The following is a 130228-nucleotide window of genomic DNA, read 5'->3' on the forward strand; positions in this document are numbered from 1 at the left end:
GCCTTGGCTTCCAGCCCTCTACCAAGCCCTCAGCCATATTCTTTCTATAGCTTCTCATACACTCTAAGATCCTCCTGGAGGTCAACAAGAGGTGCAGAGCGCAACAAGGTCCTTCCTGGGACATGGCAGATCTGGGACTAACCTCTTGTTGATGTGCTCTCCTCTCTGCTGTGCAGCCCCCAAAGACAGATCCTGCAGCCAAGGGGAGCTGGGTGGGCCTCAAAACAAGAAGCACCAAAAACCAGCTGAGAGGAGCTGCAGAGTTGTATCCAGTGCCATTTTTCACTAGGAACCTCCTAATCTCCAGCTAGACACTCCCAGAGAAACCACACAAAGCATTTGAGACCATTCCTTATCAAATCTCACTTTATTCTCATTGAATCAGTCACTAAATAAAGAAGGTTAATTATTTTTGTCCCACAGCACAGGGCGTAGCTGCTGGGCAGCACCACAGAAATGCACTGCAACCTGCTAAGGGCTCCCCAGATCATCCCTTTATTGCCTCATGTCAGTACAGTTCATATCCAAAGCATCACGATGCAGCAGGCTGTGAGCCGCCCCCCAGCAGAAGCCTGTGGATGAGCAATAAGGCACCAGTGGACAACGGGTGCTACAACCCCAGCATGGTCCTGGCTGGGTCCACACCCCATGCTATGCACATAGCAACTGCCAGCCATCACCTCCTGCTCACCCGAGCAGCCTGTTGTGCCCCCACAGCTCCGCCTGTCCCTGTCACAGGACAACACAGCTGCTCCTCTGCGTGTCCCTCATCCAGGAGATCACCAAGGGCTCCGCATTTTTTCCCCCCATAAGGGAGCCCAGGTAGAAGAAAGGCCGGAGTTTTCCTGAGAACTTGTCGGTGAAGGTGTAGAGGTGGGAGCGGTTGGACACATTGTAGAAGGAGATTTCTCCTGCCTCGTAGTCCAGGAAGATACCAATGCACCGGGGCCTGACGCTGGGGGTCAGGCAGGAGACGGGGCAGGTAAGGGCCTCGTAGCCACCGTTCTGCAGGCGCAGCACCCAGTAGCCATTTTGAGGGGAGAAGACGATATTGCCTTTCCGGCAGGCAGCCTCCCTGCACAGCCCCAGGCCCCACTCCGGCTTGTCTCCCACCTGCACCTCCCAGTAGCTGCGGCCCGAGAAGAAGGCCTGCAGCCCCAGCACCACCGGAGCACAGCTGAACCTCTTGGGGTTGTCAAATAACAGCAGGAAGAGCTTCCTGCCCCCGCGCCGCACGCTCTTGCGGTCCTCAGACACAACGAGCTCCAAGTGCGCCGTCTCAGGGTCCAGAGTCACATCCACTGGTGGGAGAGAAGGGAGGAGGATCAATGGGCTTTGTCAGTGCTGCAGACCCAGCCCTTGCTGCCAGCTATGTGTAACTGCCTTACGCCTTGTGCATCACTTGGTGCTGTTGGTGTGGAGAAGTGTGATTCATAAACATCGTTTCAGCTGTTGAGCATGTCAAAGCAGTTGGCATGTGGCTGCAGAATGGGAACAACCAGGGCAGCCTGGCATTCAGGGTATAACTTAATAAGTCATGTTGAAAACAAGAGTTTGTGAGCAATGTCCTTCCAACCCGAGACCAGAAGGAGGAAGCTCTGCCAACCATTGGAACCAGCCTGAACGCACCTGTATGCATTGGGAATGTCATCCAAAATCCAGGAAGAAAACTCCAACTCCAATGTAGTGTTAGAGGAAAAAAAGCCCACAGCGCCGGTGCTAACAAAAAAGTCTGGTCTGAAATGGGGTCTGCTCTGAAGTCATGTCATTGGAGAGGAGCCCAAACCTGGACGGACTCTGACACAGCCAGTTTGGGGGTGGCTGACACAAAAACAAAACCTGCAGCTCTGCAACAAACAGCAGCAGAGCAGCACTGGTGGCACAGTCTCCCCTGTGTAAATGCAATCTTCCACAGAGGCTGCTGGGGACAAAGGCGACAGCCAGGATCCCACCCCAGCCTGCAGCCCACACACATGTCAAGGACACACTCAACACTTCCCCATGCCCCAGGGTAGGGGGACCATGACCACCCGTGCAGGGAGCTGGAAGCAGGTCCTCACCTTTGAACTTCCTCAGCATGTGTCTCATACCCATGCAGCGCTCTGGGATGCTGTAGTCCTCCTTCAAGTTCACAGACACAGGTTTGGGGGCCTGAAACTTCATCATTTCACACCTGAAAGAAGAGCAATACTGGGGACCATACTCGGCGCCCACTGCACAACAAATCTCCTGCTGCATCATGGGGTTTTCTGATGCCTTTCACCTGGCTGCACAGATGCATTCCCTCCCTTGAACTCCTCAGCCATGATAAAGCACAAGGGATGACTACTTGGTAGCAAGTGCGATGGGACCTTTGTTCCAGAGTGAACTGGTGCATAAAAAATGGATCTCAGGGAGGCACAGAGCCACTGCCAAGCAGAAGTGCCTGGGAGACGGAGACGGGCCAACCTGGCAACATGGCCCTTAGGAGGGGACACATCTCACCCCACAGGGCCAGACAAGACCTCAGCACTGAGGTCCTCGAAGATGAGGGTTCTGCAGCCACTCAGCTTTCAGACCCCAGCCTTGTCAGCCTCAGGGGACTCTGTCTCTAGAGGGCAAATGGAACTCTGTGCTGGGAGACAGAGACACTGAGAGCCTGAAGGCAGCTGGGACAGTAAGAGGAAGGAGCACAGGTACCCACCTGCTCAGGATGCATTTCATGTCCTAGAAGAGAGAAGCCATTCTGGGTATGTCACTCCAGCCTGGCCCCGGCCACCTGACCACACAGCAGAGGCCTTGGGGCTGAAGCTGGGGACAGCTGAGAGGGCTAGTGGTAAAGCCTGACCTTGAGCAGCCCCTCCGATGGCTGCTGCATCTTCTCTTTTATCTCCAGGATCAGCTCAGCCAGCAAACACTTCTGCTCTGTCACCCTGGCCATGTTTTCAGAGATCATCACCAGAATCTGTGTCTCCTCCTCCTCCAGCTTCTGAAGCAGCAGCTTCTCCTCATCAGCCAGCAGCTGATGCAGCTTCCCAAACTCACACACAATCGTCTCCCGCTTTCTCTTCACTTTCTCCTTGTGACAGGAAAGATGCACAGAGTGAAGGGAGGCAGCGTTAGTCAGGGAGCTGAGTCAGAGCCCAGCGCTATGCCTGGCATGCAGGAAACTGCTGCATTTTTGTCTAAGTGTGTTTATTTAAAAGAAGAGCCAAAGGATAAATGCTGTGCTTTGATCTAGCCACAGTTCCCACTTGGCATCCTCTCTTTTCCAACAGTTATGACCAGTTCTGGTCCTCTGATGCCCACGGATGTCTCAATGCAGCACAGGGGTCTATTTGATCAGGAGTGGTGCAACTCACTGCATGCCAGACTCAGGCTGAGCTCTGCATTGACAAACCTGTGTAAATGTGACAGCACCCAGGGGTGGGGGTGGGCAGGGGCTGGAAGAAGCCAGGCAGGACTCCCTGGGTTGCTGAGAGCTATCGCTGAACACAGAGGTGAGAGGAGCAGTGACAGGTGGAGGTCTCAGGGCTTGAGAAACTTTTTGCCAAGATTTAATATTTGGCATCTGGCTCAAAACCTAAAGCATGAAAGTTAACCAACTCCAGAAAAACATGCTGGGGTTAACCAAGCCCAGGAAGCCTCAAAGCCCAGAAGGTAAATGAGTGGAAATCAAAGTGCATTTCCTCTCCTTCTAAGCACATGATTTCTTGGATCTGACTCACGTACTCTTGATAAGCCAGAACTGCAGCCCAGCACTCGCTGGGGACATTTTTTCCTTTTAATTGAGCAGGACAGAGGCCGGGGCCGCCCAGCTGTGATCACACAGCCCTGACTCAGGCAGGCGGGGATGGGACACAGCTCTGTCACAACGCAGCGCCTGAGGGGGATGGTGGGCGCACAGCAACACCCCCAACCTCCATCAGTAGTGACAGCCCACACAGATAACTGGGAGAGCACTGAGAAAACTGCTTTCCCTGCCAAAGCTGATTAATTATCAGGTCAGCAGGGGAAAGCTCCAGCCAGAAGTTTCACTTCCTTTTCTGCAGTTACGTTTTTTTCTAGACCTAAACTGCCTCTGTTTTGCTGTTCTGCCCCCTGGGGCCGCCTGGGGTAAAGCAGAGGAGCAGTAATTCACTTTTAGTTTTGTAACGAAAGCAATTTCAGTTCTATTGCTGTGGAGCAGAGCTCATTGTGTGTCTCACACCTGCTTTCGACTCAAGTGAAACGCAAATAGAAAGAATCTATTCGTTGAACTGGCACACGAGCCCCCACCATTTCCTTGGAGCTGGCATGCTGGTTTTTTTCCCCAGGCACTGATGGGCTTTTTAACTTGTTCAGGTCTGCACTCACTGCGGTTTCCACACTCAATGATGCTGGTTTCCAGCACCGTGCTCTGGCAGCTGTGGTGGGTCAGGATCCCTGGTAGATGTGAGTCTTCCCTACATCAGCAGGACATGGGACACGTCCCATCTGAGGGCGATTCTGAACTCAGAGCCCCAGACCATTCCAGATGTTTTAAATCCCTGACATTATGTAAGCTCATTCTTTCACAAGTAAACCGAGCACCTGCCTTGCACTCCTGGGTTTTCGCCTTCGCCTCTGACTCACGCTTCTTCATATCCTCCACTTCCTTGGAAAGCTGCTCCAGCGATTTCTGGAGTTTGACCTGAAAACAGCAGAAATGAGGTTGGCTCTGCCCACTGTGTGTGCTCTGCCTGGTCCCTGAGCAAACAGCTGCTGGTGCCAGCGGACAGCGGGGGGACACGGCCCTGTGCCAGGCAGTGCCATCTCTGGCAGCCATGCCCAGCAGCTGTGCTCTTCACTCTGCTCACAGCATTAACCCCTCCATGCTGCTCGTGTTTTTCTGTATTTTCCTCATCATTTCAGTTCAGAGAGCAAGGACTGAGTCCCACAGTGCTGGGACACGGCCTTTGGGTACCCCCACAATGCTCGGACACGGTGTTTGGGTGCCAGCAGCTCCACACTGCACTGCCCCAACTGTTTGCAGGGCAGGCTGTCCCATGGCTGATGGGGGCACGGTGCCCCCTGCATTAGGAGGCAGCAAAGCCGTCCTCAGCCCCGGCACCCGCAGCAAAGTGGCTTTGCCACCGTCCCCGTGCCCGCAGCGGTACCCGGGGCCGTTCAGAGGGTGCCCATACCTGGTACAGCTGCACGGCCTCCTCGATGGGGTACGCGGTGTGTGCGCGGTGCTGCTGCGCCTCCCTGCACACCACGCACATGAGCTGCTCGTCCTGCTCGCAGAACAGCTTGAGCCGCTCGTGGTGCAGGGGGCAAAGCGGGGCCCCCTCCCCCAGCTCCGCCGCCCCCCCGGCCCGCAGCCCCAGCTGCCGGATGCTGTCCACGATGTTGGCCAGCTGCCGGTTGGGCCTCAGGCCGCTGCGGCGACACGGAGCGCGGCACTGCGGGCACGAGAAGGGCGCGTCGTTCCTCGGGGCCTTGTCCTGGCAGTGCTGCGCGATGCAGCCGCGGCAGAAGTTGTGGCCGCAGTCGATGCTGACGGGCTCGCTCATGTACTCCAGGCAGATGGAGCACACCGCCTCCTCGTCCAGCCGCTCCAGCGCTTCGCACAGCGCCATGCTGCGTGCGGGCCGCGCGGGGCCTTGCACCGGGACACCCGGCCGGGACAGCGGCCGTGGGCGGAGCGTGGCACCGAGTGGGGCGGCCCTGAGGGCTGCGCTGCCCGGCAATGCCCGGCCCTGCCCGGGGGGTGAAAGTGGAAGCGAAGGGAAAACGGGACCGATGGGCCCGACCCGCAGCGTGGGCCGCCCCGGACGGACGAGACGCGGCTCCCGGTGGCCGTGCTGGGGCAGCCCCGGGTCCGCAATGGGGTCAGGGGCGGCCTGCAGGGCCCGGCCCTGCCTGACAGAGACACAGCGGGACTAAAGGCAGCTGGACTTTGTTTTTATGGCACAAAACCGACAGAAAGACGACCAGGATGAATTACAGAGAAACGTTTGCCCCTAAGAAGTCAAATAAATCCAAATGCTTCAGCATTCACACTTAAATAGGTAAATAAATAAGGTATGTAGAATAGCAAACAGTCTGCACAATGCACGGGCAAGGAGCTGACGGGGCTGTGATGGGAGCTGCCCATGCGAGGTCTGCGGTGATGCTGGAAGGGATCAGAGCTCAGCTCACTTGATGCCATCCTTGTGCTTCCCCACATTCAGGATATCCTGAACCCACTGCTCTTCTGGCCTGGCACAGCACATCTTCCCCTCAAACGTGGTGAATCTGCAGAAGGAAACACAGATAAGAGGTGGAGAAGAAGGGACCCTGCCCTGGGGTCTGGGCAGAAATACTCACATCACGCCGTGGTAGGGGCACTTGCTTCCTGTGTACTCATACATCATCACCTTGTTCCGGGGAAGGGCTTTGTTTAGGAATTGGTAGCAGCAGCGTCCAAAGGACCCGACAGCTACTGGGAGAGAAGAAAGGTTTTCTGATTAAAGCCAGACCAGGAACAGAGCCAGCAGGGAGAAGCAGTCCTGCAGAACCAGAATGGCCACACCAAAGGAAGTGCTGCTCCCACCACAGTCTCCCACCACCATCACTCTTCCCTCAGGAAGGCAAAGAGCAGCACGATGTGCCTCTCCTTCCTTACAGCAGACGCTCAGAAGAGAGAGCCACCAAGAATCACTGGGACTTGTACAGCAGAAAGAGCAAGCAGAGAGTTCCTGCAGAGTGGAGAGCTTGGACTCACGTGTAGTTGAGGAGACCTGGAAACAGAGGGCAGCCACAGTGAGGACAGCAATGGCAGCTGTGGAGGACTTCATGCTCCCGTTCGGTGGAGATTCACTGTAGGCGACAGTGCTATAGTGCTGCAAAGGGTCCTTTGCTGGGCCCGATGTGGGATCCCTGGGTTCAGTTCACTTTATAAAGGTGCACAAGGCCGGAAGCACGACAAAATGCTGCACAAAGACAGCATGACACAATGGAAGAAGTGCTGTGTCATGAAATTCTGTGTAAAGAGCGTGGAGTCCTACACCATCCTGTACCTAGAAGAACCCAGGGCCCCGACAGGCTGTAGTGTCCGGATGTGGCAAGTGATGGCACCATGACAAGATACTCTGAAATAAGAGGGAACAGGATATGACCAACTCTTCTTTTCTTTCCTCAGACCAAAACCTAGAAGTAGAAAACATAGAAGTAGTGTTTCATGAGATTTTGCCTAGAAGTCACATGGAGCAGGCAGCAGATTGAGGCTGGGGGTGCCAAAAACTGGATTGGAGACAGATTTGACCAAGTGGCAGGTTGGGAAACCACGTGGTGAGATGAGATGAGATGAGATGAGATGAGATGAGATGAGATGAGATGAGATGATGATGATGATGAGAAAACCATGACGCTCTGGAGTCACGATAACCTGCTGACCTACGTTCCACTCCAATAGCCCTGATCCCATAATTTCCACCAGTGCTTTCACACCCAGCATCTGCACATGTTCCCATTTGGGCCAATCTTAGTGCTCCTGTTACACAGCTCCACATGGGGACCAGAATAAAACAGAGAGGAGGAGAACAGGCTGGAGGATGAGCTGGAGCCATCCTCACTCATGCAGCTCATAATGACACAGCCCAGCCTGGAGCTGCTTTTAGCTGAGTGTTCTGGATGTTCCTGCAATATTCAAATGTGCCGTTGATGGAAATGTCACGATTCTTTAAGAAAAGCAGTATTTTCTATCAGAAATACACGTGAGCCTCAGCATTCTGAATGAATTCTTGCTGCTTTCAGATTTACTGGGCTCTGTTTCTTGCTCTCATTCATTGCAGAGGGAATTCTTGGAGGTTTTGACACCTCTGTTGTTCCCACATTTCACTGTTTTCCCCAACTCCATTCCTCCCTTGAAGGATGATTTTGTATTTCATTCTTGGTTGCTCCTTCTTGCCAAGACAAATAATGCAAATCTCTAAATATTTTGATTTCTAAAGCCTCCCCCATACCATACATCCTAAACAGCAGCTATTTATGGAGTCTGTAAAACCTCTGCCGTATGGCGTGTTTCAGCTTTCAATAGAAACCACACATGGTGTCTTTGGACTCACTACAAGAACAGCTTCGGGACTCAGGAGGAAGCCTTGTCTTAGCCCCAAGGGATCCTGCTCCACCACCCTGACTCACCTCTGGAGTTTCACCAAGGGTCACGTTATCACAGTGCCCCGGGAGCTGCCCCATCAGGTTCATACTGGGAGCAGATCAGCTGGAAACAGAAGGATCAGGGCAACCAGTGGCTGCAGGGTGCTACAGCCCTGAGAAAGACAAGCAAGATCTCAGATGAGATCTCTGATGAGATCTTGCTGAGGGACGTGGGGATCACAAGGGAATTTCCATGTGTCTGAGCCAGGGCATGGATTTCAAAGTGACAGGCTCAAGAAAACGTGTAAATGAGAATGTCAGGAGGCTGTGAGCATTCAGGGCTGTCAGCACCGAGAGCTGCCTTCCTCTTCAGGAGATCTGCAGCACCCACATCTGGAGGCATCGCTGCTGGGCTGCAGCTGCTGGGCTGCAGTGGAGAAGCTGTCCAGCAGATGGCAAGCACTGCTCACCTCCAGGCCCTGCGGGATCCTCACCTGGGCAGCCAGCCCAGCAAAGTCCTGGCCCGGAGATGCAGCTTCAGGCCATTTGCGTTTGGACTCCTTGAAAAGGGAAGGCAGCTGCTGAGGCTTTAGTGCAGAGAACACACCTGGTGATGCTCGGGTTTGCATCCATCCTTACAGAACCTGGTCGGGTAGGGGAGCTCACCCAGAACGAAGGTACGGAGCACAGGGTGCCCTCAGGCTCCTTCGCTCCCTGTGTGCTTGGGCAGTGTCAGTCCTGCTGAGCGACAACTGTATGGGAGATTGGCAATCACAGCCTGAACCTCTGATTAATCAGCTGAGGCAAGTGTGGGGTCAGCTGCGGGAGCACAGGTGAGAGTCATGGAGCTGTGCTCCCGGGAGGGCTGGAGCTCGACTCCACCTCCTCTGAGACCTCATTTAAGGGCTGACCCTCACTGAGGCAGCATCTCTTGGAGATTGCTTGCTAGTGAAGATCACCTCAGCTCCCAGCGTCATCACTGGTGAGTTCCCCTTTTTCCTTATACCTTCTGTACTTCTACTATCATTCTTGTAGTTGCCATTCTTAACACCTGTATGGTTACCACCAATACAGACAACCATGGCTTCCCCTCCCTGCCCACTGACCCATGTAGCAGCCCAGGGCTGCTTCCTACATTGGCTCTGTGATGGTTTAACTGACAGTGACTCAGCAGCAGCCATATTGCCTAAAGCACCAAAAAATGGGATCTGAAGATAATTAAGCCTCATTGCCGTCTCCAGCTGCCCTAGAGGCTTCCACGTGCCTTTTGCTTTGCCAAAGACTCTCCTGCTGAGTCTGAGCCACCGCCCTGCAAGCAAGACCTGGTCCTCACCTCATACCACGTGGGCACTTGGTCTCAGAAAACATTTTTGTCCCATATTTGTACATCAGCCTCATCACCAGGTTTGTATTGTGGTGCCATTATCACAGGTGTGGGTGGCCTGGCACAACCACTGCCCTCCAGATGTGCCCACCAGGGCTGGCTCTGCTTCGAGAAGCTCAGGGCTCTATGTCTTGGTGTGGGTGGCAGTTTGAGGGCTCACCTCCAGGGCTAAAAGAGCAGGATCTTTGCACAGAGCCCCGTGCCCGCCTGCTCCAGCCCAGCCAGCTGGATAACAGAGGAGGGACTGTGGTGCTCTCTGTGCCTCTATTTTCTTCCTGAAACAAGGGGCAATCTGTGCTCCCGCTGAGCCTGGGCCAGGCCATGGGGGGGTGAGGAGCGTGGCAGCAGCACCCCGGGGCTCTCCCAGTTCTGTGGATGGCAGCTGGACAGGGATCCTGCAGCTCCCAGCCCTGGGAACAGAGCGTCCTCTGCTCAGGGCTCACAGTCCCTGACATCCCTTCTGAGTCTCTCCCGCTATTCCCCGTGTCCTGTGGCTCGCGGATCCTTTGGGTCAAGATGAAGCTGAGCAGTATCTGTGCTCACAGAGCCCAGGACAGGTTCTGTTTGTCCTTTGCCTCCTGGAGCTGGGCTGGAGGAAGGAGCATCTGCTCAGAGCTGGGTGCTCCCAGCAGGCACAACACCCAGCTCACCGACCTTCCCCTTCCCTTTGTGGTCACCCGTCCCTCCGTCTCCATCCGGCGCTGACTCCATGTGCTCCATTATTAATCACCGGACTGCGGTGTTGGCTGAATGGGACCCACTAAAGCTCCGTGGGGAGCGGCCCAGGGAGGAGGCAGGATTCCAGACGGTGCATTAGAGCGGCGGCAGATGGACATGGAGACGGGCGGGGACGTGGCCGTGCTGCTCAGTAGTGCTCGGTGCTGCTCGGTGCTGCCATTCCCAGCAGCTGGAACCCGAGCAGCACAGAGCTGTGTGTGTGTCACAGCTGACACATCATCCCCCCCCGGTGCCGCTCCCGTCCCCGTCCCGCCGCCCCCAGCCCCGCGCTGCCCCGTGCCCGTTCTCAGCCCCGCCGCCAGGGGGCGCCACGCTCTATCGCCGCCACGCGCGGACGCGTATGAGTGGCAGGCGCCGCGACCAATCATCGCTGAGAGTTTGCGTGGGGGCGGGACCACGGGGCAGGGCGGGGCCCGGGGTTGGCTGCCGCTGGAGGCGTGGCTCCTCTGTTGGGGCGGGATCTGATGCCGAGCGGCCTGCGGACCAATCAGCGAGCCCGGAGACGGTCACGTGAGCTGTCCTCCCGCACGACTCCAGCCCGGCCGTGCGGAGGGCTCGTTCTGAGCGGCGTGAGCAGCAGCCAATGAGAGCAAAGGGGCGGGGCGGGCCGCGCCGTGAGTGGCAGCTCGAGGGGCCAATGGCGCGCCGTGCTGCCGGCGGCGGCGCCGAGCGGAGCGGAGCTGAGTGCGGGGCGGAACCGGAGAGAAACGATGGAGAGAGTGAGCGGCAACGGGCGGCAGCAGGGAAACGCGCTGCCCAGGGTGCGCGGCCGGAGGGCGGCGGGAGGACACGAGGCGGAGCGGGACAACTTCGAGCGGGGGCAGGTGCGGGACGGGCGGGAATGGGGAGGGGGCGGGGCTTAGAGGGAGGTGTGAAAAGTGGGCGGGGCTTAACGGGGCGCGGTGGGACACGGGAGATGGGTGGGTCCGGTGGGCGGGGCCACGTTGGGCGGAACCAGGTGGCGGGAGATGGTTTCATTGGTCAGAATGGCCCCGGGTGGGCGGGGCCTTTACCGGTGGGCGGGGCCCATGGAGCAGCACCACGTGGGCGGCTGGCCGCCATCTTGGCTGGAGCCGTGGGGCTCTAAGTGGAGCCTGGGCTGTTGGTGGGGCACACATTGGTCATGGGGCTCAGGGATGGCTGACACACCATGTCATGGCCATGGGCTGTACCCCTGAGGCTCAGCCCTGAACCTGCTGCGGGAGCAGGGCTGCACGGGCACTAAAGGGGGAAAGATCTGCAGACAAAGGGCGTGGGAGCAGCTGGGATGTAACCGGGTGAGGAACAGGGCACTGGGAGCGGCTGGGATGGGGGCAGCAGGTGGGTCTGCTGGGTCCGCAGTGATGGTGCAACAGGGGGAGGAAGGTTTGAGGTGGGCTGAGGATGGCGCAGGGCTGAGGATGGCGCAGGGAGCCCTTCCTGGCACTGCACCCTGTCGCTGTGCTCAGTGCTGTCCTGGCCCCTGGCTCTCAGTTCCTGTGGGCAGCTCTGTGTGATTTCCTGCCCTGCTCCCTTTGCGTAACTCTCTGTGTTTTAGGGAACTTGGAGGCACCCCTCAGATCTTCCATGTTTGTCAAACTTCTTCTTTCTGAGGTTTAGTTGTACAAACCTCACACTACGGGGGTTCTTTATTGGGTTTTTTTTCTTGGAAAGTGACTTCTCTGAACCAAAGTTCCATACGCTCAACAGCTTTCCAAGTGTGGTCAAAGGGAGATGAGAGCATCCCGCCAGGCCCCAGTGGTGGCTATGGGCTGTCATACCTTCTTTGTGCTGAAGTTTGTGCTGGGGGTGTGCAGGGAAGGGCTGAAGCCTGGACCCCTCCCTTGGGTCTGTGCCTCGGGATCTCCCTGCCTGGCTTCCCCTCTTGCCCCTGCTTCTCCTTCTGTGGATGTTCCCATGGCAGCATTGGGCCAAGGAGCACAGATTGCTATCACAGTGCATGGACGTGGTGCACTGCCTGGGCAGAGATGAGATGTTCGACACTGGGGTGTTGATCTTGAGATGATGGCAGGAGGAGGAAGGATTTCTGTGGGATGCAGATGGAGCTGAGCATCACAGCAGGACACAAAGCCACGCAGTGCTGCTGTGCCTCCATTCGCCCCCACAGCTTTGCCAGCTCCAGGAGCACACCCAGCACTGTGAGTAGGGATGAGCATCATCTGGAAACCTCGCTGTATGGGAGAGTGTCCTGCCTCACTATGAGCACATCTGCCCAACTGCCTCTGGGCTATTGCATGGCTTCTTCCCTCCTTTGGGAAACCAAGTGTTGGAGAGGAGTGAATGTGTGTGGGTCATGGTGGAGGCTTCCTTGATGGCTGTTGGTGTCCAGTGCAGCAACAAGGAGTGTCCTTAACAGCCCCAGGCTGGTGTAGGATGAGCAACTTCTGGCTGGGAGATCCCTGTGGGAAGAAATCAGTGCAGCCCTAAATGATGATTGAGCTCCCAAAAGGAACCTTTGGAGCTCTGTGCTGTGAGTGCTGCTACCACCCTTTGCTGGCCCAAATCCACACCTCTGCTGCACTGATGACATTGTGTCCTGCAGCCCCTTCTGCAGGTGGGCACGGTTGGGGAGCAGCCTTGCTGCCATAGCACTGCACATCCCATTGCATGCATTGCAGTGAGCGCTGGGACGTTCCCCACCCCGGAACTGGTCCGTTGTGACTTGGCCTCGTGGAGGAAATGCCATTTTGCTTCTGACATCTTTGCTTTTACAAAACAATTTTTGTGGTTCAGATGCTGCAGCCACCGGCAGTTTTGCCAAGAACTTCAGTTCTTACACAGGAAATGAGGCTCCTTTCAAAGCACCAGTGTTGCGATATATATAGCCTCTCTGTACAGATATTTAAAGAAACATATTGACACTGGCAAGAACAGGAAAAAATAGCTCCTGTCTGTGGAGGGTGAGGGATGGAGCCAGCTGAGCCCATCCTGGGGGAGCCGCCGATACAGGGGATTAATTCTCTGCTCTTTCATCTCCAGGAAATCGAGCTCTTGTGCCTTGTCCTGAGTGATCCCCGGTGCTCCCGGTGTCTTTTGTTGTAATAGGAATTAGAGGTGCCTGGGAGTGAATACAGCTTCAGCACTGAAGAAATGAGTCATCCCGGCTCCTTTCAGCCAGTCTTGCTTAGGAACTTATTTCCATCCCCACGGCTTCGTCTGTGTGAAAGAAAATAGTTTCTCTTCTCCCAAATTAGCTGCGTGCGGGCTGCCTTTCCCTTCATGAAATCTGGGCTGGTGGGTTTTTTTTAATCCATGCAGAAATAACTGAAGTTTTTCTGTGATTCTGAACTCAGAGGGTGGGTGCAGGGAGCAGGTGGGGCCGTGGCTGGCAGCACGAGGAGATGCTGGTGGAGCTGGGTGTGCTGTGCCGTTGTTTGTAGGACTTTCATAATTTCGCCTTCTACTTTTGTCATATCCTCACCATTACCTGCTTCTACACTCAGTTCGATGGCATCGCTCCCTGCACAGAGGTGTGCACATCCATCCCGAGGCACCCAGTGCTGCCATGTGCTGTGGGGTGTCCTGGGGACCCTGTGGCTCTCACCCCTCACTTCTCGCTTTGCCTCATGGCCCGCAGACCCAAAAAGCACTTTTCTCCCAGTAGCTGGGCTGCCAGAGATGGCACATTAAATATTTACCATGCAGAACGAGAAGGCAAGTTGCTGCAAACAAAGGGACCCATTGGGAGCAGAGGCTGCTCTCATCAGGGCAGGGCTGGAGTCTTGCTGTTATTGTTAGTATTTGTCTCTTTTATTCCATGCGAGCAGCCCAGAGCTCTCTAGGGAGTGTATGGCATTGCTTTTTATTTTAATTAGCAGATCCTGGCTGGAAAACAGTGTTTTCCAGTCATTGTGCTCACATAAAGTGGAGGAGCACACAGGGTGCTGTGAGCACAAAGCACAGCGCTGCTCTCACCAGGGACTGTCCCCATTCCTCCTGACGGCCCCCAGTCCTGGAGCACCCTGATGTGGAAAGGGCCCCCAAGGACCCCATGGTCCAGCTCCACGTGGCTGCCATCACCCGTGCTGATGATGGCAGCACCTGCAGTGTGCCGGCATCGTGTCACAGCCCAGCTCACAGCCCGCAGCCTCCAGAACTGCTCTCATCAGGAGTCGCCCTTCCTCTGGCAATGTGGGAAGGTCTGGGGGGGGGAGAGGAAGTCCTTGACTTCTGTGCTGCTGGGAAAACCTCTGTTGGTGGCGTCGTTCCCAGTCCGTAACCTGGTGGAGATCCCATGCTTTCCCAGCAAGAAGCACTTTGTTTACTTCGCAGACGGGAATGCAATGTTCCTACAGAGCCAGCAAGGACTGGCTGCTTTTGTGGAGGTAAACACTCATCTGGAGGGTGCAAAGGTAACACACGCTCCTGGGTCCCTTTGCTGCTGCAGAGCCCCCCCCCCCCCCCCTCACGGGCTCACCCCACCCTCTGCCCTCGTTGGTCTGCCCAGCAATGTCAGACCCACTCGGGCTGTTTATAGCTCCAAAAGCAGTGTCTAAAATTACTGAGTCGCTGGGGAGGCCGAATGCACAGGGGAGGAGCCGCAGCTGGAAATAGGATCATCTCACGCATTCCCGTTTTATTTTGTTAACGGAGACGTCCAAGTTTGCTGCTAATGCCCGGCTGGGGGAGCGCCCCGGGCCTGTCACATCAGCTCTCTGTCTTCTCTTCTGGGCTGTGCTCTGCTGGGGGTGTCCATGGGGACATCCCACTTTGCACCTCTTGTGCTTTGCTGAAAGAACACAAAGCTGACTGATCATTTAGTATGATGATCTCAAACAGTTGGAAGATTTCAGGGCTTCATTGCAGCACTGCAGCTCCACTGCAGAAACGCAGTGGGGTTCCTCCATAGTGTGATGTGGTCACACAGGGACTTCTCTGCCCCCAGAGAGGCTCCCGATGGCTCCGTCTCCTCTGTGTGCAGTTCCAGTGCATTTTCCACATCCTGCTGGATGGCACAGCCATGTGTTCCACACCCAGGGCAGGGTTTTGCCTTCTAGATTCCTCTCCAGCAGCGGTCCCAGGGCTGGAGGAGCCACAGTGCAGCCCTTTGTTCTGGGCTGGGAAGTGGAACAGCTCAGTAGCGCTCCAGGCCAGCGGCATTTGTTTTCAGAAGTGGAAAATGAGTAAAAACTAATATTTGGATCTCAGGAAGGAACTTTGCAGCCTTTCGTGCCTGCCATTGCCCCGTGAGCCTCAGGCAGCAGGAGCTGTTTCCTCCCAACACTGTTTTTTTCCACCGCAGCCCTGGCTCCGAGGACGCCCTGCTCCACCCGCGTCCGGGCCGACGTCCCTTTGGCACCACGTGCTTTTGTTTCCCCACTTGTAGCAAGCAAACATGTGCATCCTGAGCACAGGAGGGATGGAGCAGGGACGGTGTCAGCACTGCTGCTTCTGTGAGAGAACATGGAACGTGCACTTGGTACCAGAATGTGGCTGCTCTTCTGTTCTCCCATTGTGAGTCCATCAGAAAATTAGAGTGTTTGCTTCTTCCCCATGAAGGCTGTAGGTACTGGCACTGCTGCCCAGAGCAACGGGAGATGCATCTTATCGACTGGTTTCCTGAATAATTTATGGCAACGATCCTGATGTGGAAGGGCTGCAAAGTGGATCTGCCTGGGAGCATTTAGCTGAGTACACCCTGGGGGCATGAAAACGGGGATGGATGAGCAGCCAGTGGTGGAGAAGCTGCTCCCAGGGGATGGGTGAGCACCCAGCGATGGAGCAGCACTAAGAGGTGGGGGTGCACATGGGACAGAGGAGCACCCAGGGGATGGAGGAGCACCCGGCCGCCCTTCCACGTGCCGGCTCTATGACAAGGGGAGCAGCGTGAACACACTGAGCACAGCTCTGCTGTTTGGGCAGCTCACTGATGAGCTCTGCTGACCCCGCTTCCTTTGCCGGGCGTTGTCCTTATCTCGTCACATCAGCTCACAAGAAGGAAGTGCAGAACTCAAGCGGTGCATTGTGCAGAGCGGGCTGCACGCGTGGAAAGGAAAACTGAACCTCCGCTGGAGTCACGAGGGCTTTCCAGAGAAGCCGCAGTACGTGTGGAGGTGCAGGGAACACAGAGACATCTGCGAGTGCTGAGCAAGTGGCCACTTAATATTAGCTGAGGTTAGACGTGAGGTTTCACATCCTGCTGTAATTCAGTTACACCCACATGGTTAATGCCACTGAATGCTGTCCTTTTGGCTCGAGCACATAAGCTGGTGCCCACCCCATCTGCCCCAGGCAAGGCTCCATGCCCGTTGCCCAGTGGGAAGCATGGTTTGCACCTGCCCTGGTGCCGCAGAGCAGCCCTGCAGTGTGGGATCCCACAGGGCACTGCCTTTCCTTCCCATCTCCCGTGTGTTTTTCAGCTGGTTGCTGTGCAGCTCCTGCTCACCCCACACCGGCACTGGAACATGAGCAGACATCGATGGAACTGGAGGCTAAAAACAGCACGTTATCAATAACAGGGGCATGAACCGTGGCTGTATTATTTAAGTTCTGAAGACAATCTATATATTGGCAGCGCAGCAGCACACGGTGCAGCACCCCCAGCTCAGACCACTGACTCCTGGCCACTCAGCTTTGTGCTCTCACTTTTCACACTGCAGCATTAGAAAGGTTTGTTGTTGGTTTTTTTTTAAGGAGTTGAGCTTTTTAAGTACTGCACTAAGGAGGGTATTATCCTAAATCGAGATTTGTGGGTATTTGGGCATTAAAAGTCTGGCAAGGTTTTCTGGTCTGTTGGAGCACTGAAGTGCCTGAAGTGCCGCACCGTGGCTCATGCACAGCTCAGTACTGGGAAGCAGCTGCTTCACCCTCAGTTGTACCCACTTTGGGCATACGCTTTCCTCTTAATGGCTCCAGAATGATGCAGTGCAGCCAATGACCCCATAGCACAGAGTGTCCCCCAGCTCCATAGAACCAAAGCCCAGCATGGCTCAGCACTCCTTCCAAACAGGCGTGGGGGAAAGAGGACATCCCGAGCAATGGGGCAACAACGTGCAAACCCACAGGGGATAGTCCTGTCTGGGTGCACTGTGAGGCCCCGGGGTGCCCAAAAGCTGCTCTAGCTCTGTCCTCCCAGAGCAACGTGTAGCTCCAGGGAGCTCCAGATGCCGTTAGTCATGGAGCAGGGAGGAGGCTGCAAGGGAAGAAGGTTTAAAAGGTTCTGGAGTATTTTCAGACCTGTTAAGAAGGGCAGTGGGGGAGAAAAAGGGACCAGTGATCTCTGAGACACAAACAGCTCACATCGCAGGGTGGGCCCAGCTCTGCTGCATCTCCCCTTGGAGCATGAGCTCAGAGAGAAGAAACAAATGTCAGCCCATGCAGACACAGCGACTCGTAGCTCAGTGCTGGACTGGCTGTCCAACCTCCTGCATGACACACAGCCCCGTTTGCCGACGTGCTTCGTGCCTCACTCCCTTCATTTCAGTGGGAGTTGGCTGCTATTTTTCCTGCCCTGTCTCCTGTGCTGCCCTTTAGACTAAGATTCCTCAGAGCCTCCTTGCCGTGCAGCTCCGGAGCTGAGTCTCTCCATCCGCAGATGGTTCTGCTGTCCGTGCTGTGCTGGCACAGGAGGGATGTAACATGGACACCATATGGGAATGTCCTTCATGGCACCAACTCGTGCCAGCCCTGATGGCAGCACCCATGGCAGGAGCTCACCCAGGACCCATCCAGCACTGTTCTGATGGGTCCCTGCCTCCTCTCGGAGCTGGATGAAATGAAACCAGATGAGGTTAATGGCAGTGGCTGGGTTTGCTGTGGAATGCTGAGGATCCTGCAGATTATTTTAAAGTGAATCCCCACGCAGGTGGTAGAATAGGAAAATTCAGGTGCGTGTCATGGTGAACAACAGTGGCTTTTTCTGCCGGTTCTCTTTGTTTTCCCTGGGCTGTGCTCATGGCACACGGTCATACCTTGAGGTCTCTGTGTGTGGAAATGAGGCGTTAAAGCCTCATGGGATGAGGAATAGGAACCAGAGCATCTTCTCCCATAGGAACTGAGTTCATTGAAAGCGGGGATTTGCTCTATGGGACATTTTTCACATCACCGGGTATCTACAGGGTGAGGGCAGCGGGTGAAGCTGAGGGTGGGGTGTGAAAATTGGGCGGCTGAGTCCGTCCGTGAGCGGCTGAACTGTGAGCAGAGCACAGCAACCCACGGCCCATCAGCCCACGGCCCCATCTGCCCCCGGCCCATCAGCCCACGGACCATCAGCCCACGGCCCATCAGCCGGCACCGCGCAGCATCTCCCCAGGGCTGGGAACCTTGTGCACTGGGGCGGCTGCGTTTCACGGCTGCGACGCTTTTCCTGCTCCCTGCTTTGGGTTTTCCTTTAAGGGAATTTAAAGAATGAGAGCGGCGTTCTTTGGGTTTCTTTCGTGCCTCCCATGTGAAGCCGCTAAAGCGCTTCTCGGCAGAAAAACAAAGACTCGGACCCGCTGCCGCGCTCCCTCCCTCCCTCCCGGCTGCTCCCCGTCCCGCAGCCCCGGGCGGTGCTCGGGCACAAGGTCCCCCCCCCGCCGCCCCCACCCCCCGATCTCGGGGATGCTCCCGGTGTGGGGGGGGGTCTCAGCCTCGCTCCGACCCCTCGGCCGCCCTTTGTTGTTCGGCGCTGGGCTGAGCGCGCTCCCGCCTCCCTCCCCCCGATCCTCCGCGGGGCCACGCGGGAGCGCGCTTCGCCCCCGCCCCGCTCCCGCCCCGCGCCGCCGCCGTGGGAGCTGCGGAGCCACCGGGAGCAGCGGGGAGCGGGGCCCGGCCCCGCAGATCGGGCTCCGTCGGGAGCGGCCATGGAGGCGGGCAAAATGGTGAGCGCATCCTCCTCCTCCTCCTCCTCCGCGGGGCCCGGTGTCGTGCGGGATCCTCGGGCCGCGGCGGGGCCGGGGGCGGTTCGCCGGGAGCGGCGCTGCGGGGCGATGCGGGGCCGGCACGGCGCGGTTCTGCCGCCGGCGAACCCCGGAACGCTGCGGTTCCGCCGAGCTCCGAGCGCGTTGTGATGCCAGCCGGGCTGCCGGGAGCCGCGTTCTCGGGCGGCCGAGCTCCGCTGGTCGCGCGGGGGGGACCCGGCGCTGCCCCGCCCGGAGCCGCGGGGTCCGTGCCATGCGGCGGGCGCTGAACGCGGTGAGACGGGGCCGCGTGCGGGGGATGGAGCCGGAGCGGGTGCGAGGGGCCGAGCGCACCTGGGAGGGGGATTCGCTCCTTCCATCCCCGGGGACGGGCGGCGGGCGATGCGCCGGGGCACGGAGAAACCGTGGGGACTCGGCGGGATGCGGGATGGATGCGGGATGCGGGATGCGGGATGCGGGATGCGGGATGTGAGCTGCTCCCGGCTCCATCCCCGCTCCGTGTCCCCAGGGAACGGCCGCGCTCTTCCTTACCCCCCGGCACGGGGCGGCCGCTCCTTCGACGACCCCGCCTCGGGCGGAGGAAGGCTCCGTCGGTTTCTCTGTGCTTTGGGACTCCTGGCCCTGTTGGCAGCTCAGCGGGTGGAGCCGCGGCCGGGAGGTTCCACGGGAGCAACTGTTGCTGCCGGCCCAGCCCGACCCCTCCGCCCCGGCCGTGCAGGGCTGACCCCGCGGGGCGCACCCTGCGGTGCAGTGCGAGCTGCAGCTCTGTACCCACAGCTGTACGGCCGCAGCACAGCGCGGTGCCATCGCTGCATCCCGCAGCACTTTGGGATGCTCTTTGCCATTGAAGGGCAGGTTCCTCGTGGTGACACCTGCACGGGGTTACCATCCCCCGAGCAGTTTTAGCCCTGCGATGGCTGCCAGTCACCTGAACTCTTGCCTGGGGATGAGTGCGTGGCGTTCCAGCGCTGCTCCTGCATCCTCCCCCATCCCATCCTGCTCCTGTTCTATTCCATTGCAAAAAATGCCCAATATTGGCATCGTGTGACTGCAGCTGGGGCCGTGGGGAAGGCAGCATTTCATTTCAGGCTGTGGAGGACCTGCCTGAAACTCTGACCCCGGGCAACCCCCGCTGATAGAAATCACTGCTGCTGGAAGAGATTATCTTTGCATAAAATCCCCACTTAAAATTAAAAGTCTGGCTAATGGGGCAGCGCAGACGTGGGCCGTGTGGGCTGTGCGTGCAGTTGGCTGCTGCTGATCTCGTGCCCTTATCAATAATTAAGCACGGAGAGTAATGAACATGTGTTGGGGGAGCGGCTGCGGGGGGTGGGGAGGGGGGGGCTGGGGGAGCTTTTCTGTGCATTGAGAGAGTCCGTATTCCTTAAGCTGGATTAAAAGAAAGAAAACAATCCAGAGTAATTGATCTGCATAAATTGTTGATGGCATTTGTTAAATCAGATGTCCTCAGCAGTGCAGGATGCTGCTGTTCAGTGCAGTGTGCTCCCATTTCCAGGGCCATCACTGGCCACATGCAGAAAGCCCAGCTCACCTGGGCACCAGGCAGGTCTCTGCCTCCCACAGCTCAGACATCCTGCCCGGTGCCCAGCACCTGTCACCCCAAGCCGTTTCCTTTTCTCTTTCTCTTTGGCTCAAGGCAGTGGTTGTGATGGCATCGCCCTCCCCTGCCCTCCACAGCCTCCTGCTGCTGCTGAGCTGGAGGACCCCAAAGCCACCTGCCAGCAGCAGCGATGCATCCATTCCTTGTGCTGTTGGGAAGGCAAAGTGTGATGTAGACCCAAACTTCCAAGCCCAGGAGAGCAGAATCCAGGTGGAGAAGCAGAAGAACCTGGTGTCACCTCTGGCCACACCATGTCTGTGCCAAGAGGAGCCATGTGCTGCCTATAGCAGGTGCCTGCCCGTGTTGTACCCGGCTCTTGAGCTGAGGTGTTGTGTCCCCAACAGAGCATGAAGTGCATCTCCAGCCCCGACAGCAGAGCAAATACTGCAGGATGTAGCAAGGTGTCAGTGTACTGACTGAGGCAAACACTGCTCTGGGGGTGATGTGGCTGTTTATTATGGCCCAAGTGAGGGCAGACACTGAGGCTGGTGCCTGTCGGGGCATTATTCGCTGTCTGGTTCGGGCAGGTCATGGTGTTGGTGCCTGCAGTGGCCCCAGCTCCCAGGCAGAGGGTGAGTGGCACTTTCTGAGCTCCCGGTCCAGCAGTGGAAGCCCCAGACATGGGGACACTGGGGCCAGAAGCCTCTGAAGCCCAAGGAGTCCGTGTGTGGCTTCTGGCTGCTGCTGGTGAGTGACATTTAAAAAGATGCATCTGCTCTTCCAGCCGCTGTGATTTACACCTCTGGAAGGTTCCCAGGGGATTCCTGTGTCTGTTCCTCCCTGCCCCACTGCCCAGAGGCTGCAGAGAGCTCTGCTCAATGGGATTTGTGTTTTAATTACTGTCCCGGGTTTTTGCAGGCAGTTTTGTCCTGCTCAGATCTCATTTGCTTCCCCCGGAGCCCCCGTGTCTGCAGGGTTTGGTGGAGAGCAGTTTTCTGGAGGTATCTCAGCCCCAGCTCTCCATTTATAGAAAGCAATTAAGGAGCAATGAGGAGCCATTGCTGAGAGGATTTGCACTGCAACGCACTCAGTTTCTCCAAATAATTTGCAGTAGCTCTGGGTTCTTTAATCAACACTCATTTCCTTTTGGAAATGAAAGGAGATGCGGGAAGGCACAACTCCACTGCGCAGAGCTGAGCTGCTCTCTGCATCAGGGGAGATCTGCAGATCAGAGGACACTAAGCCTGTAACTTGAGGCAGAGGCAGACACCCTGTTTGCAGTGGGGAGGGTGCTTGGTCCCGGGGCAATTCCTGTTGGGGCAGTGGGGTGTGGGTCCGAGCAGGGGCCATCTCTGCCCTGGCTGGCACTGGGAGACAGAGGGATATTTTGGGGGAAGGTGGGTTGTGACCATCCATCTTTGTGGGGTTATGGGCCATCCCTGCAGCTGCTCACAGCCCTGCATCCCCTCCATGGACATCGTGGAGATGCAGAGTGCTGCGGGGAGGCAGGACTGTCAGTGAGTGAGGCACTGGAGTCAGTCCCACTGCTTTAATTGACTTACATCAGTAATTAGCTGTTTCTGACAGCACTGAGCCAGCCCGTTTCTCATTGGTAGCACGGATCTTCACAAAGCAGTGTGAGCAGCAGTGCAGTGTGAGCAGCAGTGCAGTGTGAGCAGCAGTGCAATGTGAGCAGCAGTGCAGTGTGAGCAGCAGTGCAGTGTGAGCAGCAGTGCACTGGTGTCCGCTGGATGCTCAGTGTGGCTGTGAGCAGGACACAAGCTTTGGTTCTTTGCCTGCTGGAGTTTGGCTGGTGGCCGTGGCCGGGTGCTGGGCTGGGGGCAGGTTCAGTCCCTTGTGGTTTGGGTGCCTGCAAGAGCCAGAGCATCTTCCAGCCCCAGTGCAGCTCCCAGCCCTGCTGTGCACTATGAGAAAGCAGGTGCAGAAATGGGATAGAGCTAAAAAACGCTCAAAATCCTGCAAAGAAAACACCTCCTGCAACTGCCTCTGTGGGCTACGGAGACTGCGCTGGCTTCTCTCTCAGCGTCCACCCACGCTTTTCAGTGTGGGCTTTACAAGGTCCACAACATTTGCATTGCAAACCATGCTTTCCTGGCAGCGAGCACACGGTGGGCTCATTGTACCAGCTCTGAGCAGGGTGGGAGCTGTGGAAGGACTGTGGGGACAAGGTGTGTGGCAAGGCCAGGGTGCGCTGGGTGGCAGCAGGGCAGGAGCTGGAGTGGGAAGGCTGCAGTGGGAAACAGGGTGAGCTGGTGTTGGTAAGTCTGCTGCCCTCCTGCACCGAGCATGAGGTAAAAGCATCCTGCACCAGTGGGGGTTTGCAGGCTTGCAGTGGTCTCAGCATCCCTGTGCTGGATTCCCTGTCCTGCCCAAAGCATCCTCTGCTCAGCCTGCACAAAAAAGTAGAGCTGGAGCTGCTGGCTGCTGCCCGTGGACCAAGGTCAGGGCAGAGATTTGCCTTCCTCTGCTTGTCCCACCACCTCCAGGACAGGAGAGGGTCCTTTTGTGGTCGCTGCTTTAATTGCATCATTGTTATGCTGAGTAAATGAATCTTGGCAGTGGCTGAACCTGGCAGATGCCAGGCACATCCCAGAAAGGCATCCGGGAATGGGCAGCATCCAGCTGGCACGAGGCAGGGGCTGCTTTGCGGGCCGGGGACCTGGATGCGACCCAGGCACCGACAGGTGCTGTTAGAGCAGGGGGACCAGAGCAGCCCTAGCCCTTCCCATCTCACCCCCCCACCGCTTCTGTTTTTCAGACTGTCAGCATCAATAAGGCTATTAATACACAGGAAGTGGCTGTCAAGGAGAAACACGCCAGAAATATCCTTCCAAAAGTTGGCCATGGGACAAGCAAGCGTGGGAGCTGGCTGGGGCTGCCCAGAAAAGGGGCCACAGCGAGGCAGTGCATGGGGGGGTGCTGATCTGGCTGATGGGGTTCGAGGGGGGGACGGACAGATCCTGAGGGGCTCTCCCTGCCGGCTGGGGCTTCCTGGGATCTATCCCTGCTTTTTCCTCTCCCTCCTGCTGCAGCCTCTGTCTTTGGGTTCCCAGGGCAGCAGTGCAGAGCTGCTGCTGGTACAGTGTGTGCCCAGGGCTTGGCTGTGTGTCAGCGATGGCCCCGCTCCCCTCAGCTCTGCAGGTGCTGGTTGGGAAAGGACAGTGTGTCCCATGTGCACAGTGCTTGGCACCGCTGCTCTGCTGCCTGTCTCCATGGGCTCATCCTCCCGCCCTCTTGAATTCCCAGGGGTGGGCACAAATGCTGCGCTGGACCCCATGTTTTACACCAAGGTACCCTATGCTAAATCATGCATGGCTCGGATCAGCTGCATCCTGCTGTGGGGTGACCTCCATCCATCCATCCCCCTTTCCTTGACTGGCCTCCACCGTGCATCCTGGGCACGCACCACGAGAAGGGGGCACAGACCTTCTGGTCGGTGGTGAACCGGCTGCCGCTCTCGGGCAATGCTGTGCTCTGCTGGAAGTTCTGCCATGTCTTCCACAAGCTCCTCCGTGACGGCCATTCAAATGTGAGTGCTCCCCTGTCCCCCAGCTGTGCAAGGAAACCTCATATTCATCAGCACCATCCTGACACTTTCCTTGAATTCAGGGTGCCAGAATTGGCACTTCTTCTGTCCCCAGAACACTGCGTGTGTGGTGTCCCCCATTCCCTGCCTCGCCCCCATCCGTGTCCTGCAGAGCTCTGGTACCACTGCCCTCACACCTCCCAGTGCAGCAGACTCAGCTCAGCATCCAGCCTGGGACCAGAGCTCTTCCCAGGGCCGATCTGCCCCAAATCCCCCATGCCAAGACCCACAGAATAACCCACCCTGTGCTGCAGTGCTGGTGCTGGGGGGAACCACTGTGCCCGGGGTGCTGGCATGTATATGGGACCCACCTGACAGGGTTCTGCCCTGTGCATAGACAAAGATAGAGGCACCCTGGGGTGCGAGGTCAGTAATGTGTCCAGGACACCCATTCTGTAGCCTAATTGCTGATTACAGTAGTAATGCTCATTTTGCCATCAGTGCCCTGCATGCCACCCTTGCTTATTATTTTCCTCTCCATCCCTGCAGGTACTGAAGGACTCTTTGAGATACAAGAATGAGCTGAGTGACATGAGCAGGATGTGGGTAAGTGGCTGACCCCACAGATGCCCCATGGAGGGTGAATCAGGGCCGGCTACACAGCATGGGCTGTGTGGTGCTGAGCACTGGAGACACACAGCATCCCTCACTCTGCCTGTGACCTCCAGCTCAGCTTCTCCCTGGAGCCATCTGGCCTAGAAGCACTATCTCTGCTTGGTTCGCTTTGCCACGCTGCAGAGAGGGATGAATGGGAGAGTATTTATAGCAAGAAATACTCACAGCAGCATGAGTGACCTCTTTACAGCGACTGTAGGTTAAATCAGGCAGCAGGGGAACAGGAGAGCAGGCAAGGCAGCTGCTGGAGATGGGCTGGGAGCTGCGGGGAGAGTGGTGCAGAGGATGATGCTTGTAGTGAAGGATGCTGAACTCAGTCAAAAGCAGCACTGAAATGTGCAATAGAAGAGATAAGAAGGTGGTGAGCAAACCCCGGGCTGCCACCCCTGCCCAGGTCCATACAAAGCTGCTGACACAGTGCCCACCAGCCTGCAGCCCATGCACAGCAGTGGGAGTGCAGTGGGATGGGGCAGGGGTTGGGCAGGCAGCGGTTGGGTCAGTGCCCACAGCCAGACGAGAAGGCTTTATGGAAGGTGCAGCCTGCCCCAAGTGTGACCAACTTCTTGGTGTCCCCAGGGCCACCTGAGCGAGGGCTATGGACAGTTGTGCAGCATCTACCTCAAACTGCTGAGAACCAAGATGGAGTTCCACACCAAGGTGAGGAGCTTTGTAAAAAGGATGGAGAGTGACCTGTTCCATTGTCCGATACTGATGGTGTGAGGGGGAATGGCTTTAAGCTAAAAGAGGGAAGAATTAAGTCAGATGTGAGGGGGAAATTCTTCACCCATAGAGCAGTGAGGTGCTGCGCTGCTGCACAGAGCTGTGGGTGCCCCAGGCCATGGTGGGCCCTGAATTGGAGGGGTACCCAGCCGTGGGAAGGATGGGGCAGCGGGTCTTTGGGGTCCCTTCCACCCCAAACCATTTGAGGATGTGATATCCATCACCATGCATCCCCAGCCTGCCCTGCCTGGAACTAGAGAACCTTCTGCCTTCAGAACGGAGTGCTCAGGGGATGCTCCTGGGCACTTGGAGGAGCGGCATGTTTTTGCCCCATCTCTTGCCTGCCTCAGGAGCTTATTGTGGGACTCTGTGCAGGTCTCTCCTTTGGGCTGGGTTTGAGAGGTTGTGGTTGGAGCTGGCCAGCTCCTGGTCTCACAGCTCCATGCCAGCGTGCCTGTGTTGAGCACAGCCGGAGCCAGCTGCCAGAGGTGAGGGGAGTGTATTTATGGAAAGGAATGTGGTGTGCAGGGCTGTGGGAAGCAGCACCGTTGATGGAGTTCATTATTCAGGCAGACATTCTCTTATGCTTGTGGCATTAAACTGAAGGCACAAGAACAAAACGAGACGTCACTGTGGTCTCGTACACAAATATTGCCCTGCATGGGTTCAAGTGCTGCAGTCTTTAAAGTAATTGGCTGTGGCAGGTTCGCTACCTGCAGTGCTTTATTTCTTTTCAAGTTCTGCTGTTAAGATGTTTTCTGAACCCAGGCCGTACTCATGGCCCTGAATCAGCTCTTTGGAACTTTGGCCTTCATGGATCGCTGTGGGCTGCCTGAAGAGGTTTTGCCCTCTGAGCAGATGGCTGCCCCTTCCCCTGCAGCTGCCCCGTGGTGCCTTGCAGGAGCCCCATCTCCTTCCTGCCAGCAGATTCTAAGCCCAAGGAGGGCTGTTGTTTCTTGCTGTGGGGAAAATGGGCTCCACAAAGCACAAAGGTTCCGGTCTGGCTCACCCAGGGCTCAGGAGTCCTCTCGTTAACCCCCACTCAGCAGGACCTTGGGATGCACCCAAGGAGCCCACCCCAGGGAGCCCTTCACCTTGAGCTGCCCCAACCTCCTGCAGCAAGTCTGCAGCCCCTCCACATCCCCTTCCCAACTGTTGTTTTCCCCCCAGAACCCGCGGTTCCCCGGCAATCTGCAGATGTCTGACCGGCAGCTCGACGAGGCGGGAGAGAACGATGTCAACAACTTGTGAGTGCAGGCAGGTGGGAGGCGAGGGGTGGCTGGGACGTGGCACCGTGTCTGCCTGCCATTAACATGGCAGTGGGCAGAGCCACCAGCAGGGGCTGGCACATCCCTCCTGGGCAGTGCCCGTGTGTCCCTGCGGTGGCACCTGGCACAGAGTGTGCTGTGTGGGGACACTGTTCGACTTTCCTCACCCCTCTTCCCCAGCTTCCAGCTGACAGTGGAAATGTTTGACTATCTGGAATGTGAGCTGAACCTCTTCCAGACGGGTAAGCCCCTCATTGTTGTGCTGTGCTGGGTTTGGTGTGCACGGTGTGTCGTGGGATCCAGGAAGGAGTTGTCTGAGCTCATCTGTTTGCCATGCACTTCCCCGGAGTTATTCTTAGCCAAAGTGATCCCGTGTCAGAGCTGTGCTGCCTCCCTGCAGCCCTCCTGCAGTGCTGGGGAATATGTGGGGATGGCAGCACTGCGTAGCTCTGTTTCCCCCCACACCTCCAGCTTCACCTCCCCACCTCAGGCTCCTGCTCCGCAGCCTCCGAAGCCTGCACTCCTGTCAATTAGGTCCTTCTCTCTGAGCCTCTCTCCTCCCGACAGTGTTCAGCTCCCTGGACATGTCTCGCTCTGTGTCGGTCACTGCAGCAGGGCAGTGCCGCCTGGCCCCGCTCATCCAGGTGATCCTGGACTGCAGCCACCTCTACGACTACACCGTCAAGCTGCTCTTCAAGCTCCACTCGTGTGAGTACCCTCAGCACCTTCCATGGGGACTGGGAGCTCATGGGGACTGTGTGCCACGTGTGGAGCATCGCTGGGCACTCAGTGCCCCCAGCCCGGCTCTGCAGCACCCTGGTGCACAAGCAGCTCTTTGCTACTGTGCAGCTGGAGCACCTAATTCCTTCTCAAGTTGTTCCTGAGCTCCTTTCCAGCCCTCTGCAATGGCCAGGGAGGCCACAGGGTTGAGAAAGCTGCATCCCCTGAGGACTTGAGATTGCAGCAGCAGTCTCCTTAGTAGCAGTTCAAAGCCTTTCCCTACCCCAGCACTGCCCAAGGCCATCCCTGGGAACGTGATCCAGCAGTGAGCCCCTGAGCAGCAGGGGGCTGTGCTGAGTGTGTTGGGACGTTGGAGGAGGATGAGCTCCCTGCAGAGCACCATCCCCACATGGCCGTGCTCACAGGCTGCCCCCAGAGCCGTGCCCTCCTGGGCTGGGGACACAGGCTGAGCTTTGTACCCGCTTCTTCTGACAGGTCTGCCGGCCGATACGCTGCAGGGCCACCGGGACCGATTCCTGGAGCAGTTCAGAAAGTGAGTGGGAACTGCCACCCACTGCGGGTGGTGTGCAGGAACCCGGCCAGGCAGGAGGCACTGCAGGCCTGGAGCACTCTGTAGCTGAGCAGTGCAGGCAGAGGAGATAACATCAATCTGGTACAAGGCTCCAAAATCAGCGCTCATCGAATCCGCTGCCGCTGCTCAGAAGCGGCTCTTGTGCAGTGGGGCAGCCGCTCTGTGTGCCTCGTCCTCTGCTATTGAATTACCAGATAACTGCGTTATTAATTCTGAAGCGGCGTTCAGCCACTAATAGCATTTCACTTGAAGCTCTCGCTGGTGATTTAAAACCCTCAAACCGTTTAATTGCACTTTTAACTGCAATTTGCATTTGACGTGCTGAGATGAGTCTCGTTGCTGCAGAGCACCCAGTTCTGCCCCCCCAGCTTCACCAGAGGGATTTGGTCCATGCGGTGCTGCTGGCACCAGCAGTGCCCACTGAGCAAGTAGTGCAGCTTGATTCAGGGAAGGAGGCTGCAAAGCAGTGCCCGGGGGGAGCTGTGCAGGTGCAGCCATAGCAGGGGACTGTGCTGGGTGTGGGCTCTGAGTGCCCGGAGCAGACCCAGAGTGAATGTGGTGCCAGGCTGGGTGCTGGGTGGCTGCAAGGAGGGGAGCCACCAGCATCCCCGTGGCCACACCATGTCCCCTGCTGTGGTTTTTCTTCTTGAGTGAAACCAAGCGTAAAACCAAGGGTAGAGAGCGCTTAACACAGGCTGCTTTTGAGGAAAGAATTGGAGATCAGTCCGGAGGGGAGGCAGGCTGCCTGTGGGGGAGATGCTCATGCACAGAACTGCAGGTGCTGTTGCCATGTGGCCTCCAGACAGGCAGCCTTGACTGCTGGTGGTGGGGCAGCCATGGGAGCTGATCGGTGATGATTGGTGGCTTTAGGCCCTTCTTTCTGCTCGTCAGTTCCTGGGTTTATGTGAGAAAGGTTCCATCCATCAGCTTTTGCCAGTGGTGGGATTCTAGAGGCTGGGGTGTTCCATGAGTGGCTGTGCATTTCGTGGCAGCACGCTTCCATCCCCACCAGCACGGTGCAGTGACCCTGTTGGATGGGATATGTGAAGATGTTTGCATGGGGATGTGTGGGAGCAGCAACAAGAAACTGGGACAGTGGCACATGGAGAGCCTTCCTTAACCAGCCTCTGCCCCTTTCAGGCTGAAGGACCTCTTCTATCGCTCCAGTAACCTGCAGTACTTCAAGCGTCTGATTCAGATCCCACAGCTCCCAGAGGTGAGGTCCCATGGGGCTGTTGCCAGCTCTCCTTGTCCCCATGGCCAGGAGCAGTGAGGGATTCCTGGGAATGGTGGCAGCTCAGGGCTCACAGAGCCCAGGGCTCATCCCTGCATCCTCCCTGGGTCGGTCCCTGTGGGATGGAGCTGCTCCCTGGTCATGTACCCGGGGCTGGGCTCCGGGATTCCTCCTTGTGACAGCAGAGGAAGGAAGGAATGAGGAGGGACGTAGTTTTCTAAACAGGACGTGGTGCCCAGCTTCCAGGGCCGCTGTGCCCATAGCCCTGCACAGGACAGGGCTCACGCCTTCTGGCTTTGCTCTCCTCCCTCCCCAGAATCCTCCCAATTTTCTGCGAGCCTCGGCGCTGTCAGAACACATCAGCCCCGTGGTGGTCATCCCTGCTGAGGCATCCTCACCTGACAGCGAGCCCATCACAGACCTGGTGGAGATGGACACGGCATCACAGGTAAGCTCTGAGGACTGCCCATGGCTGAGGGGAGAATGATGCTGTCCTTTGGGTCCGTGCCCATCATACCCAGGGCTGTCCTTCCAGACCATTCCGTGGTGAGCTCTTAGTACTGAGTATCAGCGTGGGGGCTGGTAGTGCTGCATGCTGCCAATGGGGGCTGCTGGGTGCCCAGCGGAGAGCCTGGATGCTGCTGAGTCTGAGTCAGGCTGAGCTCATCTCACAGTGCTTCTCATAATAGTTTGGTGCCCTCCAGTGATGGCTGCCTGGACATGTTTTGCTTCCCAACATGGCTGCACAGCTCACTGTGCTGGTATGGCATGGAGCATGGAGAGGAGCTCTTTGCACCCTCTCTGTGAAGGGTTCTGCCTGGGCATTCAGCATTTTAGGAAGGAAAGGAGTGTGAAATGGCCCGAGCTGTGCCCCAGGGACTGCAGGTGCCCCCCGGGGGATCTGGGCAAGCAGCACATCCAGGCAGCAGCCCTTCACCTGGTGTGTGGCTCCAGGACACCAGCCTGGGACACCAGGGCAGCAGTGGGGCTCAGCCAGTCCCTTGTGCTTCTCTCCTCACAGAGCCTGTTTGACAACAAGTTTGATGACATCTTTGGCAGCTCATTCAGCAGCGACCCCTTCAACTTCAACAGCCAGAACGGGATGAATAAGGATGATAAGTGAGTCCTTGTGCTGATGACTGCTCCTGACACCAGGCCTCTTACCAGGACATGTCCCCATTGGGGCCATCTCAGCACACAGTCCTGGGAGCCCTGATGGCACTGATGGGATACCTGCTGTCTCCTCCTTAGGGACCGGCTGATTGAGCAGCTCTACAGGGAAATCGGGGCTCTGAAGGAGGAGCTGGAGAGCTTCAAGGCTGAGGTGGGTTACAGCCCCTTGGTGGCATGTGCTTCATGTTGGCTGCACAACCTCAGCATTAGGCTGGGGGGCTGTGGTGGGCCTGGGGCAGCTCCCGCTGCAAAGGGACGGGGGGGTGGTGTGAGGTGACAGCTGTGTCCCTGCAGTGCAGGGTGGCAGAGACACAGCCACCTCAGCCCTGACCCCATCCAAACCTTCCCCAGACCCAATGACTCCAATCGCTGTCTGTCTGGGTTGACTGCATGAGAAGGGCCCTGTGGGCTCTGCAGTACACCTTACTGGCTGAGCTCTGGATGACGCGTTTGGGGCTGCCATGCACTGAACGGTGCCATGACTGCCCACAGAGTGAGCGGCGTGGTCTGCAGCTGCGCGGGCGCATCAGTGAGCTGGAGGCAGAGCTGGCCGAGCAGCGGCACCTGAAGCAGCAGGCGATGGATGACAGCGAGTTCCTGCGCACGGAGCTGGAGGAGCTGAAGAAGCAGCGGGAGGACACAGAGAAAGCACAGAGGAGCCTGACAGAGATCGAGAGTGAGGAGGGGGCCTAAGGAGGGCAGCGGTGGGCCAGCGGGTGCACCCAGAGCTCACCTGGCCCTGTGCATGGCAGGGAGAGCGCAGGCGAATGAGCAGCGGTACAGCAAGCTGAAGGAGAAGTACAGCGAGCTGGTGCAGAACCACGCCGACCTGCTGAGAAAGGTGGGTCTGCAGCCGGCTGCTGGGAACAGAGACCTGGCCGGGATGGCTGCTGAGAGCCCACTGGTGTCCTCAGAACGCAGAGGTGACCAAGCAGGTGACGGCGGCGAGGCAGGCCCAGGGTGATGTGGAGCGGGAGAAGAAGGAGCTGGAGGATTCCTTCCAGCGGGTGAGCGAGCAGTCCCAGCGCAAGGTGAGTGGAGAGCGTGGAGGGACGGGGATCGGGACCCTGCTCACACTCAGAGGGACGTGGGCTCGGCAGTGGGTGGGCACCCACAGGGACTGGCTCTGGGTGACCTTTCTCCTGCCCACAGTCCCAGGAGCAGGCAGAGGTGCTGGAGACGTTGAAGCGGGAGCTGGCAGCCAGCAAGCAGGAGCTGCAGGCCTTGCAGGGAACACTGGAGACCAGCATGCAGGTGAGAGCCCCTGGAACACTGTAGCACCCTGCTGCCATCTCAGAGCCCAGTCCCAGACCTTTGCTTGGACTCAGATGGGAGTTACCACTGGGCTGCCCAGATGAGGGTGATGCTGGGCTGTGCCCTGCCCACAGCTCTGCGCACTGCAGCACGCTGAGCAGTGCTTGTGCCTGGACCGTGAGACACAAGCAGTTCCCCGCATGCAAGGGATGGTTCTTTAGCCGTGCTGATGGGATTTTTGTGCCCGGCCAGGCGGGAGCAGAGCAGAACACCCGGATAGCAGGACTGGAGCAGGAGCGGGACAGCCTGAGCCATGCAGCAGCGCAGCACAGCAAGGAGATGGCAGCCCTGCAGGCTGAGCTGCAGCAGCTGCGGGACACGCTCAGCAGTGAGAAGGAGAGCAGCAGGAAGGAGCTGGAGACACTGCAGACACAGCTGCGAGAAAAGGTACCCCAGAAACACCACAAGCAAGCACGGGTATCGCTGCATTGCCCTGTGCCGAGCCCTGTTTTGGTAGCACTGGGTGTCAGGGTGTGTGGGCAGCACAGTGGGACCCTGACATCAGTGCTGCTCTGACAGGAGAGTGCAGAGCGGACCCTGCAGCAGCGCCGGGCCAAGGAGCAGTTTGCTCTGCTGCAGGGCAGCACGCGGGAGGCAGAGCGCATGGTGCAGGACGCCCTCAGCCGCATCGAGGACCCCGCTCACATCAGTTGCACCGGCTCAGCAGGTGAGACCCCCAGTGTCTGCTGCAGGCAGCGTGTCCCAAAGAGTGTCCCCAGTTTAACCTGATTTCCCCTGGGACAGGCTGGCCATGGCAAGGTGTTGTCCTGTGTTTGAGTCCTGTCTCTTCCTGCCTGCAGATTACCTCCTGTCCAGGACGTCTGCAGCCTCTGAGTGCATTGAGAGGCTGCAGGATGCACACAGCAAATACCTTGCTGACCGCACAGGTGAGGCAGGGCAGCACCTGCAAGATGCAGGGTAACAGACCATGGCTGGGACCCACAGCCAAAGCACTGTGGAGCCCAGAAGGGAGTTGGGAAAGCAAATGTAGGAGCCAAAAGGGCTCCTGGGCTACTTCAGCTGAGCCACGCACTCTCTGTGCCTGCAGACGTGAGCGCCCTGCTGCCCTGCGTGGCACTCTTTGCCCACCTCATCAGTGATGCCATCCTGCAAGGCAGTGCTACCTCCCACATGGCCCCGATGGAGCCTGCTGACCGTGAGTGCTGCCATCCATGGGCTGGGGGTCCCTGTTCCCACTGACAGCCCCCTTAGCCCCTCCTGCTGCCTGCACAGGGCTGCTGGAGGCGTGCAAGCAGTGCGGCAGTGAGGCCATCAGCTACCTCAGCTCCCTGCAAGACCCGGGCAGTGTGGCAAGTGCCGACTGCACAGCAGTGACCGACTGCCTGCGCCGGATCAGCGCCATTGGGGAGGTGGGTGCGTGGGCATCACCCCAAGTGTGAGTGGGGAATGGGAAGCCCCTCGTGGAGCGGGCAGGGTGGTGGCATTGGCTGTGTCACCCCTGCACACTCCATCCTGTCCCCAGGAGCTGCGACCCAGAGGGTTGGACGTGAAGCAGGAGGAGCTGGGAGATCTGGTGGACAAGGAGATGGCGGCTACATCAGCAGCTATTGAGACTGCAGCCGCCCGGATCGAGGTGAGCTGTGCTGCTGGGTCCACCCCACAGGGTCACCCCGTGCCACCTGCTTGAGGCTGGGCATGGCAGCCGGGCACTGCAGGCAGCTCAGCACGGCTCTGCTTCTCTTGCAGGAGATGCTGAGCAAGGCCCGGGCTGGTGACACTGGAGTCAAACTGGAAGTGAATGAGAGGTGAGTGGTTATGGCACATGGGTTGAGGTGCTGGTTTAAATCCCAGTGTGAAGAGAGGAGGGTGAGGAGTGTAGGGATGCAGGAAGGAGCTGAGGAGCCACAGCGAGCCCTGCTGTTGCAGAGTGGGTGTCTGCCCCAAGGCTTTGGGGTTTCCCCACCCCACAGCTCACTAAGGTTTGTGTTGCAGGATCCTGGGTTCCTGCACCGGCCTCATGCAGGCAATCCAGGTGCTCGTCCTGGCATCCAAGGACCTGCAGCGGGAGATTGTGGAGAGTGGACGGGTGAGCATCAAGGCTGGTGGCCCAGAACCACACCCTGGGTCTCCATTATGTGCCCAGAGGGTGTGAGTGCCATCTTTGCAGTCCTCATCCCGGGAGCATGGCATATAGGGGAATCTATGACACTTAGGGCCAGGTGTTACTCCCACCCACAGCATGTCTTTGTTCCTGTCCCCCCCACAGGGCGCAGCGTCCCCCAAGGAGTTTTACGCCAAGAATTCCCGCTGGACGGAGGGCCTCATCTCTGCCTCCAAGGCCGTGGGCTGGGGAGCAACTGTCATGGTGTAAGTGTCACTGTGATGGTGTGAGCATCACGGTGATGTGTGCAGGGCGGTGGAGTCCTGCTGTCCCCAAGGTGAGGGGACTGAAGGCAGGAAGGACAAGAGGTGAACATATAGCAGCACAGGGCCAGCTCAAAGGCTGCTCCTGCACCTCCCTGTCCTCCCACAGGGATGCTGCTGACCTGGTGGTGCAAGGGAAAGGGAAGTTTGAGGAGCTGATGGTCTGCTCCCACGAGATCGCAGCCAGCACTGCGCAGCTGGTGGCAGCCTCCAAGGTAGGGGCCCGATGCACTGTTCCCCTGTCTGTGCTCTGGGGGTCTCAGTGATGTGCCAGGTCCTCAGGTGGGATTGTGGTGCCCCATGAGCACGGCCCTCCTCTCTGCCCCGGCAGGTGAAGGCAGACAAGGACAGCGCCAACCTGTCCAAGCTGCAGCAAGCCTCTCGGGGTGTCAACCAGGCCACGGCCGGTGTGGTGGCCTCCACCAAGTCTGGAAAGTCACAGATTGAGGAGAAAGGTGAGTGTGGGGCTGTGGTTCTGCACCCAGATCTCTGACCGCTGTGCTCGTGGCCCTTGGCTGGCTGTAGCCAAGCATGGGATGGGTTCTTCCTGCAGCGCTGGGCAGGGGTTTGAGCTGCAGGAGTGGCCCACAACGGTGTTGTTTGTTCCTCTGCAGATAGCATGGACTTCTCCAGCATGACACTAACACAGATCAAGCGCCAAGAAATGGACTCTCAGGTAGGAGCTTCCTCTGGGCTTTTGGAAATGCAGCTCCCATGCATCCAGCATGTTTGGGCTGCTGAGTGGGTGCCCAAGCTGTGGTCCAGGGCATGAAGGTGAGGCTGGGCTTACCAAAGAGCTATTGGTTCCTTGAGCATTCCCCAGCCTCACACTAATGAGCTCCAGCCCCTCTTGAGACTTTTTGCTGCCAGAGCATCAGTGTTACCATAGCTCAGACACTTGGGCTTGGGACTGGTTGACAATGGCTGTGCTGCTGAGACATGAGGTGACAATAGCAGCTGTGCTTTGTGCTGAAGGTGCGAGTGTTGGAGCTGGAAAACCAGCTGCAGAAAGAGCGGCAGAAGCTGGGGGAGCTGCGCAAGAAGCATTACGAGCTGGCAGGAGTGGCAGAGGGCTGGGAGGAGGACGGTGAGTACCATGGGCGCTGCAGGAGGGCACGCTGCTGGGTCCTGCTGCCCTCGAGCTATGCCATAACACCTTGGGATCGTGGGGCAGCAGAGAAACCTTTGGGCAGAGGTTGTTGCCCCACAGCCCCTGACTGCCCATCTCCTTCCCAGGCACCGATTAGCCTCCGCGGCGGGACCAGCCAGCAGCAGAGACCCCTTCATTCAGCCAGGACCCAGCTTGGTGCAGCCTTTTTCAGAAGACACACAATAAACTGGTGCAAAATTCAGCCTGAAGCACACGTCCTCCGCGTTCCCCAAGAGCCGCCTCCAGCGCTGAAGGACCAAGAGCCGCATCGCTGCCAGCGGAGCCGCTGGGGCTGGGAGCGAGGGCTGCCGGCCTGACGCCATCCGCAGACTGCACGTGTATTTATTAGAGCTGCTGGGGGGTCCCTGGGGTGGTTTCTAACCCTTTAGTTTTGTTTTTGCACAGATTTCTCTGAACTGTTTGACCCAGCTCTGGCAGATTGGGAGCATTCGGGTTTCCTTCACCTCTTGCTGCTTCTCCAGCCTTAATGTATTCACTGGTGCAGTGCAGCTTCCTCCCCCCCGAACCCCCCCAACGTGAGGAGCCTCGGGCCATGGGATGCAGCAGGGCCAAGGCCAGGACCGGGACCAGCTCTGCTGGTGCTGCTGGGCCAGCTCAGGTTCTGGTGCGAGTCCTGGTGCTTCCATGGCCCGGGTCCACGTGGGGCACCGAGTGCCTTTGGCCACCAAGAGAGCCAGGGCCTGTGCTGCTGCCTGGGGCTCACGTGTGGGGTGCTGGGGAAAGCTGCTGCCCCCCCTGAGCCCTGCAGAGCCCACAGCCCCATGGTGGGAGGAACCGGCAGTGAGGAGGGACAGGGCTGGGAGCAGGAGCAGGGCAGCGATGGGCTCCCCGTGTCCCCGAAGTGCCCTGTACCAGCAGAGCTCGGGGCAGAGCTCGGGGCAGGGCTGTGCCGCCCCAGCACATCACTGTGTTCATACCAGCAATAAACCAGCGGGCAAAGCGCTCTGCTCACTGCTGGGCAGCATCTGCTTCCAGAGGCACGGGATGACCCGGGGCAGCGCAGGGGGGTCGGGCTGCAGCCAGCACGTGCGTCCATCCCCGGGTCGGGGCGTCTGCGGGGAACCTTTGTGCCTTGGAGCTGGGGCTCACAGGGCGGGGGGTCTCTGAGCCCAGCCCACGCTCCTCGCCCCGCGGTGGGTCGGTGCTCGGGTCCAGCCGTGATGTCGGCCCGCCCGCACTCCCGGCTGTGGGGAGCAGCAGCGTGTGCGCCCCGCGGTGCCGGGACCGGGCGGCTCCGAGCGGGGACACCCGGCCGTGTCCGCCCCGTGAGCAGCGCGGCCCCGGGGACACCCCGCACGGTCACAGGGGGCGGCACCGAGTGCGGGACCGGCGGCCTCACAGCGACACCGGCTGAGCCGCCCGGTACCTGAGCGCTGCGAGCGGCCGGAACCGGAGTGTGGGGGGGAACCGGGCACGGGACGGGACGGGACGAACTGCTCGTTTGTAACGGCCGGGCGCGGGGCGGCGGGATGATGATGTGCGGGATGTGCGGGATGTGCGGGGCGCTGTGTGACAACGTGGATCGGTCTGAATAAAGCCTTCGGACCGGACCGGAGTGCGGAGCAACCAGCCGAGCGGGGAACGGGTAACGGGGAACCGGGAACGGGGAGCGGGGCTCCACGAACCGCCACCAACGGGCAACGGGGCCTGAGGCGGGGGGAGGAGGGTGGGACGGGGTGTAATGAGCGGGGGATGGACACGGACACACACGGACACACACGGACACACGGACACACACGGACACACGGACACACACGGACACACGGACGCCCCACCCACCCGCCGCTCCCGCCCCGCCCCTCTCGCTGTCCGCGCCCCGTTCCCGTCATTCCGTGCGGCCGCGGTGCACGCCGGGCTGTGCGGTGCTGGGCATGGCGGGCCCCGGGCCGCGCTCGGTGCCGCGGTGTTGGCGCAGCGCGGCGCTGTCGGTGCTGTCGCTGTTGTTGTTGCTGTTGTTGTCGCCGTGTTGTGCTGCGCTGCTGCAGGGCGCGCTGCTGGGCGCGGCGGCGCTGGGCGCGGCGGGGGCCTGGTGCGCCATGAGACACGGCCCCGCCAAAACCGCCGCTAACGGAGGCCCGGCCGCCTCGTGCCGCTCCTCGTATCGCTCCTCGTGCCGCTCGGTGCCGGCCGCTCCGCGCCGCGCGGGGCCGGGGCCGTGGTAAGCGGGGCCGCGGGCGGGCGGGGAGCCGGGGGGGGCGGTATCGGCACGGCGGGGCCGTGTCTGAGCGCTCCGTGTTCCCGCAGCGCAGCCCCGCAGGCCTCGCACCGCCGTTACCCGTTGCCGCGGTCCCGGAGCTCCGTGCCGGGCGCGCTGCCCGTCACCTGCTGGGACGGCGCCATCCGGAGAAGCGCCGTGTGGCCGCGCCGTGCCGGCCCCATCCGCAGCCCCGTCACCGTGAGATTCGGCCGGCACGGAGGAGCCGCCCGCTGTCCTGCGTGAGTACCGAGCGAGCCCGAACCGGGGCCACCGCACCGGGTCACCGCGGCCCCTTCGCTCACCCCGCGGCTCGTTCCTCCCCCCAGGATGGAGCAGCACCCCCCGCCCGCCGCCCTCCTGCCCGGCAGCGGCAGCGGCAGCAACAGCCCGGACCCGTGTGCGAGGGAGACGGTGCTGAACGCCATCAAGGAGAGCAGGAAGAGGGCGGTGGAGGAAGAGGAGGAGGAGGAGCAGGTGCCGGGTAACGATCAGGAGAGCAAGCGAAGGTAACGAGCGCCGTGTGTTGGGAAGGTCGAAATGGGCCCAGCTCTTCAGTGGCGATGGATGCTGCGTGTACCACAACTGTGCCTGGGGCAGGAGAGCGCCGTGTACCCCTTTGCATGCTCTGCTCAGCCGGGTCAGAGACCCTCCCGGCACTCCTTGTCCTCCTTGAGATCTAAAGGATGTAGTTTAGCCTCTGTTTGCGAGCATCAATTGGTCAGGGGTGTTCCCCATGGCACTGGGGATGGAGGGGTGTGGGGGTGGCCCAGGGACGCCTGGCAAGGAACCTCCGCTGGAGGGAGGTGACTGCCGTCCCCGTGGGGTTTGCAGGCTTTTGGGGAGCTGCTTGTGTCAGGGCAGGCTGAAGTTCTGGCTGTCAGGGGCTGCTGCCCTCCCCAGGTGTCAGGGCTCTGGGTATTAGCACACTACTTTAAAAGCTCATTGTGCTTCCTGTGCCATAACCAGCAAAAGCAAGAAAAGACAAAAGCTCCCTGCACTCTCACCTTTGCTTGGGGTGTCTGAGCCCCACAGGAGCTGAGCTGGATAATGCAGGCTGGGTACGCAAGTTTTTTTTTCCCCAACACGCCAATATCTGTATCTGCCGCAAAAGCCAATCGTTTTGAAGGCGTTAACGACTGGCCAGCATGAAGAATGCTTGTAGGTAGAAAACCTGTAATGTCAGAGCAGAAGGGAGCCTGCATCAGCTGGAGAGCACTGGGTCACCTGTGCAGTGGGATCAGACTGCTCGGGGCTGGAGGGGACCAGGGATAAGTGACAGGGCTGGGCTGGTGCCCCCAGCTCAGTGTAACGGCAGGGCTTGTTGTAAGGCTTCCAGGTACTGCTGTGGGAGAGGAGGACTTCATTTCTGATTCAGATTGGTCAGGGTGCTGGTGAGGAAGGTGTAGGAGACTGGAGCTACAAAGCTGTTCCAAAAATGAGCTGATCAGCTTCTCTGAAGTGTTTCAACTGAATGACAGATTTGAGCAAAGATTTGCTAAATCAAAACTATTAAGCACTGCAGGCAGCGGATGGAGCTGCTGGAACCTGGGGGAAGCAGCTGGGGTTGAGAGTCAGTGACTCTGTCCTGGGTGAAGGGAAAAAATCTGCAGGACTTGGATGGTGGAAACCTCTGTCCGAGGTGTCAGGTGGCAGACGAGCAGAGTTTGCTCTCCCAGTGCCAAGCCTGTCTGGAAGAGGTCCTGTAGCCAGGCTGGGAGCGTGTCTTCCTCTTTGTTGCCTCTTCATCACAGCTTCTACCCTTTCTCCTGCAGGCGTCATGACAGCAGTGGAAGTGGGCAGTCGGCATTTGAGCCCCTGGTCGCCAACGGTGCCCCCGCTTCTCTCGTACCCAAGTAAGTGTCCATTGTGTCAAAAGCAATTGATGTTGGCCGAGGGATAAATTTGAAGGCCTACAGGCTCTGGACAAGGTGCCCGGCTTCTGCAAAGGACAGCGGTGGCCGTGCCTTGTGGCATCACCCAGCCTTGGAGCTGTGCTGAGTGGGTGCGGGCTGGGGGCTGTGGGGCTGTCCTGCTGTGTGGGGTCCTCTTCCTGAGCTTTGTGCCATGGAAAAAAGCCGTGTTGCTTCCTCAGTGTAAAAGGCTGATAAAAAGGCCTGTGGGTAGGATGGTGGGGGGATGCTGAAATCTTTAATATTCTACAGGCCCGGCTCTCTGAAGAGAGGCCTTGCTTCACAGTGTCCCGATGACTGCTCAAACAAAAGGTCTCGCACCTCCTCCTTGAGCTCCCTCAACAATACATACACTGGAGGAATCCCCAGCTCCCTGCGCAATGCCATCGCCAGCTCCTACAGCTCCAGCCGGGGCCTCACACAGGTAGGAAGTGCTCCTGAGGGCACCACTACAGCCGTGTGCAGCACACAGCAGCTCAGCCCTGTGGGACCACACACCAGCTGTGGGTGAGGAGGTGTCACTGGAGTGACAAGATCCAGGGAAAGGAAAGGAGATAAAAATAATCCTTTTGGTGCGCTGCCACTTTATCAGCTGGAGTCAGCGTGGATCACAGCCACGTATTCCCACTCGGACCTGTGTCCCCTTGACAGCTGCAGAGCTGCAGTAAAGCACTGCTTCAATGGGCAGGCCTGTGGGTGTGATGGTGGGATGTCATCATGGCTAGCATAGCTGTGCTGTCTCTGGAAGAATAGTGTGGAGGAAGCCTTGGGAGAGGTGGATTTCTTCTGAGAGGGTTGAGCTTGAATTCCTTGGAGCAGGTTCTGTCCTCTGGCTGGGACAGGTGGCAGCACTTAAGGCCACCAGGCAGTTGTGCCTGCGCTGTGCAATGGCCACGGCTGTCCCTGACTGGCAGCATCCTCCCTCCTGTCCTTGTGGCTGGTGGAACCTCGAGGCTGCTTGCTCACAAAGCAGATTGCCTTTGGTGTGGGCAGACCCTGCAGTGCTCTATGGAATGTGGGGTGGAGGTTGGTGGTGATGGAGGGAAAGTGAGGCTGTGAGCTTGTTGGGCACAGTCCTGGGAGGGGACATTCAACATACAAGCAAGCGGAAGAGTGGGATGCTCTCCTCCTTCCCTGCCTGTGCACTGAGTCATTGCTCTCTCTGGGTTCCAGCTGTGGAAGAGGAGTGGTGTGAGCGTGTCCCCACCGTCCAGCCCCGCATCCTCTCGTCCCCAGACACCAGAGTGGCCTCTCAAGAAAGCCAGGTAACCAGCAGCCTGCTGTGCCAGCCAGGAGGAGGGCAGGCACCGTCCCAGCTGTTCTACCAGGACTGTTTGTGAAATGTTGACCGCTGGTGGCCCACTGACGTGGCAGTCCCATTGGGTTTGCACTAGTTCAGGTCCCTGTCACCTTGTCACACTGCTGTCCTGGCAGTAGTGGAGCAGCAGCCCTGCACCATCCCTGCCCTGCTCTGGAACTTGGTTAGAGATGGAAGTGTTGAGAGATTGCCACAGAGGTGATGTTCTGCTGTGGCATCACTGTGATCTGGGTTCCCTGAGCCACCAGAACTCAGGAGGAGACAGCAATCTGTCTCCTCCCTCAAAGGTGATTCACAGCAGCTACACAAAATATGTTAAAATAAGATTGAATTTTAGGGCTTGACTTGGAGTGCAAGCTCTTGTGCTCCTCTGTCCCAGTTCAGAGGACCTGGCTTAAATGGGAAAAGCTTCAGTTAAAACTAAAACTGACACAGCCTTGTGCACTGAAGGAGAGAAGCCTGTGAGAGATCACATTTCCCATCCAGAACTGCTGGTTGCCACCCCAAGGTTGATCTATCCTGACAAACACTGGGGGTGTGTAGACTGGCACCAAGCTGTGGTCTTGGAGGGAGAAGCAGCTCCTTGCCTTCAGCTGCTCTTGGTCCGGTGCAGGAAGCACAGGGCTGTGCCCATGCTGTCTCAGGGCTTGTTGGATGCCTGCCTCATGGGCCAGGGCTGTTGGTGGGACTCCGTCATCTGTTTGGCCTCTTGGGTAATGGGGCTGTGGCTGAGGCTTGACCCTAACTGGCTTTCTTCCACTGGTGCAGGGAGGAGGAGTCACATCGCTCCAACACTTCCACCCCAGTGAAATCAGACAAGGAGCTGCAGACAGAGAAAGGTGAGCATAAGCTGACACCAGTTCTGTGCAGGGTTGGTTGGGTGTCATCGTATACAAGCAGTGGGGTGGAACATCTCTTAAGTCTGCAGGTAGGAAGGGTTGGCTTGAGATGTTGCCTGGCAACTTGGAATGTGCTGGTCCAGGTGTAGTGGCAGCTCTGCTGCACTGAATGGGTTTCTAGGTCATGAGCAAGGGGTGCTGTGCACCAGCAGATGCATGGGAGCTGGCTTGCAAGAGGGAATCCCATAGCTGTCCCAGGACTTACTGTCAGGACTTACTTGCCTCAGGGCAAGGCGTGCTGTGCTGAAAGAACCTCAGTCAGATTCCAGGCTGAGTCTGTTCCAGTGCTTTCTCAGCCTAAATGAACAGGACATCCTGTGTCCATCACAACTAGCTGCCCAAGTCCTGTGGTGCAGGGCTAGATGTGGCTCATCTAGCCTGCCTGGCTTGTGATTCAGGTAGGCAGATTGCAAGGGCAATCTGGGAAGTGTGGAAGTGGGGAAGGAGTTACTGCCCTGCTGAAGGCTGGCAGGCTTTTGTACCAGACTGGCCCAGGATGTGCTGCAGGCAGATGCTCCTCGGGCTCTTGCAGCCTTGTCCTCAGCTTAGAGCTGTATCCCTGGCTCTGCCCTCAGACTGGGTCATCCAGAGAGGAGCTGGAAGGGATGGCCCTCCTGGCACAAGCCAGCCCGTTCCTCTGCCCAGAGCTGGCTCTGACTTGTCTCCTTCAGCAGAGGTGGAGACGCCTGTGCGGAGGAAGCGCAGTTCCCTGAGCCCACCAGCTGCATCAGGGAGCAGTGGCAAGCGCAAGCGGAAGATCCAGTTGCTGTCGTCACGCCGCGGGGACCAGCTGGCGCTGGTACGTCGCTGTCTCGCAACCCCTTTTGCCCTCCTCTGGAGATAGAATGTGCTCACTGCAATTTCTGCAGGGCTGGGGGGAGACTGACCTGCCTGCCCTCAGGAAGGAGGCCCTGTCCTTGGCGGAGTGGGAAGTGACGCTATCCCCAGCCCCAGTGTCTGGTGGGCTGTGTGTGATTGTGCCGCCTGCTGCCGGACCAGGTAATGGCCTGGGGAAGGCCGTGCCCTCAGCGCCAAGCCGGGGTCTTGCGGAGTGGGGACCGGAGCTCCATGGTAGCCTGCTGCAGCGGAACCAGCTGCCTCACGGGTCTTGCGATGGCCAGCCTTCAGCACACGTTCAGAGAAGCTCTGCCAGCTTCCCTGAGAAGGAGCTAAGCCGCTGCTCTCTCTTGGCAGCCCCCGCCACCTCAGCTGGGCTACTCCGTCACGTCAGAGGACCTGGATGCGGAGAAGAAGGCAGCATTGCAGTGGTTCAACAAAGTCTTGGAGGATAAGGCTGGTAAGGGCTGTGGGCAGACTGGGCAGCTGGGGGTACAGCAGGGAGTGGGGAGGGGTTGGAACCTAGGGATGAGGATGGCTGGCAGTGGGGCCTCTGTTGCATGGACCAGGTGAGTCCTACCCAGTCCTTGGGTCTGAGGATGCTCAGAGCCTTCAGGATGACAGTGGTTGTGTCCCAGCCACGAGGGTGGTGGCTGAGGTCCCCCAGGAACAGAGATGTGGGATGTTGGTGCGGTTTTCTTACCTCTGGGGAAGCTCTGTTAATGGGTAGTCCCCTACAGCAGGTTTACAGATGCTGATTTCTTGCTTCCTTCTGTTAGATCCAGTCCCCAGCACCACTGCAGAGACCACACCTGTGTCCAGGCCATCAGCATTCATGGTGACCACAGGGACCTCCTCAGCACCTGTGTCAACAGCTCCTGTCCCAGTCAGCAGCAACTCGCTCCTGGACAGCCTGAAGAAGATGCAGAGCAGCCAGGCTGCGCCTGTGCCAGCAGGTGAGGACAGGGGTCACAGGGATGGGACTGTGGCAGAACAAGCCAGACTCAACAGCAGCTCTGCATTCCTTCTGGGGGAGGCGGGCTGGAAGATCCCTGTTTAAATGCTCTTCTGGCCCTGATTCTGGAGGGCAAGTTGGGGAATACAGACAGTGGTCCAGGTGTGACCTCATGGGAGCGCGGGGTGCTGCATCTCTGGGAACATTTGAAGAACCAGAGTGGCTGCCTGGCCGAAAAGCTCTGTATGCATTACTCCTTATCCCTGGAAAAAAATCTTATATCTTCACCTTTCCAGATTCCACTGGAGCTGCAGTAGCATTCCAGCCATCTTCATCAGCGTCACAGCTGCCTGCTCCTGCTGTGCCACCAGAGTCAACTTCTCTACCTGTAACCTCTGCTGACACCAAGCCTGTGCCTGCACTAAGCACTGCTGCCCTTTCCGTCTCCCCTGCCTTGGGGGCACAGCCTGTCAGCAGCATGGCACCTTCTGCAACCACAGAGCTGGGCCCGACCCCCAGCAAACCTCCCTCCATGCTGAAGCCGAACATCCTTTTTGGAGCACCAAGCACCCCTCCTGCCAGCCAGCCAGCAGTGACTGCAGCTGCCGCGGCGCCCACCACAACCCCCATCTTCAAACCCATCTTTGGTGCTTTGCCAAAAAGTGAGAGCGCAGCACCAGCTACAACAGTCATCTCTACTGCGGTCACTGTGCCCGTGAGCTCAGCCCCTTCCTCGGCACCTGCCACCACCACCATGTTCAAGCCCATCTTTGGCAGCGTGACGGCAGCTTCATCGCCAGCAAAAGTCTCTCCTTTTGCCTTCAAACCGTTGTCACAGCCAGCTCCAGCTGCAGAAGTGCCAGCAGCCTCCACGACCACGCTGGTGGGATTCACAGCTCTGCCAAACACCATCTTCACCACCGCAGCTACGACTGCCACCACGCTCAACTCCTCCACGGATGCCACCATTAAACCAGTGTTCAGCTTTGGACTCAACTCACCTGCCTCCACCAGCACCAACCTGACAGCGACCGCCACCGCAGCCACCAGCGCGTCGCAGCCCTTCACGTTTGGTGGCCTGTCCAGCTCTGCCACCAGCACGGCACCCACCTTTGCTGCCCCAGTGTTCCAGTTTGGAAAGCCGGCGCCAGCCACTGTCTCTGCCAGCACCAGTGCCACAGGAGGCCCTGCGTTTGGCCAAGCACCTGCAAATTCAACCGCACCTACCACCACTGCGGGCTTCAGCATTTTTGGGAGCGCCACGTTGACGTCTTCTGCCCCGGCCACTGCAGGGCAACCAGCGCTGACGTTTGGCTCCTCCAGTTCAGCCTTTGGCAGTACATTCAGCACGAGTGTGAAGCCGCTGCCGCCGTACTCAGGGGCAGCGAGCCAGCCCACGTTCAGTGCCGGCAGTGCCGACAGCCAGCTGCCCACTAGCAAGCCTGCTGCAGGTCCTGTTGGCTTTGCCCCCCCGTTTAATTTTGGGGCGCCCACAGCCCAGTCCACCCCTCAGCCTGCGTTTGGCAGCAGCGCTCCGCCGACCTTCGGCACCAGTGGCACCCAGGCGGCGTTTGGGACCACCACGTCCGTGTTCTCCTTTGGGACAGCCACCTCTACCACAGCCAGCTTCGGTGCCAGCACCCAGACCACGAGCAGCGGCACCGGCAGCACCGTCTTCGGCACCGCGCCATCTCCTTTCACCTTCGTGGCAGCTGCCCAGCCGGGCCCCTCTGCCGGTGCCTTTGGGCTCAGCACACCCGCCCTGAGCGGCGGCTCCCCTGCGGTGCCCTTCAGCTTTGGGGCTGGGCAGAGCGGAGCACCTGCAGCCGCCGCACCGTTTGGTTCTTCCCTGACACAGAGCACGCTGGGAGCACCGAGCCAGAGCACGCCATTCGCCTTCACTGTGCCCAGCGCGCCCGATGCCAAGCCTGTGTTTGGAGGTGAGCTGCTTTCTGTCCTGGCCTCGCTGAGCTCCATGGGCTCTGCAGCCCTTTGGGGGGGGGGCACTCGCAGGGTTGTGCACTCCCAGGTCCCCAGCCCTCAGTAGTGAAGGGGAAGGGTCCATAGCCCTTCAGTCCGGTGCTCCTTGGGCTCTCTAAGTGTGCCAGGCTTCTGCTGAACCCAGCTGGGTGGTCTCCTGCCTGAGAAACCACAGTTTTGCTGATGTTTGAAAGTAATTTAGTTTTTTCCTGGCAAGCAGAACCCCGTGCAGTGATTGCAGCCTCCTTGCTGGCTCTCTGGGGTATTCCTTCACAGAAAAATCTCACTTCCCATAGAGTTGTAGTCCACATGCTTGGAAACTTGTGGTCTAGAAAGATGGAAGCCTTTGTGCTTCACCCTGTCGTGGGAAGGTTCAGGAATTGTTTATGAGAAAATAAGGGCATTTCTTGGGTGAAGAGGCTCTGCCTGGTGGGGCTGCTTGGCTTCAGTTCCCGGGGGAAATCTGTGCATCCCAGTGCCTGCAGGTGCTGCTGGCCTCCAGGGGCTCAGCCCGACTCACAGCAGTTTGTTGCTTTCCAGGAACTCCTGCCCCCACCTTTGGGCAGAGTGCGCCCGTCCCAGGAGCAGTGGGGAGTGGCAGCAGCAGCCTTTCCTTCGGGGCGCCCAGCGCTCCTGCCCCAGCCTTCCCAGGAGTCGGCACATCCTTTGGTAAGGGCTCAGGGCTGGTGGACTGTGGTGGGACAGCAGCAGGGCCGGGGTGAGCTGTGTGAGCTGGCTGTGTGACAGGTTAATAAGGCAGGCTTTGCAGGAGGCCAGCTCTTCGGTTCCCCTCCTGCCAGGCTGCGCTGTGACCTGTGCCTCCTTTCTGCTTCCAGGTCCATCAACCCTGGGGTTTTCCATTGGGGCGGGATCCAAGACCGGCGCTCGGCAGCGGCTGCAGGCGCGGCGACAGCACACCCGCAAAAAGTAACGTGGGGCTCAGAGCCCCACTGCTGGCTGTGCAGGAGCACGGCACGTCCCCAGGGCTCTGCTCAGAGCGCTCCCCAGCACAGAGCAACGGTGCCGGGTTGTGCCCTCATGGATGCCGGCCAGGACAAGACAAACCAAACTCTTCTTACTTGAACAGTTCCACAGCCAAGGCTGGATGAACCTCTGTACATATCTACCACTTTTTCTCCCTCCCTTTGTTTTGCCATGTTTCATAACGTGTAAATTTTCCCTGTTGCTTCTTAGAGATGTTCTGAGCCCCCATCACCTCCAGCACGGCACCAGCACGTCCATGCTCTGAGCCCAAGGCCACTGTGACTGCGTTGTCACAGTTCTCTGCCACGGGATGTGGTCTTCACCAGGCCTAGAAATCTTTCCCCGCTGTTGAATCTCATGGCCTGGTCAATGCCATCTCTGCAGAGCTCAAGTTGGCGCCTGGCCCCATGAGTGTGGCCGTCCTGGTGTCACAGGGGGTGACACAGCTGTGGATGGGGGCTGAGCCCGCTGCTATCACTCAGCAGCTCCTGCCAAGCCTCTGGCTGAGCTGTGAGGTGTGGGGCAGGCAGCTCTGTGCGCTGCCCCCCACCTCTGCTGGGCTCCCCCCACCCGCTCGCTTCAAGCCCTGTCTGTTCCGCTTTGTTTGTGCTCCTGTTTTAATGCTCTCATTGAATCGAGTTTGGAGGAAGAACTGAACTGTGTGCGTGGCGGCATGTTGGTTATGCCGGATTTGCTGTTTGGAGTTATTTTTTGGGGCGCCCGTCCCTTCATGGGGCTGTGCCCTGGCTAATTGGATGTTGACAGTAGCATCACTGCGTGGCTGCTCATGCTGGGTGAATTCTGTCCCTTTGTTGTGACTGAAAGGCAGCTGGGGTGGGGGCCTGGTCTCCACAGCCTCTTCTCTTCCTGGACCCCTCTCCTGGGCTGGAGCCTTGTTACCAGCTCAGGCTCCTTTGGCACCACCGAAGGAAGGAGCCTAAAATGGGTGGGTTTGTCCCCTCCCCAGACTGGAATGGATTTTCTCTTTGAGCTCATCCCCATCCATAAGATCCTATGAGCTCTGAGGAGCTGCGGTGCTGCCCCGTCCCCATCACCTCTGGTTGCTTAGTGAGGAAGAGGTGCTGGAGCTCCGGTCCCGTGGCTGAGGGTTGTGCCCGAAGCTCCCCTCTGCCTGCAGTAATGCCTGGCTGCCGGGTTTTTTACTCTCCGAGCCGTGTGAGTGTGTGTGTCTGCTGAAGTCTAAATTAAAAAGGAAAAAAAAAAAATATTTAAACATTTTTTAACGAAATAAGAATTTATTTTTATATTTAAGCTAAATTGCCTTTGAATTCCTTCAAGCTTGGTTCAGTGAGGTTGCTGACTGCAGCGCTGTTGTAGTTCCCTGTCTTGTCACACCCAGGGCAGTGGCTGCGCTGGGGAAAGGCAGCCACGTCCCAGGGCAGGAGCCACCCGCTCCTCCCACCTGTAACAGCGAGTCCTTGTTTCTCAGATGTGATGTACGTGGATGTGAATAAACTTTTTTTTTAATTCCCCTGAAGCTGCTGAATGGCTGAACGGCACCGAGTGGTTCTGGTGGCTGCCGGGAACCCCCCAGCTGGATGAGGAAGGTGGGGGGGCACAGCTGGCAGCTCTTGCTTCTCATGGGAGCGCTCCCAGCCCCAGGTTGGTGTGGGCTGTCCTCACCTCTGTGCACAACAAAGAGCCGAGGGCAGGTAGGAGCTGCTGCACAGCCCCCAGCATGGCCAGGAAGTGCAGGAGGAGCCAAGTGGGGCGCATGTGCCCCTGGGGGTTGAGAACGCAGTGAGATGCTCAGGGGAGCCCAGCACCAGAGAACAGCCCCAACAAGGCACTGCGTGCTCCCACAATTTACGCCTTCACACGCTGCTTTTTCCTCCTCCTCTTCTTGGGAGGAGCTGCTCCTGGCTCTGCTCCCTCTTCCTGTTGTAGGTTCTCTTCAGCAGTTGCAGGCAGGGAGCTGCACACAAGAGCAATGACAGCTGAGTGGTTCGTGCAGCCCTCTCACCAAGAAGGCAGCCCATCCCAGGCACCCAGGCATCCCTGTGCCCACTTTCCCCTCATCTCCTGCACCTGGGGACTGCAGCTTCCTCCCCGCAGCGCTCCAGGACGGCCACGAAGAAGCCCTGTGTGAGTGTGTCTGCAGGAGAGGCGCGGAGGCAGCACTCAGCTCCTGGGAAGGCAGCGAGTCCTCGGCAGGGCCAGGATGGGAACGCGTTCACCAGCCTGCAGAGCGGACAAGAGACAGCGCTGAGTCCAGCAGCAGCACACGGAGCTACCACAAGGAACAGGCACTGCGAGGCCTGTTCCTCCCCAGGCAGGAGCACCTGAAGGCCGACCCCAGCTCCTGCAGCACCGCGTGCACCACGTCCTCGTTCTCCTCCCGGTGCACGGAGCAGGTGGAGTAAACCAGGCGCTGCACCGCCGGGAAGCGAAGCGCGTGGCTCAGGATCCTGCGCTGGAAGCCAGACAGCGCCTGCAGCCGCTCTGCACTGGGGGCAGCCTCCTCCAGCGGCAGCCGGGCCACCATCCCTGCAGGGACAGCAGCCGTGTCCAAGGGTCCAACCATGGAAAAGCCAGACGGAGCCTCCAGCAGATGAGGTGGTTGAAGGCCCCGTGTTACCTGAGCCGCTGCACGACGGGTCCAGGAGGATGTATTTTACTTTGCTGTACTTAGGATCGTGGGGATCAACTGTCAGGAAGTCCTGCTGGGCCAGCTTGAAGCTGGTGACCCCTGCCCGCGTCAGCATGGTGTTCATGGTAGCCAGGCGCTTCGTGTCCACATCGAAGGCAAAGATACACCTGAAAAAGAGACCGGCACCCAATGGATGTGAGCACCCTGCCCAGCCCAAAGGCCGTGCTGTGCAACCTGCCCTGCCACAGCACAGCCCTGCACTCACCCCTTGTTCTGCAGGATGGCAGCAAGGTGGCTGGTTTTGTTCCCAGGGGCTGCACAAGCATCGATCACATGGGAGCCAGCAGAAGGGCTGAGGAGGAAGGCTGGTAAGCAGCTGGCCTGCGGGAGGACAGGGCACAAATTGAGGTGTGGGCTGCCAGCAGTTTCTGCAGCAGCCACCACTGCACCCTCCATGGAACACAGCAGATGCTATGGAGTCACATGCTTGCAGAGCGCCCACATCCAGCTCTGGAGGCCCAGCTCCCTATGGGGAGTTCCTACAGTGCGTGCCCGAGACATTTACCCCCTACTCACAGGCAATGGAAACAAAGCTGAGGGAGATCCCCACAGCCTCAGCCTGCGCTCACAGCTTCTGCTTAAGCTACTGGTACATGCTGCAGCAAAGCAGCCCCAAGCCCAGTTCTTGGCATGCAGGAAAAGGCTGAACCCACACTCCTGACAGTGGCTTCCCCCTGTGCTGCAGCTCCCATCCCCAGCTCCCAACCTTGTCCTGCAGGATGATGTGTCCCGATGTGTAGAGCCGGTTGTCGTGGAAATCCGTCTGCGGAGGGAAAACGAGCAGCTCCGGGAGGTGAAGATCCAACAAGAATTTCTTCCCAGAAAGGCTTTTCAGGTCTTCCACGCTGCCCACACAGACAGAGGGTGAGCACAGCTCAGCGTTACCGCATTCCAGAGCCCACGTGCAGAATCCCCTCCATCCCACACCTCTGCCCCCTTCATCAGGCAGCAGCATTAGGGTTCCAGCAGACACCGCAGCCCCGTGCCGTGCCGTGCTGTGCCGTGCCCACCTGCCGGCCGTGCCGAGGAAGGCGAATCCCTGGCGCTTGAAGAATTCCACCACGTCGTCCACACGCGTTTTCAGCACGTTGACCCGGACGTACCGCGGCACCTGCGGAGCTGCAGGGTGCGGGCTCAGCCCCGGCCCCGCCGCGTTGCGCAGCGCCCGAACCCGCCCGGCCCGAACCCGCCCGGCCCGAACCCGCCCGGCCCGAACCCACGCACCTTCCGGGCCGGTTCCGGACTCGGGCTGCAGGAGCTGCTCGTTGCTGCTCACCCCGCGCCGCACCTTCAGCCGGGCCAGCTCCGCCTCCAGCCGCGCGCGGTGCCGCCGGGCCAGCGCCTTCCAGCGCCCGCCGCACTTGAGGCCCTTCCCGAAGAGCAGGTCGTACACCAGCACCTGCGGGGCGAGGTGAGCGGACACGGGCCGGGCCGGGTTGGTGACCCCGCGGCCCGTTCCCGGTTCGGCCCGTTCCCGGCCCGTTCCCCACCTTGGCCAGCGGCAGCGGCAGTTTCTTCTCGACACGCAGCATCTCGGCTCCGTCCAGCAGCGCGTCCAGCACCGGCCCGTAGCGCAGCGTCTCGGCCACCAGCGCGTACAGCTGCCGGGCGCGCTGCGGGGCGGCAGCACAGTGAGCCCGGTGCTGCGCTCGGTGCTGCGCCCGGTGCTGCGCTCAGTGCTGCGCTCGGTGCCGCCCCCTCCCCTCCGCCCCCCCCCGTCCTCCCGGCCCCGCCGCGCACCGGGAAGTCGCTGCCGTACACGAGGCTCTTGATGCCGCCCTCGCCGCGCTCCATCCCGCTCAGCACGGCGGCGGCAGCGCGGTACAGCGCCATGGCGGCACGGACGGACACGTGCGGCGGAAAGGAACGAACGTCACCTCCGTGTTCCGACCGTGTCCCCGCCCCCGCTGTGTCCCCGCCCCCCCGCCCCCTCCCCTCTCTCGCATCACGGCGGTGCAGCGCAATGTCGGCTTTATTGAGGACTCGGAGCCGTCGCTGTGCGCCCCACAACCCCCACAAGCCCCAGAACCCCTACAACCCCTACAAGCCCTACAAGCCCTACAACTTGGGGGGCTCCTCCGCCGCGGGGGGTCCCAGCGAGGGGCGGCCGGCGGGGGGCGCGGGCAGGATGATGGGCGGGGAGAAGGGGCCGCGCTCCGGCCAGCAGAGGTCCACGATGGGGTAGAGCTGCCCCTGGAACTCCGCCTGGAACGTGTAGATGGGGCTGAGCTCGTCGGGGCTGTCGGCGTTGTAGAAGCTCAGCTCGCCCTTCTCGTAGTGCAGGTAGATCCCGATGCGCTGCGGCCGGGCGGTCAGCGGCAGCGCGACCCTCGGGGAGCTGAACGCCTCGTACACCTTCCCGTCCTTGAGGCCGATGAGCCACACGCCGTGCTCCGGGGACTTGCTGAGCTTCCCTTTGCGGCTGACCGTGCCCTTGATGACGCCCACGCGCCAGTGGTTCCTGCTGCCCACGATCACCTCCCAGTAGTGCTGGCCGCACGAGAAGCCCTTGCAGGTGAGGATGCAGTTGCTGGAGTCGAAACGCTTGGGGTTGCTGTCCCGGCGCTGGTACAGCCCGCACTGCACCACCGTGTCCCCCTTGAACAGCTCCAGCAGGGGATGCGCCGTCACCGGGTCCAGCTTCAGCATCTCCGGAGCTGGAAGGGAAGCGGGCAGACTCCAGGCAGCTGCTGGGCGCTGCTGCAGCAGAGCCGTGCGCTCAGACAGCGCAGCAGGAGCTGCCGAACCAGGCGCTGCAGCAGCCGCTGCTCGAGCCCGGGACAGCGGGACGGCGGCGGGGCAGCCCGTCTGTGCTGCTGGGGAGGCCGGTACCTGGCAGCACGTGGCGGTGCAGCCGCTTCCACACCGTCATCTTGATGTCGTCCTGGTGGAAACAAGGCTTGAAGGACACGGGGCTGAAGGTGGCGTCGCCTGGGTGTAGGCTGGGGAGCTCTGACCTGGAAAGACAAGTGCAGCCGTGACAAAGCTCCATGTGCTCTTTTCTCACCTGCTCTGTACGATGGTCTCTGCAGCTGCTTTTTCCCTCTTCTGGGGCTGCCTGCCCGGCTCTGGCTGTGTTCTCCATCACAACAAGTGCCCACAGAGGTGAGCAGGGCAGTGTGCCCACACCAGGCTGCCCCAGCAATGCTGAGCTGCTCTATGGCCCATGTGCTGCCATTCCCATCGGTGCTGTGTGCTGCTGGGTCCCATCACTCACCTGAACTGGTAGGAGCTGTATTTCTGGAAAACACAAGAGAGAAAATTAGTCAGTGGTGGGAGACTGACACGACAGCAGCTGCTCTGCAGGGTCACAGCTGCACACAGCCATGTCCCGGGACAGAGAGGCCGGGGCTCTCCTCTCCTGGGAGATGTATTCTGATGGACAGCCCATCTGGGGAGGCCCATGCTGGACAGAAGGCACCTACACCTCACACGTCGTGGTGTGTTAGCTATGTTTGGTTCATTGCCCATGGAAGGGCCCGGGGCTATGAGCAGGGGGCTGATGGTGGGAGAGCTTGGCTCACCCTTACCATCTTCCTGAGGCAGTCACTAGTGGGCACACTCACACGGATGAAATCAAGCTGATTTTCGTTGCCGAGTGTCTCCAGAATGCTCTGCATCTCCTTCAGTCTCTGCAGGGTGTCTGATATCTGCTTGACCTGAGACTCGATGGAGGTGATGAGCTGGGCTGCCTTCCCCTCCACGCTCTCCAGGAAGGTGGCCTTCTCCTCATCGATGTACCTGTGCAGCTCCTCAAACTCCTTCCGGATCACCCACTTGAAGACATCAGCCTCATTCTACAGGGAGACAGCAAGCAGCTTTCTATATACATGCCCCAGCGTGCTGCCCTGCATTTGTCTTCCAAATAAAGAGCAGCCAAATAAAGTGCACATTCATTGTGAAGGGAGAAAAGAGGGAGAGGAATAGAGGAGGTGAGCTGAGACCCAGGAGCAGAAATTGCTCCAAGGGTTGAGTGGGAGGCAAAGAGCTGTGGGAAGCTCCCTCCTTTGGTACTTGGGACTCACCGCAATGCGGGTCTTGTTGTTGATGAGCTTGCTGAACTGTTCGTCCAGGTTCCTCTTGCACTTGTGGACGTCGGTTAGCAGCACAGACAGCTCCTCCTAGAAAGACAGCAGCTGTCTTGAGGAGGAGCCTTGTGGCATCCTACTTGATGGCAGGCTCTGCCCCTGTGCCTGCCAGGCCCTCCAAGGAGCCCTGAGAAGCCGTGCTCTCCCAGGCTTCATCTGATCTCTATGGGGTTCTGAACATCCAGCTGATCTTTGGTGTGACCCGGGGGATTTGCAGGTGTCAGAATCAAGAGCACCCAGAGCACGGCCCCGAGCTGGGCACTGCTGGCCAAGTGCTCTTGCCAGGAGCACCACAGCTCTGCTCCACATCTGGCACCCCATGAAAACAACATGTGAGCAGCTGCAGGCAGCACCAAGTGTGCAGCACCGTGTCAGTGCTGGTCCTGGAGCCTGGCTCCAACAGGCACGTTCCTGGTGCCTCCTGCTCTTATCACCTTGGTGTCAGGAGCTGAGGGGAACCGTGGCCCTGTGCTTTTCCACTCCTTGGCTTTTCATGTGATGCTGGGCAAGGCACATGAGCTGTTTACTCTGCCGGGCTGGTATTCCTGTTTTGCTCCCTCCCTGCTCTCTTGTGGCACCTCTCCTCAGCCCTTATCTCCAGACCCCTTTGATGGTATTTGTAAACAATCTTGAAAGGCCTCTATGACTCTCCCTGACCCCCAGCTCCCCGGCACTGTGGCTTATCCACCAAAAACATCCCCTCAGCCAGGGACATGCTGGGCCTGAGAAATGGCTGGCCCCAGACCAGGGTCCTGCCCTGTATCTGCCTGTGCTATGTGACCGTGCTGACCACACTGGCACCATTTTCAGCCTCTTTCTTGAAGGAGAGGAGATGCTGGTACTGCCATAGTTGGGGCCGAGACTGCTATAGATGTCCTAATCCTCACCCCAGGGAGCCCTCACCACCCCTGCCTGCCCACCTTCATCCTGCAGTATGCGGTAGAGATGGGGGTGATCTTGTGCTGCTTGTGGTTGCCGATGGTGCCGCACAGCCCGCAGATCACCTCTCGATCAGCCTCGCAGAAGAGGCTCAGCGGATTGTGGTGCGTTGGGCAGGACTCTGGGGTGGGCTCTGCCTCGCCCCAGCTCTGCAGTGCCTCAATGATGCGGGCCAGCGTGACATTGGGTGGTGATGCGCTGCAGTCCACGGCTTTGCGGCACACGGGGCACAGAAACTGCTCGTCCAGCTCTCCAGACAGTGACAGCACACAGGACTTGCAGTAGGAATGCCCACACTGCAGCATCAGGGGCTCCTTGAAGACCTCCAAGCAGATGGGGCAGAGCAGCTGGTCCTCCAGATTGTCGATGCTCATCTTCCGCGCCATGCTGCCACCTTCCAGCAGCCCTAGAGCAAAGAACAAGGCAAACACGGATGAGCAAAAACAGAGCTCAGCACCCGAGGAAGTGAAGAGACCTCAGACACCTTCATGCCCCATCAGCAGTTCAAAAAGTTGTGAGTTTGTCATTGGACTCTACAGAGAACATGAGATGCTTGTTTTAATCCATGTGTTCTGACAACATGAGATTGCACGTGGTCAGACTGGCTCTGCCTGCAGTGAAAGAAGCCACCACCAAACTAATCCTCATCCGGAACCTTTCTTTGCCTGGCAGCTGTGTCAGCCTGTAGGCCACCCAAAGGGAGACCTGTCTGTGTGCCAGGACTTGGCAGGGCTGGAGGCAGAACCAAGAGGGATCTTTGCTGAGAAGTTCTAGCACTGCCCCTGGCCTGTGTGAATTTCTGCAGGTCTCCTTGGCTCATGGTCTCAGCCCCTGCCTACAACAGTGTCCTCAGAAGGACTGGCATTAGTTCAAGTGAGCAAAAGCAGAGTGAAATCACAAAGAGCATCTTTAATGTGCAAGACAGGGAGAGAAACTACACAGTACAACTTCAAAGTTAATTTTGACTGATATGAATGGTCAGCCCCCCCATGAGACTGTATGGGGAACCAGCTTCAGTTGCTCACAATTAAACCTCATTAGGTCCGACTCGCCACCACTCACGTGCCCTGTGCTGCCTCCTTTGCCCTGGCTCGGCTCTTCCTGGTGCCCAACACCTGATGGACGTCCCTCGGCTTCTCCTGACCAAGCTGAAGAGTTCAGTCCCATCCGAAGGGCGGACGTGGCAGGCAGTGGGTGAGCGGCCCCTCAATGGGTGAGGAGCAGTGCTGCCCCCCGGCCGACTGCCCCACTGTGTCTTCAGCCCCACAGAGGCTGCTCCTGCTTGTAAAGTGCTGCAGGGTCACCAGCAGCAAACACAGCAGTGAGCAGTGAGTTCTGGTGTCCTGCAGCCCAGGCTGTGCCGATGGTACCTCCTCCTTCTGCCCCCTGAGGCTGCCCAGTGCTTCATGCACCCAGTACAAACACATCATATGACTCAGAGCCTTGATAAGCAATGAAGCTGTTTGCCTTGGTGGTGGTTTCGGTGAGTCCCACTCTGCTTTCAGTCACCCACAACACTTGGATCAATGGAAACATGTGCACTAGAAAGCTTTGTTAGCAGCTGAAACTTCTTTGGTTGAGTGTTGGATTTTTGTTTGTTTTTGTTGGTTTGGTTGGTTAGAACTGCTTCACTCTTAGAGAAGACAGAACACAGAACCCACAGTCACAGGATCACAGTCACTGGGGCTGGAGGGGACCTGTGGAGCTCCCCCATCCTCTAAAGCAGTTCTGCACTGCACAGGGCATCCAGACGGTGCTGCATGTCCCCATTGGATCCTGCATGTCCCCATTGGATCCTACATGTCCCCATTGGATCCTGCATGTCCCCATTGGATCCTGCATGTCCCCATTGGACACTCCCATCTCCGAGCTCCCCGTTCATGTCTCCTGCACTCCTATAGGAAATCGGTTCTTCCCCATATTTCCATGGCTGTTGTAACTTCTTGTTGCCCCGTTTTGTTGCTGCACACACACAAGGTCCTGACCCCATCAGCTCCTCTCCCACACTTCGGGCACTCACATACAGTGCTGAGCTCCCCCGTCCTCCTGTGCTGCAGGTGAGCAGCTTCTGATGGTGCAGGAGATGCTCCATTCCCCCCCATCTCTGTGGCCCTAAACCCACATCCCCCATAGTGCCCCATAGTGCCCCACAGTGCCCCACAGTGCCCCACAGTGCCCCATAGTGCCCCATAGTGCCCCATAGCGCCACGCGAGCCCCGTGTCGCTCCCTCCTCCCATTGGCCAGGGGCCGCGCAGGACCGTTCCCGCCATCCTGGCGCGCCGGCGCGTGGCTTTTTAGCGGCGGGAAATCCTCGGATTGTGATTGGCCGGGGCCGGGGGGCGGGGCCGGGCTGGTGGCGCGGAGTGCGATGGAGGCCGGCGGCGAGGCGGGAGTCGGAACCGGGTCCGAATCCGAGCTGTGCTCCCGGTTCCGGAGCGCGCTGTCCGCCGCCCTGCAGGACGTCACCGGGGACGGCGGGGTGCGCAAGGAGCTGCTGCGGCCCGGCACCGGGCAGCTCGTGCCGCCGGCTGCCACCGTGGCGGGTACGGCCACGGCCGAGGGGCCGCGCTGCGGAGGCGCCGTTACCCCGGTACCGGGGTGGCCGAGCCGGGAGGGCTGGGGGGGTTTGCTCCTGTCCGCACTTTGGCCGGGCCGTGTGTTGGTTGGCCGTGCTGTCTGTCGGCCGTGCCGTGTGTCGGCTGTGCTGTGTGTTGGCTGTGCCGTGTGACCGGGCCTGTGGAGCACAGCCCCCATCCCGAGGGGCCCTGAGCTTGTCACTGAGTGCACGGAATTTCCTCGGCACTTGTTGCAGCTGACAGGTTGCTCTGAAGGGCGTCTCGACCTTGAGCAGAGCTGGACCTCCAGCTCCCAGCCGTGTGCACAGCACAAGGTTTAAGCTGGAAGGGGTTCCTGTACAAGGGCCTGACGAGTGGCAGGGGAAGCTCCTTATGGTGTTTCTCCTCATTGAGTGACAGCTGGAGCTGGCCTCGCTCTGGCAATAGCAGCTCAAGGACTGTGTTTGGTCCTTTATTTGTTCCCAGGGCTCCGGCTTTGAGAGCAAGTTTGTGAAGTCCTGCAGATAACTGGGGTGTTTTCATTCTGTGGCTTAACTTCCCATTCTCCCCCTGTCTGCAGCTCACTGGTTCTACACAAAATTGCATCTCTCGTTTAGATGAGAATAAAGGCTTCTAAGCAGCTGTTTTACCCAGTGCTGATGCGATCAGGTTTTTGTTAGTGGTTTGTGCTCCCTCTGCTGCTTTAAAGCAGCGGGGAGGAAAAAAGGCATGGTTGCAAAACTGACTGAGTGTACTACTGACAGCATTGTTATCAGACACAGTATCTAAACCTTGCTGTTCTCTCCTGTCTGCTCCTTGTTCTGGGCCGTGCAGTGAAGTACTTTGGGTATCTGGAGAACATGGAGAAACCTTTCTGCACAAACTGCACCAAGAAGCTCCCGAAGCTGATGAAGCTTGGAGAAGGTAGGTTGGTCCTGGGTCTCATGGGGTTCTAATGGCTGCCTGTTAGGGCATGTAAATTTAATTGCTGTCTGGCATCTTGAGGTCTTTTTGAAATCTCTAAAGCTTCTGAATGGAATCAGAAAGCCTTTTCCTTGTAGATGGAGGTCAGTCTGGAGCTGATCACACACCATGCCGGCAGTGAGCAGCAGGGCCTGTGCTGTTGGTGGCAGTGTGGGTGCTTTCTGCTGTTGTCTTTAAGCAGCTTCTCACCTCAGTGTTTTTAAATCACTCAAGAGGAGACAAGAATGTCTGCTGTGTGCTTGGTCCCACGGCAGTCTGCCTCATTAATCCAGACGTGAGTTGTGCAGCAGTGTGTGCCTCGAGTTGTGACAGTGGGGAACTGACCACTGTATTGCTCTGCTAACAGGGACTTCCTCTTAAAGCCTGGAGGAAAATTCTCATTTGGAACCTGAGATTGGATGCTGGTTTGGGGATTCTCATGACCTTCTGTTTCTTGTTGTGACAGATATCACACTGCAGGGTCTGGAGATTGGTGTCCTCACGATGAAGAAAGGAGAGGTGGCAAGATTTATCTTCTCACCGAGTTACGCCTACGGCCAGCAGGGTTGTCCTCCTCTGATCCCCCCAAATGCCACGGTCTTATTTGAAGTGGAGCTGATAGACTTCCTGGACTCTGCTGACTCTGACACATTCTTTGCGTTGACAGCTGTGAGTTGCTTTAATAAGGCTTGGGGCACAAACCTGGAAGATAAACTTTGCTGTCTTTCCCCTCACTTGTTGAGGATCGTATGTTACATATGTTTGTTTAATGCAGGAGCAGTTTTCCAGACCTTGGGTTGCTGGATCCGTGCAGATGCAGATATGAGCCCTTTAGAGTTTATCTTGCACACCTTGCCCTGTTTACAGCCCAGTGCAGGGGGAGAAGCTGGGTGCTGCCTTTGTTTGCTGCCCCGTAGTGGAGTCGATGAAACAAGTTGCATTTATTTTCAGCTTTACCAGAAACCATAAGGTTTCACTAGAGGGCACCAGCTTCCTGGAAGTTCTCTGCAGTGGCAGAACAGTAACTAGCTGTCTGTTTAAAAACAAAACCCTTGTGAAGTCTGGAGCATTGAAGTGTCCCCTGCCCCCCACCCTTTGTCTTTGTTTCTTGGCTGCTTTCCCAAGTGCTCCTTCACTGCTCACTCTCCTCCCTGGTGAGTTACCATGTTATTGTTAATTCTCCCTTTTCATGTAAGAGGTTTTGGGTTGTAGTTGTGGGTCAGTGATTGGGGCACACAAAGCAATGCTGATGGAGGGAGGCCCTCCTCATTCCCTCACAGCTCTTGCAGAGGCTGCTTTTTCCACACCCAGCCCTGAGATCAAACTATCTGTTGCATGGGGGAGAGCTTACTCCCCAGCTTCCTAACTCATCCCTCTCTGGAACTGATTCAAACTTCAGAACCCCAGGGACAACCTGCCCATCTTTTGTTACTCTTCTTTTTTCCTTTTTCCACCCCTTTGCTGGATTGATGTCCTGAGCTGTTGTCAAGCTGATCATGGAGCCACCCAGTGCTGAGCTGTTACAGCAGAGTGCCTTTCCCTTTTGTGCTAGGAATAGTGCTTGTTTTTTGTTGTTTTCTTTTTTAGTGTCAGCTGTCTGCTCTCTGCTGAGCAGTGGAGTGTTGGGCAGGATTTAGGAAGAAATTCCTGCTTTTTTTCTTGCAGGGTCCCTTTGTTTCCTGACCTGTTTTTTAGCGCTTCTTGCCAGGAGTTACCAGCACAGCAGCGGTGCAGAAGGGAATCACTGTGGTGGTGGCCTGGCTGGATGCTGAAGGGCTTTGGCAATGGTGCAGGGCTCTCCTGCCTGTTATCTCTGCTTGTTTTCTTTTGCTTGAGCTGAAAATGAGGTATTTCCTTATACAGGAGCAGCAGGATACGTTTCCACTACAAAAGGTGTTGAAAGTCGCAGACGTGGAGAGAGAGTTTGGCAATTACCTCTTCCGTAGGCAGTGCTTTGATGGTGCCAAAGACAGATACAAACGGGTATGACACCAGAGAAAACGTGTTTTCACTCGTGAGTTGTGAAAGTGGTGATTTAGTGCTGGCTCACTGTAACAGGTGCACTGCAGAGATGATATGACTTCATCATATATTCAGGTGTAGTTCATTATTTAAGAACTGACCTGAGATGCTGTTGTACAAGTAGCAGTAGTAAATGAAAGAGGAGGGTTGGCAGAAATCTGCAGACCCTTCTTTCAGGAGTCCCTTCTGGACTCCCAGTTGGGAACAGAATACTTGAGGCTGGAAGAAGCCTCTGGATTTTGCCTAACCACGTGCTCGAGGGCAGCTAGAGCAGGATATTGCCCAGGATTGTGTCCATTTAGGCTATGAACATCTCTAAGGATGGAGACTCCCCAGCCTACCTAGGGAGTACCTTTTTATTTCAATGCTTTTAAGTTCCTTAATAGGTTGCTGCAGTCTTGTGACTGAGCTGGTTAGTCATGCTGATAGCACTGTGTGGTATATTTAGGAGTCTGATAACCTGGGTCAGTTAAAAATAATAAAGAGAAACATGGCTGTAGCTGGCTGATTGGGATGGATTTCTCATGGTAGATTTGTGTGCTGGTCCTTTTCCCTCTCTGCTCAGGCACACTCCATCCTTGGTCGCAGCCCTTCCAGTGAGGCAGAGCAGTGTCAGATTAATGCTTCCAAGTTGCTGGTGCTCCTGAATCTCTCAGTTACTTACCTGAAGCTGGAATGTCCTGCCCGAGCTCTGATGTATGGGGAAAAAGCCTTGGAGATTGACAGAAGAAACGTCAAGGCGCTGTTCAGGTGTGGTCAGGTGGGCAAAGATAAATTCCTCTGGTAGCCACATCAAGCAGTGACCCAGCCTGACTGGCTGTGTAATAAACAGAAGAGCCACTAAATTCTGGCCCAGGCCTCCTGAGCTCCTGCAGCAGTGGAGGTGATTCGTCAGCATCTGAAAATCTGCTTCTCAGTAAATCTGTCACACAAATCTTTGCTTGAGGGATTCCTGAGGTACCTATATCTGTCCCTGACATGTTTGTAGTTGTACGTATCTCAGTCCCAAAGGGTAGCAGCAAACCTATATTTATCTTTTAACGCACCTGTCTTCTTTCAATGGCAGGCTTGTCTCTGCATGACAGAGTATGAAAAAGCTCGGGACTTCCTGATCAGAGCTCAGCATATAGAGCCGTTTAACCGCGACATTAACAACGAACTGAAAAAGCTGGCAAGGTGAGAACTGCTTTCCATTGTTGTGCTTAGACAAGCTGAAAGCATCCCATGAAAACAACTAAAATACTCCAGGGTTTGTTTAGAAAATTAATAATAATCAAGCGCCAAAGCTGTTGGGTAAGTAAATGTAGAGTGTCTTTTATTGTGGGAAAGGCTCGCTCAAGGTCTTGCACAGGGTGGTTGCAGGTGATATGTCAGAAGCTAAAAGTATTCATTTGTTCCATAGAGTTTCTCAGAAGGGGGGTGTGATCCACTCCATCTGAGCCATATGGGTCAGGCCGATGGCAGGGAGTTGGAGGGCTGCTGAGATACCTCAAACCCAATGAAATGCAGTAGGTTGGCACTCAGGAAGATCACGTTCTACATTAATTCATTGTTTTCATTTCCTTTAAGATGCGTCAGCTGATTACAGCTATTTTTTGCACTGCAAGTGTTTCACTGTACAATGCTACAAATACTGATGTTCATCTGTGGGAATATCTTAAAAGTGAATTTCTTGCTGTCTTGGTAGTAACAGATGAGCAATCCCAAAGGCAGACTTTCCCTTTGCCCGCAGACTGAGTACAGCACAATTCGACCAGCCTTAGTCATGCCCTAGTCATGAAAACATGACTAACACTGGCCTCCATCCTCACTCTGTTCTTTTGCTTGAAACTGGCAAAACCAGCAGCTGGTTCCCATAAGTTGTGCTGTACTTCTGGCACTGTTCACGGGCACAGAAAGGGAGGAAGTCTCCAGCTTCAGCAATCCCAAAGCTGCCCTGAATAGGAGCCCTCTTTGGTGTTGCTGCTGGGTGTTTGCAGTAAGGCTTGGAGGGAACAGTAACATCTCAAATAAGAGTAGCTGGTATGAGTTGGGACAGTCTGTGGGCTAAGGATCTTCACCTGGTAATGTTTTAGTAGAGGGCTGGGCTTGCACGTGTCCTATATATTCAAGTAAACTTTAATACTCTGTGATGAAACCAAGTCTTCAAATTCAGTCTGTTACATCAGAGCTGTGGAGAACTTGATGTTAGAATTAGCTGCTGGCCTAGAAATGTGAATTAAAAATAGTTCTATTGATCCTCATTTGCCCTAAGGAATCTTGCTACCAAACTGCTAGGTGAACACATGTGCTTATCAGAGTTCTAGATGACTAGGCTGCTGCTCTTAGAGGTTTGGCTGTGGGTGGTGTCCAGGACCTGTGGTACAGTGCTGGAAGAGCTGATCTAAAAGCCTCCAGCTTCTCTTAGATTCATTTAAAATATATTGGCTGGTAGGAGAAAAATCTGGCTATTAATTAAGCTTATTCTGTTAGGAAGCAACAAGGCATTCTGCCTTCAGGGAAGCAGCAGGCAAACTTGTCAGCTCTGAGTCTAGAGGCAGCAGCACTAATGTGTGTTACAGTGAGCTGAGTGTGCACTGAACATCTCTTGTCTTGAAGCTTCGGCTTTGCTGCCAGTTAAAATTGGTGTATTTCTTGCTTTTACAATGACAAAAAGTGGAATTAATATAAAATAGATGGAGAGAACAGTGCAGACTGTTAGTCATGACATACTTCAGTCTGGATCTCTGTAACATTACCAAACTGCCTTGCCTGTGATGTGATCTGACAGATGCTTCAGAAGCTGAATATGAATCAAAATTCTGTTTTAAAAGCTTTTTACTTCCATACTACTTAAACTTTGCAAAAAAGAATATTGTTTGTTAATCAACAGCTACCTCCTGCTGCATGAACAGAACTTTGGGAAGTGCCTGTTAACAGGTAGAGAAAAGGCTCAGGGTATGGTGATAAGACAAGATGCATTATATAGCAGAATGAAGGGGTTGGGGGAGCTGCTCCCTCTTCTAGCAGCACTAGGCTAGTTGCCTTGGAAGTCTAAGCGTGTATGTATATTTTCTGATTGCGGTGCTGATGGTTTGATGGGCAATTTACAGCCTTCAACTCCTTATTTGTGCTCTACTTTCCAGCTGCTACAAAGACTACTTGGACAAGGAGAAAGAAATGTGCTGCCGAATGCTTGCTGCTCTCGACTCTTCTTCATGACCAGGAACAAAGTTACTCAGCTTGTAAAGAAGTCTGAGGTCTCCTAAATCCACGCTATTCTTTGGACTGGGTTTTGTGGTGTGGAACCTGCTTCTGTGTAGGAGGGTTCTGGAGGCATAATACAGGTTAATGACAATGTGCAGAGGGGAAGGGGCAGGATGGCGGTGTGAAACCCGACTACCTTGTGCCTGGGGAGTCTTTTCTGCCAGGCAGGCTGGAATGGGACGGGAACCTGAAACTGGCAGCACTTAAGTTTGGTTTTTTTTGTTTCCTGTGCTGCTCATCCCAGTTCTTCCTTGTCAGAGCCAGGGGCAGAAATAGCTGCGTCGCCTTGTGCCTCTGCCAATTAAAAGAAACAAAAAAATGGTTCCTGTCAAACTTAAGAACTGGATTTCCTCCTCCCCTCCAGCACTCCTGGCTGCAGCTGCTGGAATGACTCGCTGCAGAGAAACCTGAATATTTCAGTGCTGGGTTTTTGGGTGTTTTTGGTGTTTTGTTTTGGCTTTTTTTTTTTAAATATTAAAAAACCTGTTTGTACAGAAAATTTCCAATAGGTGTTTTGGACTCTTTAAAGCTTTAAATCTTCCAGCAGAATTGACAGGTTTATAAATGCACAAAGGTTCTTTGATCCGTCCTTTTTTTGTCTTTTTGTCACAACCTTTGTTGGGTGTAATGGGGGCTGGAAGTCTGAGCTGGGCTCTCGCCTCGGGGGAAGCCCCAGGGAGAGGGATGTGGGAAATGACAGCAGCCTTCTGTCAGAAGCAGCAGCAGCAGCTCAGGGTGTCAGAGGTGGCTGCTGTTCCATCTCAAACAATACAGGCACTATCCCTCTTTCTTCTGGAAATGACTATGAGCAGCGTTTCCATCATTGGCAGTGCTGAGCGCAGGATGCAGCTGTGCTATTTTAAGGTGGGTTCTTTCTCTTGTCTGTGGCTGTGAGGAAGCTCACCCAGTATTTGAGGGGGAGGGTCTGACTGAACAGCTGCTTCCCAAAGCAGTGTGTCCCATTCCCAGCTGGATGTGCTCCTTGCCTTATACCTTCACCCCTGAGTTCTGACATCACTTGCACCTGTAATGGGGTATTCCTGGCAGCTGCTGGAATCTTCTCATGCCTTCCCCTTCACGACCTGGAGAGTCCCTGATCCTCTGCGTGCTCATGTGCTCCCTGAAGATGGGCTTCACTTGGCTGTAGAAGTGACTCCACTTGAAGCATTAACAGCTGGACATCCCTGAACTACATCTGAGTGAGACAAACGGGTGTATGGCTGCCTGCAGAACTGCTGGCACAGACAGCAGACAGTGGTGACCTAATTAGGTAATTTTCCAGAGCCCTGCTGGATGGTGATGTGCAGCATTCCCTCTAATAACTGTCCTGACAAACCATGATAGCCTGGTGTTGTAGAAGGCTCTTTCTTATCCTATCAGTGTGGGTTGCCCAGCACATCCTGTTATAAGCAGGCTGATAGCAAAATAGCTGTAGCTGGGCTTTGTTCTTGCCTTCAGAAGAGCTGTAGCATGTCAGTAACCTCTCGTGGGCTCCACATGATGCTTTTAAGGAGCTTGTTCCCCTCCTGGTGGCAGCAGTTTTCCTCCAGGCTGTCATTTCAGAGTGGCGGCTCCTTTTGGACTTGTCATGTCTTGAATGAAAAGCACTTCTCAGGCAATTGCTGTTCAAGAAGTTTTTAGCTCCTTTGCTGATCCGCGCTCCAAAAGCGAGCATGTAATGTGCTCCTTCAGAGTGCTGGAGTTCAGATGTTAATCGGAAAGACAGCACAAGTCAAGCCTTCCTTTCCCTTCTTCCCTGCAGTGACCGCACAGTTTGAGCTGAGGGGCTGGAAGTGAGATATCTGAGATCTTCTGCCCCGTGTAAGGAACACCTGGAGGCTGCATTTCTCTGCAGGTAACTGCTGGCTCTGAGGTGGATCAGCCAGGCCAACCTCCCAGCCTGTCTGCCTTCCACAAAGCTAACAGCTCCATTGCTTCTCTTCAGCAGTGCCTTCTCATTGGAGGTTACCAGTGAAGCTGCTGCTTTAAAGAATGGGTTTAATGGGGACTGAACTGGTGGGAGCTTCTTCCTGGCTTCTCTGTGCTGTAGCTGCTGTGCTTGGTGCCTGCACTGTGCTTTCCTGCAGCCCTTCTGGAGACTCAGCTGGAAAGGAGGTAGCTGCTTTCTTGCATAAAGCACCATGGCTTAAACAAAATCTAAAGCTTTCATTAAACATTAACAGTTAATTGTGGCTTTACTGCAGAGAAAAGGCGATTGTGATTAAGAATGACCTGCGACCTGGCATGTTGTTTGCTGTGGATTGATGCTCAGCTGCCTTGTCTTTCCAAAGCATGAATTAAAATAGCTGGTAGCAACAGACTTCTGTCTGAACTTCAAAGTGAGCGCCCACATTGCTGCTGCGTGTGGCTGAGCCGCTGCCAACCTGCTCTTAAAGAGAGGGAAACAAATGTCGGAGTGGAGCCCTGCTTGGAGCGCCCTGCTCCTGTACGCACTGCGGGTGCTTTGAAACCACCCACCTCCCTCTGCTGTCTGCGTTGCCATTAAGCTGCCACCCCTGTGCTGGTGCAGCCCGGGCTGCTGGCAGCTCTCTGGGCTGTCAGCTTTCCCTCCCCCAGAGCCCCAAGTCCTTCTCTGCAGGGCCGTATTCAAGTTCTTCCCCCATTCCGAACACAGACCCAGCATTGCCCTTGTGCAGCATCTTGCACTTGTTGAACCCCATGAGGTTCTCGTGGATCCACTTTTCAAGTCTGACCCCATCCCTTTGGGCAGCCTCCATTCCTTCTGTTGTAAAGTGTGCTCAGCAAATCTTACCCGTGTTCCTTAATTGCTGCTTTAAGGGAATCTGCAGATACAGGTAGGATGCCATGAGGTTTTGTATTATTCAGATTGTTCTTTAAAAGGTTATGTTTAATATTGCTTTTGTTCTGAGAAAATAAACCAATCTGAGAACTAGTGCTGGCAGGACTTGTGCCAGTTTATTGTGCAAGTGATTAATGTCTCAGTGCAAGGACCTGGAATTTGGAAATAGGGCGCAGTTTGTCAGTGGAGCTGACTGCTTGGGCAACAGCGAGCTGTGCTCTTTGTTTTGGCTGAGCATTCCAGTGAGTGCTGATACTAATTTCAGTTATATGAGCATACCAGCTTTTCCCCTTCAAATATCGCTGACTTTACCAGCTTTGATTAAGCTGGTTTCTTTTTGGAGCAGAGCGCTCTGTGTTCTTCCTGAATCTGAATGTAGGCCTTTGTGGTGTGGCTATGTTGATAAATGCAGAACGTCTTGGTGAGGCATTAGCAGGGCAGTGTAAAAGCTGCAGGAAGCCACGTGGTTCTGCAGAGAAGGAACCTGCAGACGTGAAGTGGTGTTTGAATGGCATTTTCCCCATCCATGTTTGACTAGGATGGACAATGTCTAAGTGTAATTCAGTGCCTTGTTGTTGCCTTGCAGGGATGGCTGCCTGTGCTCAACGTGTTCCAAGGCGGCCTCTTGCCAGCACAGAAACGTCTGAAGTGTTCTTGTTTTCCCCAGTTCTATTGACATCTTTATGGCTCTTGGACTCGGTGCCACCGTGCTGCGATGGGATCTTAGAGCACAGTGCCCTCCTGGTGGGACACACTGCAGAGGGAAAAGCAGCAGTTGGGAAATGTGGAGCTGGCAGCTCCCTGTGAGCGCGTTGCTGCATCTCTCTGCCTGTTGTAGCTCTGTGCTGCTGGACGAAGGGTGCCCTGGTCTCTGAGAGGGGGCTGCTCAGATCCCGCTGTGCTGCTCAGTGGGAGGAAAGCAGATCAAAGGGCAATGTGGGCTTTGGGCTTCTTCATCTTTCCCTTAAGAACAATCTGATTAACGTTTCTTTTTGTCAGGCTTTTTCCAAAAGCCTCCAAGAGTATAAATAAGAAGGGGGGGGGGGGGGGGGCTCTATAATACTAATTGTCTTAATGATAGAGCGCAGGGCTTTATCTTGCTTCAGGAGTTTTGATGTGCAGTGATAACAGAGAGAAGCAAGTGTTGCGTGGAGGGCTCCAGCTACTGCCCAGCTCAGGTCCCTGCACGGTGCCGGCCCCGGGCTCTCACTGGTAAGTGCGGCTGCTTTCCTGGCTCTGGGTTTCTGTGTCCTTGGGCTGCAAAGTCCAGTTCCCGTTTGGTTCCCAGCACCGGCGCTTTGCTGGGTCCTCTTTGTGCTGACACTAGATGGCGATGCCTCCCTCGTAATACTGCACAGCAATGCCGGGCTTTGCTTTTGACGGGTTTCCTGTCGTGGATAGCAGCCTTTAGCTGTACAGATTGCTCTGCTGACTTCCTTGCATTGGAATCTGATGCCATTTTCCAGTGTGAAGGAGGATTGTGTTTCATGACGGGTAGGATAAGATGGGAGACCTGAATGCAGACACAGCAGAGTTCTGCAGCGTGAGGCTGCAATCTTTACTTGGCATTAAAACAGAATGCAGGTCCACGAACAAAGCAGAAAAGTCTCTGCAAAGAAACACTTTTCTGATTGTTAATGGGAGAACTCGGGCCTTCCAGCAATTTCCTACTGAAACATTTAGTTTTGGCCCAAAAGCCAAAATAGTTTGACAAACATCTTTGGGGTGTTTGGTGGAGGAGCTGTTCCAAAGGCAGGTTACCTCTTACAGCTCAGAAGTGCTCTTGTATTTCCAGTTCGGGTTTATCTAATGTCAACTTGCAGCTTCTGAACTTTGCCGAGCAATTAAAATATTATCTGATATCGTCTGATGTTTTCCCAGTGTGGGTGTGCTCAGGTTTGAGCTGAGCCCAAGGTGCTGGGTGCCCTCACGCTCTCCCTGTCTCTTTGTCTGATGGGGATGGGTCAGTTTGGAGCAGGGGAGACCTCACAGCTCCTACAGCTGCCTGAAAGGAGGTGGTGGTGATGGAGGTCAGACTCTGCTCCCAGGTAACAGCGATAGGACGAGAGGTGATGGCATTGAGCTGCTCCTGGGGAGGGTTGGGGTGGGTATTAGTCGGCTGGTGACAATCCTGTGTGCTGAGCACCCCATGGCCCATCACTGCAGCCTGTCCCCTGCCCAGCCACAAGCCCCATAGTGTGGGGCAGCCCCAGGCTGGGCTGCAAAGAGCCTTGAGCCCTTTTTATTTTGGCAGCTAGGCCTGGAAAGCACTGAGCAGCACAGGCTGCCCGGCCATGTGGGCACCCAGCTCCCTGCCCTGAGTTTGTGTTGGCACGGGCTGGGGAACGAAGCTGGTTTAATTGGCAGTTGTGTTTGTGGCCAGGGTGTTATGAAAAGGTTTTCTGTCTCCCTCTGTAAGTTACCCTGAATATGTTTTCATTCTTAATATAATATTCACTTCATTATTAGCTGAAAGAGGCTCTTTTGAGAGAGTTGGGTTTTTTTTTCCCCCTCTTCCAAAAATACATGAACCGGTCTCTCCGTGCAGCAGCGCTCTGAGGCCAGGATTGTCTGCTGGAGGGGAAGTGAGAAACCCGCTGGTAAATGGGATTTGTACAGCAATCCCTTTCTTTACAGTGCCCCGCTGTGCCTGCAGGGAGAGGCGCTGGGTGCAGCCCCATGCTGTGCTGTTTGGTCCCTCTGCACTGAGTGTGGCTTCTGGGGCTGGCGTGTCCCTGGAAGGTCTCTGCTGCCCCGAGCTGCAGCGTTACTGCTGGATGGGAGCAGCAGGATCCCTGCACACCTCCCAGCACCCTTCCTCCTTCCCTGCAACACGTGCAAATCATCATTCACACAGCTCTTGTGCTGCTGCTGTGAGAGCACAGAGGAGCACAGAGCAGCTGCCCTCCTGCAGCTCATTTTCCTTTTCCAGGAGCAGGGTGTGAGCACAGATCCCCTCTGCTTTGGTAGCGGTGCAGGAGCTGCAGCTCTGCTCCCTCCCCTGTGGTCAGCTGCGATCATTCCTTGCCATCCTGCAAAACTCATTAGGGATCGTGCCACGTGCTGATGAGGATTCAAGACCTGGCCAAAATTGGGAACAATTAGTGATTGTTTTAGCGAGCATCTGTTTGCTGCTGCTCTGTCTGTGTGTGATGCAAACAGTGAGCTCCCTGCACACGGGTCAGACTGGTCAGTGCAAATTGTAGGTATAAGGTGCTCTTGGAAGCAGTTCTGCTTGTGCAAGGTGGGAGACTTGGCATCTCTGCACTTCTCAGGAAGCTGCTTGCACACCTCTATCATGGCCATCCCACTGCACACGTGAGTTGTCTGATGCTGTGGTGTGATGGCTGTGGAGCTGCAGGTGAGCCATGTCCAGAGCCATGTCCAGCCTTCCATGCACTGCCCTGAGCTGGAGGCCCTGCAGCATTCCGGGATGTCCCTCCTTGGGTCAGCTCCAGTCAGGCATGGGAAAGTGTGGAAGTGCTGCTGGTGCAGCAGCTGGGTCACTCTGTGTGCACCTCCATTGCTCTGCTATGAGAGTTTAAAGGCACACGGGGTGCTGCTTTGGGGGGGGGACCTGCTCAGAGCAGGCTGTGTGCGGTGGGTGGGATGGAGGCCGTGAGCTCCCCTGGCAGCTGGGGTGTGAGCTGGGCTGTCACCCCCAGCCCCCAGCAGGCAGACAAGGGCTCTAAAGCTCCCAGACTTCTTTTTTTTCTCTTTAAGTGCTGGGAAAAGGGCAAATCAAACCTACCTGCGTTCCAAGTGCTCTGCTGCTCTGCCCTCTCCTTTCCTCCCCCTCTCGTTCATTGTACCCCAGCTTCTCCTTTGCTCCCATTAAGGATCATCCTCGTGGAACAGGCCATGAGAGCCGCACTGGGCAGACTGGAGGGGTCCGGGGAAGCACTCAGGGCTGCAGACAAGAAATCTGAGGTGAGTGGGAAAATAGAGGGCCTGGATTTGCTTTAAAGCAGGACTGAAAGCTGCAGCTGGGACCCTGCCCTGGCACAGGGAGTATTTGACGCGCTGCCTGGCTTGGCCAGGGACAGGAAGAGTGTGATGTGCAGCTCTGCCTTCCAAAAAGGGGAAACAACGGAGCTGCCCACACGGAGGGGCTCGGGGTGAGGCAGGGGCTTTCCGGGCAGCTCCGAGCCAGCGTCCCTGAGCCCTGCCTGCCCTGCGCTGGGTCCGGGGCTCCTTCGGAACAGCCTCAGTGGGCGCTGGACGCTGCTCCTGGCAGCAAAAAGGGATGGGACGGGGGGACGGAGCCCCTGCACTGAGGGCTGGGGGGGCAGCAGAGCGGTGCGGTGTCACTGCTGCAGGGGGGGCTGGATGCAGGCGTGGGGGTGTGAGATTTGCGGGGAGAAGGGGATGAGGAGGAGGAAGGTGGCACGGCTGCTGGGAGTGGTTTGGTTTTCCATGCCCTCACATTTTCCTGCGCTGAAGCATTCACAGGGTGGAAAATGTGGAGGCCTGAAGGGGGGAGAGGGTGGGAGGGGAGCGGGGAAGACAAGGCTTCGCTTTTCCAGCGTGTTTGGACCGTGGGGATTGCCCACCTGGCAGAGTCCAGCACGTCCAGTCCTGCTTTGTAGGACACAGAACAAACTGTGCGTGTTTTTGGGGTGGTACAAGGTGTGCTGCAGCCACAGCGGGATGGGGACCTGCAGCTGCATCCCAGGGCTTCCCCTGGCCCAGCACAGCCTGTCCTGCAACACCAAACCCGTGTGGATCCCTGTCCCCTGGTGCACTATTATGGACTGGGGACCTATGACTCCCTCCCTCCCTCCCTCCCTTGTGGGGTTTTGGGGCAGGCAGCGCACAGCCCCCTTCCTTCCCAGCTCTGCCTGGAGCTCACACGGCTGGGAGCACTGGGAGGGCAGATGGGCCTGTGTCACTCACTCTCACAGCTGATGCTCAGCTCGAGCTGCAGACCCAGATTCCTGTCCCCGTGTTTGGAGGCAGCAAGTGCTGCCAGCTCTGCTTACCATCCAGGGCTCCAAGGTACGTCCCTGCCCCTGGCACTCTGCTCTCTGAACTGGGCAAGAAGATTATGGCTGTAAAAGCAAACTCAGGTGGGGTAAAATGCTTGTTATTGCTGCGGGAGCACACTGGTAGCTGTGAGAGGGGTCAGAGCCTTCCCTGCTGTTGTCTGACCTTTAAAGAAGGGTGGCTGGAGGGAGGGGGCATCCTCTGAAAGATCATTTGTTTCTCATGAACTATTTTGGGCACCATTGGCAAAACCCAAAACTGCTGAGTCCTGTTAAATAAATATTGGAGTTTGGTGTTTTTTCCCTAGAGGAGAGCGGGGTTAGTAAGTGAATGGTAAATAGTATTTTTGTTTAACATACCTGAGGGTTTCCATTCCGAGTTCCCTCCTTGAGCTCCTGGTGCTGTGATGAGCCCTGAGGAGGCACAACCCCATCTCGTGTTGTCATTAAACTTTGCATTCTTCCGTGTTTTCCTAAATGTTTGCATCTGGGGCTGCCTTTGAGCTCAGTGCACGACACGGTGGTGCTGCTCAGGTAGCAGCATCCTGCCCTGCTCTGCAGCCTTGGCTTTAGTGCTCCTCCAGCAGCTCTGATCTGAGCACGCTGCTAAAGACCACGAGGCTACTGCCCGTGTGTGGAGCCTGGCTGCAGACTGCCATGCAAGCTGCTGCATGACTGTGGTGCTCGGGATGGTGGTTGGAGACACGGTTATGGGATTTCTATGTGCTCTGCACAGTGTGTGGGGCTGGAAGGCGCAGGGACAGAGCAGTCCTGGGGAGCCCCTTCCCACTGCCCCGTGCCGGGCTGCCCCAGATTGACGCTCCCCCATCCCGGCCCCGCCACAGGGCTCAGCTCAGCCCACGTCCTGCCTGGCTCCAAGCTGCCTGCCCCGTGTTTCTGCTCTCCTCCTCTGAATTGTATTTATTTATTTATATGGAGATGTAATAAAACTCCAGCAGGAAACGGAGGCAATTCCCTGCCATTCCCCACAAGCCGGCCCTGGGACGGGCTGAACAAGGAGGCACATTGTGCAGCACAGACCTGCCTGCCAGCGCCGGGCTGTGTGCGGGGCTGAGGGGCCCGGGCCAGGCAAAGAAAGAGCCGAGTGTGTGTCTGCGCCGGGCCGGGGCCGACACCAGCGTGCGGGGCTGTGGGATGGGGCAGCCCGGGGCTGAGCTCCGTTCTGGCCCCGCAGGTGGGTGCAGGCAGCGGGGCTGGGGATGAAAGGGCTTCTGTGCTGCCTGGAACGTCACCCGGGAGCGCAGAGTTGCCCGCTCCAAACTGCGCTGCTCCTCTGCCTGTTCTGCCAGGAAACCGGGCAGCGCCGGGGGTTCAGCCACGGGACAGTCGTCCCACGGCCCGGTCCGGTGGCTGCGGCCCGTCCCTGCCGGGCTCTCGCAGCTGGCACCGCTCGCCAGCCTGGCCCAGGGACCAGTGGAGCGTGACAGCCCCGCGGTGCCAGCCAGGACATTGGTATGCGGATGGCAGGGGGTGACAGGAGGAGGGACGGCCCTTCCTGCAGGGGACTCAGCCAGGCCCTGTGTGTCTCAGCACAGAGCTGCAGGGTGCGGGGCTGGGCACGGCAGGACCCCCAGAGCCCATCACTCTCTGCCCGCAGTGCCCGCAGTGCCCTTCCTGGGCAGGGCTGCCTGCCTGGTGACATGCTGCACGGTCCCATGAAGCCATAAAAATAGCTGCAGCTTGGGTGTAGGATGAGCACGGCTGTTAATTCCCCCCTGCCAGGGTTCTCATTGCATTGCTATAATTAATGCCTGAGTCAGGGAAAAAATGGCTTTTCCCTTCCGCTGGTGCCAGCTGGGCAGGAGCAGTGCCATGAAGTCCCTCTGCTTTGCCCATCTCCTGCCAGTGTCAGGGTCCTGCCCCATTTCCTCGCCATCTGCCCCCAGAACCCCCTGCCCTCCCACCCACTGCTACACACCGATGTGGGGATCCCAGCACCGATCCGCAGAGCCACAGTGCGCAGAGCAGCGCCTGCTTTGCCCCAGCCTGTGTCTGCACTGCGCAGGAACAGAAGGATTCGGGCTGGAGCGCCTGTGACTCCCAACGCTGCTGGCACAGCACGGCCACGGGGAGAACCCTCCCATCCAATGGTGCCCGAGTGGGTGCCAGCCTGCAGTCGGGGGGGGGGCTCTCCCAGGAAGGACCCCTCCAGCTGCTCCCCACCCCATCCGGCCCCGGTGCTGGCATCCCTTTGAAATCGACCCAGCTGGCCTTTCACACCAGCTATTCCTGTGAAATTCTTTGGGAAGGGAAAATTTGCTGCCCGGATCCTTGCAGAGCTGCGCCCTCGCCCTCCCTTGGGCTGGCACCGACGGCACAGGGTCCTTTGGAGCTCAGAGCGCTTTTGTGCCCTTCAGTCGTTGCTACAACCCCTGCCTGAAAGCAGCAGGGAGAGCCAGGGGTACCTCAGGGCTGTGCCCAAAGCGAATCGGAGCTGTCCTGGGAGAGCCCAGGTCTGTGCGTCCCCACGTGTGTCCCAGCTGCCCCTGCCAAGGCACTGAACCATGGGACCGTCTCCTCGTCCATCATCTCCTCCATCTGCCCCTGCTCTGCTCCATCGCTCCCACTGAGGCAGGGGCCGTTCCCACCGCTGCATCCACAGGGGATGCCCACGATCCCGTGCCCACATCCCGTCTGTGCACGTGCCGGGGGCACCTCGCAGCCCCTCCAGGCAGGACGGCAGCGCTGGGCGACTGCTCCCAGCCCTCGGCCTTCCCGCTGCTTCCCCCTCCCCTCGCTGAGGATCCCGCACAGGTTCGCAAGCGCTGTTGACGGGAAGAAAGGAAATGGGGCAAAGCTGCTGCCAGGAACCACAGGCTCCTGCCGTACGTCCCGGCTCTGCCGTCCTGGATGCTTCGTGGGCAGATTTCTGTGCAGCCTCTGTGATTTCTTTATTCAAGCTATTGATATTGGATTCCCGGCCCGGGGACGCTTCCAAAGCCATAAATCTGCCGTGTTGCTCTACCTGGTGTTCTTGTTTTCACTGTGAGGCTTCCAGACCGGCTGGAGACCTCGGCTTCTGTGCGCAGCCACGGTGCCGCGGGCACGGCGCTCCGGCTGTGCCCCCCCCGACCCCCCCGGCCGCCCGTTCGCTCCCCGGGCCGCTCCGCGGGGCCGAGCTGCTGCGAACCCCCCGGACCCTCCGCTGTGCGCCCCGGGGGGGCCCGAACATCCCGCGGAGCGGCCCGGGGCGCGGGACGGAGGTGAGCGACGGCCGCTCCCGTGGGTTGAAAGGAGCCCCTCGACTCCGAAAATCCACGTGTTGCTTTTGGCCGCGCTGCGGCACCCCCTGCCAAGAGCAACAGCTTTACATATTAAAGCGAAATTCAATTAGAACACGTTTATTTGCCGGTTCGCCCCTCGTTAACCCTTCGCGGCCCGGAGGCACCGTGAGCCGCGGGCACCGCGGGGCGTCCCTTCGTGCGGGGCTCGGAGCGGCGGGACGGGACGGGACGGGACGGGACGGGACGGGACGGGAGGGGCCAGGACCGGACAGAGCGCGGCGCCGTGCGGGGCCCGCAGCCGGGGATCGCCAACAGCGCGTCCCGCAGCGCACACACGACGGGCGGCGCTTCGCAGCGGCCCCGGGACACACGCACGGCCCCGAGGGGGACGGGACGGCGGCGCCGCCACCTCCGGCTCCCGCCGACCCGCATCCCCCCATCCCATCCCATCCCATCCCATCCCATCCCATCCCATCCCATCCCATCCCATCCCATCCCATCCCATCCCATCCCATCCCATCCCATCCCATCCCATCCATCCCATCCCATCCCATCCCATCCCATCCCATCCGCCGGGGGGCTCCTCTCGGAGTCCCGGCCCCGCCCCGGTCCCGCCCCGGGGGCGTGTCGTCGGTGCGCGGGGCGGGCGCGGTGCCGGGCGGTCGCGGTGCCGGTCGGGGCCGGTGGCGGCGCGGGGCCGCATGGATCGTTGCGCGGCTGCGGAGCGCGGCGGGCGCTGCCCCGTTGCGGGGCCGCCGCGGGGCGCGTGGGGGGCGCGGGGCCGCTCGGGGGCGCGGTGGGGCCGGGCCATGGCGGCGCTGTAGCCGCGGGTCGGGCCATGGCGGCGCTGCGGCTGCGGCTCGCGCTGTCGGTGCTGTGGCACTTGGCCGCCGCCGGCCGCGGGCTGGAGCTGGGCGCGCTGGAGGCGGCGCGGGGCCGGGCGGCGCGGTGCCAGCCCGTGGACATCCCCATGTGCCGCGGCATCGGGTACAACCTGACCCGGATGCCCAACCTGCTGGGCCACGAGAGCCAGCGCGAGGCCGCCCTGAAGCTGCACGAGTTCGCGCCGCTGGTGGAGTACGGCTGCCACGTCCACCTGCGCTTCTTCCTCTGCTCGCTCTACGCGCCCATGTGCACCGACCAGGTGAGCGCCAGCATCCCCGCCTGCCGGCCCATGTGCGAGCAGGCGCGGCACAAGTGCGTCCCCATCATGGAGCAGTTCAACTTCGGCTGGCCCGAGTCGCTCGACTGCGGCCGCCTGCCCACCAAGAACGACCCCAACGCGCTCTGCATGGAGGCCCCCGAGAACGCGTCGGCCGCGGAGCCGCACCGCGGGCAGGGGATGCTGCCGGTCGCGCCCCGGCCGTGGCCGCCGGGCTCCGCCGAGAGCAGCGGCCCCGACGGGCCGGGAGCCTGCGCCAACCCCGACAAGTTCCAGTACGTGGAGAAGAGCCGGTCCTGCGCCCCCCGCTGCTCGCCCGGCGTGGACGTGTACTGGTCCCGCCGGGACAAGGACTTCGCCTTCGTCTGGATGGCCGTGTGGTCCACGCTCTGCTTCGTCTCCACCGCCTTCACCGTGCTCACCTTCCTGCTGGACCCGCACCGCTTCCAGTACCCCGAGAGACCCATCATCTTCCTCTCCATGTGCTACAACGTCTACTCCGTGGCCTTCATCATCCGCTCGGTGGCGGGGGCTGAGAACATCGCCTGCGACCGGGAGAACGGCGAGCTCTACATCATCCAGGAGGGGCTGGAGAGCACGGGCTGCACCATCGTCTTCCTCATCCTCTACTACTTCGGCATGGCCAGCTCCCTCTGGTGGGTCGTGCTCACCCTCACCTGGTTCCTGGCCGCCGGTAAGAAGTGGGGGCACGAGGCCATCGAGGCGCACAGCAGCTATTTCCACATGGCCGCCTGGGGCATCCCGGCCATGAAGACCATCGTCATCCTCACCATGCGGAAGGTGGCGGGGGACGAGCTGACGGGGCTGTGCTACGTGGGCAGCATGGACGTCAGCGCTCTGACCGGCTTCGTCCTCATCCCGCTCTCCTGCTACCTGGTGGTGGGCACCTCCTTCATCCTCACCGGCTTCGTCGCCCTCTTCCACATCCGGAAGATCATGAAGACGGGCGGCACCAACACGGAGAAGCTGGAGAAGCTGATGGTGAAGATCGGGGTCTTCTCCATCCTCTACACCGTCCCCGCCACCTGCGTCATCGTCTGCTACTTCTACGAGCGTCTCAACGTGGATTATTGGAACCTCCGTGCCCTGGAGCGCGGCTGCATCCCGCTGCCCAACCGACGTGCAGCCAACTGCTCTCTGGACACCTCAGTGCCCACCGTGGCCGTCTTTATGCTGAAGATTTTCATGTCCTTGGTGGTGGGCATCACCAGCGGGGTGTGGGTCTGGAGCTCCAAGACGTTGCAGACCTGGCAGAGCCTGTGCAACAGGAAGCTGGGAGTGAGGACGAGGGGCAAGCCCTGCAGTGGGGTGAGCTGCGGTGGGGTGCACTGCCACTATAAGGCACCCACTGTCATGCTGCATATGACCAAGACGGACCCGTATCTGGACAACCCGACTCACGTCTAATGTGGGGCTGCTGTGGGGCGGGGTGGGGGGCACAGGGATGTGAGCTGCCTGCCGCATTGTGAGCTGCCCACTGCAGTGCCCGGCCAGGCACTCACACCCCTGTGCCCCCCACCCTGCCCCCAATAGCTGTCTGCTTTTCCTAGGAATCATCCTGTTGTTGCTGTTGCCAAATCCAATGACTGTTCTAACGCTTTTATTGGTGGGCGGCTGGGGCTGGAGCAGCAGGAAAAGGGGAATAATCCAGTTTGTGTTTATTTAATTCTGTAATTTATTTTAGATTTTTTGTTTTTTTTAATCATTAGCTGCGAGGAATGGAAAACAAACAATAAACCCCTGGATGTGTTATTCCAAATGAGCCTCGTGCTGTGTGCAGGGTTGTGTGGGCAGCATGTGGGGCTGGCTGGGCAGCGGGGAGTATCCTTAACCCCAGTGCTGCACCCCAGCACAGATCCTTGTGTGGTGGATAATGTTTTCTGTTGAGTGCTCAGTGGTGTTGGTTGGAGCTGTGGTGCTGCTGTGCCATTGGGATGGTGCAGGGCCATGAGCCCAGTGCTGGGCTGGGGGACGGGCTTTGGGCTCGTTGTGCCAGGCAGCAGCACAAGGTGCAGGTCATGGAAACTTCTGGGCAGCTTTATTTATCCCCTGCTCCGGTTACAATCCCATCTCGCCTTCCCCATTGTCCCAGGGGAAACTCAACCCTCAGCTGGTGCTGCTGGGCTGGGGTGGGAGCTGTGCGGCTCCTGGGGCTGTGGGGTGTCTGTGCCCGGCTGCAGCCTATGGGTTCCCAGTGACAATGGGGAGAGCTGGGCCCAGCCTCACAGCGGGTGAGGGTTGTTGAACGGGATGGAAGCCTGTGTCCTTTCATTTCTGGCTGATGAGCAGCACGTGGCCTGATTGTCCATCACCTGTGAGCAGCCTCAGCACACACAGGATGGTGCCCACCAGCCCCATTAGGAGCTGGGGGCTCAGTGTGCAGCCTATGGGGGCTGTGTCCTCTGTGTGCCCCCGGCTCCAGCTGCTGCCCCGGCACATCCCCACCCAGCGCCCTGTGCTGCTCCCAGCTCAGCGGGGCCCCACAGACACACGGTGTGGGGCCGGAGGAGTCACAGAGCTCTGCTGAGGGCACTGCAGCACCAGGGGCTGCGGGGGGGCAATTGTGGAGACCCAGGGTGTGAGCGCAGCCCAGCCCAGCAGGGATGTGAGTGGGGCTGTGTGCGCTGCTGTGATTGATGCTGGGAAGCTAAAAAAGCACTTTTAGTCCGTCCTCCGCCATCCCTGGGGGTGTCGGGACATTGGGACAAGTTTAGTGACGGATCTGAGGAATCCGCTGCTCCCCAGGAGCGGTGCTGGCAGCAGTGAACAGTGCAGAGCACAGCACAGCACAGCACAGCACAGTGCAGAGCACAGCACAGCACAGCACAGCACAGTGCAGAGCACAGCACACAGCACCCAGCACAGCACAGCACAGCACAGAGCACAGCGCAGAGCACAGCACAGCACACAGCACACACAACACAGTGCAGAGCACAGCACACAGCACCCAGCACAGCACAGCACAGCACAGAGCACAGCACAGTGCACAACACAGCACACAGCACACACAACACAGTGCAGAGCACAACACACAGCACAGCACACAGCAGGAGGCAGCCCGGCGGGGCAGCAGCGGGCGCACAGCGCTGTACAGCTGTGGCAGCACCGCATCCACCGTTGCCCAGCGATGCTGCTGCCGGCCCGTGGCACCGTGTGACGGTCTGTGCTGGGCCGAGGGGCTGCGGCCTCCCGGGTCCCCCTGCTGCCATGGGGGGGCGGTGCGGGCAGATAACGGGGCTGAGCCCAGGGGTGGGAGAGTCAATATTGGCTCAGGGATTGACTCCAAAGTCCGGCACTGGGCGGGCAGGAGCCGCTCACTTGGGCCGCAGCTGGTGACAGCGATGAGCCCCAGGCACCGGCCCCACGGCCAAGGCCGCTGTGGGGCTGAGCCCCGAGCTGCACTGAGCCCCAAACGCGCTGAGCACAGACACGGCAGCGATGGTTCCGTGCTCACACTTACATCCCTGCGGTGCCCCCGGCTCCTGCTCGGCTCACGGAGCCCACGGACACTCTGCCCTTGAGCAGCCGCCCCGTGCCAAGTCCCGCTGCCCCGCAGATAAGCGCATCCTGCCGGGCTCGGCTCCCGGCCGCCCCCTGCCCGCTGTCAGCCCCGCCCGGCTCCTCTGCAGCCCCGCCGGGTCCCGGTCCCGGCGCTGCAGCGGGTGCCACGGCCGCCCACCAGGCAGGGCCGGCTATTTATAGGGTCTCACGGGGCGGTAATGCCATGCAGGGCTGCTATAAAAAGCAGGGCCCCAAAAAGGTCTCGCAGCAGATGCTGGTGTGAGGTCCCCACACCGAGGCCTGGAAACATCCCAGCCCGAGTCGCCCTGCTCACACCCAGCAATGAACCAACCCGCTGCTCACAGCACGGGATGAGGTTTCTCTGCATAAATAAAGAACATTTGTCCATTCCCCGCAGTGTCGAAGCCCCCAGACCCACCGTGGCTCCTCAGCCCCAACTGCCAGATCCCACCGGAGCTCAGAGCTGCCGTCAGTGCCCCGACATGACGGCGCTGCCCTGGAAAGCATCAACCTCTTGTTCCCGCAGCACTGGGAGAAGTGCAGGACAACCCCGGTAACACCTTCACTGCAGAGCTGCCGGGTGCACATCGGCACCAGCTCCTTCCCCTGGAGCTCAGCAGAGCAGCATCCCATAGGGGACCTGGTGGCTGTATGGTCACACACACACAGAATGGGCCTTGGCCACCTCAGAACTGCAGCTAACACAGCTGTGGCTGCACAATGCCAGCACAGAGCACACAGCTCCACGGCTGCACATCAACCTGCTGCTCAGCGCAGCTGAGACGGGCTTTGTGTGGACGTGGCCCCATCGCAGCCATCCCCACTGCCTGGAGCAGAGGCAGCGACTGGAGCCCCCCGGCACAAGCAGTTCAGCCCACAGGAGTGTTGTGAGAGCTGTAAGCTGACCTGGCACAGCTCCGTGCTCCTCTGGCCTTTCGGTGGCTGCTCCAGGCGTGAGGCCGCGGTGCTGCACAAGCAGATGCTACCAGGAGGGACGCGCTGTGAGCCACCTTTACAAACACAAGTACATAATGTTTATTTTTAATTTTCCAACTTATTACAAGTACAGCCCTTGGCAGAAACCCCCCTCCCCCCACAATGACATTTATCTTTAAAAAACGTACAGTTCCAAAGGTTTCACTGTGTCGGACCTGCAGAAAATGTTCTCTATGAACAGGACAGAAATGGCCTCTGATGGGGACGTGCGAGATACAAACGTCAGTGCTGTTCTGTGGGGTGGGGGCTGAGGCTGGGGGGGGGTGGCTGGAAATGTGTCTTGTCTTCAGCAGCCCAGAACTGAAACAAATACCTGCTAACAAAACAATAAACCAAAAACTTCACAAACTGGGCTGCAGCTTCTCACTGAGGACCCTTTAAATCTCTAATCACAGGAGCTGCAACAGCTGCTTTTGTTTCGCCGTGTCACAAAGGCAGGATGGAGCAGCCCTGTGGGTAGTTTGTTCCAAACTGCACAACTCTGTAATAAAAAGTTCAAGCCCTGATTGCATGATCAAAATCTGTCATGATGGAGAGGTGATTAGACAACGCTCTGTTCTCACGTGGCAGAGCCCAGCGCTGGCCATGCGGGATGGCCCTGCAGCACCTGGGGGCACGAGGGAGGTGAGCTAAGGGAGGTGTGACTACAGGAGATGAGAGCAGGGCTGGAGGGGCTGGGGACCCTCACGGGTGCCCCACTGTGACTCCAGCTACTGATAGGAAAACGAGTGTTCAGAGGGGGAAAATATACAGCAAACACCATTCGATATAAACTGTACATGTGCCAAAGCAAGACAACAGTATCTTACAGGTGTTTTTTATACAAGATCACAGCTAGAAACGAGCCACCTTTAATTACTAGAAAATTAATTTAAAAAGTTAAACAGAACATGTTTCTGCTGCTCCCCCTTCAGCTCCCCGGAGGGTGTGCAGAAAACCACCATGATGCTTCTGGCACTCGGTTCATCCAAATGGCTACGACTGTGTGTGCTGGTCAAGGTGAGCAGGGAAACCTACAGCCTACGCTGCCACCTCCACACAGAGCTGAGCTCGGAAGACCTCCCTGGAGCACAACGCCAGAGATCGCTCCCCGAGAAGAGAGAGGGGAAAAGCAAGAGCACCTCCAAGCCAATTGCATTAGGATGCTGGTGAAAGCTGTGTCTCCATAAACATTAAGTGCTTGCTCGCTACGCAGCCCTTCAGCGGGGGTTCAAAATTAACACCATATAAATATATACATACAAGAACTAGCAGCCCGTTGGCCTGTTCGCACCCAGTCTGTCTGTGGAGCAACACGATCCCTCCCTGCACGGCTCGGGGTCCATCTCACAGTGCAGGCAGTAGATCCTGAGGCAGCGGCAGGGCTGGAGCTGGAGGCCTCGTGCTCCCCTGCCCAGTCAGGCTTTGGCCAGGCCTTTCCTTTGCCCTCCCACCTTCCCCTCCTGGAAGGACAGACACATACGATCTCTGCATAATCTGTAGGAAGCAGTTACGTCATCTCTGCTCGCTCAATGGATGACAAAACATTTGAGGAAACTGCAGAAAACTTAAAGTTAGGATGGGCCAAAGGAAAGGCTGGATTAATAGCGAAGTGCCCTGCTGTTTAACTCCCTCCAGACAACCCACCCTGCTGCCCAGCAGCACCTGGCCTGCTCCAGCTCTGGCTCTCCCCCTAGTCCCCCCCCCCCAGCCATCCCTCACTTCTTCCTTCTCCGCCCCCGGGAATGTTCGAGGGGCTCTGACTCACTGTCCCCTTCCTGCTCCTCCAGCCCCTGGCAGCCAGCAGGGAGCTTCTTGCGTTTTCTGCGTGCATAGGTGTGGCCGGGCAGGTGCTTGTGCACCATGTCAATCAAACACTGTTCCGTCTTCTCCAGGCAGGACAGGATGTGACTCCCGTTCTGGTTGTAGCGCTCGGCGTTGGAGAACACCTGCTTCATGTCAGAGAGGAACTCCTGCACTGAGCGGTAGTTGCCACAAGAGCACTTGCTCTGCATAGTCTGGAAGTCCATGGGGTTGCTGATGACCTCACAGTAATCTCCGGCTTCCTCTGTGGTCACTGGCTCCCTGATGGATGAAGAGCCACAAAGAAGAAAATGACGAGCCCTGGCACTGCACGGTGCAGAGCCCCAACCCACACCCCAGCACAGTGCCACAGCAAACCCAAGTATCTCGGCAGCAGCAGACACGTCAACCCTGCACTGGGCACAGAACTGATGACAGGAAGGAGCGGTACAGGGACCAGTACACAGCAGCTATGGCTGCATGCAGCACTGCCTGCAAACTCTGGGGGCTGCTGAAAACTGATCCCATCCTCCTGCCCTTGTCCCACAACCAACCACGCTCTGCTATCCTGCACCAGAGGGAGCCCAGGTCTCCAGTCCAGCCTAGAACAGAGACCATGGTGCTTTCTAACAGTGCAGATTCGCTCCCTTTCTTCCCAAGTGTAAACCCAGGATTCACAACCAGACAGTGGATCCAGCGGGACCACAGCATGGCATCCCCATACCAACAGTCCTGTGTACACACAGACCACCCCTTCCCCTCACCTGAAGGGCCAGCTGAAGCGGTACTTGATCAGCTTGCTGAGGATTTCCTCACACTTCTGCAGCTCAAGGCTCTGGCGACGTGGTGGCTTCCTTGTCTGAAGGACCTGCCCACACAAAGGAGGGATGCTGTTAAAAGGAGGGGAACCACCATGAGCTTCAGCATTCAGCAGTTTCTAGGGTAAAGCAGCTAGTTCCTAGCAAAGCTTTTCAATCCTCTTGCTTACAAGCCAGTGTCTCATAGTGTGGGAATATGCAGAAGTGCTGCAGGAAAAAAAAAGTCAGGTCGTTCAGATGTAGCCATCTTCCACAGTAATCAAAAATGTTCTGCTGCGGGACCTTCGATAGTAACAGTCAAGACATGTGGTGGCACCCTGAGTTACAGAATAGGAGCCCCACAGAGCAGCTCTGATGGGAACAGCTCACAAACAGCCTCTCTTTTCACTGGGGGCAGCGAGCTTTTTCAAGATAGGTTCAAAGACAACGTGGTCAAAGCAAACAGCCAAAGAATACAGACAGCAAATGCAGAGCATAAATTCCCTCTATGAGCCCCTGGTGGACAGCACGTGAGAGGCAGAGGAGGACAGCACTTGTGTTGCTGTACTGGCAGGCCCATTGCAGAGCCTACTCTGCCATCTTAAATACCAAAGAGCAGCTGATGCCTCCGGCGTTGCAGTCCTGTACACAGAAGTAACACAAGGTCAGTCATTTGCCTGCAGAGCTGTAGGTCAGCCGCCAGCACAGGGAGATCTCCTCAGCTCTGCCCACACAGCTCATGAGGCACCGCTTTGCTGGAGGTATGTCTATGATGGGAAGGATCCAAAGCACATGGAGCCATTCCTGAGCCAGCTTTCATCTCTCTGCAGGACAAACAGTTCGTGGAAGAGCCCTTGACAGTTTTTCAGAGCTCCTGACCCAGCTGTTCCCTAACATTTTTCCCCTCCTGAGTATTTCACTTTGCTGGCTGGGGGAGCCTGTGCTGAGCTTGCTGGTTTGGTTCCCTCTGCTCTGTAACACGGACCAGCCAGAAGGATGCTGCAGATCCAGCAGGCAGCCCGCCCACAACCAGCACAAGAAGCTCAAAGACCAGGATCAAACCGCTCAAGAAGAGTAGCAGGGTACACAAGCAGCACCACCACCACTGCTCAGCAGACAGATGGCAGACAGAGCAGGAGCCTGCACACATCCGCTGCAGCGTGGCCCTCCCCAGGACAACCAGCACAACATGCACAAGATTGCTCTGTTCAGGAACAGAAGGTTTTATTCTTTAAATGTCAAGTGAAACCTAAGCCAGCTGAATTATGTCGTGGAGGTTGGGGAGTGACCATACGCACAACAACTGTCAGAAAACGGCCAAGGCTGGGGAGTGAGGGTCCTACATTGCTGGCATTCTCTGACCGTCCAGGACCTCCTCGATCCCCCCACCTCTCTACAGAGACACATGGATGCTATTTAAAACCCTTTAACAAGCTGCAGGCTGCCTGCTAATCAAGGGGGACAATGTGTGAAAGTGGCTGGGGAAAGATGCCTTGCATATCTCTGCTCCGTGTGCACCGGGCCCTTAAGGATATGCTTCCTTTGTTAACCCACCCCCAGCCCAGCACAGGTTTCACAGCACAATTCAGGGTATTTCTTTGGGAAGGGGAGGGGAGGAAGTGTGACACCTGTTTCGTTTATAACTCATGATGTGAGCAGCCCCCAGGGAGCAATTTGGCTCTTACCAGCTCATCAATGTCTGCGCTGTTGACAGGTGCAGCCCGCTGCCGGGGTCCCCTGGCAGAGTGCAGCGACTGCTTCTTCCTTTGGTGCCTTCCCTGCCTCGAGGAGTACATGGCTGTGCTCTGCTTGCCGCGGGCTGCCTTTCTGGGTCTCACTGAAACACATAAGCCAGTGGCTTAGAGGAATGGGTTAACCTGGAAGCAGAGATCACAAGCCCTTTGCACAGCCATAGCACCAGGCAGCCTCACTCACAGCACAGCAAATACACGGATGATGGCAATGACCCGGCTTTTTGTCACTACCCTCACTCAGCACATGCCCCTGTCAGCTGCGCTCAATACCCTCTCCAGATGAGCTATGCTGGTAATAGCCCACATCCAAAAAAAGGCCACTGCTGTCTGGCAGCAGTTATCTGCCCAAGGGTGGTCACACATGCCAGCCTCCAGCAGCTTCTGTGGGACATCTGGAGGCTTGCAGCTCCTCTGCCCAAGAGCTCTGCTTGCTTTCTGAGTGTTGCAATAAAGGCCTGCAGAATGAAATGCTGAAACCCTGACATTTGTTTTAAATGTGACTGCAACATCCTTTTGGAAAGCACCAGGCGCAGGGACCTGCAGATCTCCTTTGGGTTCCTCAGGGTGCTCTGCCATGTGCTTACAAGTGGCCCACACAGAAGGATAAGCCAGTTGCTAAGCCCCCCTTGAAAAGTGAACTGTGTGCAGAGGGAGTGTCGTGTTACTGCAGCAGGGAGCTGCTCCGCACGCTGCGAGTGGGAAACAATGGGATTTTATTCCCCAAGACAGGAGCTGCTGCATTACGTCCCACAGAAGCGCTCTGCTCGTTTGTGAGTCTGCCTGTCAGAGTGTTACGCCAATGGAAATTTAAGTCTGTCGTTGAAGTCCCCTGTCTTAAGTTTCTCCCTGTATCAGGAGAACATGTAGGTCTTCCTCCCCGGCCAAGCTCCTTCCATCTGGTCATAAAGGTCTGAGCAAGCCGCATCCAGCGCACTGCAGTGCTCCATCTGCAGCCTCTAATCCAGCCCTGCCCAATAAATCATCCTTCCCACCCCCCTGCAGGAGCAGCGTGTGTCAGGGCAGCGGGCCGTCTGCCTGCTGTCACTCCTGCTTGTGTGTCAAGCGTGAGGCATGTGTTAGATGTCTGACAATCCAACATTCTAGGTTATATCCCTCAGGATAAACGCCATGAGGATTAATGGGACTTCTCTATTAAAACAAAAGTTTTCCACAGTGACCTTTCCACATTAATGCTCTTTAAAACCACGGGGTTGCATTTAGTGCTTTATTTTTAGCGACTGTAACTCTTATGCTATTGTTTGGAAACCTTGGCTTTGCTCCTGACTTGGCTGCGCAACATAGGCTGAACATGCTCCAAGTGTGGACATGGATACACCACAGAACAACAAGCAGCACACATATCCAGGGTATCAGCGTACACCCCTGAAACCAGAATAAAGCAGGGGAATCAAGACTGATAGACCCGGATGGAAACCCCTGAAAGAATACAGGATAATCCTTTGGGTCCTGGTCTCTGAATTTCACCATCTGCCCTGGACAGGACAGGCTGAAGCTAATTTTATGTCAGTCAAGGACATTTTGACAGAAAGCAAAAGCTGGCTGTGTGCTGTTCCGAGACTGAGCTGCTCAGTGTACCAAGCTGCCCAAACAAGACAGAGACAAACTCCCTTAAAAACAAGTAGATATGCATACCAGAAATCGCATTGCATACTAGGGTGGATAAGTAGTCATTGATGAGACTAGAAAATGTTATTTTACTCCACTTGGGAGTGAGTCAGCTATGCATCCTGAGTGGTCTCTGTGCACAGCCAACAGGTGCTGGCTGTCCAGGCCCTGCTGCTCTTTGACTACTGTGCCCTCCCATAGGAACCAACAGATGAAGTCCTGGACTGACTGCTTGAAAATGGCCCCTTCTCACTACAAATCCTGCATGTAAGCAGGAAAACCTGCTTACATGTTTACCCAGTAAACCTGCTATGAGCTCATGGCAGGAAGGGAAAAAGCAAGAGTGGTGGGTGGGGTGTTGTGGTCAAAGCTCCAGTTTTCCAAGACACACCACAGGCACAGACTGCTGCTACCAGTTACTGGTAATACTGTTCCCTAACCCTTCCTTGCTGCAGCTACTGCCTAACGGGTGTCTGCAATGTTCCCAGGAGCTCACTGCAGTTTCAATCTTACAAGCGTTAACTTTGTCACAAAGGGAAGAGAATTCATCCAGCTCCCCAGGGAACACACAATCACAGGCTTCCCTTGTGTGAACCCCCCCGTTTTCCAGTAAGAACCTGTTCCACGAGAAAAAGAACAAGTCTAAATTGGATCAATTCTTTGAAGGCAGAGTCTTAATATTTTCTATTAATTTCCAGCATGGTCAAAGCCTTACGTTTCAATCCAGCGACTTCATAATCTTCTTCTTCCTCGTCTTCTTCCTCAGCATCTGGTTCATCAGAAGCTTCCTCACCTTCTTCACCTTCATCTTCAGCAGAATCCTCTGTATAGTTCCTAGAGCAAGGCAGGTAAACATGTCTGTTGTACCAGGACCTGGGTATGATGAGCCCTGGGCTCCCCATACTGTTTGTTCACACAAAGACTTGCTGACCACATCAGTATGCAAAATAAACATCCTGACTCAAACGAAAGTGATTCAGTGTATTCCCAGAGAACCAAGTTGTAGCTACAGCTCAAAGAACACTTCTTGGACTACAGTTTGAACACCCCCAACAGCTGAATCTGGGCTTTTCCTCCCTTTTTCCCCACTCCTGTTCTAGACAAATTAACCATGTGATAATGGATTTTGACATTGAGGCTGCTGCACAATTACTCCTCCCTAAGAACAAGTGCTGCTGTTTCACCCAGGTTTACAAGCCTGGCAAAGGGAGTTTCACTGTGGTTTTACTTTGGGTTGGTTTTTTTCCCCCCTTTGGCTCCTGCTGGAGTATTTCCCCATTACCACTTTCCATGGTCACTGGAGGAAACAGACCTTGTTTAGTGTTATTCACAGCTAAGTTTCACATATTACTGAGCAAATCATCAGTTCAGACTTCTTATGTGCTGGCATCAAAGCCACAAAGAGCCTGCCCAGGTCAGTTCTAACTTCCCACATGTCTGTTAACGTATTCAAACCATAATAAAAACAGGAAAACGAGGCAGCACACAGGCAGATGGGGACAAAGGCAAAGCTATTGTGGGAGTCTCAGTCCTCTGGAGACAAGGGAGCAGTAAATGGAATAAGAATTAGCTCCCACAGTAGAGCAGGGCATAAGTCTTTGCAGGCCAGAATTTTTTTATTTTTTTTTTCCCCAAACTGAGCTAGGAAGACAAGAGCAGAAAGTAGATAAGACAGGTGTTACCCCACCTGATGGCTCTCATCCAGCAGCCAAGCAGCTTGCAGGTGACTCCACCACATCAAAGCAACTACAATCACAAGCTAGAACAGCTGCATTAAAGCCCTGCCATTCTGGAACAAGCCTGATGAACCCTTAAATGGTGCCCCGGGAGTTAAGTAATACTTTTAAGGCTGTGCACCACCTGCACACTGCAAGTTTGTACACCTCCTATTGTGCTGCCACTCTGGATGAGAGGATCTACTGACTGCTTATGCATCAAGTGCTATTTGATAGCTTCACCTTGCTGACAAGCAGGGAGATGCAGCATGCAATTAGCTTACAATATAAGCAGAAAAATACATTTTGCATACATTTAACTTCCAGCCTATAGCTCACAAAGCAATTCAGCTCCTTGCTGTCAGGCAACACCACGCAATTCTTCTGCACAGAACAACTCTGATTGCTCCTCAAATCATATTCTCTCTGCAGTCTATAATCTATCCCACCTTATAAAAGTGCCTATGTTCATCAGGTCAAAAAAGTGCCAAGGCAGCAATTCATTATCTGATTTTTACAAGCACGTAGGGGCTGAGCTGCAGCCTGAAGTAGTTTCTGCTTTAATTAGATGAGGCCACAAGAATAACTTAGCCCAGGGCACTACAGAGTTGCAGTGCTACCCACTACAACCCCATGAAAAAGAAACCCAACTAGTTGCTCAGGTGAACAAAACAGTCCTTAGTGCATACAATTTTGGTTGATGTCTTGTTTATATTTTCACTGCCACACTGAAACTATTTATTAGATGTCATGGGTCAGTGCAACACAACTGTGCTGAACTTAAAAAAAAAAAATAAATTGCTCTTCCATTGTTCCAGAGACACTGAGTCAATGGGGCTATTCCAGCCCTTTCCAAGGGTTTCTTTTAAAGCTGTTTTGGTCCTTGTGTGGCTAAAAATCTGCACCAGTGACAACTCAAAGGAAAGCAGTGCCACTCACCTGCCCCGGGAGCTGCGCCTGGCAGTGGAAGGCTGACAAGCTGGGCACTGCCATTCTCCATCTGGTATCTCATAGAGCGCCGGCCTCAGGCAGAACAGGTGGAAGGCTTTGTTACACTCGTCACACAGGATCAGCTTGTCATCCTCACCTACAAGAGTGCAACCTACTTGTAACTGAGCGCCACAGCCCTGCACAATTCGTGACACAAGAAGCTGCCACATGGTTAGAGGTCAGAACTGAGCAAGAGAAAGAAAAGAAATACATTTCACCCAGAGTAGGTACCAAACTGGCCACGAGGAAAGGAGCATGCTGCAAAGAGCCCAGCATGCCCTGAGCCCGGCAAGAAGCTAGGAACATAACCATCACAATTCTAGCCTCAATGTGAACAAACAGCACAGAACTCTTCTTTCTACTTAAGGCAGCAAGCCTACAGGAAAAAAAAAAAAAGGGCATGCAGCAGAAGTAGCCTTTCTGTGCTCCTCAGTGATGAAAGGTAACATGGACATAGTCCTGAGCCAGCTATTTCCTTTACTGAAAAGAAGCACAGAGAGCTTGCCAGCATGTCCCTAACATCCCAGTTCCTGAGTTCTGTTAAACCATAATCTGTTAGTCTCAGGTAATCACTGCTACATCTCCCTACAATCCCCTTCTCACCAGGGGACAGGACAGTTTGCACATTAGTTTGGAGGCTCCACAGTGGAGGATGTTGCACCAGTTCAGCTCATTTCTTTACAGAAGTGGACAACACAGCCTCCTGGTAAGCAAAAGCAGCTCAGCTTTCCCTCAGATCTGTCTGCCCTCATTTCCCACTAGTGTTTCAACAAATAGAAAATGAGACAAAAAGCACATGATGTGGCAGAACGTGCTACCAAGCTCTTTTCTCCAGGCTTCCATCCAAAAGGAGAGGTTATGGCAGAACAATTTTTACTCCACTAGAACTAGTACTCAGTTACTGGTAACGCTCTAACTTCCCCCTCCACCTGCAGGATTCTTCATACAGTACACTCCTGTCACCCAGCTTTAACAGAGCAGTGACCAAAGGCAAACAGCTTCATTTCTCTGCTCCCACAAAAGAAACAAAGAGCTTGCTTCTTTCAGCACAGCAAGCAGCTCCACTTCCACTCTAGCCTCAAACCAGCATTTATCCCACTGCTCTCTCTTATTCAGTTACAGGGTGCATTAACCTTCCCAGCCTCTTCTTGCTTGTTCCTTCTGTAAGAAATGGGGTCAACAGACGTGACTTGGAGACCCACAGACCATTCTAACTCATAAATGAAACTGAGCAACGGACAGTGGCACAAATGCTCCCACAGAAGGATTTGGAGACAATCTGTATTCAAGTACCCTGAATATCCAGGGGACAGCAGCACTGCAGTGCTCTGCAACACTTTGTAACAGTTTCATCAGAATGGTTCACTGGAGTCAGGGTCAAACAGTGCTGTGAGATCAATGCTTCTGAGTGTGTAAATCCTGACGGTCAAAACTCAAAATACAGCCAAAGACAGAGTGCTAACAGAGGCACATTGCCTAAGCAAGGCATGGAGAGGTGACAGCACCCAACCGTTACACAGGCAGGAACGCATACCTTTCTTGCGACACACTTTGCATCTGGCATTCTCCGCCGACATATCCCACTTGATACAGGCATCCAGCATCCCAAGCAGCACATGCATACGGGAGAAGGTCTGGGCCTCACGGATTGCTGTCTTCCACTTCTCTGTGGCTGAAGCAACCTGCAGACAGACCTAACAACTTACAAAACAGCACACAGACACAGTTTGTTATAGTCTGAAGACACTTTTACACCCTTTAGCTGGGGCCCTTAATAATCAAAACTCAGCTTTGTATTTCTTTCCTTTACATGGCTGCTGCAGTCCTACTTGTGGTTTATCCATAACCAGCCTCACTGGATCACACAGTTTGTTCATAGTAGCACAGCCCTGCTGCATTTTATGGCCAGGCTGGAACAACCAACATGAACTCCTCTAGATTCTTACTCTGAACGTCTAACCCAAATAATCGGCAGGCTAAGAAAATAAAAAGTAGAAATCGAGACTGCAAGATGTGGGATGAAAGTCAGGAGGCAGCTGGCAGCACCGCTTGGGTGTGGGGGATTGGAGCAGCCTGTGCTGCCCTCCAGTGGATACCATAGAAAGGCTCAAGCCCATCAGCAGGAGCCGCCACACACTCCATCCTCCTTGCCAAATTGGACTGTGACATCAACTATGATCAGATGTGACAGCCCCAGATATGAAACCTGCCCCTCTTCTGAGAAAGAACGACCTCAGCACGTGTGAAATCACAGAATTAGCTGCAAGTGAGGATGAGAGCCTGAGATTTGTGCTCTGTCTGCACACAGTGAGCTGCATGTGAAACCTCCAACTCAGCTCCAGGGGGTACTAAAAAAATATATTACAGTACATCGGAAATGCACCAGAACAGAGGAGTAATCCAGAGCCAGTGCACATCCAACTCTACCATTAATCCTCTGCCTTACAACAATGAGGTGATGGCCTAGACACGACAGGGACATAATAGAGCTCAAGTTAGTGCTCTACCCCAGAAGAATGAAAAAACAAACAGTGAAGTGTCAGATGGGAAAAACCGAGCTCTGCAGCTGACAGCAATTTGGGAGCCAAACAAAACCCAGGGTTTTTTTGTTTTGTTTTGTTTTTTTGCAGAGTTGCACATTCTCCGCCCACTGCATTTGAGGAAGCACAGTGTGTATTAGATGCTTGGAAACACACACAAACTGTTCAAGTAAGCCAACATCCCCATTGCCATTGCTAGCATACAACCTGGAGCCCAAGACATTCCAGACAAATGGAAACCTGCTTTGCCTACTGTGGTAGATTACACAGCATCGTGCTATTTCTTTGTAGAACATTGTTGAGGTGTTTCACATACTGTGTAATTGATTTTCCAAGTAACTGTTCCATGGGTTTTGCTGTTAACACACTGAGTAACTGCTGGGCCAAGACAAATCTGCAAAAGCTGCTGGCACGTTATGCTTAGATTTTTCTCCCCAAGCCTGTGGAATTTCACAGATTTTTTGCCTTGCTTCCCAAGCATCATGAGACTGTGGCATTTCAGCAGGACCATTGTCAGGGGAGTTCCAATGGCCAACTAGGCAAAAATGGAGACTGAAGGAAGTCAAATACCCTCCCATGGGGAAGGGAGCATTCTAGCAGGGAAAACAAACAAAAAAAAACCCCACAAATATACCAACAGAGGCAGCCTCAGTCATGTTTCAAAAGCAGACTAACAGAAAATTCCTGCTTTGGAAAAGATGGACAAACCTGCAGCTAAGAAGCTTTTGTCTGATATCCTGAGGTGACAGAAATGACTCTCCACCATAACCACCTCTGCAACCATAACTTTGGTTGTGACTCTGGGATGCTGTCTGCCCTCCTTGGGGCACTCCAGTGATATGGTGAGAGCTGCCCCCACCTGGCCCCTTGCAGCCATCCCCGAGCAGCAAGCACAGGGTTCACATGAGAGAACCCAGGTAATCATAAGCTATTTTGAATTTAAATCCTGCAATATTCAGAAATACTACTGCTCCAGCTGCTTTCTGGAGGAAAGAAGTACTACTCAGGATGTTTCAGTCATACTAGGCACTTTTTCTAACTAAACTAATGTAGTTGAAAACTCTGCAACTGTGAAGGTGAAGCAATGCTACAGAAGCCTGGCCTTGCCGTGTCATCAAGTAAGGGAGCAAAGCTGTATGGGTAGAATGCCAAAACTAATCATGATCAAAATGACTTGTTTTTCAGGCAAGTAAGAGTACATTGTTCAAAGACAGAACAAGACTGAAAAGAGCCATGGAGTGAGCAATACCTTAGCTTCTTCTGCCATCTTCTTTTCTTCATCTACCTCTTCAGCCTTGGCAATGTAGTCCTCTCCCTGATGTTTCCTTCTCTTCTGCTTAGGGGCCATGAAGCCTTGTAGAAACTTCTTAATAACACCAGCTTGGAGTGCAATCACACACTCTCCAAAATCCTTTAGGCTCTCTAGTGAGTATACCTGTTAGGAAGAGTATACAATCACTTATCGGTGACATCATCCTTTGCACTGTTCTAGGAGGTTCTGTTCTGCCAATGGATACCTGTGATATTTAATGCAGCGTTACCATGTACCAAGTCCCACACTTGGGTTTTGGAATCAGCACATTACTGCTGTTTCTGCTAGAGTTCACACATAGCTGATGATCACGCATAGCACATGAATGCTTATGTCAGTTCAAAAAAGGAAAAGAAAAAAAAAAAAAGCAAGATGATTCAGGGGAAAAAAAGGAAAAGTTCTTCCAGAACTTTCTTAGCACTACTTTAACTTTCCACTCACTCTTGCTTCAAATTCTGGGGTCACATCAATATATCCCAGCCCTCCTTTCTGCAGTCGAGTTGCAACCTCAATGAGATCACTTCGGAGGTAGTTCAGCAGTTCCTGGTTGCCATCACAGGATTTGAGGCCCAAGTTCTGTTTCCGAGCCAAATGCATAGAATGTGTGATGTCCTGATACCTGGAAAATCAAGAAAAGCCTTTGAATACATGCAGACCAGTGAGCTGTGAGTGTGCTGGGCAACAACAGTTTCCAATGATCTACATGCTCCATCAGTGTGGAATATTCCTTAAGGATTCTTTAAAGCATGCAGTAGCTCTGCCACTGCAGATGAAACTTCATTGTCTTTGCTTCCAGTTGCAAGGAACACCTTGAAGGACGTCCCCACAATTTTGAGCATTACTGATCAAGTAATGCTTGCAGTTATTGTCTACAAAAGAACAATTCCACATTCTTGTTATCTGCCTTGCACAGGCACAATCAAAACAAAACGCTGAGCATTGCCCCAGGAATGGAAAAGCTTGCTATGATGAGGATGTGCTGTGAAGCTGAAGGAAACAGCAGGCTCACTTTTTCTCCAAGCGTTCCTTTAGCTGGCTCTCTCTTACTCCTTGTGGATGCAGGCAATCTATCAGCTCATCCAAATCCTTCTGACTGTCGCAGAGAAACCTGAAAGATACAACATGCACCAACATCAGCTAATCCATCTCTGCAGCAACAACTCCTCTTAAGCAATTCACAAGAATTAGCAGACAGGAATGACAATTAATCTACATCCCAACCCCAGGGACAAGGTAAAAAAACTTGGTCAGAATGCTTACGCCAGCATTACTGTAAGACTGGCCTCATTTCAAGGTCCCCAAACGTAGCCCATTTCAGGACAAGAAGAACAAAAACAAAATAAACAGAACTAATTTATAGATGTCTCCTCCCATTAACTTTATTAAAACATTGGCATTTGAATTTAGTAATCTACCCTAGGGATTAGATTCACTAAATTGCAGTCAGTTCAAGCAATCTGAATGTCATTTTTGATGCACTAGAAAAGATTAACGTGTTATGTACTGCATAGCACAGCAATTTAATCATTCTTTCTGTAGAGACTTCAACTGATTTCATTAACCCTCAAAGCCTCCAGATTAAAAAAAGAATATGTCCCAGCATGATAGCTGATGCTACAGATTTGAGACTATGAAGGCTATGCCCTTCTTTCCTGCGATGGCACCAAGCCTCATCTCCTGAGCCATGTACTGGTGTGAGCAGTGGTGGACCTGAGTTTCAGAGATTACTTACAAAAAATAAACACGATAAACATGTAGCTAATAGATGGTTGCTCCTTAGAAAAGGGAACTGAAGGATCAGCAGCATCTTAAATGGAAACAAGCACAAAGTGACCACTGTGATGTGGTCCTCGCCAGTCACAGAGAAGACCTCAGATCCAAGTTTTCTTCTTGGGCACAAGTTCAGATGAACAAACCAACAACTAGAGAAAGGTGCTGTCTGACTCTCCTGGAATATCAGTATCTGCAGTAGGTTCTTATCCTGGCAGAAATCCTTACTTAGTATCTTACCTGGAAAGAAGGTATTTCACAGCTCTAGTATGCCTATATTAGGGGAACGGCCTGACAATCTGCATTTCTTTCTTAAATTGATTACCCTAATAAAATACAGAACTGATTGTTTAAAAACAGACGAAAAATGGTTCCCTGCCAATCATCTGCTTCAGTACACCCCCACCCTGCAGGGCACCTTCACCTTGCACACCGAGATCAGATCTTTTGGCCATTACTGTCTCCTGCACACTCTCCCTGCAAGAAATAGCACAGAGCAGCTCCAAACATCCCTCACTCACTGCAGCCCAGCACAGGCACTTCCAAAGCAATTAAGGGCTGGTCATGGGATTCAGCAGACATTCACACAAGCCCCTGACAACCATACGTCAAACAATGTCAAACAATACAACTCCTGTCTTTTTCTTGCAGATGCCACTTGTGGTGAGTGATGTGATCAGCATTCCTACATTCACCAGAAGGTCTACAGAGAGATAATAAGAAAGACTGGCATTCCTAAGTCTACTGGAATTGTACTAAATAGAGACACTCCTCGAGACTATTTGCTGCCAAAACCTCGGGGTAAACCTTTGGATTGATCCTAAACCATGTTTCAGAATAAAGAACCTGTGACAGCATGGGAACGGCATAAAGCAAGCTTCCAGTCATCCCACAGATACCCAGAGAGCACTACTTCTCAGTGTGTTGAGAAAGTTGCCTAGGTTGTGATAAAACAGCATTAAATCACAGCTACTTACACACTACAGGATTCATTTGGGAAATATCTGAGAAGACACTACCCAGCTTTCCTCCAAAGTTACACACCTAAGGGGGGAATTTCCTGCAGTTCTAGTAGAAGTGAAAGGCCACTGTTAACATATGGATCCTTCAACTACACTGCCTGTGGAAAGACAACACAGGCTGCTGGCCAGAATGAGAAAGCAGGGAACATCCCTGTAAGAAAGGCAGGTGGGGCTATCCAGGCACATCCAACCCATGGGCTGCACGCAGGCCATCGCTTCACTGTGGTGCTGGCTCTGCCCTGGCATGAAACTGTCACTGGGCACCAAACACCGGTGCACTACAGACCCTGTGTTGGCTGACAGCAGGCATGGGGAGGGCCTGACCTCAAATGGGGAAACCTGTCTAGGCTAAAGGCCTAAAAAACAGCCAGGATTCTCTCTTTGCACATCCAGCAGCACAAGCCATCAGGCTGGTTAGCAGTCATAGCAGAAGGAATGTGACAAAAATATTCACTCAAAAGGAGCTGCTCACATGCACTTGGGTTGAATATTCCCACCTGTTTTCATGCTGCAAGGGAAAGAAAGAAGGGTATAAAACCTGGACTGCAGACTACGGAATGAAGAAATCAGGAGAATAACATCTAGAGGAGCCCAGGATCAGTACCTGCTCTGGAGGGTTGGTAGAAACAGGGAAATTCCATCTGTAGAATATAGGTGTGAGAATGGAGTCTGTCAGCACCCACGCATGGTTAACTCAAATTGTCTGCTGAGGGGACCCGCCATACCATGGTGTATTCCTAATAGATGAAGAACAATGGGAGTTACTCTGCAGAGATGCCACTATTTTTAAAATGCAACTGCTCTCATAGAACCATAGAATGGCTTGGGTTGGAAGGGACCTCAAGGATCACAAAGCTCCAACCCCCCTGCTGCATGCAGGGCCACCAACCTCCAGATCTAATACTAGACCAGGTTGCCCAGGGCCACATCCAACCTGGCTTTGAACACCTCCAGGGATGGGGCATCCAACTCTCTGGGCATTTGTTCCAGCACCTCACCACTTCCTCAGCAAAGAAGTTCCCTCCTTCAACTTAAAATCATTTCCCCTTGTCCTGCCATTATCTACCCTTGTAAAGAGTTGACTCCCATCCTGTTTGTAGGCTCCCTTTAGGTACTAGAAGGCTGCAACAAGGTCTCCCTGGAGCCTTCTCCAGGCTGAAAAAGCCCAGCTCCCTCAGCCTGTCTTTGTAGGGGAGGTCTCTTGGCTTCCTCTAGACTCTCATTAACAGCTCCCTGTCTTTCTTGTACTGGGGCACCAGACCTAGTCACAGTATTGCAGATAGGGCCTCACAAGGGTAGAGTAGAGAGGGACAATCACCTTCCTGCCCCTGCTGGCCAGCCCTCTTCTGATGAAGCCCAGGATTCCATCTGCTTTCCGAGCTGCAAGAGCACATTTATGGCTCATGATAAGCTTTTCACCCACCAGGACCCCCAGGCCCTACTCTGCAGGGTTACCATCAAGGACTGCTCCTCCCAGTCTGTATATACACCTGGGATTTCTGATCAGGATGAGTGAGAAGTCTACTGTGCACCAATATACTAGACAGGTTTCAGTTAACCCACAGTTCTTGCCAGAAAGACAGGTACATATGCATCTCACAAAGCAATGAAGTATGGACAAAAGACTTTCTCAGGGACCACATGCCCAGAAACTTTAAACAGGGAGATTTTAATAGGCATCAACATCACTAAGTGTGTATAATATTAGAACCCAGACATTTTTCTCTCTGGAAAAGACACAAAATAGACAAACACTTAAGATTTAAATGAGAAAATGATTCAGCCTCACCACTTCTAGGATAGGACAGTAGGCCCTCTTCTTTTGGAGGGCAAAGTACTTGGAAAGCAAAAACCACTTCCATGAGTTACTGTTCCTGTAGCTCTTGGGGAAATATGGATTCTATTTCTCTCCTTATTGTTGTCCTATAAACACTCATTCGCAAGCAGAAAAGAAGTGAGACTATGAAAAACAACCCTTCATGGAGTTATTCTGGTACTGATTTCAAAGAAATTAAGCAGAACATCTGTAGCTTTACTTTGCTATACGTGCAGTGTAAGGCTACTCTTAATTTCATTTTTGATGTACTACTAGGAAAGAGACACGTGGCAGAAGATATAGCAGAACACAAAGAAATGAAACTTTCTATGAATCACATACCAACATTATGAGTTATAGTATGCAAACAATAGGGGGTACAGATGTCCAAGGACTTCAGCGCAGTTTCAAGGCCTTTCTTCAAGGCCTTTCAGAGTATGCAAGGACAGTGTGAAAAAGCAGCCAGGCAGGAGACAGTTCTGTACCATCTAAACTCATGAGAACCTTCCAGAAAGAAGAGATCGATGGCAACGGCCAGAAAGCAAAATACTATAGCAGAAATATGGATTTCCTCAGAGGGGAGCTGTTGTCCCCTCAAATGAGGCATCTCAGCTTGTCACTGCTTTTCCTTTTGTAGAAGCTAACTGTAGTGACTGCTGTCAGAAAGGCTCCCTGCATTTCTAGAGCTTTAAAGAAAGCCTTTCAGCAGAGGGAACTTACTGCTTTTCTGTAGAAATGGCTTGTGGTGACCCTGTCAGAAGAAATCCATGCAGACAGTACAGAAAAAAGCTCAGTTTGAAGTGGTTACATGCTCTTTAAAAACAATTGCCATTGTGCCCTCTGCTCACTTGAAGGGCACGAAAGTGTAAACCTAGCTCAGACCATTCATTTTCATTGCTTGCTACCAATCTGATAACCCTTGTTTAGCATCCATGCTCCAGGAATAACTCATTTCTTTAATTCTGGTCATGTGAAAAGATATGCAAAGATCTAGACTGGATGCGGAGATCCCCTACTGTAATATTAGACAGAGAGAAGGTACACAGGGTAATCTTTGCTATCTTCTACAACCCTCTAACAGTGAAAGGAAAGGGAAGAGAATTACAAAGATGTCCACAAATGTCAGTCTCCTCAGCAGCTCCTGATAGAAGAGCAGAAACACTCAAATCACAAACCACTGATATTCTGCAAAGATGGAGCAATCCCACTTGTGTGTCAGCATGAGAAAACTGTAGAAAAAGCCACTGCTTACAAAGGAGCTGCAGGTGCCAGTATTTTGTGGGAGTCACTTTTCAGGGTTATGGATAAACACAGTCTTTCACAAGTAATTTGGTAGGTATAGCTGCAGCCGTTTTTTCTTCTGCCACGGGGACACTGCTAACTTCTTACCACACAAGGCAATACTTGACATCCATTTTCTTTAAAGACTAAAGGAACAGATAGTCCCAGTCAATGGCCTAAATCATCAAACGTGCTCAAAGGTAGACTGTTTAGATTTGATTGATTCATTCTGAAGATGTGCTGGTGGCTACTGCTTGGCATTAGGAAGTATTAAAAGGGATAACTGGCTGTCCACATGTAAGAATATTTTACTAAGCTGTAATAATCATCAGCAGAAACTAAAAACATCCCCACACAACGGCGTTATAGGAGAACAAATGTACACCCCCAATTTGCTGTGAGACCCAGGAAGAAAGAAGGAGCTGGGGGACTGTTTTGCATGTCTTACATGATACAAGAACAGGCAGCCTACATGCATGGCTCCTAAGATAGCAATACATACAGCTATAGAACAGCTATTTCCTGTGCTGAAGGACTCTATGAGCCACAGTTCAGGCCTGTTAAGATGAGCCACAAAAACCTAAACAATCAGGTAAGTCACTGCTCCCCAGATTTTTGTTTAAAATACAGCTTGTCAATACTGAAAATAGAATTAAAAACACAAAATAGAATTAAAAACAAAAAACACACAAATCTTTTCAAATAATGTTTCTCCTGATTATAAAATGTACAACACTGCTACACAAAGAAGTGTTTTACCAGGTTAATTTGGACTGGCTTTAAGTCTGAACAAGTTGAACAGAGTGTTTCTACAGCCTCTTGGAACAGCTGTCCATTCGCTGTTCACTGCTAGTAATACCAGTAACAGAGGTCTGGCAGGCCTATAAACTAATTCAGCAGTTAAATACTGAAAGAGAACTAGGTACGTAGTAGGTCCTATTAAGTGACTTCTACACTTTCCTTGACCATTATGCTTTGAGTATTTTGCAGCTATAAAGCATATATTACCATAGGTTCTGTCCCTGTTTGGGTGCAGTGGTCTCTGCAGGAAGGTCTGCAGCATACACAGACCGGTGAAGTGCACTCGCTCTGCCATCGGTGGCCATGCTTTTCCGCTTGTCTGGAAAAGAAAAGCACATCTCAAATCCTCATTCATGCTTCTTCTCAGACATACTTTATTTTCTAAGTACTAACCTACCTTCACAGTTAAGTATTTCAGATCAACACCTATGCCAATAGTATGTTTGACAGAGAAAAGCAATCCAGAACTCTCCCTTAAGCTCATAAATCCATCCTAACAGTCAGACAGCAACAGAGGAAAGCACCACAGAGAGGCTGGCTGATCATACCTCCTGAGCTGTAGTCTTTTTTGGCTTCTTCTTTTTTCTGATGGGGAAGGATGAACCTGTAGTCTATACTGTCATGTACCCAACCCTTCTCAATGAACAAGCCAGGGACCTCATCCGAGAACAGCCAATACCTGCAGGGCAAGGCACATACACATGTTAGCAGCCACCTGTCGCCTGTTGGGCTACTGTCACACACATACATCTTCACTTGCATGTGAGGGAACATCTGGGTACTTGGCTCAAAATCTGGGTGCCTCCATATGTTTAGTTGAGAAACTGGAAGAGCCTCATTTCTGCTCTCCTCCACATACTTCAGTGCAGACTGATTACCTTTCACACCAGTCACTTCTTGGGAGCTGTTATCTGTTAAGGCTCCTGTGGGAGGGGAGGAGAGCCAACAACACGGGGTCATTTGATTTTCTACCTGTTGTGATTGCGGTCAGTGCCAACTGGGGTTCTGCGCATCACAAGCTTTGCTTTGGCAATGCCATCCTGGAACATCTTCTCAGCTGCAGCTTTATGCCTCCGGATTCTTTCCTCCTCTGCTTCCTTCTCCATTCTCACTGTTGGAATTAGCGTGTAGAAAAATTAGCTTTCTTTCACTGCATACAGCTATGGAGAACGGTGACCTGAAAGGCCGCCTACTGAGCAATCAGATGCAGCACAACAGAAGCCTCCTCGAGGCACAAGTGTCTCACAGCCATGACTAACCCAGGACTCTCAACATTTTGTTCTTTCCCAGCTATGCCGCCCTGTGGAAGAGCATTAAAACAAACACCAGATTGGGAAATTTTCTTTTGCATCCTAAGAAAAATGTTTAGGCTTTTAACCTCACATAAAAAGAACCAAATAATGAAGACTTATCTTTGCAGTAAGGAGAGTTTGAAGCAGATGGAACGAGAGCGTATGGAAGGGGTGAGCTGTGTGGCAGGCAAAAGCTAACACACAGAGGTTGTACACTAGCTGCTCACTCAAGGAGAAAGCCAATTTCTTGCTAGAACCTTCCCAGAGCTGCTACTGACTCTCTTGCAGCCACATTCTGTATCGTAATAGCTTTGGTAAGAGTTGATCAGTAAGTACATGCTCAGCCTCTGAAGCCCTGCCACTGTAACCAGTTCTAACAGATTAGAGGAAATGTGCTGAAAAACATTTGTTACACCAACTCAACTTTCAGTAACTGCAGCATGAGAGCACTCCTATTTTCTTTTAAAGCCAAGATCACCTTAATAGCACTGGCTGCAATACTCATAGGTTTAATTTTCAAGTAGTTAGTATTTGCAGCAGTACAGATGTGACTCAAGCAGTGACAAAGACACCTCTGGCTGCAACATATACGCATATGCTCAAGCAGCAGCGGTGTCTGGATTGTGTTTCATTTTGTAGTAAGGCTTTGTCATAAACTTGCCATGAACCAGGGCCAAGCAGACATCCAGCTGCAGTATATTTGATACCTGATACTTTGTTTTTCTGCATTAGTGAGACAATGTTCCAGATGCTCCAAAGCAAAAAGGGAACCAAAGCAAAATCAGTCAGTAAGAGGTTAACTATGAAATACAGCCAGAAAGCCCAGAGACTCTGGGAGAGGTAAAAACCACAGCTCACAGGACAAGAAAAAAACCAAGAATATTCAGAATGTCTGTGATCTGGGAGCAAGAGATCAAAGGCAGCCCAGTGAGACTGATCAATACTGCGTTCAGTGACTCCTGGTCAAACAGAAACCAATCTGCCGGGGAAGCAGCACAAGGTGTCGCCCTCTCCTGTCCTCAAAACAGTTCTTCTGTTCTCCGGCTTTCCCGAGTCTGACAGAATCAGGAGGTACTGATTAAAAGATGCCCACAGGCAAAACTAAAAGCAGTTATCACTTTTTAACACCCCAGATTTTGAACCACCATACAAACTCCTACAGCTTTACCCAACCTATAATAAGAAAGCCCTAAAGCTACTGAATTATAACTTTCCTTTTACCTGTAAACAAATCCCTTAAAGGCAGCTAAAGCTTTTGGGAAAAGACTGTCAGTTTTGCCACCAATTTACTCTGCCTTCCACCCCACCCCCCTCACAGAAATACCCCATTCTTTTATTTCTCTTACCTCTCATTTGCCTTTCTTGTTGCTCCCTTTCTTTCTTGGCTTGGATAGCAAGAAGGCGTCTGCTTTTCACAGCACTGATCATATCATCAGCCTCTATTTCTACCCGGTGTTCAATTTTCACAACCTCATTTTTTTTCTTTTCATCTTTCCCATTCTCCTTGTTCTTGGCCACCATTTCTTTCCGCTTCTGTTTTTCTGCTCTCTTCTTGTCGTTCTCCTCCTTCAGGACAGCGAGACGCTCCTTCCACAGCTCAGCTGACGCCTGCTGCTTGGCCTCCACGTGGTCCTGCACCGAGTAGGTCATCAGGATGCGATGGCACAGCGCCCCAAGTATCTGCAATTTCTCTTCAGGAGTCAACTCAAAAAACTCCGACGTCTCCAGCTTCTCCAAAAACTCATCTTGTACTTCATTATCTTCAAACGCTGCCGAATCCTTGCTTTCATCTACATTATCTGAGACCTCGCTTTCCTCCTGTACATCTGACTTGCGTAAGCACAGGCGGACCAACTCAGAAGCAGAATGCAGCGTAAGTGGTATTTCAGAGAGCTTCATCCCGAGCTCAGCATAATCTTCAGCAATTTCATCCTGCAGTAGGGTCTGCAGCAGAATGACTAGTACCCGATTCAAATAAAGGAAGCCTCCCTTTTCTGCACAGAGCGCTTCCATCAAGGAGACTGCTGTAATGGGATACTGAGCATCTGGCATCAGCAACCCTGAGTAACAGCTCAGGAATTCCACCACCATGGCAACATCCCCAAAGAGCGTATTAGGAAGCCCTTCTGGAGTATCGACCAATTTAAAGGTGGGCAAGTTCTTCCCCTTGAGATCTTGGTCCTCAAATCTTTTGTTCTTTTCCAGTTTTTCCTTCATCTCCTTCTCCTTACGCTCTTTTGCCCTCTCCTTCAGTTTCTCTTTCAGCTTTTCCCTTTTCTTCTTCAGATACTCCTTCCTCTGCTCTTCTGTCATGGTAGCCAGTTTCTTCCTGTGCTCCAGAAGCTCATAGCGCTTCTGTACCAGCCCTCGTAAATCCTCGGGGAGCCGGGCACGATCCTCGTTTGAGAGTAACCTGGCTGTTTTGGAGATGATGCAGGAGAGTGCACTTTTCTTGTCCTCCCGGTCTTTGTTTTCTTTGTAGTAGGCAATGAGATGCAGCGCTGCAGGGGGCAGTTTCTGGGGTTTGCTGGAAGACCGAGGGGTGCCTCCAGAATTCCTGGGAGTCCTGGACACCTTGGTAGTTCCTTTAGCCATGTCCAGGAGAGTCATTTGTTTCATTTTCATCTTAGGGGTCTTCAAGCCTTTCCCAGGAGATTTTGATTTCCCGGATGTTTTCTGCCCATTTAAAACCCTTTTCCCTCTCTGCTTTTTGTCCAAGGATTTGTTGCTGCCCTTCCCAAGTCGGCTCCTCTTTGGAATGTGAAAGTTAGGATCAAGTTTACCAGGCGACATGATTTTCATCATCTCTTCCAACTCCTCGTTGGGACATTTTGAGATCTTAGAGTTTTTCATCTTCAGTGGGGAGCCAATAATAGATTTCTCCAAATGGACGTGACACCACAGGGTAGGGCTCAGCGGCTGACTCAAAGATGATCCGTCAGTTTTGGATTTCTTGGAAGGTTTTCTGTCAGGTGACCCGGAGCTCTTCCGCTTGGTTGAGAGGTTGAGAGTCATATACTAAGATTAGAAGAAAGTTACTTTACATTAGTACTGGAAGTTATATGAACAAACCAGATAACTTTTGCATATATTTCCCCATTGGCAAGTAGCACACAGTACCATAAGGTAACAAAGGCTTCTGCAATAGCTTTCATTACAATGCACTGCAGTCAATAGGTTGATTATGAGATCAGCAGCTCATTCCAGAAAGTTAACATTTAATTTCATAAAACAAAACACTATACACACATCAAATGACTTTAAATGCTTTCTACTGCATTACATAAAGCCACTGTTTCTACTCAAAAGGTGAGTTTCAGAAGCTGTTTCACTTCAAGATTTCTGAGCAAGTCCTGCAGGACCCAGTCTTGACCTCATCCAGGGAAAAACTGATGGAGCACAGATGTAATGGCTCACAGCAATTCAGAGTCCTGTCTCTGAACTGCCTGAAGTTTCACGATCCACATTTGCTCTTTATGGATAAGGTCACAACTGAAAGTGAGGAAAGTGGATTTGATTCTGAATTAATGTAATATGGGATCGCTCTTAAGCTGTTGAAATAACTCACCCAACAGCACACTTTCAGTATAGAACAGATTAAACCAGAGTCAGAAACTGATTTCAGCATCTTAATTCAGTTTCAGGAATTCAGAAAACCACTTCAATAAATAAAAACATCAAATATTGCGCACACAAAAATATGATATTCAGGTTCTGGATAAAATGACCATAAAACAGCAGCTGAATACTTAAAAATTATGTAGCAATAAAAATTCTGCAGTAGCAATAATAGATGGAGATGGAAGCTCCTAGGAAGGTGCTCATAAGAACAGGCTTAGGTAAAAACAGAACACACACGTTATCAGACTGTCAAAAAAATAAATATATCAGATTTTCTGGCCTCTAGACGATCACGCTTGAAGGCCTCACTCCAATTTAAGGGTCCTCATTAGCTGTTTATGGAGAATTTCTTTTTTTAAACTAAAGATGCCACCCAAGCCAAATCTACTTTTCCAAGCATAACTTCATGTCTCTTGAATTTAAGCTCGGGAGTACTTAGAACCAAACCCGCATGATGAGGACTGGTTTGTTACTCATTCCCCACCATGCAAAGGAGATGCTTTCAGGAACTCTTACCTTATATGGGTCAAGCAAGAAGTCACTAAATTTACTGGGGAGAGAATATTTCTTCACCAACTCATCCTCCACCACCCACGGCGCATTCTCACCAATGCCAGCACGCAGCGCATTGTGTCGGATGAAGTACCTCAGAATCTCCTTGTTGGGAGGACGCTCTGTACGGACCAAGCTATCTGCTGGCACATTGCTGATGATCTTGGAGATAAGCAGACATCCTGTTAGCATTTAACACCGAGACACACTATAGGTAGATATTATATGGCTAAAAGGAGCATGGGCTGGTACACTGCTTCATGTCCAAACTACTAAACAAAGACTCAAAAACAGAACTTGCAGGACCAAGATATATAATAGACATGAGTTTGAGATTCAGTTAGCCAAAAAATCCTTAAAAGTATTAGTCTATGTTGCAGACTTCTTGCCAAAACCCACTGCTTTACTTGGCAGCTATGGACAGCTCTGACCTTTCCTCACACGCGCTTGCTACTAACCTAGAATTTTTTACATGTTAGTGTTTATTTTGTCTCAATTTCTTTCCTGATACCAGAAGAGTAACTCTGTGAATGGTACTCATTAAGCTGAGGTCAGTCCGGCCTCCATCAAAATGGCAAACAGATGACAAAAAACACGCAGCAGTGATACAGATACACAGAGCTTCCACAACTAGTTACCTGCGATGCTCAGTGAGGTTCTGTCAGAACAAAAGCAGCAACTCCTGCTCACGATTATCAGTACCCCAGCCCTCACCACGTTTCATTCAAAGCCTGACTGGAGGTTAGCCAGGAAACAGCAGTGTCTCTAAAGCCAGTGAAGCACTGACTTAGTTTCTCTGCATGGTACGACAGGATTATCAGGTGTTTCCATGCACAACCACAAACTATAACCAGGAACAGTAACACTAGTTAGTCCTGCTGGCAACTGCAGACATCTTGTTCTAACTCCTCAACTCCATCAGGAAGTTCCACGTCACACCATACAGACATGCAGTGATTATTAAGTGAGCTTCCATGCTCGTGTTATAACAGAAAGGATTCAAGGAGTCATCTCACCTTGTCTTCGTTTTTCAGCTTGACATCGTATTTGTGGGGCAGGAATTTTGGTGGAACCCACCTCCTTTCTTCCTTTTTCAAAGACGTAGGAAGCTTCCGAGGAGACCTACGTGCTCGATCATCTGAGAAACCAAGACAAGACACTAAGAGTCTCAGTATTAGACTTTCCAAGCTAAAGAACTCAAATATTAACTGGAATTGCACACCCTTGCATCACCTATACAGTCTTTGGTTAACTGTAATGTTAGGAAAAATCCCCAAATTAGCTTTCAGAAACATTCTTAAGACAGAGGCAGAAAGCGGAATCCTAAAATAGGTCTGAAATCAGTGACCACACCTGTTTTCAAGGAGCATAAAGGACTATTAGCACCACTAAAACTCATCTCCTTATGGAAGCCAAACTGCAGCTACCTTTGAAGTAGCAGAAAAGTTGTATGAAATTTAGAAATTGACAATAGGTTTTATGATTCAACTGGCAACCTGCTTAGCAAGCTGCTGCTTAGCCAGCTGGCTCTGCCACAGCATATTTGAAATAACTCTACTGCAGGAATTACTGGCTTCAAATTAAAGTCACTTTCAATATAATTTATCTTTCTGGCCATTAAGTGACTTCCAGTTACGTGCTACTGTGCATATGAGCTAGTTTAGCTGCAGATTTTAAGTATATTCATGTAACTTTCCTAAATCATTCTCAGAAGAGATGTAACTGAAAGAGCACAAAGGAATCACATCTCCTTGCCAGCTGACACCAAGTCTATTGTTTCTATATTCAGGTTGCACATTTCATCATGCAAGACAAGAACCCAAGCTTACTGAAGAAAGCAATCCCCAGATGTTTTTCACACTTGTGGCTATGACTCAATGAAAGCACTAAAGCAAGCCTGACAGATAAGAATAACTGCCTACTAAGAATATATAGCAGACAATTTATAAGATACTAGATGTAAGTCAGATTTTTCAATTTGCATATCGCTGTCACATATTAAATTCAGCAGTGTACATATAAACTTCAGCTTCTGTACATCACAACTGATTTCTGCCACCCATCTCTTCCAAAAATCAGGAGGTAACAGATCACGGATGCCAGGAGCATCGTACTTTCCCTCCTGTTGTCTTCCTCCTTCAGGATCGGCTCCTTCTGATTGTCCTGGGCTGCCTGGCTGGAATTCTCTTTATCACTGGATGGGGAATCACAAGTTCCTTCAGATTTCTTTTCAGAGGCCTCCTCCTCAACTTTCTCCAGGGGATGTATTTTCACAACTCTCACAGGCAGCATTTTCTCCTTACCGACCTGCATCAGAATATTAACAAAAACTAAACTTGAGCCAGATGTGTGAACGAGCTCTAGTGCAATGAGAAGGCAGAAAAAAAGCCACCCCACTGAAAAGACAAACAACTCAATAAATAAATAAAAGGGCTTGTAATCTGTGGTTTGGCAAAACACTTAATGGACGCCTGAGAGAAGCTCATCATCTCTCGTGAACCAACTGCAAGATTCCCCCTCCTACTCGTATCTGGACACTCTGTACAAATTCTTAAGAACAAGAACTGCCAACCCACAAGTTTCTCCAGCATTTCACAATGCTGCTTTCTCATTTTAAAGAGGGAGTTATTTTAGTAGCTCCAAAAGAGAGAATACATCCTAAACAGACAGACAGCACAAAACAGTTTTTCATTACTTTCCCAATTTTAAACAAGTCTGAGTTTTCCCCATCAATCCTAGTTTCAGCAGGATTTTCCTAATTATTAGAGCATCACTAAATACATCTAAGCCATGGACTTCAACATACATCACTTTAAGACTGCCACTTCTGGGAACACATCATATGAAAAGGTCACAGCAGATTATAAACTGTAACCACTGTTAATTAAAACAAATACGTATATTTGTGTGTATATATACATATATATATATATATACACACACACACACACACGGAGCATCACATACTTAAGCTGCATTACAAAGGTATCCTCTCTTTCCCAACCCTCTCCCCCCCCACTCAAGACCTCAGTACGGGGCATCCATACGCTTCTGTTTATAGAACTGCTTTGCATTTGAGAGCAGGTGCTGTCACTGGGCTTCCACAGAAAAGAAATTCTCACCATCCTTCTGACAATGCAAGTGACTGATCTATCCTTACCCACTCCTGCCTTTAGATATCCCTGATCAGCTCTGTGCAAAAGCAAGGGATCAAATGGAAAACATATCCTTACCTCAAAATCACACTCCTCTCCCACCGCAAATTTGGTCATGATCTCCACCCAAGCAGCATCCACCAGCTTTTCCAAAGATACCGTGTTGTGGTGAACTATTTCCAGCACAGGTTTCTCATACCAGATGGGGAACTCCTCCTTTAAGCTGAGAAGGGCACAAGAAGCTTTCGTTATTCGGGGAATCAAAGCCAACCTGCAGAGCAGTTTCCCATTTCGCAATTCCAGCGGCAGTCACAGCCAGGACGTTCACCACGCTGGAATGCAGAGACAGTTCTTTCATGCGCTGCCCTCTGTGTCCGGCCCATGAAGTGTTAATTGGCACGACAGCACTAATTGTGCTTGTCCTCCCCAGAAGGAAGGCGGTAAGGGGATTCTGGGAAGAGCAGCACTGCTGGTAATTATTGCCTCCTGAACTGACGTTAAATACACACCAAGGTCTTGTCATTATTCTGAGGCCTGGTCAAGACCGTTCCAACAAACCATGAGATGATGCTGGTAAACAAGTTTCCTTCTTCCCAAGCTCTGGGCCTACACACCCCAAACACAGCAAAGGAAGCCACTGCAGCCCCACACAACCTCATCTTTCCAGAGGAAAACATTTCGTGTTTCGTCACATCAAAATCTTACAACTTTTTTAAAAAGTGAAAAAAACTGTTCCAAGTTTCCTTCATTTTTGAACCAGCCAAGTCTGTTTATTGATCAGGCACTGGGAATTGCATTGTGTGGAGCTTTGAGTTGCAAAAATCAGATGTTTCATATTAGCGTCAGAAGGAACAAAATGCTCCACTTTTCCTGAAGCCCTTTATCTTCCTCTGCTGTTCTGCAACCGCCACCAGCAGACGAACAGAGCGACCCCCCCAGCAAACCAAACAGCCTTGTTTTCTTTTCTTTCCTGTCAGCAGCCACTGAGCAGCTTTTAGACCCATTTCATGCAATCTTCTTTTCCCCAGCATTTACAGAGACCACAGCCAGCAGTTACTGATCAACCTTTCATTTACATTCTGTTTCTTTGTTGTTCTTTTTTAAAGTGCTCAGCCAACCCAACCTCACCACTGTCTCACTCACTGACATGAACCACTCCAGCAGCATCTTACTTCATTTTCACATCAGGATTTTCTTTCCCTCTCACTACGAAGAACTCCCATTACTCAGGGAGCTCTAAAACACACCAAATACCATCCACTGAGCAATGTGAGCTCAGTAACACCAAGATACAGCCAAGCAGCTTACTGCCCTGTTCTGGCAACAGCATCAAATTCACATTTTGCTTTTGATTCCAGAAGCCGCAGACACACCGTCAGGCAGCAGGAGGGCAGCCACCCCCAGCCCAGCACCCACATCTCCTCGCACACCCCCGCGCTGCCCCAGTGCAGGCACACACAGCTCTGCACCTCTCATGGGTACTCACAGCTCAGCGACTTCCTGCTCCTCCTCCCAGGCCTCTTTGTGTGTCAGCTGGCTGCTTCCTGTGCTCTTGCACGTCCATATTCGCTCGCTGTATCGCTCCAGCCGCGCTTCATACTCTCTGTAGCAGCAGCAGCTCAGGAAAACAGGAGTTATACAGAAGGCACCACCACAGCAGCACAAAACAATCTCATCCCATTAGACTCTTTCTGTCCGAGTGCATAAAGGCCGCGATACGGGAAGGTCTGACCCTGCATCTGTGCCGCACTAAATCTGAGCGGTTTCAGAGCAGGATGTGACAGGGCGCTCACAGCCGTTCCTCTAATGCACTGCAGAGAGAAACTGCACGGCACCAACCGAGCCCAGGAACGTGCCAGGAATGACGTGACGGGCACCGGGCACTGCTTGGGCCTGAGACCCCAGCTGAGCCACGCCAGACTGTGGGGAGCAGCACCAGCAGCACGGGCACAGGGCACAGGCACAGCAGGGCCCTCAGCACCTGCAGGGAACTGCTGCTCCAGCGCCTCATGGGGGAGCACGTACAGATAATGTATAATAGATAGTATATAATACATAATATATATAATGCTGCTTTCTACAGACTGCACGGGCACAACCATCAGAAAACGTAACAGTGTAAACCCTCACTCATCCACCCTGAGACGGGCTGTTCATTCACTGTGCTTCTGTCTTTGTTTTGGGTTGGATTTTTTGTTGTTCTGGGTGTTTGGTTTTTTTTTGGTGGTGGTTTGTTTTCATTTCCTTACTTTTGCTTTAAGATTTGCATTAGGAAGGCAAGTCACAACTGCAACAAACCCACATCTCCTGGGCATCGCTCCCCAGCCCCGAGGCAGAGCAGGAGCTGCAGGAGTTGAGCAGTGCCAGGCAGCTGCACTCACAGCCCAGGGGCGGCTGCAGCAGCACACGGAGCACCCTGCAGTCAGCCCAGCTTACAGCTCACAACCTCCCAGTGCTCCCTGGCCGTGGACACAGAGCCCAGCAGCCTGCGGCCTCCTGCACACAAGGCACCAGGACCAGAGGGGGATCCGGGCACCTCTGTGCACTGACACCGAGCAGCAGAAATACAACAGGAAGCCAGCGGCCCTGCACGTATCACAGCACTCGGCCGCTTTAGTAATGAACAACTTGACGCCATAACTCTGCTCTTTCCTGAGCCTTCCCCACAAGAAGGGAAGCCAGCCCAGCCCTCACTGGCAGGGATGCAAACAGAGACAGAGCAGCTCCCAGCTCCCTCCTGCACTGCGCATCCCTCTGCTCCTCCTGCTCGCTGCAGGCACACGGACACCCACCCTGCAAGCACCAAAGCAAACAGCAGAGAACGCTTCTGCAAAGTTTGCTGCATCTCAAACTTCCCACAACACACACACACACACACACGCACTGTCTGCCCTTTCCACTCGGACTGGAAACAAACACGGTGCACTTCAGACCATGCAGCAGGTCTGGCACAGTGCGACACGTGGGATGTGCCAGCAGCACTGAGCCAGAGCTGCCACAAAGCTCAGCATGAGCATAAATAACCAACCATGGACACGGCTCCGTGCAGACAGTGCACAGAAACACAGTGCTGTAACACACACATTGCATGAAACAAACTACCTGCAGCTTCTATCACAGCTACGATCACCTAGATGAGCTCCAACAGCCCCAGGGGCTGCTCTGCTCAGCACAGCCAGGCCAGCATCCCCTCACACTGCCTGATGGAGTCACACAGCAGCCAACACGCGCAGGGAGATGATCCAATGAACACAACTCCACATTTTGACATGAAGCCCCATTGACACAGTGCACACACACAGTGCACACACAGTGCACACACCTATTGACACAGGGCACACACACACACACCCCGTTGGCTTTCCCAGGTGTGCAGTGAGGTACCAGGACAAGCCCATCCCACACACAGCACACGGAGCATTGATCTGCTCCGCAGCCCACGTGTTCCAGCAGTGCCTGCAGGGCTCCAGCACGGAGCAGCCCGTTGCAGCACTTTGCCCACACTAAACCCACTCACTCAGTGCTCTATGGGCTCCACGTGAGTCCCGGACCCACGGGCAGCGCGGCTCCTCTTATCGACTCCTCAGGACTTGGCTGCAGAACGAAGCTACAAAGGAACGTCACAGCCAAATAAAGTCCCAGGCCACTCTGCCCATCTGCCCTCAGACTCCTCAATGCTGGGTCACAGGACAGCTGTGACTACTCACATTTACCAGACAATGCCACAGTGCCCGTATTTTTCTTCACCCTGTTCTACAGCAGCAAATTCTGAAGAGCCCTGCAGAACTCCATCCCCATCCCTGCCCGTGTGCAAGGCTGGATGGGGCCCTGGGCAGCCTGGCCCAGTTTAGATGTAACGGCTGGTGGCCGTGTCTGTGGCGATGGGGTTGGAGACTCCTGATCATTGAGGTCCCTGTGTTCTGTGAACGCGGTGCCATCACACACCTCACTGACGGATGGGCACCACAGGATCCCGCAGGGCAGGAGCTGATTCGCTGCTTCCCCGGGTGGGGAAAGGCCGGCAGCCGGACACAGCACTTGGTGCAGCTGGAGCAAAGAACCGGCCCCACGGGACCCAGCTCCCGCCCGGCTCCATCGCACGCGGCGCGGCACCGAACGGCACAAACGCAGCGGTAACACAGCGGTACTTTCTGTTTGCAGCCCGTGACGTTTCTCTGCCGGCGTGAACTTTCCAGAAGGCGCTGGGCCGACAGCCCCTATAGCAGCCCATATTGCAGCCCATATTGCAGCCCCCATTACAGCCCCTATTGCAGCCCCTATTGCAGCCCCATATTGCAGCCCATATTGCAGCCCCTATTGCAGCCCCATAGTGCAGCCCCCATTACAGCCCCTATAGCAGCCCCATATTGCAGCCCTCATTACAGCCCCCATTACAGCCCCTATTGCGGTCCCCGAGCCCGGGCTGCCACCATGGCGGCCCCGCTCCGAGCTGCGCCTCAGGCCGGTTCCTCCGGTCAGCAGCAGTGACTCGGCTCCTCCCGGTTCCTCCCGCCCGTTCCGTTGTGCAGCGCGGGACGGGCCCGAGTTCCGGGCAGTTCTTTTGTCTCCTCCCCGGTTCCCGTTGTTTCTCGGTTCCCGTTACTGGGTCGCCCCGTTCCCGGCGCTGCCCGAGGCCGCGGTCCCGCTGGTCGCAGCCCGGTTCCCGCCGTGTGGCGGCTCAGCCCCGTTCCCGCCGCCCGCCCCTTTGTTCCCGCGGCTCCCGGTGCCGTAGGATACTCGCGGGTTCGGAACGCCTCCTGCGTGTGCGGGATGATGAAGCGCTCCCCGGTCTCCCCGGCCGGCAGCGGCCTGGCCAGCGGGAAGGGCTTCCTGCCCAGCAGCGGCGCCATCGGGGCCGGGTCCGCGCGGAGCCGCCGGGCCGGGCGGGAGGATTGAAAAATGGCGGGAGATTCCCCTCCCCTGCCGGGCGGCGGGCCCGGCCCGAGCGCGCGCACCCCAACTCTCCCGCCGGCCCGCGCCTCCCGCCCCCCCTCCGCCCCGCGATTCGATTGGAGGACGGCCGGCAACGCCGCCTTCCGATTGGCCGCCGCATCCGCCGATCGCGCCGCTTCGCCCCGCCCCCCCGGCGCATCAAGCTGCGTTGCGCCGCGCGCGAGGTGAGAGGTCGCGTTATGTAAGGCGGGACGCGCCGCCATCTTGTGCCGCCGGTGTCCGCCCGCCCCGTCCCGCCGCGGCCAATCGGGGTCGGCCCCGCCCCCACATCCGGGCACCGCGCGGCTTTGTCTGCTCGGCCCGGACCGAGGGGCATTGTGGGAAAGTGGCGGCACCGCTGTGCGCGGCGGGACGGGGGTTAACGGCGGGACGGGGGGCTAACAACCGGCGGGACGGCGGCCGGCAGCGCGCAGTGCTGCGATGCACAGCGCCGTGATGCACAGCCCCGCAATACACAGTGCTGCAATACACAGTGCCGTGATGCACAGCGCTCAGCCCCGCGCTCAGCCCCGCAGTCCCGGTTCTCACCCCCGCTGTCTCAGCTGCTGCTCGGCTCTTTGCGCCGTTCACCCGCAGCTCCCCGAGCTCCCGGCAGCCGTTGCGTTAATTAAAGTTCACATTCTCCCTTTGGACCCATTGAGGTTTGCTGGCGGTCCGTTCAGTGCCGTCACTTATTCACAGCTCTCAGGGGCTCAGGAGCCTTTTCCCGTCGCTCTCACAGCACGAAACGACCCCGGAGGGTTCGTAGCCCCCGTTCGTTTCCCTGGCTGTGATACAGGGGGTGATCAATCACATATTGCCACAGATCCGTGCTACCTCCTCTAAGCTGCTGCCAGGTGCAACCTCCCTCAGTTGCCTTGTGCTGCACCTCACTGTAACCCGAGGGGTCAGAGGATGTTTGTTCCTGCAGAAGGATGTATATAAAAACCCCTTTATAAGTGTTGAAATGCAGTTCTGCAGCTTTTGTTTCTGACAGAGAAGGCTCCGTGTTTCCACGGAAGCTGTTGAGGTGCCCGTACCCCTGTGCCCATGTTACAGCTGTGGGCTTTGGCTGCCTCTGCTCCTGCAGCCGCTGGCTGCCCCACTGTCCTGCAGCATCATCCCCGGCCCAATGCAGGACCTGCCCTGGGTCCTGCACCCACTGTGCCATGTCCCGCGGTGCATCGTGTGCACAGGAGGCCAGAGCCCCCGTCTGTGATAAACAGGAGGGAGCTGATTAATCCTGCAGCCAGAGCAGCCACAGAAGAGTCTTCAGGGAGGATTTAGCGAGCAGTGGCCCAGATACATCAAACCATCTCCAGCATAACGTGATATCCCATTAGGGCTCCTCTTTGTGTAACAGCTTATGTTACTTATCCTATTAGATGACTGATGCTGCTTTGATGTCTCCCAAGGAGACTGTGCTAAACTTTCTGCCGTGCTTTTCCCAGGTGGATTTCTGCCACCTCTGACACGAGGCAATGTCTGTGCCCACCAGGCGGGTCCTGAATTGATGATGAGTTGTGTGGCTCTGCTCCTTCCCTTTGCTGCTGGGGTGTCCCCAGCTGTGCCGGCATCATCGCCTTCATGTAGCACCGTGTGCGATCTGTGCTGACCTGGGAGGCTGCTCCGCTCTGTTGGCCTCGTGGTGGAGCCCTGCAGCCCGCAGTTAATCCCTGGTTTCTTCCCAGCAGCACGAACTGTTCACCTCAGCCAAAAGGTGGAGCTTTCAGCTAAACAGAATCCATTCTGACATTGGAGATTGGCCTATTTCTGTAGGCATTACCTCACCCACTTCCTCCAGGTCTGCTCAATGCAGATCCCCTCACATCCACTGCGGTTTTGCCATGCTCGGGGCCTGCTATAGCCAAAATGAACTTTGTTCACGCTGCAGCTGGGGCCTGGCTGAGCCCTGGCAGAGCAGCAGGGCTGGAACTGCTCTCAAATGAATGGGACAGAGCAGAAAGGAAAGTCACATTGCTGCCTGCCGCCTGGGGAGCTGTGAGATGCAGCCTTGACCTCAAATAGTTTCTATCTGCGGGCAGAGAGGAGGGAAGAGGATGCCGTCATCGAGTGTTGGAGCACTGCAGAGCAAGCAATGCTGTGTTGAACTGATAAAACCTGGCACCCACGTTGCTGCAGGGCTGCACATACTGTGAGTGCAGATGAAAACTCACTGGCTTGGAAGTAAAAGGGTGTTAGAAGTGCCTCTTTGGAAGATGGCTGCAGGGTGACAGCTGTACCATCTTCAGTGCGTGGGCTTGGAATGTGATATTTCTGGAGAGCTGAACCTTACCAATAGAGCTGGCTCCAACAGCCAACAACGCTGGGTGAGCTCCGACAAGCAGTGGAGATGGGAAACTCAAACAGCCTCGTGTCGTGTCCTTGTGAACCCATCACTCCACAGTGACCTCCCGTCTGCTGTGGGGTGATGGTCATAAACCCAATGATGGGAGTCCATCCAGGAGAACGTGGCAGAAGTTTGGGTGTGGAATGGCACCAGAGCTCAGCTGTTCATGCCAGGAATCAAAACAGCGCACACGTTCTGGTTGAACAGCAGCAGTGATGTCTGCTGTGAGGCCTGGAGCACCTGCAGGGATGGGGCTCCCACCGCCCTGGGCAGCAGCGCAGCACATCACCGCCCTCTGGGTAAAGACTTCCCTCCTGGTAGCTCATCCAGACCTCCTCTCTTTGAGTTCAGACCCACAACCAGCCCCCTCCTGTCACCACACTCAGCCCGTCCCCAATCCCTGCGGGTGTGTGACCACCCTGCCCAGCGCTGCCATCCCCCCCTCCCACATCTCAGCTCATGTTTTCCCCTCGGCTGTCCCGAGCTCTGCAGCACGGCTCAGTGACTCCATGAACGTTGTGCAGAGCTGGACGCCCGTTGCTATAATTTGAGTTGTTTGCGTCCCTTAATCTGTGTTTGTTCCCTCGGAAGTGCAGGGAGACACACGAGGGCAGAGGCTCTGGGTAAACACGGCGCTGCTCTCCCTGCACACCATTAGCTCCGGGTAAACAGAGCAACTGCCAGCGGTGGGACGGGCAATGGGGTGAAGGAAGGGAAGGGAAGGGAAGGCCAGCCGGCCAAGGCCCACGAATGGCGGCCTGCAGCGCTGCCTGGGGCGCGTCATGGGCGGGATCACCGTGCTGCTATAAGTACGGCTCACCTGGGCACCCAGCACAGCCGGGCTGAGCTGCACCACGTGGCACTCGGTGCTGGCGGGCAACGTGCGGGGAGACAGAGCAGAGCAAAGCAAAGCAGAGCAGAGCAGAGCAGAGCAAAGCAGAGCAGAGCAGAGCAAAGCAAAGCAGAGCAGCGTGTTCCGTGCAGGCTGTGCTGCCGGCTGGATGCCGGTGCTGTGCTGCGGGTCGGGTGCTGCGGGTCTGAGGGCTCCAGCGGTGTGACAGCACTGGGCGATGGCACAGGCCCAGCTGGGGCTGGCTGCCCCCTTCACGCAGCCCCCGGCCGGGCCAGGACCTGACTCTGACTTTGACTCTGACTCTGAGGATGCGGCTGTGGGTGGTGCTGGGCCTGGCACCGCACGGCAGAGCCCGTCGCAGGTGATCCACAGCGGGCACTTCATGGTGTCATCCCCACACCACGACGCACCGCCCCACCGGCGGCACCGCCGTGCAGAGCCCTCAGCGGCCGATCCACGGAGCATTGACCCGACCCTGACGTGGCTCTTCGAGTGCATGAGCCTGGAGTACAGGTGAGTCCAGGGGCAACGCGCTGCTCCCAGCTCTCTGTGAGGCCCACCTGTATGGGTGTATGGCCATGCTGCTAATTGCCCCGCTGCTAATTGCTATGTGCAAACTGATGGATGGCATCCCCATCTTCTGTTGGGCTGCGATGTGATATCTGCTCACAAAACATCCTGGGAGGTTCATGGGGAAGGAGCTGGTGCTGGTGCAGCTCTGATGGAGCCAGCTGAGAATTCCTTCCTGTCCTGGAGCATCTTTCCCACTCTCCTCCAGCAGAGCCGTCATCACCGCCTGCAGCACTCGGCCTTCGGCCATTGGTGGCAGCAAGCACCTGCTTCCTGTGTATTAGTGCCCGGGCCGTGACTGCATCCCCCCTTTCACCAGGACCCGAAGGCTCTTTGCATTCTCTGCACCTCACAGCAGAACCTGGCACAGCTTTCCCAAAGCTTCCCCTGAAATCCTGGGGCAGCATCTCCTCTTGTTTGTAAGAACAGACCCAAGGAAAGCAGGCGGGAAGTTCTGCCTTTCTCCTGGTCCCATACTGGGTCTCATTCAGTTGCTGGCCTCCCTCTGCCATGGAGCACAGTGAGGTCACTCTCAGGTGCTGGTGCAACCAGAGCTGTGCAGGAATGGGGTGGGCTTCAGCACTGGGTGACACAGCGCATGGTCACGCTCCTCGTCACCAGGCTGACAGCCAAGGTGTCACCAGCTGAGTAACCCTGGTGCCATGCATGGGTGGCACTGATGGACAGGGCAGCCCCACTTCCCTTTGCAGTCCCAGCCCCACACTTGTCCCACTTGCTGCACGGGGCTGGAGCTGCCCACAATTCGTTCATGTGCCCCTGAGCTCCAGAGCTGCCGGGCAGAAAGGAGAGGGGCAAGTGGCTGGGAGGCAGAGTGGACAGGAGCTGTATGACACCCACACCTTATGCTGCAGATATGGCTCCCTCCCTTCAGGTGTCTTCTGTGCAGCAGCCCCAGGGCCATCACTGTGACAAACCGTAGCTGAAGTTAAATGGCAGCCCTTGGCAAGGAGGATCCACAACAGCTACGAAGTGTTAATGGCACCCCTGTTGGCCACCCAGAGCCTAAAACATCAGCAGTGTCTCCTAACTGCCTTGTTCAGCACCCGTGGGAGCAGCTCTTGGTTGGCCCTGGATTCAGGGTAGCTGTGGTAATGGAATCCAGCTGGGGACATTTTGCCATTAGACTGTACCCAAATTCTCCCCTTGGTTCTTCTCTTTCATGGATGCCTTTCTGTCCCTCCATGCTGCCCCTCTCCATCTCACAGACATCACATTCTGCAGCTTTCCAGCACCCTAAAAAGAGAGTCACTCCAATCAGAGCTCAGGTTCAGCCTCCTATGGAGGCTCAGGACTGAGAAATGGTCACTTTTCAGCCCTTTTGGGGCCAGTGCTTCCCCTCCTGCCACAGAACAAGGAAGGGCTCTGCTGCTGTGCACTGCTCCTGCGAGGGAAAGCCAGGGGGGCTCACGTTGGCAAGGAGGACCATCCCTTGGCCTTCTCCCCCTGCTACAGCCCATTTCCTTCGCACAGCCCTGCATCTCTCCAGCTCATTCCTTGCCCCTCCTCTTGGTGCTGACATGGAGCAAAACACTAATTTTACTGCACAGTGAGGGCTGCAACGCTTGAACTTCTGGGCAGGTTGAAGGCATCATGGAGCAGACGGGGGCTGCTGGCTGCAGTGCCAGGATGGGTTCAGGCTGAGCTGTGTGTCCCACAGCCAGCAGTGGGGTTTGTGATCCCACCCCTGCAGGGCAGCGGGACACCTGCGCTGTGCCAAAGTGCTGCTGCATCCCAGTCCTCAGTGCAGTTCACATCCATCTCCTCTGGACAGAATTTCAGTAAAGGGTGGGGCTTCCTTCAAGGCGAACCAGTGTGCAAAGATCAGCCTGATAAGCTCCAAAACTGAAAGGATCATTAATGGGAAGAAAGCAGGTTGCGGCGCAGTTCAGAGGCATCTCCCTCCCAGCCCCAGGTGCTGTGTCACACTGCAGCCCCACCAGCCCCATGCAGGGCCACGCACCCTGCTGCAGTTCGGGGCCAGGGCTGTGGGCTCGGGCTGCTCCTTTAAGCCAGTGGGCAGCGTGGGCAGCACCAGGGAGGAGTGTGGCTGGTAGCCTTGACCAGCAGGAGCGGGCCACGTGCTGGGGAAGGCCGTCATTTCCATTGGCTCCTCTGCCTGGCAACGCCACGCTGTTTGTTTTGTGCCATGGGGAAAGTTCAAAATCCCTGCTGATAGCGGAATGGCCAGTGCAGAGACGGGGCCTTAACCCTCTGCAGGCCACAGTGGTGGGGACAGGGTCCTTCCTGGCCTGGGGGCACAGAACATCTCTCCCGGTCCTTCCTGAGGGTGAGAGCTCTGGCCCACAGATGTGTTCCTACATCAGTAACTGGGGGAACCACAAGGCTCTGAGCTCCTCCCAGCCCAGGAGTGTCTGCCTGTAGCAAGGAGAGCCGCCAAAAAAGCCACTTTACAGAGCTGAGGGACGGGGAGCCCCAGGATCCTGGCAGCAGCAGTGGGGGAGCCCTGACAGAAGCACTGCAGGGATGGGGCAGAGCAATAGCAGTGCTGAGCTCTCAGAGGACGCCCTGCTGTCACCTGCTGGGTGCTCCAGAGATGTTGCATGGGGTATGGAACACCTACCAAGGCAGCCCCAGCCTCTCCTCCTCCCTGCATGCACAGGAATCCAGAGCAGAGCAGAGATCATGAAGGGACAACCTTCTGACTGGGGAGGAGTGCACGCACAGCTCCACGTGAGGATGCTGCCCATCAGGAGCAGCTTTGGTGCAGCCATGGGAGCAGTCGGGGTCAGGAATCCCTGCAGCTGGGGACTCCCAGCTCAGAGCTGTATCTGTAGCCCTGGGCAATCAGTTCCTCTGCCTGCCATGCTGTGATCCTGGGGCTCTGGAGGCCCTGCAGGATCAGCAAAGCTCTCACACTGGGGCTGTGCTGGGGGTCCCAGCATGGTCCCCTTCAGCTCCTCCTCTGCTCGGTGTTGCAGTGGGAAGCTGGTGTCACCAAAGTGGAAGAATTTCAAGGGGCAGCGGCTGCTTTGCCGGGATAAAATCCGCCTTAACAATGCCATCTGGAGAGCGTGGTACATCCAGTGTGAGTATGGGGCACTGCCTGCTCCCAGCTGAGCACCTGGCTCCCTGCGATGGCACAGTGTGTGCCCAGCCCTGCAGGCACCGTCAGAGCAGTGCCCAGACACGTGCAGGGGGAGCTGCGGACAAAGCCAACTGTGTTTTCCCCTGGGCAGATGTGGAGCAGAGGAAGAACCCAGTGTGTGGCTTCATCACCCCCCTGGAGGGGTCGGAGGCTGACGAGCACCGCAAACCAGAGGTAGAGTGTGGGCTGTCATGACAGCTGGATCTGGGTGTGGAGGGCACAGTGAGGAGCTGAGGGCAGCAGAGCTCCCATCATTGGCTGCTGTGTTCATGAAGTCTGAGCGATAAAGTGTTGGTGATGTGTCCTGAGGACAGCGGTCCCGGCTGTGGGGCACCTGGGGCAGGCGTGGGCTGCGGGTGTGGGGCTGGGGGTTGGCTCCATGGTGCCGTACGGCCGTGACACCCGCATTGCCCCTCCAGGCCGTGGTGCTGGAGGGCAACTACTGGAAACGGCGCATCGAGGTGGTGATGAGGGAGTACCACAAGTGGAGAACCTACTACAAGAAGCGGGTGAGCGGCGCTGCCCTGCTGCCCCTGGTTGTGGGGTGGCACATCATGGTGCCCAAAGCGGAGCTGCCGGTTGTACCCACGGCGATGGTGGCGGGGTTCGGTGACCCCGTTCCCGGCCCCAGCAGCCCGGATCCAGCCGGCTGTGCCCGGTGTGCGGCTCTGCCAGGGCTGTGCCCGGCGCTGCACCTGCCGTGCACGTGCTGCAGTGGGACGAGCAGGACTCGCTGCGGGCCCGAGCTGGGCTGGGATTCGCTGGCAGCCGCGGCTCAGCCCGGCAGCACGTGTCTCGAGGCCTGGTGGCCCAGCGTCACCCCGGTGTCACTCCCAGCCGCGATAATCTGGTGCTGGTTCAGGTGGCACCAGCCTTGGCTGCCTGCCCGCGGGGCGGAGCGCCGTGCCAGCCTCCTCCCTCCTCATCTTGAAAAGGGGTGCAGCCCTGCACCGCTGTGCCCGAGTGCTGGGGGCAGATGTGAAGCAGGGGCAGCCTGGGCCGGAGCCTGAGCTGCCCTGCACACAGCCCTGCCAGCCGCCAGTCCAGGCTTCCTTCTCCTTCCAGCTCCGAAAGTCCAGCCGGGAGGGAGAGCTCTGCAGCCCAAAGCAGGTGAGTGTGATGGGGAAGGGCAGGCAGGGACAGTGGGACGAGGCACAGATCCCTGCCCTGGGCAGCTCGGGAGAAGGGCAGGTGAAAGCCATGGTCGGTGATGGCCCCAATGGCTGTGGAAGGCACTTGGGGTGCTGCCTGACTCTGGGAGCACCAGTGAGCCGAGCTGGAAGCCTCAGACATGGGCACTGGCTGCAAGGAGTGCCCACCGGCTCCTTTGCACCATCTCGTGCAGGACGAGGATGCCTGGAGACCGACGGAGAAATGGTGCAACCAGCTCTTCTGCAACGTGGTGCCCATGCTGCTGGGGGACGAGGAGGAGGAGCCGGGGGGTAGGCAGCACTTTGACTTGGACACGTTCCTCTCGGATATCTCTGACACCCTGTTCACCATGACGCAGATACCCAGCGCCCACCAGGAGCTCCCTGAGGACGGTAGGTGACCCGCATGGGGCCGCACGCTTGCTGGAGGAGGAGGAGGATCAGGCAGACAGCTCAGTCCTGGCACACTGTTACTTCTTGGCTTTGCAGCCTTGCCCAGAAGTTTGAGGGCCCTGCACAAAGCCCCTGAGAAGCTGCTGGGCAGAATGGTGGGAATAGGATACCCCCAGAGGATGGTCCCGGTGCTGTGCTGTGGGGCAGGGTGCGACCCACAGGGAGAGGCTGTGGGTGGCTGTTAGTGAGGTCAGCAGTGCCAGCCCTGAGGTGGGGAGCTGGGGATGCAGCACCCTAACATTGCAGCTCTGTCTTCCAGCATATATTGGGAATGCTGACATGATCCAGCCTGACCTGGCACCTCTGCAGCCCAGCCTGGATGATACCATGGAGATATCAGGTAAGAGCTGGTCTATATCTGTGCAGCTCTGCACACCCTGCAGTCGAACATGGAGCTGAGCTGGCCTGGAAGCAGCAGGAGCTGCGGGGGAGGCAGAAAGCACATCTGTTGTCATGCAGGGGCAGCAGAGGGACAGGGAGGGGCTGGGAGCTGTGGAAAGGGGCTTCTGCCAGCAGAGAGTTGCATCAGGAGAGTGAAGCCACCTGGGCTTGGCTGCAGGCAGAGGACAGTTATCCCACAGAAAGTGGACACCTCTATGGAGCAGGTTCTGTACCACTGTCCTCTCACTGCTGTCTTGCTGCAGAGCAGCTGGTGGGTGCTGGGACCCCATCATGGGCTGTGCTGTGTCTTCTGAGGTCACAGTCGCTGCCAGGCTGGCCTTGAAAACCAGATGTGGTGCTGGTGGTGTCCGGGACAGGCAGAGGGCTGCTGAGGGGCAGCAGGGGACAAGCAAGCCATCCTGGCAGCACCTGCTCCTGCAGTGCTACCACCAGGACCTGCCTGTGACACGGGACACTGAGCAGAGCGGTGTCCATGAGCTGTGCAGTCAGTCAGGATGTGTCCTTGTCACATGTGCCCTGTGCAGGGCACCCACGGGCTGTGCCAGGCCAGGCACCGCTGATGCACGAAACACCAGAGGCCTCAGATGTGCTGGAGCCGGTGGCACGGGCACTGTGCAGGGTGGGACCCCGCAAGCAGCCTCAGGAGCACCCGGCCTTGGGAGCCCTCAGAGCATGTCCGTGCCCTGCACAGAGCCTGCCCACGGCTCCTGCCCTGCCACTGCAGCCGCCTCCACCTCCCACTTCCCTCTGCTGGAGGAAGCACAGGCCCTTGCACCACGCAGCCACCGGCTGATGCAAGACCAGATGCTGGTGGGGAGCAGGGCAGCCATGGGGCAGCCTGGTGTGCCGAGCTGGGAAGCCCAGGCGTGCAGCCATCGCGACTTCTTGCCCCCACACGTCCCTGTGGGCTGAACCGTGGGCAAACCCCAAAGGGGTCAGAACGACACCTGAGAAGTGTCCTTCCCCTTGCAGGTCCTTTGCAGCTGGGAGGCTGTTCTGAGCCCTGAAGCAGCACCTGGCGGTGACACAGAGCAGCCCCAGTATCTCTGTCTATGGGCAACGTTCCCTCTGGTGCTGCTGGCGTGAGCACAGTGCGGCACAGCCCGGCCTCCAGCAGGGAATGGCACATGGCACCGTGGTGCCCATCCAAAGCCACGTGCTTCTATGAGCATTTTCCCGGGGTGCTGCCTGGGACGAAGCGCCGTCACTGTGCTGCACAATGTGAAGGTGCAGCTGTGGTTTGTGCAGGGCTGCTGCTGTGGCCACAGGGCTGTAGGGTGAGAGGATGGAGAGCCCCTTCTCGGGAAGAGGCTGCTGCCAGACGCTGGGCGCTGTGTGCCAGGGCTGCAGTGCACCCAGCCCTGAGGGAAGTCCCCACAGCCACTTCTGCTGCTGGTGTGTGCAGGGCTTTTGGATCCTGGGTCTGTGCCTTACAGACAAGGCCAGCAGGGCAGAGCGGGGGCTCAGGACTCCAGTGGGGTCACGGGGCCATCGCCGTGTCTGGGGACCGTCACTGAGCTTGGTGCCTGTCAGTCAGCAGGCACAGGCCAATCCCCAAATGAGGAACCACGTCGTGTCCTCAGTGGGTGCCAGAGCGCAGCGTGGGGGGGTGGAGAAGCCCCGATGGCAGAGACGAGGGAGCAGCCCAGCCCAGTACCTGCGTGCTGCTGGCACTGCACTCCAGGTAGGACCTGCACTGCTCACTGGGGCCCTGGGGCCAGGCTGACGGGGTGGCATCACCCCATGGCGCTGCCGTGCTTTCCCAGAGCCAAGGGCCAACAACGGAGTGTCCCAGCCGTGGGAGCAGGCTCTGTAACAGGAGTCTCTTTGGAGAGCACCCAGTATTGGAGCAGAATGCTGAAGGCATGGGGTGCTGACCACATGGGCTCTCATCCCCCGGGTGGCACCGTGCCCGGGCTGCACTACACAGCTCGGCAGTGGGTCAGGGCTGTGTGAGCGGAGAGGAGCAGGGGTGAGAGCTGCAGGGTGGGGAAGGGAAAGGAGAGGTGGAGGACGGGGGGATTCCAGCTGTTGTGCCAGGCAGCATCTGCCACCCACTGCGGCAGCACAGCGAGCGACACAAGAGGAATCGAATCTGCAGAGCTGGGCATCAGAAACGCCTATAAATGCATGCATAGCTTTGGTGCCAGCAGCAGGAGATGGCACAGTGTGCACAGGAGATGGCACGGTGTGCACAGGAGATGGCATAGCGTGGGCACAGATGAGGGTTGGGTGCAGTCTGGAGCCAGGTGCTGCACTCCCTGTGAAGGCACCAACCATTAGGGTTGTTAACCATGCATGGCTGTGCCCCTGTGCAAACCAAGCGCCAGCTCTGGAGGGCAGGTGTCATGGTTCTGTAATGTTGCTGTCAATAATGTGGCTCTGCAGCGCTCCTGAGCATTCGGTGTGTCCCAGCCCCAGTCTGGGTGGCACTGGGAGCAGGAAGAGTTCAGTTCTGAGGAGGATGAGCTGCTGCCCTGAAGGATGGTGGAGCTGGGAGGCTCTGAGAGCCTTGGAGGCCATTATGAGCATGGGAGTGCTTGTGCAGATAGCGGCCAACTGCCTCTAGCTGTGGGCTGGAAGAAGCAGGGCGGCAGTGCTGCTGCCCATCCATGAGGGGTATATAGCTGAATGCCATCCCCAGCCAGGGCACATTGGCTGCAGCCACTGCATGCAGGGCTGGGAGAGAAAGGGCCATGTCAGGGCTGAGCAGAGCAGGTGCGATTAGGGTTGGTCATGGCATTTCCCTCTGCACGTGCATTTGTTCCTCAGGTGTAGATTCAAAAAGTTACCAGTCCCAGAGGCTTTGCTTGTTCCAGCCAGGGCATCCCAGGCAAGGCAGCCTGTGCCAGAGCCTGCAGGAGCCCTATAGCATGGCCAGCACCCGGGGCACACAGAATGGGCAGGAGCAGCTCAGAAGGGCTCAGGGCAGCTGAGCACACACAGTGGAGGTGTGAGTGCTCATGAGCTCGAGAAGCTGCTTGGATACAGACCCCGTGTCAGGCAGCTGCTTGCAAACCCACCCAGCACTCCCACTCAGTGTGGAGGTGATGCCCCAGGCAGCAGGCAGCACTCTGTGCCATGGTGTCTGGGCCTGCGGAAGCACTGAGGCTGTGGGAAGGAGACAGGAAGGGAGAGGGAGTCGTGGCTGGGTCACGGGGCTCGGCTTCGGGAAGGCCATGGGATGTGGTTAGCCACAGGCAGCACGCACAGCAGGACTGGGGCTGGGAGGCAAACACTTGCCCCAACCCCAGTGGGACTGTCCCCTGTGGCTCCAGGACAGTCCGCAGGGCTGCCCCACATCTGCCAGCTCTGCCACTGCCCCACAGCATAAGGGCTCAGGGCTGGCTGTGGGGATGCAGGGAGAGACCAGATCCCTGAGAGCAGCCAGAGCATGCGGCCTCAGCTGGGTGTTGGGGATGGGGTCTCCACCCTTGGGTGGTGTTCCTGGGCGGGTTTTCCTGTCCCATTGTGCATGGCCAGGCTGGGCTGAGTGCACGAGCTGCCTCTTCCCTCCAGCCATGTGAAGCTCTGGTGTTTCACAACCAGGGCACCAAATCTGCTCGCACAGCCAGGAGCTGTTCCAGCCCTGCCAATTGAACGTGATGCCAGCAAGTCCCTGCCAGTGCCAGGCACAGCATGCAGCTCCCTCCAGCACACCCCAACCTTGCATCCCCCTTTCCAGGGGCTGAAGCACTCCCCAGGCCCCCATTGCCCATCACCATCTCTTTGCTTCACCCCACAGATATTTTCGTTGGCCATCGGCCGCTGCCTGCGCAGATGCCGCTGGGCTATCAGGAGCCACCCTGCTTTGAGCCCCTCTATGGCAATGGAGGGACCGTGCCCGCCGGCCCCGATGCCCCACTCCCACCCAGCCCTCTCCTCCAGGTGAGCGGGACCCTGGCCCATGACCCACGGCTGCCGGTGCCCGAGCCACCCCTCCTGACACAGCCGTGTGCCCCACAGCCCGGTGATGCCACCCAGCTCAGCCTCCACGGTGCTTTCTTTGGCCCTGAGCAGCCCCCACTGGCCCCCGAGCCCCTCACCGCTGTGCCTGGCTGCCTCAGCCCCCAGCTCAAACCCAAGCCCCTGCTGCAGTATGGTTTCCCCAGCAAGTGCCTCGGCACGGAGCCGCTCAGTCTCCCTTACACCGCCCCCAGCCAGGCCCCTGGCACACCGTTGCTGGGCTCACAGCCGCTGTTTTCCCCTGCCTCTACACCCCACTCCAAGTTCCCCTTCCCCCCCTCGCCCAGCCCCTCGCTCCTCACCCACCCTGCATCCCCGCTGCCCGTGCCGTGCTTTGCCCAGCACACCCCGGGCCTGGGCTACGCCATGGACGTGGTGCCCCTAGGGTACCCCAGCCCAGCTGCGCCCCAGCACCTGCACCCCGCCGTGCCACCTGCGCCCAGGTTTGCTACCCCAAAAGGGCCATCCCTGGGTGAGCGGCCGAAGGTGAAGGCCACCAAGGCAAAGAGGCCGCCAGACCCTCCTGTGCCTCCACACCTGACAGTGCCCAACGTCTGCCTGACCCAGCTGCTGGCCACAGGTGAGGGGTGACAGGGGAACTGAGGGTGGCGGTGTTGGGGTGCAGGGCTGCTGGGAGAGGTGGGCTGCTCCCTGAGCCGTCACTGCCTTCCCTGGGGCAAATGGACATGTGGGCTGGAGCTCGGGGCTGGCACTGCCATGGGGCAGGAAAATGTCACCCAAGCACCAGCTGCCCGATGCAGAAGGGCCCTTCTGCTCTCTGATTTCTTGCAGCCAAGCAGGAGCCAGCCCTCGATGCTCCACACGTGCATGGCCCCGCGCTCATGCCCGCATCCCCGGCCTCTCCGGTAAGCACCCACCTATCTCCAGGTTGGGGACTGTTCCCTTTGGCTGGGAATTACTTTCCTGTTGCTGGGGAACAAGGAGAGAAAGCAGCTCTGTGTGAAGCCCTTTGCAAAACGGAGTTAGATGTACATGGGGCTGGAGGTCAGGGTACTGCAGGAGCTCAGAGTGAGGCCGGGTGGGAGTCAGCCCCAATTAGAGAAATGGCAGAGCTGGGAGAGACCTCAGGGCCCTGTGGGGCTCCCTCCCTGGTCCCACTGCGGGTTTTGAGTAACCAAAGGGGCTGTGTAAACCTGGCGTGCATGGGGTGCTGCCCCAACCTCCCTCCTGCTTCCCTCTGCAGCAGAGCAATGTCCCCGATGTTCCTGACGTCTTCCTGCCCAGAGTGGCCCAGCTGAGCTCGGTGCTGTCTCCTGGCTCCAGCCCTTCCCAGGAGGTGCCTGTGCTGCAGGCAGGTGCAGCCCCAGGGTCGCTGCGTGTCCCCAAGGTTGAGCGGCTCTCCCCAACATTGGTCTGTGGTGAGTCTGGGTGCCCGCAGGATGCCCCGGTTCCTGCAGGGAGTTTGAACCAAACACGGGGTTTTTGTGTTTGGTGTTTCTTTTCTGAGAAAGTTCAATTTATTTTTTATTCCTACTGCTTTTAATTACCCACCTGAATGAGAGCAATTGCTTTCTGCTGGGGAGGGCGCAGAACATTCGTCTGGCTCCTTCTCTGGGGGCAAAACCATAAACAGGAAAATACAAAATGTAGCAAAGTGTCAGAATGTGGTTTTGAAAACCAGAGCCGGGTTTGGAGGCAGGAAGCGCCCTGCGTTCACCCACAGAAACCAGACCGGAGCAGGAAGCTCATTTCCACTTCCAGCTGCGTGCTGCAAACCGCAGCCCTGCTGCACTCAGGACTCTCCTGGTGGTTTCCACCCCGCTGGGAATTTAAAACTTCATGTCCCAAATGCTCCCATGTCTTGTAAAAATGAGAGTGATTTGGGATTAGTTGGGGCAACAAGACGTGGTCAGACACGGGGCTGTCAGCTGAGGGTCTTGCTGCCCCAGAGCCAGGGCAGCGCTGCAGTGCTCACGCTCTCTCCAGTGCACCCCTCTACTCCCCCAGGCAGTGACTGGCCCAAGCCCAGCCAGGTGTCCCCAGGAGCTGCTCCACCACCCAGTGCCACCGTCTCCCTGCACCATCCCTCATCCCGTCGGGGCAGGCCTGACTCCAGCAAGGTACGGTGGGAACAAGTGCTGCCTCTTACAGGAGCAGCTTCTCCACGTGCACCCCCACCTGCTGCCCCCCACACTCACCCCCACGCTCGATGAATGCTTGGGGCCAGCCTGTCTCCAATGCAGGGAGAGGCCCAAGGCCATCTCTGCTGCCTGCAGATGGAGAACCGGCGCATCACACACATCTCTGCTGAGCAGAAGAGACGTTTCAACATCAAGCTGGGCTTTGACACACTACACAGCCTGGTGAGCACGCTGAGTGCCCAGCCCAGCATTAAGGTGAGCACACAGTGCTGCATGGGCTGGCGCCAGGCGTGCAGGGACACGGGACATTGCCTAGTGATGACACGGTCCTGGGCTGTGCCAGCATGCACGTTGTGGTGCCTAAGGGCTGCAGCCTGATGCCAGGGCTCAGCAATGGGGCACACAGCCCCTTGTGCCCTACTCATCCCAGAGGCTCCCTGCACCATCCCACTTCTGCCACCCTGCAGGTCAGCAAGGCCACCACCTTGCAGAAGACTGCTGAGTACATCTGCAAACTGCAGCAGGAGCGGGCAGCTCTCCAGGACGAGGCGCAGCGGCTGCGGGAGCAGATTGAGGAGCTCAACAGCTCGATCAAGTAGGGGGGGCACGGTGCACAAGGTGTTGCCTGCTTGAAACATGCAGAGCCACCGAGCCCTGCGGCACACCGGGCTCCTCTTCTCACGTGGGGCAGCTGCCGTGTGCCCCAGGCTCCCACCCGTGGCCCCACAGAACTGTTTGTGCCTCACAGCCTGTGCCAGGAGCAGCTGCCAGCCACCGGGGTGCCCATCACGCGCCAGCGCTTCGACCAGATGCGCGGCATGTTTGACGACTACGTGCGCTCCTCCACGCTGCACAACTGGAAGTTCTGGATCGTATCCTTTGGGTCAGCACTGGCTGCTCAGTGCCCCTTCCACCACACACCAGGTCTGCCCTCCCCTCCCAGCTGTGTGGGATCCCTACCGCTCAAGATGTTCTGTGGGTGACACGTGGAGGGGACACGCTCAGATGCTTAGAAGAAACTTCTGTTACTAGAGAGCAGCCAGGGTAGGAATAAACGGTCAGTCCTTGGGGAGCAGATTGAAGTCCCCAGACTGAGCTGGGCATTGCTACACGGGCAATTGCTCCCAATAACTTTGGAACTGGCGCTGAGATGCAGCAGCCATCGGTTAGAGGTTGGGAAAGGATCAGATGCAAACCCAGGAACAGGATGGTTTCAGCTGTGTGCTGTGCTGTGTGCTATGGGCTGTGCGCTGTGAGCTATGAGCTCTGTGCTGTGCTGTGTGCTGTGCTGTGAGCTATGACCTGTGTGCTGTGCTGTGTGCGCCCATCACAGCGCAGTGCAGGCAGGATCGCTGCTGGCAGCACACAGGGCACCGCGGCCACCACCACGTTCGTCCTTAACCGCTCCAACAGTTCAGCGTCATCATCCGGCCCCTGTTCGAGTCCTTTAACAGCACGGTGTCCACCAGCAGCATGGACAGCCTCACGCAGACGTCCCTGGCCTGGCTGGAGCAGCACTGCTCCCTCCCCGCGCTCCGGCCGTGTACGTGGCGCCGCTCGGTCGGGGGGTGGGAGCAGCCGGCCCGGTCCGGTCCGTGACGTGCCCCGTGTCCCGCAGCGATCCTGGGCTCCCTGCGGCTCCTCAGCGTCTCCACGTCCATCCTCAGCGACCCCGCGCGTGTCCCCGAGCAGGCGGCGCGCGCTGCGGCCGGGAGCGGAAACACGTGACAACCGGGACGGGACGGCGGGAGGGAAGGAGGAAAGGGACACCGCAACAACAACACGGCGCTCACGGGACCGGGCCGCGTCCGCACCATAAAGCAACGCCATTAAACCGACACCATTAAAGCTGCGCCATAAACCGGCCCCGTTAAAGCTGCGCCATACGCCGGCCCCATTAAAGCCCTCATAAACCCGGCCCGGTACCGGCCGCGCCATTAACGCCCCCATAGAAACACGCCGCCGCAACTTCCGGCCACGCGCGGTCACGTGGGAGGGGGCGGGGCCAGACGAGAGGCGCGCCAGGAAGGGGCGGGGCGGGGCCGTGTGTCGGCGCATGCGCAGCGCGTGCCCCGCCCGGCCGTGAGCTGTCGGGCCATGGAGGCGGCGCTGGGGCTGGGGCTGCTCCTGCTCGTGGCCGCGCTGCTCGTGGCGGCTGCGCTGCGCCGGGCTGCACCGGGGAGAACGGCCACCGGTACGGCACGGGGTGACGGGAGAGTGGGTACAAGTGTGGGTACAAGTGTGGGTTCGGCTGTGGGTACCGGTGTGGGTACGGCTGTGGGTACCGCTCCGTTTCCGCCCTGCCCGCGGTCGCTCCCCGCTGAGTCCCGCTCCCCGCAGGCCCCGCGCTGACCGGCCCGGTGCTGACCGGCCCCGCCGCCTCCAGCCCCGACAGTCCCCGCAGGGCGAAGCCGCGGCCGCGCAGGGAGAAGCCGCAGCGTGAGCCCGGCTTCACGCACCGCCTGCTGGCCGCCGCGCTCAAGGTACCGGCCGCCCCCACGTCCCGCTGGAGCCCCCCGTCCCATCCCGTCCCGTCCCGGCCCTGACGGCCGCTCCCCGCAGGGTCACGTTGGCGCTGTGAGCTGCCTGCACTTCAGCAGCAATGGGAAGCACTTGGCGTCCTGCGCCGACGATCGCACCGTGCGGCTCTGGAGCACACGCGACTTCACGGCGCGCGAGCACCGCAGCGTGCGGGGAAACGTGGAGCTGGACCACGCCGAGCTCGTCCGCCTCAGCCCCGACGGCAGGTGGGGCCGGAAGCCCCGCGTGGCACCG

General features: G+C 55.8%; 11 protein-coding genes and 2 long non-coding RNA genes across 35 annotated transcripts in view; 8 read left to right on the top strand and 5 right to left on the bottom strand.

Moving 5' to 3' along the window:
• Window positions 1-348: 348 nt before the first annotated feature.
• Window positions 349-5649, bottom strand: LOC107322694 (E3 ubiquitin-protein ligase TRIM58-like). Of its 2 annotated transcripts, XM_015880999.3 has the most exons (6): window positions 5145-5649; window positions 4556-4651; window positions 2828-3058; window positions 2684-2706; window positions 2061-2173; window positions 349-1301 (listed from the first exon to the last, which is right to left on the bottom strand). In XM_015880999.3, exons 1-6 carry the CDS (start codon window positions 5580-5582, stop codon window positions 733-735), a joined length of 1470 nt encoding a protein of 489 aa, XP_015736485.2. In that variant the 5' UTR covers window positions 5583-5649; the 3' UTR covers window positions 349-732. The 2 variants fall into 2 exon arrangements, 1 of the variants encoding a protein (XP_015736485.2); XR_014936597.1 differs by lacking the exon at window positions 2684-2706.
• A 242-nt stretch (window positions 5650-5891) lies between these two features.
• On the bottom strand, window positions 5892-6921 carry LOC107322695 (C-C motif chemokine 4 homolog). The gene is made up of 3 exons (XM_015881000.3): window positions 6710-6921; window positions 6313-6427; window positions 5892-6240 (listed from the first exon to the last, which is right to left on the bottom strand). Exons 1-3 carry the CDS (start codon window positions 6780-6782, stop codon window positions 6141-6143), a joined length of 288 nt encoding a protein of 95 aa, XP_015736486.2. The 5' UTR covers window positions 6783-6921; the 3' UTR covers window positions 5892-6140.
• Window positions 6922-10892: 3971 nt separating this feature from the next.
• On the top strand, window positions 10893-35585 carry HIP1 (huntingtin interacting protein 1). Of its 5 annotated transcripts, none has more exons than XM_015880862.3 (31): window positions 10893-11028; window positions 23385-23448; window positions 24013-24155; window positions 24702-24758; window positions 25404-25484; window positions 26718-26794; window positions 26996-27057; window positions 27383-27523; window positions 28031-28088; window positions 29268-29343; window positions 29678-29809; window positions 30383-30480; window positions 30613-30685; window positions 31027-31210; window positions 31287-31375; window positions 31449-31565; window positions 31687-31788; window positions 32041-32235; window positions 32368-32515; window positions 32649-32735; window positions 32897-33004; window positions 33082-33218; window positions 33332-33442; window positions 33556-33614; window positions 33802-33895; window positions 34076-34176; window positions 34343-34448; window positions 34565-34688; window positions 34848-34909; window positions 35209-35320; window positions 35470-35585. In XM_015880862.3, exons 1-31 carry the CDS (start codon window positions 10915-10917, stop codon window positions 35478-35480), a joined length of 3123 nt encoding a protein of 1040 aa, XP_015736348.2. In that variant the 5' UTR covers window positions 10893-10914; the 3' UTR covers window positions 35481-35585. The 5 variants fall into 5 exon arrangements, with proteins under 5 accessions (XP_015736348.2, XP_015736349.2, XP_085378527.1 ...); XM_015880863.3 differs by having other exon boundaries at window positions 10893-10965; XM_085522401.1 differs by having other exon boundaries at window positions 10893-10923.
• Window positions 35586-37238: 1653 nt separating this feature from the next.
• Window positions 37239-47982, top strand: LOC107322637 (nuclear envelope pore membrane protein POM 121). Of its 3 annotated transcripts, none has more exons than XM_015880859.3 (13): window positions 37239-37562; window positions 37649-37840; window positions 37928-38107; window positions 39374-39454; window positions 39764-39935; window positions 40685-40776; window positions 41598-41668; window positions 42400-42527; window positions 42923-43025; window positions 43345-43521; window positions 43817-45460; window positions 46041-46169; window positions 46337-47982. In XM_015880859.3, the coding sequence occupies exons 1-13, from the start codon at window positions 37276-37278 to the stop codon at window positions 46429-46431; spliced, it is 3351 nt and encodes a 1116-aa protein (XP_015736345.2). In that variant the 5' UTR covers window positions 37239-37275; the 3' UTR covers window positions 46432-47982. The 3 variants fall into 3 exon arrangements, with proteins under 3 accessions (XP_015736345.2, XP_015736346.2, XP_085378530.1); XM_015880860.3 differs by having other exon boundaries at window positions 42403-42527; XM_085522404.1 differs by having other exon boundaries at window positions 37654-37840; window positions 42403-42527.
• Window positions 47721-51020, bottom strand: NSUN5 (NOP2/Sun RNA methyltransferase 5). Of its 3 annotated transcripts, XM_015880868.3 has the most exons (10): window positions 50896-51020; window positions 50646-50768; window positions 50380-50554; window positions 50166-50274; window positions 49862-50000; window positions 49361-49476; window positions 49084-49262; window positions 48788-48992; window positions 48534-48686; window positions 47721-48420 (listed from the first exon to the last, which is right to left on the bottom strand). In XM_015880868.3, the coding sequence occupies exons 1-10, from the start codon at window positions 50986-50988 to the stop codon at window positions 48312-48314; spliced, it is 1401 nt and encodes a 466-aa protein (XP_015736354.1). In that variant the 5' UTR covers window positions 50989-51020; the 3' UTR covers window positions 47721-48311. The 3 variants fall into 3 exon arrangements, with proteins under 3 accessions (XP_015736354.1, XP_085378532.1, XP_085378531.1); XM_085522406.1 differs by lacking the exon at window positions 50646-50768; XM_085522405.1 differs by having other exon boundaries at window positions 50166-50554.
• An 89-nt stretch (window positions 51021-51109) lies between these two features.
• Window positions 51110-55434, bottom strand: TRIM50 (tripartite motif containing 50). Its single transcript, XM_015881003.3, has 7 exons — window positions 55298-55434; window positions 54164-54588; window positions 53181-53276; window positions 52722-52952; window positions 52373-52395; window positions 51988-52112; window positions 51110-51812 (listed from the first exon to the last, which is right to left on the bottom strand). The coding sequence occupies exons 1-7, from the start codon at window positions 55347-55349 to the stop codon at window positions 51214-51216; spliced, it is 1551 nt and encodes a 516-aa protein (XP_015736489.2). The 5' UTR covers window positions 55350-55434; the 3' UTR covers window positions 51110-51213.
• A 100-nt stretch (window positions 55435-55534) lies between these two features.
• FKBP6 (FKBP prolyl isomerase family member 6 (inactive)) lies at window positions 55535-63555 on the top strand. 5 transcript variants are annotated; one of them, XM_085522407.1, is made up of 7 exons: window positions 55535-55665; window positions 57573-57662; window positions 58168-58370; window positions 59565-59684; window positions 60289-60483; window positions 60790-60899; window positions 62849-63555. In XM_085522407.1, the coding sequence occupies exons 2-7, from the start codon at window positions 57599-57601 to the stop codon at window positions 62922-62924; spliced, it is 768 nt and encodes a 255-aa protein (XP_085378533.1). In that variant the 5' UTR covers window positions 55535-55665; window positions 57573-57598; the 3' UTR covers window positions 62925-63555. The 5 variants fall into 5 exon arrangements, with proteins under 5 accessions (XP_085378533.1, XP_085378534.1, XP_015736491.2 ...); XM_085522408.1 differs by lacking the exon at window positions 55535-55665 and adding an exon at window positions 56138-56239; XM_015881005.3 differs by lacking the exon at window positions 55535-55665 and adding an exon at window positions 56503-56726.
• A 543-nt stretch (window positions 63556-64098) lies between these two features.
• LOC146757417 (uncharacterized) lies at window positions 64099-65303 on the top strand. 2 transcript variants are annotated; one of them, XR_014936599.1, is made up of 3 exons: window positions 64099-64239; window positions 64732-64824; window positions 64915-65156. It is a non-coding gene; the product is annotated as an uncharacterized LOC146757417 (long non-coding RNA). The 2 variants fall into 2 exon arrangements; XR_014936598.1 differs by lacking the exon at window positions 64099-64239 and adding an exon at window positions 65174-65303 and having other exon boundaries at window positions 64525-64824; window positions 64918-65084.
• Window positions 65304-66866: 1563 nt separating this feature from the next.
• LOC146757418 (uncharacterized) lies at window positions 66867-69735 on the top strand. Its single transcript, XR_014936600.1, has 2 exons — window positions 66867-67002; window positions 69630-69735. It is a non-coding gene; the product is annotated as an uncharacterized LOC146757418 (long non-coding RNA).
• A 4954-nt stretch (window positions 69736-74689) lies between these two features.
• On the top strand, window positions 74690-76962 carry FZD9 (frizzled class receptor 9). Its single transcript, XM_085522413.1, has one exon. The coding sequence runs from the start codon at window positions 74859-74861 to the stop codon at window positions 76608-76610; it is 1752 nt and encodes a 583-aa protein (XP_085378539.1). The 5' UTR covers window positions 74690-74858; the 3' UTR covers window positions 76611-76962.
• A 2774-nt stretch (window positions 76963-79736) lies between these two features.
• Window positions 79737-112514, bottom strand: BAZ1B (bromodomain adjacent to zinc finger domain 1B). Of its 6 annotated transcripts, none has more exons than XR_001558990.2 (19): window positions 112285-112514; window positions 109034-109150; window positions 107626-107770; window positions 106507-106699; window positions 105409-105530; window positions 104357-104554; window positions 101566-103237; window positions 99900-100038; window positions 99476-99606; window positions 99135-99246; window positions 93247-93345; window positions 92679-92856; window positions 92175-92360; window positions 89920-90067; window positions 88335-88482; window positions 86396-86514; window positions 83986-84137; window positions 82268-82393; window positions 79737-81785 (listed from the first exon to the last, which is right to left on the bottom strand). XR_001558990.2 is itself a non-coding variant. In XM_015880840.3 (19 exons), the coding sequence occupies exons 1-19, from the start codon at window positions 112395-112397 to the stop codon at window positions 81419-81421; spliced, it is 4443 nt and encodes a 1480-aa protein (XP_015736326.2). In that variant the 5' UTR covers window positions 112398-112514; the 3' UTR covers window positions 79737-81418. The 6 variants fall into 6 exon arrangements, 2 of the variants coding, with proteins under 2 accessions (XP_015736326.2, XP_085378538.1); XM_015880840.3 differs by having other exon boundaries at window positions 82268-82371; XR_014936601.1 differs by lacking the exon at window positions 83986-84137 and having other exon boundaries at window positions 82268-82371.
• A 3148-nt stretch (window positions 112515-115662) lies between these two features.
• On the top strand, window positions 115663-129314 carry MLXIPL (MLX interacting protein like). Of its 3 annotated transcripts, XM_032448377.2 has the most exons (17): window positions 115663-116195; window positions 119213-119319; window positions 119471-119553; window positions 119799-119888; window positions 120445-120489; window positions 120725-120923; window positions 121243-121323; window positions 125131-125273; window positions 125694-125931; window positions 126144-126217; window positions 126556-126730; window positions 127320-127432; window positions 127556-127708; window positions 127921-128048; window positions 128202-128325; window positions 128867-128996; window positions 129072-129314. In XM_032448377.2, exons 1-17 carry the CDS (start codon window positions 115900-115902, stop codon window positions 129179-129181), a joined length of 2289 nt encoding a protein of 762 aa, XP_032304268.2. In that variant the 5' UTR covers window positions 115663-115899; the 3' UTR covers window positions 129182-129314. The 3 variants fall into 3 exon arrangements, with proteins under 3 accessions (XP_032304268.2, XP_015736471.2, XP_015736472.2); XM_015880985.3 differs by having other exon boundaries at window positions 125131-125931; XM_015880986.3 differs by having other exon boundaries at window positions 115760-116195; window positions 125131-125931; window positions 127589-127708.
• A 215-nt stretch (window positions 129315-129529) lies between these two features.
• Window positions 129530-130228, top strand: part of TBL2 (transducin beta like 2) — a 3552-nt gene continuing 2853 nt past the window's right edge. The window contains exons 1-3 of one of the 2 annotated variants that reach the window (XM_085522414.1): window positions 129530-129647; window positions 129794-129936; window positions 130016-130228. The exon at window positions 130016-130228 is cut by the window's right edge and continues 167 nt beyond it. Coding sequence is in view for 1 of the 2 variants with exons in the window: in XM_015880987.3 (XP_015736473.2) it covers window positions 129551-129647; window positions 129794-129936; window positions 130016-130200 (425 nt within the window). In the remaining variant the exon portion in view is untranslated. The remainder of the gene's footprint in view (window positions 129648-129793; window positions 129937-130015) is intronic. The other variant, XM_015880987.3, reaches the window with a different exon arrangement.

The sequence above is a fragment of the Coturnix japonica genome, chromosome 22 (genome assembly GCF_054131305.1).
Source record: "Coturnix japonica strain WE chromosome 22, WE-NBRP24, whole genome shotgun sequence".
Classification (NCBI taxonomy): domain Eukaryota; kingdom Metazoa; phylum Chordata; class Aves; order Galliformes; family Phasianidae; genus Coturnix; species Coturnix japonica.

What these genes read in the sequence shown, in the direction of transcription:
- LOC107322694 (XM_015880999.3), bottom strand. Translation starts at nt 5,582, where the DNA reads ATGGCGCTGTGCGAAGCGCTGGAGCGGCTGGACGAGGAGGCGGTGTGC. An exon ending in ATGAAATGCATCCTGAGCAG is followed by an intron (nt 2,174 to 2,683) that starts GTGGGTACCTGT and finishes CTCTTCTTTCAG; the next exon opens with GTGTGAAATGATGAAGTTTC. An exon ending in CATGCTGAGGAAGTTCAAAG is followed by an intron (nt 1,302 to 2,060) that starts GTGAGGACCTGC and finishes CTCTCCCACCAG; the next exon opens with TGGATGTGACTCTGGACCCT.
- LOC107322695 (XM_015881000.3), bottom strand. Translation starts at nt 6,782, where the DNA reads ATGAAGTCCTCCACAGCTGCCATTGCTGTCCTCACTGTGGCTGCCCTC. An exon ending in CCAGGTCTCCTCAACTACAC is followed by an intron (nt 6,428 to 6,709) that starts GTGAGTCCAAGC and finishes CTTCTCTCCCAG; the next exon opens with TAGCTGTCGGGTCCTTTGGA. An exon ending in TGCCCCTACCACGGCGTGAT is followed by an intron (nt 6,241 to 6,312) that starts GTGAGTATTTCT and finishes TTCCTTCTGCAG; the next exon opens with ATTCACCACGTTTGAGGGGA.
- HIP1 (XM_015880862.3), top strand. Translation starts at nt 10,915, where the DNA reads ATGGAGAGAGTGAGCGGCAACGGGCGGCAGCAGGGAAACGCGCTGCCC. An exon ending in CAAGGAGAAACACGCCAGAA is followed by an intron (nt 23,449 to 24,012) that starts ATATCCTTCCAA and finishes ACTGGCCTCCAC; the next exon opens with CGTGCATCCTGGGCACGCAC. An exon ending in ATACCTTGCTGACCGCACAG is followed by an intron (nt 32,736 to 32,896) that starts GTGAGGCAGGGC and finishes CTGTGCCTGCAG; the next exon opens with ACGTGAGCGCCCTGCTGCCC.
- LOC107322637 (XM_015880859.3), top strand. Translation starts at nt 37,276, where the DNA reads ATGGCGGGCCCCGGGCCGCGCTCGGTGCCGCGGTGTTGGCGCAGCGCG. An exon ending in CCCGCTTCTCTCGTACCCAA is followed by an intron (nt 39,455 to 39,763) that starts GTAAGTGTCCAT and finishes AATATTCTACAG; the next exon opens with GCCCGGCTCTCTGAAGAGAG. An exon ending in GCGGGGACCAGCTGGCGCTG is followed by an intron (nt 42,528 to 42,922) that starts GTACGTCGCTGT and finishes CTCTCTTGGCAG; the next exon opens with CCCCCGCCACCTCAGCTGGG.
- NSUN5 (XM_085522405.1), bottom strand. Translation starts at nt 50,988, where the DNA reads ATGGCGCTGTACCGCGCTGCCGCCGCCGTGCTGAGCGGGATGGAGCGC. An exon ending in GCCATCCTGCAGAACAAGGG is followed by an intron (nt 49,263 to 49,360) that starts GTGAGTGCAGGG and finishes TCTCTTTTTCAG; the next exon opens with GTGTATCTTTGCCTTCGATG. An exon ending in GAGGAAGCTGCAGTCCCCAG is followed by an intron (nt 48,421 to 48,533) that starts GTGCAGGAGATG and finishes TCTTGTGTGCAG; the next exon opens with CTCCCTGCCTGCAACTGCTG.
- TRIM50 (XM_015881003.3), bottom strand. Translation starts at nt 55,349, where the DNA reads ATGGGACTGAACTCTTCAGCTTGGTCAGGAGAAGCCGAGGGACGTCCA. An exon ending in CCGCATACTGCAGGATGAAG is followed by an intron (nt 53,277 to 54,163) that starts GTGGGCAGGCAG and finishes CTGTCTTTCTAG; the next exon opens with GAGGAGCTGTCTGTGCTGCT. An exon ending in ATCAGCTTGATTTCATCCGT is followed by an intron (nt 52,396 to 52,721) that starts GTGAGTGTGCCC and finishes TGTGTTTTCCAG; the next exon opens with AAATACAGCTCCTACCAGTT.
- FKBP6 (XM_015881005.3), top strand. Translation starts at nt 56,552, where the DNA reads ATGGAGGCCGGCGGCGAGGCGGGAGTCGGAACCGGGTCCGAATCCGAG. An exon ending in GCTGATGAAGCTTGGAGAAG is followed by an intron (nt 57,663 to 58,167) that starts GTAGGTTGGTCC and finishes TTGTTGTGACAG; the next exon opens with ATATCACACTGCAGGGTCTG. An exon ending in CATTCTTTGCGTTGACAGCT is followed by an intron (nt 58,371 to 59,564) that starts GTGAGTTGCTTT and finishes TTCCTTATACAG; the next exon opens with GAGCAGCAGGATACGTTTCC.
- FZD9 (XM_085522413.1), top strand. Translation starts at nt 74,859, where the DNA reads ATGGCGGCGCTGCGGCTGCGGCTCGCGCTGTCGGTGCTGTGGCACTTG.
- BAZ1B (XM_015880840.3), bottom strand. Translation starts at nt 112,397, where the DNA reads ATGGCGCCGCTGCTGGGCAGGAAGCCCTTCCCGCTGGCCAGGCCGCTG. An exon ending in ACAAGAAAGGCAAATGAGAG is followed by an intron (nt 100,039 to 101,565) that starts GTAAGAGAAATA and finishes TAATTCCAACAG; the next exon opens with TGAGAATGGAGAAGGAAGCA. An exon ending in CCCCAGAATTTGAAGCAAGA is followed by an intron (nt 92,361 to 92,678) that starts GTGAGTGGAAAG and finishes TCTTCCTAACAG; the next exon opens with GTATACTCACTAGAGAGCCT.
- MLXIPL (XM_015880985.3), top strand. Translation starts at nt 115,900, where the DNA reads ATGGCACAGGCCCAGCTGGGGCTGGCTGCCCCCTTCACGCAGCCCCCG. An exon ending in AGCTCTGCAGCCCAAAGCAG is followed by an intron (nt 120,490 to 120,724) that starts GTGAGTGTGATG and finishes CATCTCGTGCAG; the next exon opens with GACGAGGATGCCTGGAGACC. An exon ending in GCAGGCCTGACTCCAGCAAG is followed by an intron (nt 127,433 to 127,555) that starts GTACGGTGGGAA and finishes TCTCCAATGCAG; the next exon opens with GGAGAGGCCCAAGGCCATCT.